At 40.2% G+C, this 132,231-nt stretch overlaps 1 protein-coding gene across 1 annotated transcript; it reads right to left on the bottom strand.

The window, feature by feature from the left end:
* Nucleotides 1-46,586: 46,586 nt before the first annotated feature.
* On the bottom strand, nucleotides 46,587-95,251 carry LOC126174175 (probable ATP-dependent RNA helicase DDX47). The gene is made up of 9 exons (XM_049921015.1): nucleotides 95,110-95,251; nucleotides 94,404-94,497; nucleotides 89,251-89,415; nucleotides 78,377-78,543; nucleotides 78,070-78,306; nucleotides 77,202-77,425; nucleotides 63,269-63,401; nucleotides 46,945-47,073; nucleotides 46,587-46,861 (listed from the first exon to the last, which is right to left on the bottom strand). Exons 1-9 carry the CDS (start codon nucleotides 95,200-95,202, stop codon nucleotides 46,724-46,726), a joined length of 1,380 nt encoding a protein of 459 aa, XP_049776972.1. The 5' UTR covers nucleotides 95,203-95,251; the 3' UTR covers nucleotides 46,587-46,723.
* Between the last annotated feature and the right edge of the window lie 36,980 nt (nucleotides 95,252-132,231).

The following is a 132,231-nucleotide window of genomic DNA, read 5'->3' as shown; positions in this document are numbered from 1 at the left end:
AGAAAGTTGATACGAGATCTTACTGGGGAAATGCATGGAGATATATATATATTTTGGTATCTTCTGCTATTGGAAAAAATGAAATGATCGTATGGCGTTGTTGGCCAGGAGGCCCCATGCGGGGAAGTTCGGCCGCCACTTTGGCGACTTACAAGTCAATGATGATGAAATGATGACGAAGAACACACAACACCGAGTCATCACAAGGCAGAGAAAATCCCTGACCCTGTCAGGAATCGAACCCGGGTCCCCGTGCGCGGGAAGCGAGAACGCTACCGCAAGACCACGAGCTGCAGACTGCTATTGATGGTGTTCGGCTGGTTTTTATTTTTTCATCTAATTTGCCGGCTATGGATGGGTCATAAGCATTGTTGCAGTCTGTTGTTTTTAAAATGTGTTGTTCTTTGCTTTTTACATCAGATTCAGCTTGAATTTTGTTTCTACAGTTGAGTGCTGATCTAAAAAAGGCTAATTTGTATCATTTGGACTGATAAGTTTTTTTAATGCTATCTAATGTAGTGGGTTTCCTATAAATTTGGAATTTGTTTGTTGTTGTGGCAAGTTACAGTTAGGTCAGGAAAATTAATTCCATGTTGTGTTAGGTGTTCAACAGTAAATGTTCTTTGGGATCCGTATTATTAAGTTTCTCAGCTAATCTTTCTATTTCAGTGATTGTCCCTTTGTACAGTATCAAGGTATCATCAATGTAAAGTTTATAGTAAGTGATTTTTGCCATTTTCTGTTTTGTTTGCTTTAAAATAATTGATTTCTGGATTATTAATATAGATGTCAGCTAGTAGGCCAGCTAATTCACTTCCCATTGCTAAACCATCATTCTGAATATAGATTCTGTTATTAAAGGAAAAGTAATTTGAGATAGCACCAACTCAAGCAGATCCATTAGTTAATAGATTTCTACATTACTGTACTTTTTGTGATTATATAAGTTACGTTTGATCATTCAAAGTGCTTCTGTCATGTGTATGTTGATGTAGACCTTAAGGGTATGCTGGTGTAGACGTTAACTATGTCGAGGGATGTAAACTTTGCTGTACTGCGTGTAGTGACATCTTTGACACTGTCTGTCAATTCATAGAGTCAATTCATAGTTGTTTTTTATAGTGTAGCTGGTTGTAAATATGATGGGTTTACTAAGAATTTCATGAAGTTTTTTTAGTTATTTTGTATCTAGGACGGATCACTGAGTTGACTTGGGTGAACTGCACTGTGAATTTGGTGCTGTGATCTGAGCTTTGCAGCTGTAGGGTTCATTATTATGCAGTATTTGGCTTTAGTGGATGTTAGGAGGAAACTGCAGCTCTTAATCAGTTTTTTCCCCTTGGTATTTGGGGGTAGCATCAGGCTCTAATTCAGTTATGTTGTTATTTTTGAAAAATTATAAATTTTTGTTACTGTGTCCTGATTTATACATTTTTCTAACTGCAGGGCTTTTGTCTGCCTTAACAACAAGGCATTGTTGTTAATTAGTTTTTTATTGATGTGCTTCAGTGTTGTAGCTTCTTTGTGTGTGTTCCTGGGGAATTTTTCTGTTTTTAAATTTTTCTTTAATTTTGTTTGCTTCATGTGCTAGAGCATTTTTTTCATTTTGACTTAATTTTGCTGATAGAAAGACTACCTAAGTGTTAGTAATTAGATATTTAACAGTGTTTTCCTCACGTTTGGTAGCAATATCATTTTTAAGCCCTTTATATAGCAAATTTAGCTCTGTGTTGTAGAAGTTAATGCTTGTTGTGTTCCGTACCGTGTCAGAGAATTTTTATTGTTCAGCAGGTGAATTAGAATGGGAGTTGGTGGATCTTTTTAGCTGTTAGGACAGAGAGCTTTTTCTTTTATTTGAATGACATTTTTAGCATTTCTTTATCCACAGATTGTTGAACTATGTCTAAGAATTGTACAAGTTAGGATAGAAGGAGATAGTTACTTAACATTAGGTGCAGCCTGTACATGTCTTTGTTGAGTAATTCTTCATGTTTATAATGAGACATAATTTCATTTTTGATCTGATGATGAATTGCTAGATGATTTTAAATGTGTAATAGAAAATAAAAATTATGTAATAAAACAAAAGGCAACTGATTGCAGTAATTTGTGGAAAACTCAAGTGAATGTATTCTTGTGTATCCAAGAAAGTAAATACCTGCATTTCTAATTAGGTTATTACTGTCCCAAAATTTACTTCTACATATTATCAGGATCAGAAACCCTGTAATCTTTTGCAAACATTAGTTTCTTAGTTTTTACACTGTTTTACTGCAAGCAAAACTCTGTAACATTTCTATATTACACCATATTGTAGAATCAGGATGTTTAGCAAACAAATAATGGTTTATTGACTAGTAAAATAAAAACAATAATCTTCTTATCCATTTAAAAAAATTGTCTTTATTGTCAGCTACAATATAAACGATACATACAACATTCATCTTTAAAGGCTGTGAATTTATGATCATGATAGCACCTATCTACTCTGTATTATATCCTACAAGCTATACAGAGAGACAAATTACTGTTAATGAATATGTAGGCACAATCTGTCACATTAAAATAACCTTGCAATTCCCCCCCCCCCCCCCTCCAGTGAAAAGAATTCACCCATCTGGCTCTTAGAAAAGGAAATGAAGAAAAGCAAAGACTAAAGAGGCTAAATTACTCACTGGATATTTATCCAAATACCTTCCTGCTTATGGAGAAAATAAAGATGGTGAGTGGAATTTGGCTCTGGCATTCAGATAAATTACTGATATTGAGGCTATAGACACAGGTGAAAAGAGTACTGTAAGTGGGAGGACGACGGTTCAATCCTGCATCCAGCCATTCTGATTTAGATTTTCTGCGATTTCCCCAGATCGCTCCAGGCAAATGCCGGGATGGTTCCTTTAAAAGGGCACGGCCGACTTCCTTCCCCGTCCTTCCCTAATCCGATGAGACCGATGACCTCGCTGTCTGGTCTCCTTCCCCAAACAACCCCCTACTGTAAGTGGTTTTAATGAAGACATTGACATAAGTGACAATGCAAAAAGTGATTGAGATAGTAATGGCAAGAAAATTTTTGAGAATGATAATATTTCTGTTTCATCTAACTTCGACTCCTCCTCCTCATTCAATGATACTGCAAGCTGGCCAATACCTGTTCCGGAGCATATCAGAACTGTAATTATTGAAAATGATAGTGAAGTGCATCAAAACTAGGAGACAGTTTTTTGAATCTATAGACAGACCGAGTGAGCACTCTAAAGGAACAAACTGATATGTAACTTTTTCATGGTTTTACTAACATTTAAATGGAACTAAATGATTAAGGAAATTGATGCTACACTCGTCACCAACAAAGAAACTGCAGTGTTTTTCCTGCCAATTGTATGTCTCTGACGGAGATACCAACAAAAATAAATTTGATTCTGGCTTCTGTCAGTGTTGGAGAAACATTTTACACTGCCTTTTAGATGTTAAATTATTCTTGGTCCAGCAAAATATTATTTTCCATGGTCATTGTGAAGATGTTTCAGCAAAAAAAAGGCAAATTTCTTAAGAGTTGGTCCTATTGTGGCAAAATATGATCCAGGATTGAAAGAGCATTGTTAAAAACTACAGCAGTCTGGTAAGGGATCACAGAGAGCACCTTCTTATTTGCCAAATGGTTGTAAAACTAATTTAAATATTACAGAACAATTTTTGTCAGCACTCTCGATTAAAGCGGAACTGACCAAATGAGTCAAACAATTAGATACCCCCAAGGAGAAGAAACATCGTTGAAGTACATAAATCGTTCTTAAGTTTTTTTAATGATGGGAAAGACTGCAGAAAAATGTCAAAAGATATTCGACAGCAGCTAGAAAAAGATGGGCTGGATATCGTGTTGTGCAGGGCTCAAGGTTATGACTGTCACATTAATTCAAGGGTACATAGCGGAATACAATAAAAAATTTGATTAGTCAATTTAAAATCTCTGTTATGTTCGTGTGTTAAACATTGTGGAGTTCATTGCACTCTCATGTGTTCCTCTAGTGTCACATGTTTTAGAACTGTAGAAAGCCTGCTGTTTCCAACTGGATGTAATATTACATTTTTGTCCTACATCAACTTTTGGCACACGATACTGAAGGAGGTAGATTTATTTCAGCAATATCTACCGTCTCCAAAAATGACTTTGGATAAAGGACTTGCCAAATTAAAAATGAGTTTTTATTGATGGAATGAACTATCACGTATAGACTTCTGGGAGAGAGATGTTGAGGGTTGCAGTATATTCCTAGATTCTGTATTTAAAGCTGGTTCTTGAAACATAACTAGTCTTTTATAGGAAACTGGTATTTATCTTCAAGCATCTGCCAGTTCAGTTCTTATAGCATTTTCATGACTCTCCTTTGGGTGAAATCAACCTGTTACCATTTGTGCTGCCCTTCTTTGTATACATTTAATATTCCCCATTAGCTCTGTGTTGTAAGTGTCCCACTCACTTGAGCAATATTCTGTTGTATATATCCATCCTTTGTAGACTCATTGCATTTCCCAATGAAGCCCAGTTTGCACTGTGTGTGTGTGTGTGTGTGTGTGTGTGTGTGTGTGTGTGTGTGTGTGTTATTTGAGTTGACTCATTAACTGATTATCAAGCTAACCCAAGGGTCTGGTGCTATTGAGTCAGCACAAGATACCATCATACGCAGAAGAATTACTACTTTTTTGCAATGTAGTGATTTTTATTTCCTCTGATGTCTAATGGTGGAGTATGCATAGATTGTCTACATAAGTTTATTGAATCTGCTGTCCATGGACCATTGTTTATCCCAAATATTTTGAATCTATATTGAATCCTCCACAGACAGTCACTTCTTAATTATTTCCACTATGGCTTTCTAGTACCCCTGTAATTGCTCAATAAAGTTTAAAACATTGCTGCTTAGGGGCCTATGTAGAGTCATAGATAATCATTGATATGTGGAGATGGGTTATACTTTTTTCATGTTGAATTATGTGAAGTACCATCCTGGATACAGAGGTCCTCAACTAGACTGCTAGAAATGCTATCTTGTATGTTTCCAAGTATATTACTGAAGCATGTCACTCGCATAGTTGTTTTGTGCCACATCCTATGAGGTCTCCACCCTGCAACATTATTCAGCTTTTAGCGTATATAGTTACTTCCGCCTTTCCTCACATTACACATACAGTAAATGATGATATCTTGTATCCTGCAGATGCAGTAGTTCAATTTCTGCGACTTCCAGATGATCTTCCATCATGCATAGAAAATCTGTCAAAGTCTTCAGATTTGTCAGTATCTTGTATTGACATGAGATACTCATTTTCCTTATTGAACAAGCTTCATATATATTTTGATGGAATAGTCCAAATGCATTGTTATCATTAATCTAGTTAATGTCAAATTTGCCATTTATTGTTTCTCTATTTATTTGTTATGTAGGATGTGATTTTTTTCCATTAGAAACAACATGTTCTTGTCCGATCATTTTTATTAAATCTGGCCTTGAGAGATATTAAGACATGAAAAGTAATGTAGTTGAGTTGGGACTTACACAGATAGTGAAAGTATTAATTGAATTCTTCCACTTCAGACAGTTCAGCCTCTACTATACATGCAAATAAAGTCAGGCAAAGAATATTGTATGCGATTTTGGTGCTGTAATGATGCTGATTCCATGTATCTTGTTAGTGTTCATAGATACTGAATTGCTTTCACCTCTACAAACAATGCTGAACAAAAGCATGAAATATAAAAGTGTTCTGTACAATATATGGGAGAGTACGTGCTTATTCTTCCGGAGTCACTATCATACACAGTTCGAAAGTCAAACACATCACAAACCTACAAGACAGACTACTCGTGGTCAGTGTCGAGAAACAGTGAAACACTGCAGCTTCAGCAGAAAGTGCCGACAGGTACATGAAGTACTACAGGCTACCTTGTGCTTCCATACATCTACCAGTGGAGAATAAGTAATGTGTTAAGGAATGATAGGAGCAGCATGTAATCCTGGTAGGTACTAGGAACCTTATTGGCTACAATATCTGAACAATGACAGAATAGTACCAGTAATGTTGCAAGCCTTCTTTCGAAACTTTTTACCTTAAAGAAGGCCTAGCAAAAATCACAGGGACTCACCCGACAAATATTCTGGTCGCAAAGAACACGTTTGGAAATTAGTCATGCTAGTAATGTCTTAGGGGAATCAGATGTAGAATGTGCCACATATTATGTGATCATGACTGATGACACCAGTCTCACCCATGCACGAGTGCCCCATGACACACTGCACTTGGATGATTGATCGAACATTTCATGCAGGGCTTCTGACATTGGTCAAAGAGGGACTTAATCTTCACATTTGTGTTTGATGTCATTCTGAATTGCATAGTTGAAGTTCTCTATGAAGGTTGGTTGCTTCAATACACCCAAGTAGCCAGTCTTCACACTGTCAGTCATTCGTCACTGCTCTACAGCAGGTTCCACATGTGTCCATTATGATAATATTTTCTATGCAAAATATGTTGATTTTTATGTCCTAAAAATTGGCAGTTACTGTGCGGCAAAATAGCTGAATTTAAACGTTTTTCTAGTTTAAGTGCTTTTTTTTCACTATAGTAATGGAGGTTTTCAGATATTTTTGAGAGCTGGATGAGCTGTATTTTGCAACGTTTAAAACTGGATCTTTTGTCCAAAATCAATAAATAACTTTAACAGAAAATATCATTTATTATTGTTCCTGTTGTGTTTTCTTCACTTGGCTCAACAATAATGCTTATATTAGCTGTACAAAGGACAAATTCTGCTTCGTGATTCAAATGAAAAGTTTTATCATTAACCTGTAGGAAGAACAGTAACTGGCCCGTGATTAAGCCCTGCAAAATCCATCTTTGTAGTATTTAAACATGATTATTCTTAACTTATTGCATATTATGCCAACCTACAATGTTTTTACCATGGTATGACTTTGCGACCTTGACTGTATCCCAGGTATTTTAATTTTGATGGTTTGTGCTATGTCAATTATCTTCTCACTCTTTGGACTAAAAAATCAGCTGTTTTATATTTTGGATTTTAACTTTGTTGCACCTGGTATGTATTTCAGATTGCAAAATAAAAGGATGTTTTAATCCAGCAGGTGACTGTTATCATTCAGAAAATTTGTTTTGGCTGCAGAACTTATTGCAACTAAATATTGGATACAAACTTAAGTAATATCTTAATTTGAGAGGTGTCACTGTGCTCATTGTAAATTTCACCTCAATCAACTTTTGAAGCTTTTAAGGAAAGCTTACATTGTTTTGTCATTAATCAAAGTCAGTGTTTTGTTGAGGTCTTCTGGACTGCACATGCAATCGAATTGTGTAATCTGACTAGCATGCATTAACCTTGGTGGAGACCACAGACTATTTGTAGAGACACTGAAGAAATTTGGGACAAGTGCATATGGGTAAAAGTCAAGTGCAGGAAATTGAAAAATAGAGAAACCAAGAGATATACAGGGACAATTAAGACACAGCTTCCGTAAGGTGAGAGGGAGGATGTAGAGGAAGAGTGGAGGAGGTTTGAACAGGGTCTAGTCAAGGCAGCTGAAGAAGCATGTCGAAGGACATCAAGAAAAGTCAGACACAAAGCAACTTCATGATGGAATGAGTGATTTGCAGAAGCAGTCAAGAAGAGAGAGAATGGTTCAAAAACAGAACAGAACATAATAGAGACCAATGAAAATGACCAAGCAGAGCAACGAGGAAAATGATATTGTCACAGAAGAAGCTGAGTAGCACAATCAGCATTGTGTAGTGGTCATTGATACTAGGCTGTTGCATGGAGGGTCACGAGTTCAAAACTCACCTGAATTGTGAAATTTTAATTTCTATATTCAGTTCGAGTACATTTTAGAAGTATCCACAAATGCCAATAATCGCTGTACTGGAATGTTCTGTAGCTGTATGTATACCGTATGTGTTCTGGCCGGAGGCAGTTCGTTCTGTGCTCTTGTATGTCCAAGCGGTGAATAAACCTCCATTAAGTAAAGTTAGTGTTCGTCATTCATCTACTCACACCTTCTTCTATGTGACATTATTCTGGTGGAGACACTGGATATTGGAACTTGTGATACCACACATTATCGACAACACAGTGGCTCCCATCAGGCCACGACAGAGCCACCATTTACGTGACGAGAAACCTGAGTTCAAGCCATATTCAACAGATCACAATCTATCAGAGACAGAAGAAGAAGAGGATGTTATGATGAAAGCAACTGTGTGCCACCACATGAGACATCCTTCTCGGAACTCTGGCGACGATGGCAAAGATTCAAACAAGTAGCTGAAAGCTGAAAGCATATAGCCAAATTTAACAAATAGGATGACACCGTGTGTTTAGCTAAGGTATTTTTCTAATTGGAGGGCACTGCCAAGCAATGGTGTGAGAACAATGAGGAGAAGTTCATAAGCTGGGAAGTGTTCCAGGCGGAAGTATTTTGGCGACACAACGACTAAAGTGCAAGGCTGAAGATAAATTAAAGTGCAGGACACAGTGTCCAGGAGAAACAACAGCATCCTACATTCAAGATGTTCTGGAGCTGTGTAAAATAGTGGATTCTAGAATGAAGGAGGAAGATAAGTTTGCACATCTCATGAAGGGTGTTGCTGAGGACATGTATCAAGCCCTACTCATGAAGGAAGTTTCAACAGTTGACAACTTCATAAAATGGTGCCAGTATATCGAGACAATGCATCAAAAAAGAATTACGTGTGAGAAGTTTGAAGGGCTTCCAAACATTCTATCGATGTCTGTGATGGAGGAAGAAACTGGTCTAACAAGTGTTCATCAGATAATGAGAAAGGAAGTTCAGAAGGCACTTGCATTGCACGGAGAGCAAGAAACCGAGACACTTCAAGAGGTCATAAGGGAGGAAGTGGAACAGACATTGAATCCACTCTCTCGTCCTTCATTTCCCTTTAAAACAGTAAAAAAGTCGAGACTCAGGCCAAGTTACGTTCCTACAATGCTGCATGAGGAACCTGTTTGGGCAACTAGGAAGACTGACGTCTGCAGGACCCAGGATATCCAACCAGTATGTTTCCACTGCGGACGACAGGGACATGTGGTGTGCTATTGTCGAGAAAGGCAGTGGATATTTGATGACGCCTGCGCCAGAAGACAGCAGACCAATCTTAGCCGACGCCAACTCCGGGACAACAAAGATGAACGAGAAGATGTGGGTGCAGGACGACATCGGTCACCATCGCAGCAAGCTAGCCGCTGGAGAGGACACTCCCCAAAACGCCGATCAAGGTCTCCATCACCATTTAGAAGCTCCAGCTGATTACCTAGCCACTGAAACGTTGAAAACTAAAGGGTGCGACCTTTCTTGGAGGTGAGGTCGCCAATCACTGCACAGAATTGAAAACCATCGTACAATACGCATTAGATGAGTATGTGGCAAGCAAGATCATAAGAGATGGAAGAGAGCCACCGTGGTGCAACAACTGAGTTAGAAAACTGCTATGAAAGCAAAGGGAACTTCACAGCAAACATAAACATAGCCAAAACTTTGCAGACAAACAAAAATTACACAAAGCAAAATGTAGTGTGAGGAGGGCTATGCGAGAGGCATTCAACAAATTCTAAAGTAAAGTTCTATGTACTGACTTGGCAGAAAATCCTAAGAAATTTTGGTCTTATGTCAAAGTGGTAGGTGGATCTTAACAAAATGTCCAGACACACTGTGATCAAAATGGAACTGAAACAGAGGATGACAGACTAAAGGCCGAAATACTAAATGTCTTTTTCCAAAGTTGTTTCACTGAGGAAGATTGCACTGTAGTTCCTTCTCTAGATTGTTGCACAGATGACAAAATGGTAGATATGAAAATAGATGACAGAGGAATAGAGAAACAATTAAAATTGCTCAAAAGAGGAAAGGCTGCTGGACCTGATCGGATACCAGTTCAACCTTATGCAGAGGACACGAAGAAAAATTGCCCCCCCCCCTTCTTGCAGTGGTGTACTGCAGGTCTCTAGAAGAGCGTAGCATTCCAAAAATATTGGAAAAGGGCACAGGTCATCCCCGTTTTCAAGAAGGGACGTCGAACAGATGTGCAGAACTATAGTTGTAGAATTTTGGAACACATATTATGTTCAAGTATAATGACTTTTCTGGAGACTAGAAATCTGCTCTGTAGGAATCAGCATGGGTTTCGAAAAAGGCAATCGTGTGAAACCCAGCTTGCGCAGGCTATTCATCCACGAGACTCTGAGGGCCATAGACATGGGTTCTCAGGTAGATGCCATGCTTCTTGACTTCCGCAAGGCGTTTGACACAGTACCCCACAGTCGTTAAATGAACAAAGTAAGAGCATATGGACTATCAGACCAATAGTGTGATTGGATTGAAGAATTCCTAGATAACAGAATGCAGCATGTCATTCTCAATGGAGAGAAGTCTTCCGAAGTAAGAGTGATTTCAGGTGTGCCGCAGGGGAGTGTTGTAGGACTGTTGCTTTTCACAATATATATAAATGACCTTGGGGATAACATCGGAAGTTCACTGAGGCTTTTTGCGGATGATGCTGTAGTATATCGAGAGGTTGTAACAATGGAAAATTGTACTGAAATGCAGGAGGATCTGCAGCGAATTGACGCATGGTGCAGGGAATGGCAATTGAATCTCAATGTAGACAAGTGTAATGTGCTGCGAATACATAGAAAGAAAGATCCTTTATTATTTAGCTACAATATAGCAGGTCAGCAACTGGAAGCAGTTAATTCCATAAATTATCTGGAAGTGGGCATTAGGAGTGATTTAAAATGGAATGACCATATAAAATTAATCATCGGTAAAGCAGATGCCAGACTGAGATTCATTGGAAGAATCCTAAGGAAATGCAGGCTGAACAAAGGAATTAGGTTACAGTATACTTGTTCGCCCACTGCTCACCGGTGTGGGATCCGTACCAGATAGGGTTGATACACGACTGGCCATTAAAACTGCTGCACCCCGGAGACGATGTGCTACAGACGCGAAATTTAACTGACAGGAAGAATATGCTGTGATATGCAAATGATTAACTTTTCAGATCATTCACACCAGGTTGGACCGGTTGCGACACCTACAACGTGCTGACATGAGGAAAGTTTCCAACCGATTTCTCATACACAAACAGCATTTGACTAGCGTTGCCTGGTGAATGTTGTTGTGATGCCTCGTGTAAGGAGGAGAAATGCGTACCATCACGTTTCCGACTTTGATAAAGGTCAGATTGTAGCCTATTGTGATCATGGTTTATCGTATCATGACATTGCTGCTCATGTTGGTTGAGATCCAATGACTGTTAGCAGAATATGGAATCGGTGGGTTCAGGAGGGTAATACGGAACACCGTGCTGGATCCCAACGGCCTCGTATCACTAGCAGTCGAGATGACAGGCATCTAATCTGCATGGCTGTAACAGATCGTGCAGCCACGTCTCAATCCCTGAGTCAACAGATGGGGACGTTTGCAAGACAACAACCATCTGCATGAACAGTTCAATGATGTTTGCAGCAGCATGGACTATCAGCTCGGAGACCATGGCTGCGGTTACCCTTGACGCTGCATCACAGACAGGAGGGCCTGTGATGGTGTACTCAACAACGAACCTGGGTGCACGAATGGCAAAACGTCATTTTTTCGGATGAATCCAGGTTCTGATTACAGCATCATGATGATCTCATCCGTGTTTGGCGACATCGCAGTGAACGCACATTGGAAGCGTGTATTCTTCATCGCCATAGTGGCGTATCACCATGCGTGATGGTATGGGGTGCCATTGATTACACGTCTCGGTCACCTCTAGTTCGCATTGTCAGTGCTTTTAACAGTGTACATTATATTTCAGATGTGTTACGACCCATGGCTCTACCCTTCATTTGATCCCTGCAAAACCCTACATTTCAGCAGGATAATGTACAACCGCATGTTGCAGGTCCTGTGCAGACCTTTCCGGATACAGAAAATGTTAGACTGCTGCCCTGGCCAACACATTCTCCAGATCTCTCACCAACTGAAAACGTCTGGTCAATGGTGGCCGAGTAACTGGCTCATCACAATACACCAGTCACTACTCTTGATGAACTCTGGTATCGTGTTGAAGCTGCATGGGCAGCTGTACCTGTACACGCCATCCAAGCTCTGTTTGACTCAATGCCCAGGCATCTCAAGGCCATTATTACGGCCAGAGGTGGTTGTTCTAATCACTAATTTATCAGGATCTATGCACCCAAATTGCATAAAAAATGTAATCACATGTCAGTTCTAGTATAATATATTTGTCCAATGAATACCCGTTTATCATCTGCATTTCTTCTTGGTGTAGCAATTTTAATGGCCAGTAGTGTAGAAGAGAGAGAGAAGATCCAACAGAGAGCAGCGTGCTTCGTTACAGGATCATTTAGTAATCGCGAAAGCATTATGGAGATGATAGATAAACTCCAATGGAAGACTCTGCAAGAGAGATGTTCAGTAGCTTGGTATGGGCTTTTGTTGAAGATTCGAGAACATACCTTCACCGAGGAGTCAAGCAGTATATTGCTCCCTCCTACGTATATCTCGCGAAGAGACCATGAGGATAAAACCAGAGAGATTAGAGCCCACACAGAGGCATACTGACAATCTTTCTTTCCACGAACAATACGAGACTGGAACAGAAGGGAGAACTAATAGAGGTACTCAAGGTACCCTCCGCCACACACCGTCCGGCGGCTTGTGGAGTATGGATGCAGATGCAGATGTAGATGTAGAAGAGAGAAATCCTCCACCGTCGATTACTACAAAAAGATAGGAAACTACATCGACATCCTCATGGATGGCTGACCAGCCCAAGCTCTTGTGGACTCTGGGGCATCATATTCAGTCATTTCAGAGAAGTACTGTCACCAATTGCAGAAAACCATATTCATCGACAACAAAACATCTCTGCTGAGGATGGTTAATGGGAAATATGTAAAACCTACAGGAAGATGTGTCATTCATGTGGGTATAAGTGCCCATACACAGCCCTTAGAATTCGTCGTCTTACAAGAGTGTAGTCATGTCATTCTCAGATGGGACTTTTTGAAAGCTTCTCAGGCAATTATAGATTGTGGTCACTCAGAGATTATGCTGGACGAGACGAGAAACTGTGGACAGGAAGATATGAATCCATGTGCTGGATGAAGTGATCATTTCTGCAGTCAGCACTAGAAAGGTAACTGTCATGTGTCGTGCCATGCATCAACCCATGGATCTTGTAGTGGAATGTAAGAGAAGCATACCACTGACAAATAACTTGGTCATCCCAGCCTCTGTTGTCTCATTTCAAAACAGATTCGGTGAATTGTGGATAGTTGTTAACTGTCGCCGAGAACCGCAGATCCTTCCAAGATGCATGTGCATAGCAAATGCTGAGCCGTTAATTGCAGAACAGCTGAGCATCATAGAAACCTCCCATGCCGAGTCTGTGGACGAAATTAGTGCTACCACTACGAGACAAGATCTTCTAGCTTGACTATCACCGGATCTCACTAAGGAACAACAGAAGAAGCTACTTGCCATTCTTCAAGAGTTCTCTGAATGCTTCAATCCATAGGTGAAGAGCAAATTAGACAAATTGATGGTGAAGCACCTGATTAGCACTGGAGACCATACCATGCGTCAGCAATGGAACGTCGAATAATTCGCAGTGAGGTAGAGAAAATAATGAAGAATGACATCATTCAGGCTTCGCAGAGCCCATGGTCATCACCAGTGGTTCTTGTCAGGAAGAAGGATGGCAGTTGACACTTTTGTGTTGATTATAGGAAGCTTAATAAGATAACTAAAAAGGACATTTACCCTCTTCCATGAATTGACAATACACTTGATTGTCTGAAGGGGGCAAAGTTTTTCTCAACAATGGACATGTACCGGGGATACTGGCAAATTGAAGTAAAACTGCATTATCACCCCTGAGGGCCTGTGTGAGTTTAAGGTAATGCTGTTTGGTTTCTGTAATGCACCAGTAACTTTTGTCTTCTAAGTCACCTGAAGTGGACAACGTGTCTTTGTTATTTGGATGACATTATAGTGTTCTCAGAGACATTTGATGAACACACAAAAAGACTGAGGGCCGTTCTTAACTGTCTCCAACAAGGTGGACTGAAACTTAATCCAAGAAAGTGTCTCTTTGGAGCAGAAGAAATCAAAATACTTGGACACTTTGTGTCAAATGAAGGTGTGTGGCCAGACCCAGAAAAGGTGAGAGCTAAATGGAATTTCCTATTCCTAAAAGATGTGAGAAGCTTCCTCAGATTGTGTTCTTATTACCGTTGTTTTATCAAAGTCCGTTGTATCAAAGCCAGGGCACTCCAAGAGTTGTTAACAGTTGGTGCTAAATTTATCTGGGGTGGTGTGCAACAAGATTCTTTTGATGTGCTGCGAAAAGCTCTGACGACTGACCTTGTACTGGATCTGTATGATGAGAGAGCACCTACAGAGCTACACACAGATGCCAGAGGGTATGGGATCAGTGTTGTTCTGGTGCAAATTTCGGATGGAAAAGAGAAGGTTACAGCCTATGCTTCTAGGACACTTACAAAAGCCAAGAAAATCTATTGAACTACAGGAAGAGAGTGTCTTGCTGTGATCTGGACCATGTACAAATTTCAACAGTATCTCTATGGAAGGCCATTCATAGTTGTTACAGACCATCATTAACTTTGTTGGTTGACAGGTCTTAAGGATCCAGCTGGGCACTATGTCTCCAAGAGTATGCCATTACCGTAGTGTATGAAAGTGGAAGAAAACACCAAGATGCCGACTGTCTCTCAAGAAACCCTGTGCAAGACCATCAAGACTTAGACGAAGATAGTGACTGTCTCGCTGCACTCCAGGATCTATCTGCTGAGCAGAAGAAAGACACAAAGATATCTCAAACTATGCTGCCTTAAATCAGGCAGTTCCTCAGAAACCACCTGGCCGACTCATACCAATTCCACCAGCCGAAACGCCTTTCCAGCATGTTGGGATTGACCTCCTCTGACAATTTCCAACATCTGCTAGTGGAAATAGATGGATTATTGTTTGCACTGATTATCTGACACGCTATGCCATTACAAAAGCTGTGAAAGCAGCCGAAGCATTCAAGGTAGCCAAATTCATCATAGAAGACATTGTATTAAAACACGGTGCCCCAATGTCGTTAGTTAGGGATTGAGGGAAAGTTTTTCAGTCAAGTCTTGTGACAGAGATAAACCGTTTGTGCAACATTACTCATCACATGACGACTGCCTACAATCTGCAAACGGGCTTACTGAATGCCTTAATAAGACCTTGATCGACATGCTATCAATGTTCATCAATGTTGAGCAGAGCAACTGGGATGAGGTGCTACCTTTCATGACGTTTGCCTACAACACTGCCAAACAAGACACCACAGGACTTACGCCATTTTTCCTGGTTCCTGGTTCATGGGCGTGAGGCGACAACGACAATGGGCACTGAGTTCCCGTTACATCCCAATGACGAGGACGACAACTAAATCAGCCAGGTGTTAACCAGAGCTGAGGAAGCTCGGCAGTTAGCTCGACCCTGCACGCTGCAGGCTCAAGAAAACGATCGCCGAAGGTATGGTGCGAGCCACTGCCCTGTTGTCTACCAACGAAAGATCAGAGATATGGTCCACATCCTTTGAATGTAGCCCTATAAGGATCCTGCAACCCAGGGTAAATTCAAAGCTACAGCAACAGGCAACAAGCGGAAAGCTGATGAAGAATGTAGTGGCAAGGGAAGTTCTAAGAAGATCACCACCAGGGCAAACATCAGTGATCGGGAGTCGGAGTATGCAGGACCGATGACTCATTCCCGGACTAGGGGGACGTAACACCGAGATGCTGTTCTGTTAAGGAGGGAGTAATGTTGCAGAAGAAGCTGAGTAGCACAGTCGCCATAGTGTAGTGGTTATGATACTAGGCTGTTGCATGGGGGGTCGTTTGTTCAAACCTCACCTGAACTGCAAAATTTCATTTTGTATATTCAGTTTGAGTACATTCTAGAAGCATACATAAATCGCAAGAATCATTGTACTGGAATGTTCTGTAGCTGTATATATACTGTATGTGTTCTGGCCGGAGGCAGTTAGCTCTGCGCTCTTGTATGTGTAAGTGCTGAATAAACCTTCGTTAAGTGAAGTTAGTGTTCGTCATTCATCTACTCACACCTTCTACTACGTGACAATAGCACTGCCTAAGAAGATGGCTTCTGAACAATTCACAAGAAAGATAGAAGAGAATCTTGAGGATGACAAGAAGATATTATACTGCATATTAGGTTACAGGAGGAATAAAAAAGAAAATACTTCAAAAGTTTTGAATAAAGATGTAAAACTCGTGTGGGTGGCGGTAGTAGTTGTGTAAGTATGGAAAATACTCCCAAAAACTGTACAAATGGGAGGATACAACAAATACATGTGATGAGCCAGAGGAAGAAGAAAAAAACGCCACCATCACAGAGGAAATAGAAAGAGAAAATCTGCAAATGTTGGATATAGAGAAATCTGTATTAGAAATGAAAAATGGCAGAACTCCTGGAGTAGATGGCATCACAGTGGAACTAATTAAAGCCGGTGGACCTACTAGAATTCAGTGACCGTATATAATACTGAGGCACACATGGAAAAATTCCTCATGATTATACCTACTATTAAGAAGGCTAACAAAATGCTCTGTGAGAATTATGGAAGATTAGCACTACTCTGCCACTGCATGAAGATTTATGAAAAGATAATTTTACAGAAAATCAGGAACGCAATTAAGAGAACAGTAACAACAATTTTGACATGGAAGATCAAGTATAGATGCCTTATTTACAGCCAGAAAGGTTTTAGAAAAAATATGGGAATGGCATCACAATTGCATTCACGGATACAAAAAGGGCCTATGATGCTGTTAGAAGGGAAGAGGTATGGCAGGGTCTGAACGGACTTGGAATTGTAAAAGGAATGCAAGTGAGAATCAGAAACATGAGCAAAAAATGTCTGAATTGCATTATAATAGATGGCAAAAAATCAGAAAGGTTTAGAATGGACAGAGGGATCTGACAAAAAAGTGTGCTCCCATCAGTGATTAATAATATATTGACAGACAACATCATAAGAAAAGTTCACCAAAGGTCAACAGCAGGTGATATGGAAATCATAGCATATGTAGATGATGTGATGATTTGTGAAGAAAATAGCAGAAATTGGAAGAACAACTAAATACCTGGCAAAGAGTAACTGAAGAAGCAAGCATGGAAATAAACTTAAACTTAACAAAAAGTGAAAGATGTAAGTTGCAGGAAAAAACATTAATGAAATAGATACCTCTGAGTATCTAGGAAGTAAATTAATCAAGACTGGAAGTGCCAATGATTAAATTTCATATAGAATAGAAAATTGTTCAAAATTTTATGATTGTATATTGGGCAACACCTGCCAAAGCAAAGATCATGATGTACAAGTCCTATTATCTTCCAGTTTTGACCTATGTGTCAGAATGATGGATTTGGACAAAGATCTGGCTAAGACAAGAAGGGCCAGGATATGGAGTGAAACAATATGAAAGCCCCTAAAAGAAACTATGGAGAGCAAAAGGCTTAAATATTTTGGTCACTTTTAAAGAATGGGACCAGAAAGGCTTCCAAGAAAAGCTCTAAGATGGACAGAATTGGAAGACCACAAACAAGATGGAGAGATCAGGTGAAGGATGATGTGAACAGGAGAGGACTGCAATGGGAGGAGATGCTAAATGATAAATTGTGGGGCAAAAGAGAAGCTTGAAAGAGGCTCTGTGAATTATCTGCATAAGCAGAAATGTTTTAAGAAGAAGGGAAAAAGAATTTCCCAAAATACAAAGTACATCTGAAAAGTTTTGTGAATGGTTTCAGAAAATAAATGAAATAAGAGTAACAGACAAAATACCTTTACTGGCCTTCAAAGTGATCTCCATTAGCTACAACACACTTCTGGCATTAGTTGTAAAGCTGTCATTAAACTCTTCTTGTAGAATTGCTCAAAGCACCATGCTCATGAATTGTCGGGTATCCACAACACCTGCGTGATCGACCTTGCTGGACAAATGTTCATCAGACACTCCTTATTTCCAAGATTTGATACTGGGGGTGCTTCTTTTTGTTTCCTGCCTTAAATTAGCCATGAAAGGCTTGTACTTCACAGACTTTTGTGGTGCTTCAAGTAATTTGACAGGAAGTGTTGCTGAAAGTTTCTAAGAGCATTATGACCAATGTCAAAAGTGTGTTGTAGCTAATGGAGATTACTTTTAAGATATTTTGTTTCTAAGCCCTGTATCATTTACTTTCTTACACCATTCAATGAACTTTTTAGGCACACCTTGTACCTTATCACCACACTGGACTGTTCCCATACACACAAAAAAAGTTTACAGCCAATTATACAAAAACTAAAGACCAGTAATGACACAGTAAGAAAATTTGCAGGAACAGCCTGGAACTTGCAAGCAGATATCCTATGACCACTGCGACAGACAAAACACACCAGCAGCGCCTACACAAGAAAATAAATGAAATAAGAGTAACAAACAAAATACCTTTACTGGCCTTCAAACACACCAGCAATGCCTACACAAGATCTTATCGGGCAATGTCAGAACTAGAGCAACCCTACACAGATGGGGAATCGGTGCCAACCATGAAAGTGAATGTGGAGCAATTCCAAATTTATATAAAAATTTTGCACTACTACTACTACTACTTTCTAGTCTCATGCTTGAAAAACTGGAGCATGTGAATGAAATGTGAAACTATTTCCTAAAACAAAACTTTCTGCTTGTAATAGGTGCAATAGGCATTACCATTTGTGCCGAAAAAGTCTCGCTTATTTGGTGCAAGATGAAACACATCAGCAGTGCCTACACAAAATCTTATCAGTCAACGTCAGAACTAGAGAAACCCTGCACAAATGGGGAATCGGTGCCAACCATGAAAGTGAATGTGGAGCAACATAGCAGGCAGTGGAGCACACTAATCATCCAACACTGCTTCAAGAGAAGATACCCTTGCAGATGGAGTGATGTCCAAGGCACTACAGCTGAAGCAATTACGCAACACTGAAACTGATTTGTGAATACAGAAAACTGTGTCAAAGGTATTTTTTGACAGCAATTCTAGACCTTACTTTGACACACAATAACAGTATTACTACTACTCCTGCTGCTGCTGCTGCTGCTTCTACTACAGCAGCTAATTATTATTATTATTAATAATAATAATAATAATAATAATAATAATACCTCGAAATATTATCTGTACTTGTTCTAGGTATTAACAGTTGAAAATATGGATGCAATAATATCATCACTTATGTAAGTGTGATATCCAATTAGAAACCTGAGTAGCTTACATGGCAACTTGTTTAATTATGCCATCAAGGTGGAAAACTAAAGGTGCATCCTTAAAATTCTAGTAGTATTTTACCTAACACTCGACAGTTTTTTTCCTTTCACAAATCTTGGGTATGAGGTAAGTCATATGACCATGATCTAAATTTTCTCAAAAAACTATACCCATCCACACTTACTTACTAGGCTAATTAGGATACTGAAGAGAGGGAAGTGCCTATAACATGCATGTGTTCCACAGCAGGTAAAAAAGTATCATATGCAAATCAATCTTCACATGGTAAACTTAATCGGTTCATTCTTTTATAACACTGAACTGTAACAGAGATTTTTGATGTTGTTTCATTATATTTGTTTTTGTACTGACTGTTACACTAAGCAGTCAATTAAATTTTACTTGTCACAACAATACTGATGCCTGCATCACATATCTCTCCAGGCCTGGGTACCTACCATCCAGTGCATGTTGGTCTATTGATTATTCATATGATTTTGAAACACATCTGCGTTGGGTTTTGAACATCTGAACACATTATAAGCCAAGTTGATTTTTGAATTCTTGCATAGTGTACATATGTCTCTGCCAGGGGAACTCCCACTGCATCAGGAAATAAAAAACTTTCCCGCAAACAAAAGGGGTGAGGCTATGCAAGCTGAGCTGAATAAACTCGAAAGAGTGAATACCAATCACTCTTTGTTTATGTGGTTGATTGGTTGTGTGAATGATAAACATTGTTATAATTATTAGTGAGATCCAGAGATTCACGCTACCAGAGTGGAAATAAACAACTAATAGGAATAATAGGTAAGAAAGATTACATATTATCTTCGATGTATCCAAGTACATGAAATTTTGACAGAAAATTTTTGCCAGATCGCTACACTACTAAGGACCAGTTGTAAAGACCCTGATTAGCAGCCGCTTAAGTTATATTCTTGGAATAGCATGGAAAACACGTATAAACACATGATAATGCCTGATTGGAGAATAAATGTGGGATAAATAAACCGGTGATTGTGGCAGGGTTAGTGAAGTTGAGTGGAGAATAAGTTTTGACAATGGCCAGAATAGTTACAGAATTAGTAACAGCAAAATTGTTTGTTAGAATGAGGAAGGAGAAGAAACTGGGACATCACAAAATTATACGGAAGAATACAACAATTCCAACTTTATATAAAAGTTTCGTGCTACTACTACTTTTTAATCTCATGCTTGAAAAATTGGAGCATGTGAATGAAATGTGAAACTATTTTCTAAAACAAAACATTTTGCTTGTAATAGGCATTTGATATTCATACTTCATGACTTATATTATGCCATGTTATTTATGTAAATGAGATAGATAGAAATTACCGTTTGTGCCAAAAAAGTCTCACTTATTTGGTGCTTGTTGCTATAATATTAGAAAGGCCTATTTTATTTTATGTAGCAGACAGTGACAAAATGGACGTAATCAAATTGAGAAACCACATCAGTCTTGAGTACTGCATGTATTAACAGCTTTCTTGGTATCAGACAGTGACATTTTTATTTTTTCATGTAGCCAAATGTTTGACAGACTTTGATGAGGTAGAAGAGTGTTTCACAGAAAGGAAAGCATGCCTTGTAATGCACTGTAGCAAGATTAGAAAGGAAAAAAAATACTAGCACCTAAGAACCGAAGAAATATGTACTGGCTTGCTTGTCTCTTGTCTTTACTGGTTTTAGGCTTCCTGTATTTAATTTTATGTCACACAAAAGAGAAAGTTATTAGCTAATAGGAAATAAAGAGTGCAAATTTTATCCTGGTCACAAATAATCCCATACAGTATTAATTGTGAGGTTTTTTTTAAGGGGGGTAAAGATGTAAAACCAGCTGACTGGGAGTAGGAGAGGCACCACAGGACATTTTCAATTCCACTGTCCTGAATATAGGTATGATGGCTTCCATTACAAAATACAAATGTTTGAATTCCACAGAGTTAAATACAGTGACGTGTGGCAGAAAAATGCTGTGTGTGAAAAGGTATGGCACTGCACTTTGGCACACACAACACCAAATAACATGTCTTACATTTCCTCAAACATAAATGTTTTTTACATCAAACTTTTCAGAAAGACCTTCACTACAAAATTAACATATTGTTGAAAAATTGATTTTTTAATTATTATATATATATATATATATATATATATATATATATATATATATATATATATATATATATATTCTTGATGTCCTGTCACAAATGCTTGAGGGGGAGGGATGGGGCGCCACTGTCAAATTTTTGTCTCATTTCGGAAATATCGAACATCCAAGGTTGTACCTCTCTAATCAATCATGGGTAGCATAAATGACTGATACAACACACACTCTTTTATATGATGGAAAGTAATGTTACCTATCTCTTGGGGCTGCATCCTAGATGTTATGCTAATTTGTCTCCTGATGTGGCAAACTGGACATAGATTGATGGACACAGTATACAACACTGTACGTAGCTGTACAGACAACTGTTTATAATATGAGACATGACAGACTACAAAGAACTCCGAGATGGCTCGAGTGAATCACCACTCGCCTACACACAACTCTGACATTTGGTGGGAGTGGCATAACCTACATACTTCTGTCAGATTCGCTAGCACAGTAGTATTGTGACATCACAAATGTTTTTGGCAGTTAGCACAAAGACAATCATCATGATATATATTTAGATGCAAGAACTGTAAATCACTAAGCTACATCAAACTGCAATACACCTGATTAAAGAGGTCAATGAGGTGGTTATTTTGATATATACATTGACTATTAAATTAATTCATAAGTGGAAGAAGATCTGGTAACAGCTTTTAGCAATAACCATAATAAGATTTAAGCTAATTAAATAACTGGAAAGATCTATTTGCCAAATGAAAGTGCTTGTTTATGTACTTAATGAGAGAAGTGCATAAATTAAGTAATTAATTTAGTAGGTGTAACTAGTTACACAAAACAGATAAACAAACAGCATTTAGATTGGAAGTTTTCAGTGTTAAATTGTAATTTTTGATTGATTAATTAATTAGATCTTTGCATAGTTTTGCCCATAATTTAAATTCTCCAAGAGCTACATCAATAATTAGGATGACATCATCAGAAAGAGCATCTCATATCCTATAAGACTGATGTGCCACATACATATAGGCTGTAAATGCTAGAGCACAATTCACCAAGACTAAACATTGTTTTAATTGTGTGAAAATTGCTGTCACTTGAATTATGACCAGGCCAGAACTATTCATCCAAAAATTTATTAGAGCAAACATTTTAATGATATCAGCATGCATTGTTTGGCATCTTTAATTTTAAAATAGCAGACATAACAATGAAGATTTGTAATTCAGACTGGTGATTGACATTATGGGTTGTTTGTCACAATTAACGAGGAACATAAGTACCATCTATAAAGGGAGTCCCATACTGACCTGTGGGGCAACCTGCAGGAAGCATTTGAAAAGGCAAGATCTGTGTCACTGTGGACGGCAATTTAGACACTCGAGTATGCGCGTATGCTCACGTGTGCGTGTACAGCTCGTCTGCACTTTGAATCAATTTGCAGTTGATATTGATGTGACTCTGCCTCTGCTACCAACAATATCATACTGGTTATACATGTCAGTGGAACATGGTTAAATATTTACTGAGAGGGCCAGACAGTGGCCAGTATGAATGACCCCTATGATGTAGACCAACCACAAACTTTGTTCAGTGATAATGCTTTAGATTTTTACTGTAGAGTTCCAAATATCTTGCTTCTGATAGGCTTAGTTTTCTAGCTCAGCTATTCAAGATAGGGAAGTGGAATCGACCAGATCTTTCATGATGGCATTGTCCAAAAAACCTATCTGAAGTGATTTATGGAAATCAAAATGTTGAGTTTCTAGAAATGATAATCTAAGTGTATCCCAATTATGAAAGAGGAAATCAAGAAAACCACACGACACTCAAAAATTAAGAAAGCAACAAGACCTGATGAAATTCTGGTGGAACTCCTTAAACTTTTTCATGCAGAAGTGATCAGTCTTACATAAACTTTGTAACAAAATTTATGATGCAGTGGCTATTAACAACTTTCATCCCCTTACCAAAAAGTAACAATATGAGACAATCATAGTCTCAGTGGTCTTATGAGTCATTGCTTGAAAATATTTTTGGAAGTAATCCATCAAATATTATCTGAAAAATTTGAGAAATTCATTGGTGAGGTACAATTTAGATTTAGGAAAGGTTTAGGTGCAAAAATGCAGTAATTCATTGCAAGTCCTAATGCAAAACTGTTATGATGAGGATAAGACTGTAGGCATTTCTTTTATCGATTACCAGCCTTTTCCCCATTGCTTCACCCATGTATGTGTTTGGTGGAACACACCTACTCCTACTGTTCTCTGTGTCCAACTATTTCTCCCAGCTCAATCTGTTTATCTCCTCTTCCCCCCCCCCCCCCCCTCCCCCTCTCTCTCTCTCTTCATCTCTTTCCCTGTTTCCACTCACTTGCCCTCTTCTGACAATATCTTCCTCCTACTTCCCTCCGACCACATCCTCCTCTCCCTCTCTCTTTCCACCTCCATGTGCCCACTACCCCTCTACATCTCCCTCTTGCACTGTCCATCCCCTTCTTTATCCATCTCAACCTGTCCTAAGCCATGCTCACTGGCATGTGCAGACTTGCAATACAGTCCAATAAAGTAGGCCGATACTACTACTGCAACACACCTCTCATGCATGACAGGCTATACATCAGGGCTTGAAAATCATTTATTTGACCCTGAGGTAAAGGCACCATGCAAACCAGGTTGATGCAGGAGGTCGATACCTCTCCAACACAACACGCCTGTCGCTCAAGGCAGCCTACATGTTGGGGCCCAGAAAACAGCTTCTATTTCATGCAGGGCTGCCTATACACCAGGGGCCAGAAAAATACGTTTTTGCCCATATCTCTGCTCCTATGGTAGCACCCCACAGTGCTGATACCCGTAAGGCCTGTTGTTTCAATGCCAAATATAGCTGAAATTGATCCAGGGATTTGGATCCCCACATGGGGGAATTCCAAGGGCCTGTTGCAAGACCTTCCTGTTGACGCTACATTGGGCAACTTGAATGTTGATGATGATGAAATGGTGCTAAGGACAGCATAACACCCAGACCTGGCCGGGAATTGAATCTAGCCCACTGCATGGCAGTCTGATACGCTGACCACTCAGCGAAGGGAAGGGGGATGATGCTGTATAGAGAACTGATATTAGAATCAGACACCACACATTAAGTTTCATAATGAAGCCACTGTCTTGATTAATATCTATAGAGTAGTCCAACTAGGATGAGTTCTGTCACTTCCATTATTACATTTGTACTTGGAAAGTATTTTCCAGGAGGCACTTGGTGGTACAGAGTGAGGCAGAGAGGCTGATGGAATCTTCATCAACAACATTCGTTATGGACACAATACAGTATTGAGAGCTGATAATTTAGATATCATCAACATGGTAGCAAGGGTGCCCATAAAATAGTTTTTTATTTTTATTTTATTTTTTTTGCAGGAGGGAGGGAGGGGTCGGTCGCTAGATCTGAGGGTATGGTGTGTCTTTAATATTTTAGAAGATGAATGGCTTTTGAGTAGCCATAAAAATTTTTTTAGATCCAAACATGTTTAAAAGCTATGTAATACTGATTTTTGTAGTGGTCGCTTGAAAGAAAAATACCTGAATACACTATTTTTTTTTCTTTCCCTGAGAGTTAGGGGTTGGGGTCCTAGGTCCCCCCTTTTCCATAGGTGTGGGAGCCTTTGCATAGTAAGATATTACTGTGGTAATCTAGATCTGAATATGAATGTCAAAAAGGCACAGTCTAAGATTGTCACATGACAGACCGATTCCTTTACAAATGCAAACCTATGATTCAATGGCTCCTTAATACAAAATGTAGAGAGGTTTAAATTGGGATGTAACTCGGTTGAGATAAAAATGTCACACAGAGAACACTTATGAAAGTTTTGTTAAATTTTATGAAAACATTGTAAGTGCAGAGCTAGACCAAAATCTTAGGCTTCAGTTTGTAAGATGCTACCTGCACTCTGTACTCTTCTGTGGTTTTTAAGGATGGATACTAAATATGATGACAACAAGGAAAGTAGAGGTTTTTGAAATGTGGATTTACCACAGAGTGCTTTACCACCGATTGAAACCAGTCACCACATTAAAAAAAATTATGCGATCAAGACTGCTTCCAGTTTATTTATAATAATTATAGATCGCTGCTTCCTATAATAAGAACTATGTTCTTTAAAATGTTATTGGAGGATAACTTCAGTTACGTCTACATGAGAGTAGTTGCGCTGCATGTTATGAGTTATGACAAATAAAAAAAAAAGACAGACTAGAAGTCTGAGGGTGAGCACTAACACATGAAACTAAGTAACAAGCATTTTCCAATTCAGGAATTTATTAGCATAATTTTGAGTATAATACTCAAACATTGATTGATAATAGACATTTACTTAAAATGTGGAGACTGGAACAATTTATTCAGTTCAAATTTAAACTTTTAGGTAAAAGTAAAAAATAAAAAAAAAACAATTTTTTCAGATGTTTCAATTAAGTGATATTTATTGCAATTTATCTTCTGTTATGATATATGTTTTCTTGTTTCTCATGGATTTTCAATTTTTCGATACTTTGTTGCTAATTACCATACATGAATTTTAATTGTTTGTATAGTTGCATAGTTTCCATTCAATTTCAGAATTGATCACTTGCTATCTTGATGAGAATAAAGTTTACCTTGCATAAAAAAACCTGATGCACATTTCAATGGTAGTCTGTGATACATAGAAAGATCAGTACTGAGTGAGTCCAGCCAGTATGTACTCGTTTTTGTCACACTTAGTCTAGTATTGTGATATCAAATAATTATTAAAATTTTCAATTAATTAGAATTTATCAAATGGTTCAAATGGCTCTGAGCACTATGGGACTTAACATCTGAGGTCATCAGTCCCCTAGAACTTAGAACTACTTAAACCTAAGGACAGCACACACATCCATGCCCGAGGCAGGATTCGAACCTGCAACCGTAGTGGTCGTGCGGATCCAGACTGTAGTGCCTAGAACCGCTCGGCCACTCTGGCCAGCTAGAATTTATCAAGTTTATATATATAATCTAAATTTTTCAACACAAGTAGATAAAAATCTCTACATTATTTGTTAAGGACAACAAACACTGTTAACTGTTTCAGTTAATCTGCAACATATTTATAATTCTTATGCATTGTCTGAGGTTGTTCAGCCATCATTTTGTCGAAAAACCATGACCGATTGGAGGGCCATGTGTAACAACATATGCTTAAGTCATTGGGGAACCATAGTGTTCACTTTACACCGGAGCAAACACACAACAGCAAACGAGAATTCTGTCTGGTGTAGACATTTGGAGTGTTGGTGTCACATTCCCATATGTTCACTTGTGATCTGCTGGGTGTTGGTTTTAGAGCGAACCACAGAGGGAAGTTAGTGTCCTCTCCACTGTGATACTAGCTTCAATGATAGTACACTAACTTTGCTGCAGTGAGCTGTTTTACGTGCATGAAGTGTTGTTGTTTATGGTAAATGTTTTTTGTGGTAATGACAGCTTATTTCTGTTGACAGAAGAGTACAGATTCCACAGGTGCTTGTGAGATCCTAAATACTGACAGTAAAAAATAAGAAAATACTTGGCAAGAAATTGCCAAAGTGCTGGCAGAGCCAAAAGAGGAAAGTAACAAGAAAAAGAACTCACTACTATGTTTTTTTTAGACATGAAAGGGCTAAAACTTGTACAACCTTGGGAATAGTGCAGTTGAAAAATATAATTCCAAGTCATTTGCCTTCAAACTGCTGCTATATGATATACTCTTCATTGTCCTGCACAAACTTTCTGATGTCATTTTTTTTAACGTAACTGGTATAAGAGAAATAAATATCAAAATAAACACATAATGTAGATTAATGTAAAATAGAAACACATTAAATACCTGATTATTCCCATGACTTATATTGAATATAAGTCTTAACATCACAATTTAGTTCCTATTTAACAAAACTTAAATACAAGATCAGAATAAGTGAAGGCTGTTTTCCCTCCAATAAAGATGTGGCTGTTGTTACATTACATTACTCATTTTTAATGACTGTATCTCCCTCACATATACCTTTATAAAATCCTCAACAGTTTTGCATGTGGCACTAAATACTTCAGGAATTATTTAGGAAACGAATGCACTTGATGTACGAAATAGATGTTTGAGGCTAGCGTTACTGTCACCTGTTTCTAATAATCACAGCATTAGTGCTTGCCCCTCTTCTGATGATATGGGCTGTCAATAATCTGTCTCTTACTTTGAAATCTTCGATTCAATTGCAGCTGCCACTGTGGCACACTAGTGCCAATTTCAGAGTCCTGTGCCAATGCTCGATGGGCCAACAGCTCCGAGGGTGGTACACTATAATGCAAAATTTTATCCACACCACAGAGCATGCAGAGTTTGTTAAATTCGGTGATTCAAACTGCCTATCCTGATCGGTGGTTATGGATGTATGGCACTCAAATCTAGCTATCCAGGGAGATACAAATGCTTGTGCAGCATAATCCACTGGAATGTCTGCGAGAGGGATCAGCTCCATCCACCATGAGACATGGTCGATGATGGACAAGATATATTTGAAGCCATCAGATGTGGGTAAGAGCCTGACAAGGTCTGGGTGCACATGTCCGAAACGGCCTCTTGGGTTGTCAAATTTACCTAGAGGGGGGCTGCAAATGTCTGCTGACTCTGTTGTGCTGACACAGTACACATTCATGAGCCCACACATGGCAGTCCTTGATTAATTGAGGGGTTATGGGAATAAACATCTGTTGTGCAATTCCAAAGTTAGTTGCAGAAGAGAGAGGGTCCACTAAAAGTGGATGTATCCAGTCAGAGGGGTCAAACTATAAAATAAGCAAGTTAAAATACACACAATAGGAGTCAAAAAAGGGTAGACCAAACCTAAAAACTGGAAGAACAGAAGGATAAAAGAGTGGTATTTGCAAGGGGAAGTAGTCATGGAGCCCAGACCAAGAAAACGTGAAGAGAATCCCAACCACAACCACCCTGTTCGTGCTCCAGGAGTGAAGCAAAACCTTACATCTGGAAATAAAACCCATGGAGGAAACTGAGGACCAGTTAAACAATCCATGAATTGTCTGCTAATGTTAAAGATAATGAATCTGGAAGGCTATAGTTAGCATGAGGGGCCAAGAGAAGGGGACATTCCACCAATATAAGGGATACCATCAGTCTGGCTCCACAGCCACCAATAGATCAGCACACAGAGCACCCTGTATGATCACATCCTGGCCAGTTGATTGTCGCTGGCTGTCCAGAAGGCTACGCAGCTTGGACTGAACATGGGATGAAAAACAGAGCTCCGAGCTTAATAAGGTAGCGAGCCTTAGCATGGAGATGCTTAAAAGCGAGAAGGTCGATCTCTGAAGGGTGTAATTTAAATCGCTGCAGCACCCATCAGTGGTCCTGGATAGCGACTGCTATGTCCGTGGTCCACCACGGTACTGGTCGACAATGATGTGGGCCTCTAGATAGGGGGATAGCAGTGCCAGCAGCATGAAGAAATGCAGCAGAGACGTCTTGAATGACTGCATCAATGCAATCTGAGAGGGAGGTGTGAAAGTGCACAGCAGACATATATAAAGGCCAACCGGTTCTGCGGAATACCCCTGTCGGTGGCAGGGGAAAAGCAGAATCATCAGAAAGTAGTCACTGTCACAAAGATCATCAAGGGGTGAAAATTTTAGGGAAAACGCGAGAGCGGGGGAGGAGACTGTGAGATCAATAGCAGAAAATGTGCTGTGAGCAGCACTGAAGTGGGTAGGGGGTACCGTCACTGAGGAGATACAAATCGAAGTCTGTAATAAGTCAGTCAATTAGAAGACCCTACCTGTTGAAGTGACACTCCCCCAAAAGGGGGTGGTGTGCATTGAAGTACCCAAGTAGGAGGTATGGGGGCAGTAATTGCTGTATTAAGTCAGGCAGATCAACATAAAGAAGCAGCCTACCAGGAGGGAGGTAGCGTTGCAAATGGTGATTGCTGGGGTAGTTTGTACTATTACCATTATTGCTTCTAGGTTGGTGTGAAGGGGGATCCAGTCACTAATGACATTTGTTTGCACCAAAGTGCAGATCCCCTTTAGATACTATCCCAGAGCCGGCACAGTTCTGACAGAATGCCCAATAAGCATGAAAAGTTTGACAGTGATTATCATGGAGGGCATTTCCTGAGGACCAAGAAAGAATGCAGAAAAAAGGAAATCAGTTGTTGAATTTCCAGTAGGTAGTGATAGTATTCATTGTAATTCCACTGGGTTACCGTGTGGCTAAAGTCCAGGGGGACATAGAAGCTGAAGGTAGGTCGTGTCACTGGGTCTGTGGTTATCACCAATGAGGAGGGGTGACATCCATAAAAACTGGCTCGAATTCAGGATGAGGAGGAGGGTGCAAAGCCCCTGGGAAGCCTCGTGCATTGACTTATGCTGCTGCTGCTTCTCCTTCCCCTTTGGAGGGAGTGAAGAGGCAGTATCAATAAGGGAACAGGTGGCAGTGATGTCGAGATTGGACAGAGTGTGAGCGGCTTTGGGACCCTCAGAGTGTTGGTCCCTCGTCTGACTGAGTTTGCAGGTTTCCTATCCTGAGAACGCTGGGCAGGAGTGTTCCGAGAGGGAGCCCTATCCCTATCAGGAGCCAGAGAAGAGGATGTCTTCCCTGGCTGAGGAGGAGTTCCTTGAGAGGAAGGTATGGAAGCTGTCGAGGGTAAGGAAAGGAAAGGGGGGCAGGAGGAGGAGGAGGAGGAGGAGGAGGGAGGAAGGCAAGACATAACTGAGACAAAGGTAGAAGAGAGATTGAAAGGGTGGAGTCTGACAAATTTCTTCTGGGCCTCAAAGTAGCAAAGATGGTCAAGGATCTTTATTTCCTGAATTCTTTTTTTCCTTGATATACAGTGGACATGCCAGTGAGCAGGGAGAGTGGAGACCAGAGCAGTTTACACAGTTAGGCAGTGGTGTGCAAGGGCTCCCCACATGAAGAGGGTGGCCACAGATGGCACTGGCATTGCATAGCGTTGCAAGGACATGTGCCAAAGTAACCCAGGCAAAATGAATGCCACGACATTCCAGATTAACCCTAAGTTCATCATCAGACTGGAGGAGTAGGTCCCTATGGAAAATTACACCCCGTGTCATTTTGTGTGACTTGTGAGGAGTGACAGTTACAGAGATGTCTCCAAATGGGTGCAGGCACAGAAGGAGGCTGACTGACTCTTTGTAAGGAGACAAACAGATCTCATTTTGTTTAATGACTCAACTTCACCAAACTCAACCACAATATATTTGAAAAAGAAAAGGGGTTTGGTGGTGGCAAAAGTCTCCCTGTCAGTCCTGATACAGACCAGGAACTTTGGAAGGAGTTTCACCCCAAGGCAGTAGGCTTGGCCCTCCTCCCAGGGGTAACCAAGGAGGGTAAGGCTGGGAAGGCAGAAGCAGGAACTCAGAACTATTTCTAGGAAAAGACGCAATCGCAGAAGGGTGCCCGGAGAGTTTAACACATTTCATGTGCCAAATGTTCACCCTGGTACCTCCCACTCAGAACAGGGGCTCGCCTCTTAGGTGCCGCCCAGCCATAGTAATGGCCGCCTGGCAGGACTGTTGTTGCTGGGAGTTCTGATGCCCCGAAAAGATGGGCAACCACTCCTAGGCTTGCACAAGACATTCCAGCAGTGTAACCCCTGTGGTGTCAGGGGGCTTAGCCAGATGGGTACATAACAGCCTCACCAAATGGACTGACTACTGAGCTGGTGGCCAAAGGGCTATGGTGGGCAGAGTGAGGGAGGGGGGGTAGAGGAGGAGGGGGAGGAGGAGGAGGAGAACAAATGCCAGACACTAGGGAGGGAGTTGTTACCCATCTGGCTCACACTGCAAATTTAAAATTTAGAGACGGAGGTCAAACCCCTGAGGGGGACCACAAAATGAGAAAGCCAAAAAGGAGGAGGTAAGCAAAGTCAGGAGGATAGATGGGCTGACATAACGAAGAACATCAGAGAGAGAAAGGAAGGGGTAAAGGGAAAGAAAGGAGGACAAGGAAGGATAACAAAGGGGAAGATAAAGCAGCCCAGAAAAGCTGATAGCTCAAGGACCCTTGTGCACCACATACATACCCACAAAGGAGCTGTGGGCCCCCCCTGGGTGGGTGGCAGTCCTCCTCCACACCTGGCCAAACAAAGTGTTTCATGACAAGATGCAAAGTAGTCTAAACGCCAGGGTGTAAAAGATTATCCAAAGCACCAAAAGCTTTGTGACGTAATGCTGCTGGGACAATAGGCTGAGTGACACCCATGAACATATCATGCAACCATGGCCTGACAGTCTGGTAGGTTGCAAGAAACTATCTGTTGGGAGGTGGAAGAGGCCTGATATAGGTTTTGAAGTTTGATACAACTGTCCTGTAAGTGGGTCAGTTTGTTGAAATTTATAGTAGACAAAATGGCACTAACACGTGACAAATTAGCAGCCACCACATTTTCTGAGCTACATATGTATCAGATGTCCATTGTATACTGGCAAATGAGATCCATCTGCTGAAATCTGCATGGAGAAAGGTCAATGGCAGGATTGCAAATACTATACGTGACTGAGGAAACGATGATCTATGAAAACTTATGTTCTTTCCTACTATGTCTGAGTGGAAGTATTTGATGGCCTGGTATCCTGCAAGAAGTTCCCAGTCAAAAGCCAACCATTTACATTGAGCCATAGATAACTTTTTGGAGAGGAGAAGAAAAAAAAAAAGAAAAAAATATAGAGCGACTGGGTTGTGTCACCAATGTGCTGTTTCAGAACTGCACCTATTGTGAAATTAGTTGCGTCTGCTGTAACAGATATGAGCATCTGGCAAGGGGTGGGCAAGAGTGATAGCACATTCTACAACTGTTTTGGTTGCTAGTTAATTCCTCAGTAAGAGTGGGCTTCAATAGCTGCTGCCATTGGCAGATTATGTCTGTAAAACTAAAAACTGATGGTCACCAAAAACCAAGGAGGGAGGGGGGGAGGAGGAGCTCTGTGACACTCTCAATCTTCTGATTCGGGGAGCTTTGCTAAATGGTGGAACTTCTGTTGTTTGCATGTAATTGTGCATGAATAAAGTTTATTTGACTAAATGTTGGCCATTTTTAGCCATGAAATTCATCAGCATCAATAGAAAAGCCACACTAGTGACTCTGAATTGCATGACTATGTTTTGATTTGTGCCTTACTTATTACAGGTTTCACACCAGATCAGTCATCTTCCAACCTTCCCAACAGTGCAAGATGTCCCTATTGTGGAACTGATTTTCAGTTGTGAAGCACAATTTTTTTGTGGGTGCTACCAATACAACACAAATGCTCATTTTTCCACTGTTTACTCTGCCTAACACCCTCTGTCATGTCACATTTGGTGCAGCACACACCTGCATCTATGTTTGTCAGGAAATTTCTTCTGCACAAAATTCTGGCTTGCCCTCACTTGAGTTTCTACCTCACTCCACTGTGGACCACTTGGATGTACAACTTTAGGGTCCACATGCACAGCTGCCCTCTTCCCAGCGAGGTCCGCCATTACACATGTCTCACACCTTTGATGTAGACCTTCTCACCGATTGTGCTCTGTATTTAATATGCCCACATCTGCACTTGCCAATGGGTCACTTGAGTCAACCACACTGGCATACCCGTGCATCTATCCGACCTACCATGCCACGCAAACCCTGGGGGACGTACCCACAATGGTACTGCCCCACCACTTAGCATTTAAACATGATTTCACATCTTCCATCACGAACCCATTCATGTTGGTTGTCAATGCTTCTGCAGTTCACTCATGATCAAGTGCTGCTCCCTCCTAAACAGACCACAGACATCTCCAAGCAGCCCACCTTGGCACCAATGCTTTCGTTTCACACATCTGGGCCTCATGATTCTTTCGCACTGGCCATGCTGTGTTCATAGTGTGAACACGACCTGTCAGTGCTGGGCATCATATCATGCTAAAACAAGAGCCGGCTTCCATCAGAACATCGCGCTCTTACCATTTTAGTCAACGCCAGTGGATGCTACTTTTCTGAACACTAACACAGTCTGCACCTACTGACTCTGCCATAAGTTCTGTCTCCAGGTCATGTACCACAGCTGCCGCCTATACAAATCGACAACCCTATGATGTTGTTACCTCAGTGAACAACTTGTTGAACATACACAGTATCGTAGATGTAGTACTCATTTTTTTTTTTGCTTGGTGAACCATTTGCATGACCACCCTGATCTTATTGGTGACTTCTTGTTAGGCCCCCATTGGTCAGAAGGTTGTGTGTTCACATCACGTCAGGATCAACAATTTGGGTTTCCTATCGATGCTGACGAATTCCACGGATAGAAATAACCAACACTTTTCATACACAATCACACAAAAAATATCGTAATTTCTTTCTGAGCACTTTAATATTTGTGGATAACTTTGCGTAATTTTGCAACTATTTCATAAGTTGAACAATACATAAAAGTAGAATGATTTTTTAAAAAGAAATTGACTTTGTATGAGAGCTGCACTAGTTCAGCTGATACTTTATTGTAACAACATTAAGAGTAGAATGAGATTTTCACTCTGCAGTGGAGTGTGTGCTGATATGAAACTTCCTGGCAGATTAAAACTCTGTGCGCCGACCGAGACTCGAACTCGGGACCTTTGCCTTTCGCGGGCAAGTGCCCTACCATCTGAGCTACCAAAGCACGACTCACGCCCGGTCTCACAGCTTTACTTCTGCCAGCACCTCGTCTCCTAGCTTCCAAACTTTACAGAAGCTCTCCTGAAAGAAAGGATACTGCAGAGACATGGCTTAACCACAGCCTGGGGGATGTTTCCAGAATGAGATTTTCACTCTGCAGCGGAGTGTGCGCTGATATGAAACTTCCTGGCAAATTAAAACTGTGTGCGCCGACCAAGACTCGAACTCGAGACCTTTGCCTTTCGCGGGCAAGTGGTCTACCATCTGAGCTACCGAAGCACACCTCATGCCCGGTCTCACAGCTTTACTTCTGCCAGTACCTCGTCTCCTACCTTCCTAACATTACAGAAGCTCTCCTGCAAACCTTGCAGAATCTCATTCTGGAAACACCCCCAGGCTGTGGCTAAGCCAAGTCTCCGCAGTATCCTTTCTTTCAGGAGTGCCAGTTCTGCAAGGTTCGCAGGAGAGCTTCTGTAAAGTTTGGAAGGTAGGAGACGAGGCACTGGCAGAAGTAAAGCTGTGAGACCGGGCGTGAGTCGTGCTTCAGTAGCCCAGATGGTAGAGCACTTGCCGCGAAAGGCAAAGGTCCCGAGTTCGAATCTCGGTCAGCGCACACAGTTTTAATCTGTCAGGAAGTTTCAACTTTAAGAGTAGGTCTGTTCATAGAGGTAATGGTGTGTGGTCTGTGAGCATTCTGTGGTGTGCTCTGTGATGGCTGATGGAATACATATGGACGGATTATTTATAATGTGGCTATATAAGGAGATTCTACAATGTGTGCCACAATGTAATAATTATGGTAACATTACAGTAAAAGGAGCGAGGAAGGATATGGAAATTATTTACCTGCAGCTCAATCTTGGCCTCGCAGCACTAATTCAGGTAAGTGACCTTTACTTGTCAAGTGCAGTTTCTCACTAACAGTTGACATTCACATACTGAAACTCAAGAATTAAAGACAGTGTATTACTTGACAACAATATTATTGCACCTGGGAGTGAGGTGGCTTGGTCAGCTTATCGTAAGTCTGATCATAATTGGGGTTGGGAGTGTATCCACAACTGACCTGAAAGCATTGACTGTGTGATGCCTTTTCCGGTAAAGGCTAAGTGGGATAATGTCATGGCTGAGTAGTAGACAACTGATTTCTTTTATTAACTATTTTCACAATGTTATATTACAAAATATTTTGACACTCAAATTTGAAGTTTCATTACGATCATGTTATCTCTGCCATTGCAGTGAATTACTCAGTTTAGCAGTTGCGCTGCAATACCTGTTTAAGTAAGAGGGTAATTCTGTAAGTCATGGTAATTGTGGTGTATCTTGCAACAACATGGGGATTACAATATGCACATTGAACCAGTAAGAGTGTGTATCTGATTGCCAACATAAAACGGGGTTCCAGTATAGGTCACAGCAAAGACTGAACTGAAATTCATACATTGGACCTCTGTGTAAATATATTGTGCACTAGTACAGATGGAACAAAAATGAATCAAAATCAACTACTGTCCTTCAAACTAGTTCCCCAGCACATCCACAGAGCATTGCCAATGATGGGGAAGGCGTTGAATGCCACTGACATTGCCATCGCCATCAATGTGTGTCATTTTGTTTTTAAAGATGCCATGAGGTTTGCGAAGTGCCTCCTATGCAATAGTTTCTTCAGTTATGTAATGAAGTTGATTTTGCATGGACTGAGTTCTGCTGGAGTGACCCTTGTAGTTTTATTGATTAGTCCATGAACAGTATTCCAATGTGCATGTGTGATGGTGTGAATGATTATTGTACTTATTAATGTTATTATCTCTTTTTTATAGTCCACATCAATCTTCCATTTGTCACAGCAGTTTTGTTTCATTGTAATTATAAACTGTCAGTACAATAACACAGAAGTGGGTTAGTACTGCATTGCATAGTGAAAATTTTGTTGTAACGCTGCATTAGATGGTGCAGTGCCTGCATGGTCATATTTTCCAAATTAATATCTTTTATAGTAAATCCTGATGGCCATGTTATGTAGTCTACAGACTGCAATGAATATTTATAGCCTCAGTGCACAATATATCAATTGTTTAACTTTCACATGCTGGCTTGCTAAGAAGTTAATACTAAGGGAATGTCATCATGCTTTAGCAGCTTACAAGCATTTCTGTGTTAGATTTTAAATAATATGTAAATGAGCCACAGGTTCACTTTCCTCACATGAAGACAACTTGTAAATATGCACTGTGGTTCCTCACATGCTTTGGCACTGGCACTCTCCATTTGCTGAGACCGAAGCCTGCATGCAACCAACTTACCTTGTTTTTGCAGTCTCACAGCCAGCTTCACCTCCAAAATACTGGACAGCACACTGAATTGCTGCTATGCCATAGGTCCATCATCAACTTATAACAAAATTCTGTAACTTTTGTTAGCACATTTTAATCTAAAATTTAGGTTGACGCTTTATTAGTAGTTGAGTCCTTTTATCCAACATGCAATTTCCTTTTTCTTTTATAATATATAGAAGATATAACCCGCCAGATTAACCGAGAGTACTAATGCATCGCTTCCTGGACTCGGGTAGGTGCGCCGGCCCCGGATTGAACCCACCTGGTGGATTCACGGCAAAGGGTTGTTGTGCCTGGATGTGGTTTTTAGGCGGTTTTCCATATCCCACTAGGTGAATACCAGGCTAGTCCCCACATCCCACCTCAGTTACACGACTCGCAGACATTTGCAACACGTTCACACTCTTTTCACGGTTTACACTAGATGCAGACAGCTGGGGTACACTTCTTCCATCCCAGGGGGTATGGGGCTGCGATAGGAAGGGCATCCGGCCACCCTCTGCAACTAACATTGCCAGACTCCATAACAACAACCCAGAGCCATCAGTAGCTGGAGCAGGATCAGGATATAGAGAGACAGATCTAAGATACACATTTTACATGCTTTTACAGTGTTCCTTGTTGCTGGCACCCCTACTTTACTCTGTTCATAAGCATGATTAAGTAACTACCTGTCCATGATTGCACCTACTGCATAACCGTGTACACATTTTGTGAGGGGGTCATGTTTATACAGTTCATTAATGAAGGTATGTATGTTTTGAATTAACTATTTTATATCAGATAATTTTCAACAAACATTTTAATCTGTTTTTACTTTATATCTTTGCAACACGTCTTAACTGCCTGACACAATATGGACAGGCAGACGTTGAAACAATACATCTGTACGCCAGTAACGAATGAGCTGCTTTTATTTTACATACAATTATGGCCATGTTGAAAATATTTGTATTTTCCTAAGCTTTTTGAACAAATAGCTAATAATAATCAGGCTCTTATGGAGCAAAGAGCTAAGCAACTCCCAGAGCAAATAAATGGTAACAATTTAACTTTGAAGTTAGAGGTCTTGGAGCAGATATCAGAAGTTAGCACTCAACTCCAGATTCATATTGATAAATCTCAAGCTGAGATGGAACAGACATGCAACAAAATACAAAAACTAGTGGAGGACTTTTCTAGCTTAAAATTAAATTTGCTCAACAGTCTCAAAAAGGATAAGGGTGATCTACCTAGTGAAGTAAATGCCAATATAAGTTGAGATAGAAAAGTATTTATCGAAACTATTAACCAAGTAGAACTTGCTTTAGATAAGAAACAAAAAGAATTGCCCAATTTAAAAGCACAGATTGGTAGAGAAAGATCTTAATTAGATTTAATAAAGAAACAGGTAGAAATAGATTCTAGAATAACTGCAGTGTTAAAACAAAGTCACAGAATTATGGAGTCTGGAGGTCACCTGGAGGTAAATAACAGTGACAGATGTAACGTGAATCAACCAGAGAGGGGTCAGTTCCAAATTTTTGTATAAAGTAAGGTTTCTATGAATTTAGAAATCCCTATGCCATCCATTAGGATACAGGATGAGCACTTATCTGACTCTAGTGTCAGTAAGGCAGATACAATTGTTGGAAGGATAGATTCTAATATTATGAAACCTAATAATAGTGAGTGTAGTAGAATTAATGAATTGGTAACAGAACGTGAAGTTCTTCCAACAAGATTGGTGAGAAGAATTTTGATTAGGGAATAGCAGTCATCTGACACTTCGCTTTTGTATCTTTAAACCTGAGGGAGCAGTACATCCTATGATTTTTCTGAGAACATTTGTAGATGCATTACTACCTTCATGGAAAAGTAAGAAGAAAGTAATCTTTAGCATATGACATTTGGATGGGGATGCTGCATGTTAAAGATTTCCAGAATTGGGAAGACTTTCACAGACAGTTTAAGGAAGTCTTAGTCTGAGAGCAAACAACAAAAATTAACAATGGAATTGATAGATCCCAATCCTTGTAACACAAGCTAAGGAGGTTTAACAAAGTATCTTGAGTGGCATCTAATTAGAATGAAATTCTGATGAATCTATTAGTGAGAGTCATTTAATTAAGGTAGTGATTAGTCATGTGCCAGACTGCATCCAAGAGAACGATTGGCAAAGAATGGAGCAAGGTTAGTACTGTATGAATTATTTCGAGCAATTAAGATATTTTAAACAAAACTAAAGAAGATGAAAAATCTAGATTTGGTGAAGACCATCATAGGAAAGGTAATAAACACTATGAAAAGCAAGGTGAAGTCAGAACTAGTCAGTAATGTCAACTTAAGAGACAAAAAGATAGTAACATATGCACTAAAAATTTAATGGAAAGTTACGTAGATTACAAAGTAAATCTTTCTCACCACACTGGAAATGATGGAAGTCTTTAGGTAGGAGCAGCACTGAGAGACCAATAAATATTAATTATGGCCCAGATACTTATGCATAATTAGCTTAGAAGATGAATACTTATTACAGGATGATCTATTGGAAGAAAAAACTTAACTAATGAATCCAATAATTTGAAACCCACAGTGCTAGGAAAAGTTTTTGGGAAAAATGTTCATATTATTGTTGACCCAGATGTTGTAGACCAAGATATTTTTGAAAACGAGAGAAATATGGAAGTGTCCAGTGTTACCTGTTAGTGGAGTTCAAATTGGGAACAGAAGAAAGAATGTAAAGGAAGAAGTCAGAGTCATTCTTTTTGGGCAATTTAAGATTTAATCACAGTTTTTAGTAGTTGCAAATATGAATGTATGTTCCTTATTGTCAGGATTAGACTGGCTGTCTCATATTTTTTGCAAATATGGACTGCAGTGAAGTACATTAAGAAGAGCAGGTTTAAATATGTGTTACCTTGTGAATAGTGTGTGATGAAATAGGACCACATGATCAAAGAGAGAGCAGAAAGGGATCAATTTACTACCAAACTGAGTGAAAAATGATCAACTGACCGTGAAGGAAAAGGGAGATTTGCTTGAATTGTTAATTAGGTATATCCTTGGATAAACCAGGATGCAAACAGTCAAACCAGCTGTGGTTTGTTAGAAACTTTTTTTTTAAAGGCATGATTGAAAATCTCAGAGTGAATATAATAATCTTCTTTCAGTAGTGCAAAAACCAAATGGTGGTGTGTGGTTAGTTTTAATAGCTAAAACTTTTAAATCAAATCACAAAACTGGACCTTTACTAATGGAGCAAGATTTAGTAGCATAGATCTGACAATAGGCTGCTTGCAGGTGGCCCTTACCCGCAGTCAAAACCTTATACAGCTTTTCACTCTGAAGGACTGTCTTTTCAATTCTAAGTTTTGCTGTTTGTTCTTAACATGTCAGTATCCATATTTGTGTGGGCACAAAGTCTAGCTTGTATGTTGATGAATTGCTCATTATGGACTGAGGACAAAGAATTGTTGGAGGAAGTCTTTAATAACTTTAAATGAAAGGGGATTACTACAAAATTTATTAGATATGAAGGAGGTAAATTTTCTAGGGCAGAAGGATTACCTGACTCACAGCGAGTAGAAGCTCTCGCTAAAAGTCCTTACCTCTGAACAAAAAACTGTTTAAAATTTATTTCTATGTGAGATACACATTTTTCAAACATTTCTAACAGAAGACCATGTAATGAATCCTGTTATTACACAATAATTGAAACAGCAGTCATTGGCAGTGGGGTGAGACACAGAAATTAGTTTCTGATAAAATTAAAGAGAACTTGTTAGATGAACTTTTACTGTACCACTAAAGTTTCAATGAGGTATTTATGTTATCAACGGATATCTCTGATTATGGTGTGACTTGTAAGGTACTCCAGGGAGATTTATCTATGGAAAGAGGTAGTCATCACAGTATAGCTTTTGCTAGTTTAATTCTAAATAAGCATAAGAGAAATTATTGTATCAAAGAAAATTAAGCATTACCTACAGTTATGAAATTTTAAAACCACAATGTGTGCTGAGTGTAGTAGTAAGTTACTATCACAGTTTACTAGTAAGTTATCATGACACACTTATGGCGGGTTTTGTTTCTTCAAGAATTTAATTTTGAAACATGATACACAGAAGGACTAGAAAATATAATACCTGATACAGTATGAAAATTACCTGTAGAGCTGTAAGAGAATCAAGGTATATATGAGCCAAATAACATGTTTTGAATGTACTTTATCAAAAAAGAACAACATACTAAGGCGTGATGAAATTAGCCCCACTGATAATGGTGGCACAGGATTTAGATATCAAGTCAATAATAATAGAGGTGGAAGTTAGATAAGATGAGAGTGTGAAGATAAATGAGGATGTTGGTACTATCAGTCTCTGATGGGAAATAATTAAGAGAGTGCCAATGTTACACATCATGGGTATTGTTTACTAAACGAGATTAATTATACACTAAGAAACAACTTAGCCAGAGGTTAACAAAAGGATTACCACTCACCTCTACTAAGATTAGTTCCTATTTCCCTATGTCACAGTAATCTGAATATTGCATGAAGGCAAATCCCCAGTGGCCTTACCTGAAGCGTAATACTGACACATGGACCAGGGTGGTCATTTAGAAAAATGGTAGCATTAATTCAAACAATGACCCAAGCCACTTGTTAGGGCTGGTATAGCAAAGTAATACTAAGTAACCCACATTTTATATCACTGATACCATTACATTACATAGTACAAAGGAATTTCGTCAGAGGCATAGAACAAATCAACACCTCCAAAATAGTACTCAATAACATATTTAATACAAGTAAACCTAGTGAACCAAGATTGTTCACAGTCATGGGAAGCACCTTTAAAGTTTCGCAGGCCAATCCTAAATTAAAATGAAGAAAATAAACAGTAAGAAATGTAATGGTTACTACATAGTAACTAATGCTGGAAGAAAGCCAGGTGTACATGATAAACAGTTACTCATACCTCCAGGGCATATCAGCAAAGTAATTAATTTAAGGAAACTTTACCCCAAGATTGGCAATTCTAAGAAAAATAAAAATGAACTTTATGGCAAAAGGAATGAAAAGCTAGCACCACAGCAGAAAACTTGACAATGTAAGTAGCATTAAACCGCTCATATGATGAAATACTACCACTATCCAATAGGAAAGTAGATGAATTAATGCTAATAACAGTAAATAATACTATGAGGATGAAATACCATAGCTTCTACTCCTTACTGTTTAAGGTATTTTAAATGTAACAAGTCAGTTGTAAAATAAAAGTACAACAAATCCAAATAGCCACAAGAAATTCTGACAGATTCTCTAACAATAACATATTTATGAAGGCACTGTCCTTCCAAGATGATAAAACCAATATTGATGATAGTTAAGGAAAAATAAAAATCATTATAGACACTATGCCAAGGAATTCTAGTTATTAAACGAGAAAATAGCTCCCTATTATTCAGCACCTAACTCAAATGATGCTATAGTATGAAAGACAATACAGACATTCTTTATGTCATATTTTAATAATTTTAGTATGTGGAATCACATGGTCTATAAAATGAAGCAACTAGTAACACATGGAATTTAAAAGATAACTGATCCGCAATTCAAAAGTAATCACTGTACAATATGGCTACGAGAATGTTACATCCTGTAATGAAATCTGTTAAGCTTACCTATTAACGGCTTCTGATTAGAGATATGTTTGACAGTAAAGGAAACATAAGAACTTCAAAGAATAACCATTCTTACATTCTCATCTTAGATGTTGAGCAACTTTTGAGAACAAACCGTTTTAAAGTGATATATTTCGATTTTATGCAGCTAAAAAATACCTGTGTCCTCTTGTATTTTACCACGTCGATGTCATTGTTTTAGTGAAATAGAAAAACAATTCTTCTCAACTAGGTAGAAAATTATTTACAAAGAAATGGTGTGGTTCTGCTGCATGGTCATTTATATTACTGGAAACAATATTCGAAGAATATTAATTAAATCATGGTACACCTTAAGGAAGAGTACAAAGTTTTATCATATTCTGAATACACTGGGTGGGCTCTATGGGTTATTGAAAGCAGTTCATCATCCAGATTATATTAAAGGAGAAAGTACACAACCAGCAGAAAACAGCATCACAGTTTGTACAGGTACAGGACAGCTCAGTAAAAACATAATCCTCATTGATTTGACTGACACACAGGAAAATGGACATACTGAGAACAGAGAATGAAGTAAGTCATTTGTTTCTATTGTGGATGTACACTCTAGTAACGAAAGAAAAAGTGATGCCAAATAATGGACAGCTCTTTGCAAGCTAGGCAACCGCAGATGATTAAAGCCACATGTGGCATAGCGGCAGTCATTCTCTGTCGCCATACACTGGTCAAGCTATCGAAGTCAGGAAAATTAAACGGGGTGACTGTTTATTGAGGTGAAGCCACTGCAGATGAATATCCTCAATAGGCAACAGTTATCTATATGTCAGAAAGGCATACAGATGAATAATACTATTTTCCAAGATTCAAAAGCTATTGTGCTGAAAGTTGCAAATGGAAGATGCATCTGGCCAACAGGAACCTATGTTGTGAGAGTATCTGTCAACAACAGAACAGTGCCCATCAAACTTGTTATTTTACCAGAATGGAGACATAATGCTTTTATACATTCAGCCTGAGGAAGAAAAACTCCTACTACTTTGCCAAGATTCAAATTACATCAAATTATGAACAGAGATGCCTTTCAAAGACATTTCAAGTCAAATCTGAAGAATACTACAAGTTTTGAAACTGAGTAAAGTAAGCAATCCTAGTGCCAAAATCAAGTATGCTCATTTCATGGTATGCATTCTATGGACAAATCTCTATAGCTTTGGTGTAGGAAAGACCAAATCAGAAAAAGTTTTTCAGATCTCAGCTGATAAACTGATTTTTTTTTAGCATCAGACAGCTTTCCATGCTGCAAGGAACTATTACCCACTACACTATATTACCTTCACATATTCCACCTAAAACACGTCAGAAAAATATGCAAAAGTCAACAATGAGAAGCTCTCTGAAGCAATAGGCAATGACAATAATAACATCAGCGTGCTGTGGATAACTTAGTACCAATCTTGAAGGACTTATTTTTTCCCCTCATTAACAGAATATATGCCACTCAAAGGAAAAGACGTACAATCTAACCTATTCTTAAAAATGAAAACATGCAACCACCTTGACATTACTGCCCAATTAACATTTTACCTGCTATATCCAACACTCTGGAGTATATTTTTCTGAACAAAATTACTGAATACCTACATAAATTCAGCTTACACGAGAAATATCAGTTCAGATTTCGATAACATCACAATTCTAACACTGCACTATGGTACCTAATGATCTGAAGTATGCTATAGACACAACATTGATGCCACCAAAATCCAACAAATAATTTTCCTGCAGTTTGACAAGTGGAAGTACAATTTGCTGGTACACCTCAGTGTTGTACTTATACAGTATTACAATGCTTACCCTGTACAACAATATATAGATAAAAAAAATACATTTTTAAATCAAAAATTCCTTCTACATAAGCTAACAGCAGTGAAGAATAAAACCAAGTGATAATTTTGGTACACAATATACAGGAAAGCAACTTTTTCCGGAGAAGACAACTGAGTTGGCCACCAAAATATCGTTCACAAAAAGAAACAATATGGCTGAACACCTGGAAATGCATCATTTGGATGAGCACTTCAAATGGGCAGAAAATAGTGTTGCCACATGCAGAAAGACTTCCACATGCCTCTACACACTCCAGAAATTTCAGAATATATTTCTACAGCATGTTACACGTATACCTGTGCCACCACTAGTTGCGCCAAACCACCACTATTTTGGGTTAATCCAACAGTGCAGAAGTAAAGAAAACTCTCGAGTGTTAGAACCAAACATGAATTCACATTTGTATTTGTGTCTCGTATAGCCACTTAGGATGCCTGTGGCCAGACAAGTTATGAATTACCACATGCTATGTCAACTTCAATGGCTCCCTAAGATAAGTTCACACTGCAGCCAAATTGCCAGCACATCACTGCTCACTGGGAGCCACGTTACATTTATGCTGCAGCCTCACTACTGGCACATTGCTGATCATGAAGGCATCTCACTTTTCACTGGGATCTTTTAGACTGTGGCAGTTTCTCACATTGCTAGTGGATTACTGATGGAGTGGGAAGCAAAAGCAATATTCTGTACATCATCTGATGACTGGAGGAAGGCAAAGGCAAACCATCTCCGCTAGGACCTTTGCCTAGTCGGCGGAGCGGGTCTCCTGCATCGTCCCCTACACTCCTTGGAGTGTGGGACATCATCATCATCATCATCATCATCATCATCATCATCATCTGACAGTAATAGTGGTTCATTCACATAAAAAAATTGTTTAATGACAAGGAGAAAGAAGAGGCATAGATGGATGTTTGGAATTTAGGCTGTCCAACCTCAGATACTTTCACCAGTTCTAACACAGTCACAAAAATTATCCACAGCAATTTTTCAAATAGTGACAAATGTTGCGACACATTTTCCAGTTAATTTTAAATATTACTGAGCCACAAGCTGTTAAACCTATGAAGATTCCGCCTGCAACATTGTTAATGCAATCTGCCTGAAGAGCAATTGATACGACTACCCACCCTGAGATAACATTTTGTCAGTGTTTATCCACGTCTACTTCATGTAGTACATCTGTCTATTTTAAATTTTCGTCCTGATATTATATCAAAAAATAGAAAATGATAAATCAGATTAACTAATTTTCAAAAATTATAACCCTTCATGAACCCTATGTGATGGTCTCTTGTCTCTGTACCCAGACTGCTTTGTGTCCAAAATGACTTATCTAAAATGGTCACTTGTAGTCCAAACACTTTCAATTACCTTGTAAGCACACAACAAACATTACTGTCTATGTACTGTGGTTTCATTGGTAAAATACAGGAAAATGTCACCTACAAACATGATCGCTTGGAAAACACTCACGCAGCCCATCGGAGAATATTGCTCTTGTGTGTGGGATTCATACCAAACAGGACTAACGACAGATACGGCATGCAAAAAAAGAAGAGCATCACTAGTGATCCCCTTTGTTTATTGTGCAGGTGAATCACAGATATGCAAAAACCATAAACTGGCAAATGCTTGAAGCTAGGAACAAAACATCTTGAGAAAACACTATTTACAAGTTTCAAGGGACAAGCTCTATACTGTATCCCCATAGAAGCTGCACTTGCAGGAATTGTGAAGACAAAATGAAACTAATTTCCGATGGCACAGACACGTTTAAACAGCTATTTTCCCCCAGACTCAATAAGCAAATGAAATGGGAAGAAACATTATTGTGTGATAAAATGTAAAGTGACCTCTGTTCTGTTATTTCAAACTCGTTTGCAAAGTATGGGTGTCAAGGACCATGTAGACGTAGATGCAAGAAAAGCTGTGTGACTAGGCGCACTTCTCTACACAACTGTATTGCTTGCTACATGTTAAGTGATCACTTTTCAGTTTGCTCTGAGACAGTAACCCAGCAACAAAATGTGTTCTGTACTCTCAGTGTCAGCAATTAAGTGTCTTCAATATCTCTGCGAGATTCTCATGGGTAGTGTGGTATCTTGATTCCCACTGCTTTAGCATTTGTTGGCACAGATGAATCCACACATTGATTATTTATACAAAACAGTCCACAAGTCATCCAACTGTTCCTGATTAATATTTTGAATACGTAAAGCTCTCTCTCTCTCTCTCTCTCTCTCTCTCTCTCTCTCTCGCATAACACAGTTTTCCCTTATAGTGTCTGACTGAAATATGAGCCCTATACAATTGCGTGGCATGTTTAAAGTGATACTTGTTACTAACCCAACTAAATTCTGTCTAACATCTGTCTTATAGGAACACGTTGTATTTAAGTTCATAATAATACAACAATTATAGATTTGAAGATGTTATGTTTCATTTAACAGTGAATAAATATCAAATTCTCCACATGACTTTTTTATAAATTAGTACCAAGGTAACAGTAACATGTGAACAGCACTTAAATAATAAAAAAGTTCATTTGTTCACAATGTGTCATCTGTGTTTCTTCATCTTCTTCCCTTTCAATCTTTTCCTAAATCCTTGTGCTTCTTCAGTGTCATCGTCATCATCAACAGCACCTTTCCTCTTCCTGTTCTTGCCACCCTTCTTCTCTTCTAGGTCCTTTAATTGCTGTCACAGGAAAAGAAACAGTTAAAAACGAAATGGTGAAGGATGTAATATATGCTTTTACTCAAAAAGAAATCATTATTTACCATTTTTGCCATCCTCTGGGCTTCTGCCACTCTTTCTTGCAACAACATTACTTCATCTTCCTGTAGCTTGAATAGTGGAAGCTGCTTGCCAATCAAATGTTCAATACGCTGGTACAGTTCAACATCATACTAGAAAGTATTAAAATCACAGAATTTTATTTCAACAGGCTTGCTTACCTAATGTGACAACATAAAAACTAAATTTTTTTTGGTGCCATAAATTTCTTCTGCAAAAGCCAACAGTGACAAAGAGCAAAGTCAACTGGTAATTTTGAGATGTGATATATAGAAAAGCAAAGAAGTAGAACACAAGAATTATTATAGCACTGTGGAAGAAATATGGAGAAAGAGACTAAGGAATATTCACACAATCAAAATTATGGAGCAGCAGGAGCCAAAAGCAAGTATTACACAAAAGTATGACACTTATTATCATGCTTAAAAAAATGTACGTCTTTTTGTTATTAGGAAAAAAACACTGATGGAACAATGTCCTGACCAAAGACAATGAATAACAGTTCTGTGGGTGTACAGGAAATGAGAAGGCCAACGTCAGATGGACTACTTTCACGAAATTAATGACCTGGCTACCACAATATTTCCGTACATATAGAGCATACTATGCTGCAGCACCATCGTGGAGGAACAGCTTTATGATAGTTATCCGATAATTTGGGCAACGTGTATGAAGCAAGTAGAGTACTGGCATATAGTCTTTAATAGGGGTGGTTTACAAGGTGAAGAGAAAGCTTTACTGGTGCATAGGGATTTTTCCTGCACATATGTTTTGATCATTGTAATTCTATTCTGCATCTCTTATGAATCTTAGCTCATCTATGAATAGCAGAAAACTTCCAGTAACCGTTATCACCATGCCGGAAACATATTTAAGAAGAAGATATACATGCAGGAAAAATCCTTAGGTGATATATAGAGTGATTATAATTAAAGTTAAACTATCAAAATGCTGTAGAAATAACACCACTGGTTGGAATGACGTCAAATTGCAACGGAATATTATCGGAAAAGGGGGAAACAGTATTGGGGGGGAGTGTGAAAATTGATCAATAGATGGCACTGTATGTGTCGGAATACAAAGACGGGTTCTTTTGGTGTGCAACCTGGTAGAGGGAGGAAACGAATTGATTCGATGTCAGAGGAAACAGTGGCTACAGCAATACAGAAGGAGACGAGTGGTGGTGTGTAAAGGTGTAGTGCATGGAGAATTGCCCGAACACTGGACATACCCGTGAGCATGCTGCGTAAAATCCTACGAAACATCCTTCTTTGCTATCCATTCAAAATTACCCAAGTGCACGAGTTGCTTCCTGTTGACCTGCCAGCAAGGGAGACCTCTGCTTTAGAATTTCTTGCTTGCATGGAAGTGGACAATGACTGACCATGGAAGATTCAGTGGACAGACGAAGCCCTCTTCCATCTGACAGGGTATGTCAATATACAGAACTGTCGAATACGGCCAACAGAAAATCCACACATACCACTTCAAGCGACAGGTGATTCCGGTCTTGTTACCTGTACCACAACTGGTAAGCACTATGAGTGACTTTTGTACAACCACATCATTCCAGCTGTCCAACAGAGTGGATGGGATCATTTTTATGCAAGATGGCGCACCTCCGCGCATTGCAAATCCAGTTAAGCAGCTGCTGAAGCACCATTTTGGAAATGCTAGAATCATCAGCTGCCATTTCCCTACAGCCTGGCCATCACAATATCCTGATCTTAATCTACGTGACTTCTGGCTGTGAGGCTATCTGAAAGGTGTTGTGTTCTGTGTTCCAATTGCAAAGTTAGCTGCACTGAAGGTACATATTGCACAACACATTCTGAATGTGATCCCAGAAACACTTTGATCAGTAGTGGAACATGCTGTTTTTGATTTCAACTTGTTGCAGAAAACGGTGAACAGCATATTGAATACGTTTTGGGGCAGTCACACGGAAATTGATAATCCAATTTGATTTTGACATGCTTTTTATGTGGGTTTTGGCCTCAAGACAATTAAAAACCTATTTTTCCCAGCTGATGTGATATGACCTTGCCGTAGTGGTTGGTGGGTTGATTTAAGGGAAGGGGAAAGGGACCAGACTGCTTGGTCTTTGGTCCCTTGTTCCTGTTAAAATAATCATACAGGGGAAAGAAGAAAATAAATGAGAGGTGGAGCACAATACCGAGAGGAAGGAAATACGACAAGAATGACAAAAAGGCAGCAAACACCCTAAAAGCACAAGGGTGGAGGACACAGAAGGACAAAGGACATGCTCTAAAACTTAGATCAAATGATAAAACACGCCCTCATGAATAAAATGTAAAACTAAAGCTGCTATTGAGGCATTGTCGCCCAACACCGAAGGTAGGGTGCTGGGAAAGTTAAAAGTCTGCTGCAGAGCAGCTGAATGTGGGCAGTCCAGCAAAGATGTGGACGACTGTCATTTGTGTGCCACGGTGACACTTAGGTGTCCTCGCGATGGAGGAGGTAACGATGTGTTAGCCATGTATGGCCAATGAGGAGCTGACAAAGGACACCTGATTTCCTGCGAGAAGCCCGCAGGGAAGACTTGTGCACATTCACAGTCTCCTTAATGACACACAGTTTGTTGTGTGTACTGTTATGCCACTCCGTCTCCCAAAGCCAAAAACCTTGCGGCGTAAGACAGAACGCAGGTCAGTTTCAGAGATGCCCATATCCAGAAGTGGCTTCCGTGTAGCCTATATGGCCAGCCTGTCAGCAAGTTCATTGCCTGGGATTCCACTGAACGACTGGACCGTTCCAGGGCACAGATGGACTCCTGGATAGTCACTACCAAAGGATGGCGAGGTTAGCACTGGTCAACAGCTTGTAACCGCTCAGGGAGTCAGAAAAGAGAAGAACCGTCTCACCAGAATGGGAATGGATGTACTGAAGTGCATGAGATATGGCCACAAGCTCTGCAGTGAAGACACTACAGCCAGCAGAAAAGGACTGCTGTTCGATATGGCCTCTGTGGACATAGCCGAAGCCAACATTACCATCAGAAATCAAGCCGTTGGTATAAACAACTTCCAAGCCCCGGAACACGTCAAGAATTGAGAGGAAATGTCAGCGGAGAGCGGCGTGGTTAACGGAGTCCTTCTGGCCATTTAAAAGGTCCAGACGAAGCTTCGGCTGAGGTGTACACCACTGAGGTTTACGTGAATGGACCTCAGGTAGAAGCCGTAAAGGGAAGGACTCTAGTTCAGACAGAAGGGATTACATGCGAACCACAATCTTAGCCACGACTGGGGCCGCCGATGCGGAGATGAACTACCACGGGTGGGAAAAGGAGACGGTAACTCGGATGCTCGGGAGAACTACTAATGTGTGCAATGTAACTGGTGAGCAGTTGTGCACGCTGGATCTGCAATGGTGGGACTCCAGCCTCCACCAGGACACTGATCACCAGACTCATTCTAAAAGCTCCTGTCGTCAGGCGAACGCCACAGTGGTGCACTGGGTCGAGTAAACCCAATGCTGAGGGCGTCGCCGAACCATAAACCACACTTCCATAGTCAAGGCGGGATTGAACAAGGGCTCTGTAGAGCTGCAGCAGCATAGAGTGATCTGCACCTCAGTTAGTGTTGCTCGGGGAGTGGAGGGCATTGAGGTGCTGCCAGCACTTCTGTTGAAGTTGATGAAGGTGAGGTACCCAAGTCAATAGGGCGTCAAAAACCAGTCCTAAGAATTGATATGTCTCACTACAGTGAGTGGATCATCATTAAGGTAAAGTTCAGGTTCTGGATGAACAGTATGACGCTGACAGAAGTGCACGACACACAACTTCGCAGCTGAAAACTGGAAGCTGTGGGCTAGAGCCCATGACTGCGCCTTGTGAATGGCTCCCAGGTGCTGCTCAGTGACACCAGTACTGGACGAGCAGTATGAAATGCAGAAGTCTTCTGCATACAGAGAAGATGAGACCGATGGCCCTACAGCTGCTGCTAGACCGTTGGCCACTAAAAATAGAGAGACACTCAATAAGAAGTCCTGCAGAGCACCATTCTCCTGAATACGGTGGATGGGGGGGGGGGGGGGGGGGGGGGGGGAAGGTGGCACCAACTTGGACATTGAAAGTATGGAGCAACAGGAATTTTTTGACAAAAATTGGGAGTGGGCCCCGGATATTCCACTCATACAATGTGGTAAGGATATGATGTCGCCAGGTCATGTCGTATGTTTACGTAAGTCGTAAAAGATGGAAAGCAGATGTTAGCATCTGGAAAAGGCTGTTCAGATGGCAGACTTGAGGGACACAAGGTTATCAGTGGTAGAGCAACCACTGGCGGAAGTCATCCTGACATGGAGCCAACAGGCTACGTGACTCCAGGACCCAACAAAACCGCCGACACACCATACATTCCAGCAGCTTACAAAGAATGTTGGTGAGGCTGATAGCTAGCTACATCAAGCAGGTTTTTACCGTGTATGAGCACCTGAATGATGGTGCTCTCCCACCATTGATGGAAGGATGCCACGCACCAGATCAGTTGAAGATGATGAGGCGATATCGCCTGTAGTCAGGCGAGAGATATTTAATCATCTGACTGGATTCGATCCAGCCCAGGTGCTGTGTCGGGGCAATGTGCAAGGGCACTGGGGAGCTCCCACTCTGTAAATAGGGCATTACAGGGTTCACTATGGCTTGTGGTGAACGAGAGGGCTTTCCTTTTCATCCACCCTTTGCAGGTGTGAAAGGCTGGGGGGTGGGTTCTCCAATGCAGAGGTATGAGAATAGAGCTCAGCAAAGTGTTCAGCAGTCATGTTTGCCTTGGTAGATAACACGCCATTGATGTTAACACCAGGGGCTCGTCGACACTCTAATAGCCTCAGCGACTTCTGGCGACCACCAAGGGACAGTTTTTCACAGGGGGCAACCTAAAGAACAAAAGACCCCAGAAACGATCATTGTAGTGACTTGCTCAACAACAACATTGATGGTACAATGTGGGGGAGATTCAACAGTGACAGCAGAGGCGAATGATACCCAGTCTGCCTTGTTTAAAGCCCATCTGGGTAGGCATCTGTGGGCACGATGCCGGGTGAATGACAGGAAGATGGGGAAGTGGTCACTACCACACGTCGTCATGTGCTCTCCAGTGGATAGATAGGAGAAGGCAAACCGAAAGATCAATGGCTGAGTATGTGCCATGTGTTACACTGAAATGTGTGGGGACACCTGTATTTAAGAGGCAGAGGTCGAGTTTGACAGTAAATTTTCGACATCTCTACCTTGGCCAGTAAGCACAGTGCCATCCCACAAGGGATTATGGGCGTTAAAATCTCCATGAAGTAGGAAAGGTTTAGGGTATTGCTCAATCAGTGCAGCCAATACGTTCAGGAGTACTGCACCGTCTGGAGGGAGATATATGTTGCAGACAGTTATTTCATGCATCATCTGTCGCCCGTGTCCTGACAGCCACAGCTTCAAGAGGAGTTTGAAGGGGCACAAGTTCACTACATATCGAGTTCAGGGCATAGACGCAAACTCCACCTGACACACTATTATATTCACTACGGGTCTTGTAATATCCCCTGTAGCCATGAAGGTCAGGGATCTGCATTGCTGGGAACCAAGTTTCCTGCAGGGTAATGCAGAAAGCAGGTGTAAAGCTTTATAGTAGTCATAGCTCAGCCGGCTGGTGGAAAAAACTGCCACAATTCCACTGGAGAATGATGTGATCATATAACTGGGAAGGTATGAAACACTCAATGAAGCAGTCTACGGCTCAGAGTCACCTGTTGCCACTGGATGAGTACCTGTGCAATCAACATCCCTTGTGTCTTATGGCCCAGCGAGATCTAGGTCCTCAGAGGACACCAGAAGTTCCACTTCATCCTCAGACGCAGAGCTTGTAGGTGGCGATGGTGTAGGGGCCACCACAGTGCCTTGGTTCTTGGGGGGTCTTTTTCTTTTTTCGTTTCTCTTGCTGCCCCTTAGATGTGTCCAGCTGGGAGGGCTTCACTGATTCAGTCTCAGGGACAGATGAAGCCCTACGACCAGCTACCTGTGGTTGCTTCAGCCACTGGTGGATGTCACCTTTGCCACTGGTAGTAACCTGGGAAGGGAGTAACCCAAGGGACCCCTTCCTAGTGAGAGGAGGCAAAGAAGATGTACGCTTCTCCAGTTGAGAAGTGGGGACTGACGTCCCCCATGGTTGGGACGGTGTTGCTCCCGAAGTAGGTGGTGCAGGAGTAACAGGGAGGGAAGTGCCCCCCCCCCCCCCCCCCCCGCCCCATCAAGGGGACAGATGGAGTCTGACGGATCTGAGAGCCAAATGTATATGACGGAACGGAAGATGGTAGAACCGTTGTAGCAACAGTGTAGGTCGACATCATACACACAGGATGCAGCCCCTCATATTTTCTTTCAGCCTCAGTGTAGGTCAGTCGGTATTTCATTATTTTCCTTTCTTTCTGGAGAATCCTGCAGTTTGGTGAACAAGGCAAATGGTGCTCTCTGCAGTTGATGGAGTACTGGGATGTGAAGGACGTCCACAATCCCGACAGGTGATGCTGGAAGTACAGCGGGAAGACATGGGCCAAACTTCCAGCACTTAAATTACCACACTGGGGGAGGGATATATGGCTTCACATCACAGCAGTAGACCATCACCTTCACCTCGAAGGCCAAGATGAAGGCCCCGGTGGCAACCTGATTATCCCTCGGACCCTGGTGGACGCGCCTGATGAAATGAACACCTTGCTGCTCTAAAATAGCACACAGCTTATCAACAGACAGCAAAAGAAGGTCCCTGTGAAACACAGGGTGTCCCACTCAAACCTCCTCGATTTCAAAGACCCAGGAAAGAAAAACCACTGTAGATACGACAATGAAAAATGCACCACATTGTAGAGCATCTCAAAGAGCTTTTTATCATCAACACACGTCTACATGTGAACCATGAATCTTGAGTCTATATTCAATTTCTTGTGAAGTTCTTTGTAACATTTCCTCTGTTATTGTTGCAATTGCATTAGTGATATGATGTCGCAACGTAGGAATATCGTCCACTTTGGTTGCATACAAGCAGTCCTTCACAATCCCCACACGAAGAAATCAAGCGGCGTAATATTGGGTAAACATGGTGGCCAGGCAACGGATCCTCAGCATCCGAACCAATGACGGGGAAATTTCCGATCCAGGAACTTGCGAACAGCTGCTGACTAATGCATTGGAGCTCCATCTTTTTAAAAAAATAATGATGTGTTGCAAGTATTGTATCTAAGGATACACAAACTGCTCCAACATGTCCAGATACACTGACTCATTCACTGTTTGCTCCGCAAAGAAGAACGGTGCAACAATACTGTCGTGCATTAGCCCGCAGCAGAGGTTTAGTTTAGGGCTATCACAAACACGTTCAATGACAACATGCTGATTTTGCAAACTCCATATCCGAACAATATTCCTATTAACCCGTCCTGATAGATGAAAGGTTGCCTCATCTGAGAATAAACATCTTTTCAGGAAGCTGGCGTCCATAATAATACGCTGCAGCATATCCGCAGCAAATTGTTGTCAGTGTAGTTTGTCGTTCGGCGTCAGATGTTGCAGAATTTTCACTTTGTAAGCACATATACGAAGACGCTAGTGAACTACAAGATGCAATGTTGATCGAGGTACATCAAGTTGCCTAGATGCTTGACAAATTGACTGACGTGAGCTTTTGAGAAATGTTTGTTTGATGTCCTCCACTATTTCTTCTGAAACTCTGATGTGCAATGCCAGAATGCTTCAGAACACTTCCTGTTACCAGATACTTCCTATACCATTCCTTAATTGTTTTCACATCACGTGGATCACATTCATACACACGACGATAATTTCTTTGCACAGTAATCGGCGATTTTGTTTCTGCAAACCACACTACTGCTTGCGCGTGTTGCTGTGGAGTCGCCATTTTCACTTTATGCAACCATGCTGCACTCTGGTGATGATACTTGGCACTTTTGAAGTGGGAATATATATTCTTTGAGATGCTCTACAATGTGGTGCATTTTTCATTGTCATATCTACTGTGGTTTTTCTCTGCTGGGCCCTTGAAATCAGGGTGGTTTGAGTGGGACACTCTGTATGATACCCTGGACCATATTTAAGCTCCCCCATCTTGTCACAAGTGAGTAGTGCCTGTGACTGGGCAGAGGATGCTGTTTTGATTAAGACCAACACAGATCGTATTTTGGATAATTCCTTCACCTCCCCAAACTTGTCCTCTAAATGCTCAACAAAAAACTGAGGTTTCATCGTCATGAAAGATTCCCCATCAGCTCTCGACCATACAAGGTACCAGGGCAAATAAGATGCACTGCCATCCTTAGCCTGGTGTTCCTCCCTTGGTGTGGCCAGGGAGGGGAACGATTTGGGGTCGTACTTCCATGCACTGAATTGAGCCCGTGAACACTTTGAGACTCCTGGTGTTTGACCACCAGCAAGACATGATATACTACGCTTAATCACGGGTCATCCACCCTGACACCACCTACTCCCACCAGAGGCGCTCCCCACGGGCGCCACCCACCTGCAGCAAAGGCCACCTGGCATGATGGCCATTGCTGGGAGTCCTGATGTCCCAGGAGGATGGGCATCTACTCCTTGGCATACATGGGGAGTTAACAGCACAGGCATCAGCAGAGCGATCCCTGTGGTCAGGGGGCTACAACCAACAGGGTACATGGTGGCCCACCACAACGGACTGGCTACCATGCTGGATATCAGGTGCAAATGAGTTATGAAGTCCATTATCATTGTCAGTGCAGAAAGCGATACAGCATTGTGGATGGAGGACAATGCACCCAGGAGGCTGACCTCAAACAACAGCTGGAGAATAAGCGGAAGTGCAGATCCACATCAAAGGCTGCGAGAGGTCTCAGCGCATGATGGACACGACGCACCATGTAAAGCACCCTTCCCCAATTGCTTGCAGTTCGGGAAAATTTAGAAGGATGGAGGTCAAACCCTACAGGGGACAACCACAAAGGCTGAAATGTGAGAGACTCCCTTTAGTTGCCTCTTACAACACCTCGGGCCTATTCTAACCCCCGGACCCAAAGGGGGGTGCTGTAGTGGATGGGCTTATGTAACTAACAGTATCACACCTGCACACCCATGCACACTGAGTAGTACAGTTTCTTTAACATCAAACAGACACCTTAGGCATTGTTGTATGATTCATTTGTCATTTGTAGTCAACCACTATTAAATTATGATGGTTACAGCGCTGTCTATAACTACATTTTGTAACTATTTATTTTTCTTCTTCCCCCTTCTCTGATAATATTCTATTGAAATTTGACATCATTCTGACTAGTGGTGTTATTCTTACAGCGGTTTGAAAGTTTAACTTTAATCACCCTGTAATATGGCGCGATTCCTCATGTACTAGCAACACAAAAACATCTCTCACAAACTTTTGTCTTGCACATATTTCCAGCAGTAAATGGACATTCGAGATTGGCAGTCTGGCAACACTGGAATCACATGTACGGTAACTACCTCTGTCAGCATATGGTAGTACTGTGCAGTTGGTGCACTGCATCGTGTTTTGGGTTAGTATGCAGAAGGTCAAAGGTTTGATTTTGGGACGAGGCGTATTTGTTTTTGTTTGTTAAATATAGTCTGCATGGTACAGTATTTGGTGTCTTCATCGTCATACAGCAATTACAGTGAGTCTTTTACAGAACATTAGGGGCTTATGTCACCAGTAGGACTAGCAATGAGCTTTGCAAATAATTTCCAAGCTCCGTTACCATTTGCACGTATTATCACCATGTAACCATTAATTATGTCTTTCAACACTGAGTCTGATATGCACACATTGTTTAGTATCCCCATGTGTTACTATCATCATCATCATCATATTATTATTATTATTATTATTATTATTATTATTATTGACAGATATGTGGAAACATCACTTTCACCGGTAGGCAAATGGTGTAATTTGAAAAATAACATTTCACAAGTAGCATTTCCAGGGAAATGGGTGCGACTGGGGAGAAGTCCATTTGTATGACCTCCACATTCGCCTGCCTACATCATCTGGGAACACCTGAAGGAGTACATGTATTGTACTCCACCGACATGTAAAAAAAATTGATGGTGCATGTTTATGATGCTCTTGTATATGTGGACGCAGCAACAGTGCAAAGAGTCCAGAGCTGTAGGACCCAGTGGGCTGCACAATGTTTGGAGGTGCAAGAAAATGACTTGTCTCACCACATTTTTGTTATGTTTACCGTTACAAAACAATGTACTATGTAAATGTCAGATACATGTGGCTTAAGAAATGATTATACTACTGTGGTATATGGCAGAATGAAAGTGGCAACTAATGGAAAATACAACTCTACCCAGACTCGAACCCTCGACCTCCTGTGTGCTAATGCGAAACACTATCACTGCACTATCTGCACAGCACTACCCCTATATGGTGAAAGAGGTAGTTACCATGTATGTGGTTCCAGTGTTGCCAGATTGCTCATTTTTAACTTTCATTTATTGCCAGAAATGTGCCCAAGGCAAAATTTTGCGAGAGACATTTTTTCATTGTTAGTATGTGAGGAATTTTTCTTCATTCTGTGTATGTGTAAGAGATAGCAAGGATCTTCTTGCAGATGGCTCCAGAAACTGTGTGTGAGAAGTACCAATGAGTGTTAACTTAGCTTTTTGAGTGGCGGGATCTAGAATACTTCCTCCACTGATGTTAGTGATATTTCAGGTCTATTCTCTTTTTTCAAAGAATGTGTGTTGAACTTCTGTGATCACATGGCACAGACAAAATATCTGAAAGTTCTCTTATCTGCCATGTGAAGCACTTTATCCCTTAGGGTTTGAAATAACGGTAAGTAGCTATTTGCTTTGATTACATTTCTCAGTGTGCTTAATATTCAAACTATCATAGCTGTTATTTTCAGTTCCCCATGTCCACAGTCCTTCAGTATTTTAGAAATGATATTTTTCACATGAACTGTTGTGAAACATATTTATTCACAATTGCGATTTTGGCTACTGTGGACAACTGTTACAATATAAACTGCTTTAAAACCAGCTCAACTTTACACACATCCCGTTCTCAAAATCTAAGAACGTTCTCATTTTAATAAACTGTTACATCCTTTCACATACATGACGAACAAACTTATCTTAGATGCACATGAAATATGTAAACATGGTTACCACAAGGGCAGTGTCCTCTTAAAAGGAACTATTAAGCCTTGATGTACTTCACTGTGAGGATAGAAGAGGTATTTTTTTAAATAATAATTTGGATTTTACATTTTTTTTGAAAACAGACTGTATTCTTAGAGCTAAATTGGTTCTTAAGCAATTTTTGTTGTTACAGCGTTAACTTGAGAATGGCCCAATAACCAAAATCACAGTTGTGAATAAATACATTTAATGATCATTTGTGCAACTGGCTGCAGCATTAAAGATACTTTCTGTTTGCACAACTTATACAAATTTACACTTTTTAATATTATTAACTGTCATATCATCTCATTTCTTGTAGGCCAACTATGGACCACAACTTTCAACTATTGTATTCTTTAGCAGGTTTTGATGTTTGCCAAGTCGACATGCAGCCTCTGACTGTATTGTGCCTCTTCTTTGTCCAGAGGACACCTGTTTTCTTTCTTGGTGGGCTGTCCACAAACATAACTTGCCTAAGTATTCTCCTAGAGATGCCTGGTCTTTTAAGTATCTTTCTTTACCTCCCAGCTCCTGCAGGTCTTTTTATCACTTCCATCATGGTGACTTGGCCTCCCTCTTTTTGCTAGTATGCAAGAAGTTAGGTGGTCACCCTAAAGGGATGCATCCCGCACGCCAAACCTCTCTTCCCAGTCACACTTTTTATATTTGTTACCTTCCTTGACTGGTCCCAGTGCCTTCCTCATTATCTTTCTCAAATATGTCCGTGAGACATTTTCCTGTTGTGTACTACACACCTGAAACATGCAGGGCTTCAAGGCAGATAACTGTCCGGCAATGTTTCATTTTTGTGTTACGAGACAGACACTTTTTGTTACGGGTGAGCTTTGTTGGATGTTGCGCCAGTTACAGCTTGTTTATTCACATTGTTAAGTTATTCTTTTGGAAATATTGGGTTTCCGACATTCTCCCAAGAGTTTAAATCTACTGGTTTTCTTGGTTTCTCCCAGTTCCAGTTCCAGGTGCAGTGTGCAAGGAGAATCACTGACGTTCATGATGTATTGCCTTTTTTCAAATGATACATTTAGTAAACTTACTCTGCTTGCTGCCTGCGAACCTTGAGGTGTTCCATTGAAACAGATAGAAACATGAAGCACAAAACATTAATCCCATTGCAGCCATGCCCCAGTGAGTTAGCATTTGGAAATTCCTGTCTAGCTAACTCCTTTCTACACTTTTATTACCTTTTCCAGTGCACAATTAATGAGGAGAGGGACCATCTACCTTTCTTACTCCTGTCGCGATTTCAAAACTTCTGGAAAGTGTTCCTCTGAACTCTACTTGCTATCTGGTGCTTTTTTAGTTCCTCCAAGGTCTTCATGATTTTATATATATAAAAATCAAGTCATATGCCTTCAAAAGATACACCAACAATGGCGACGATATGTCATAGCACTGACTTCATGTATCCATTCAATACAAGTGCATCCTTTTCTGAATCTAACAGTATTCTCTTAGTTGTGCATCTAGTTGAGATTCAGTTCTGTTCAGTACAGTCTCGGCAAAAACTTGTATGTGACAGGCATCAGTGAGGTTCCTCAACAACTCTAGTCTCCTTTCTTGTGACAGGAATGAATCAAACCAGAAGTCCAGTCTCTAGGTAATGATTCAGGCTCCCATTCAACATGCTCACAGTCCTATCTCCAATTAATTCCATCATTCAGCTACTATTGAACCTTCCCTACACACATTGTTGTTTTTCAAGCACTGAATGATTTCTATCAATTTTTGGTCGGTGGTTGAGAGTTTGGTTACTTCATATTCTCTTGCCAAGTAAAGAATGTATTGGGTTGTTCAGAGTTAAGATACTTAAGTAATAAGCCAGCAGATGACAGTTGTCTACATCACTGTTGGCTATCTTCCCATGTGGCCCCTGATGTGAAGGTTCAGTGGGCTACAGTGACTGGGTTTGTTTAAAGTGTCTGTAAAAAAGTTCTGGTATTGTTGTTCTTGATGTTTTCTTCACCTTAGTGTGACATAATAAATATTACTTCTGATGTGGCATGTGGATGGATTAGAGTAGCCACAGACGTAGTATTAGCATTAATAAGCAACTAAAAATAATATACTCTTATTTTAGGGAATCATTCACAAAATTTTGAACATCTCTATGGTGTTGTCCGTAAAAGTTCATTCAGTATTGTGTACATGATGAAAAATTAAAAATTCCTGGGAGATTAAAATTGTGTGCCATACAAGGACTCAAACCCAGTACCTTGTCTTTCACAAATAATTAGGCTTACCATATTTTTTTGGGTCCAACCCAGGACATATTTTTGAATTTACTTAGAAGTCTTAATAGAGTACTGAAACACCAAGTTTTATTTACTGTGTTATATTTTTCAGCAGACACGCTTTGTCTATTTTAATTACAACATAAATTTCACAACAAAGAAGTTCTGAATTACCTTCAACTTTCAGTAGATGTTTTGACAGAAGACACTGAAAGTCTACCCCTTTCTGCAGACAAAACACTGCACATAATTTTAAAAAATCTCTGTACTGGAGCAGATGTCCCAGAGACAGACATTGCAAACAACCATTTTACAAATATTGAAAACACAAAATATAAGTATTTTGAAACACCTTAAAAATTCCAGCCCAAGATGCTGTGTTGGTTCGTGTGCGTGAGGTGTGGTTGCTTTTGTGTGTGTGTGTGTGTGTGTGTGTGTGTGTGTGTGTGTGTGTAAGGGGGGGGGGGTAGCAAGTGAAATTTGTGACTGGATTGAGCACGTTATCTTGGATGGTGACTCATTGTCAGATGTGAAAGTAACTACAGATGTGCTCCAGAGAATGTGTTATATATTAATTACCTTGCAAACAATATTAATAATAACCTTAAGCTTTTTGCAGGTGATGCAGTTATCTATAATGAAGTACTGCCAGAAAGAAGCTCCATAAATATTGTCTGATCATGATACAATTTCAAAATGATGAAAAGACTGGTAGCTTGCTTTAAATGTTCGAAAATGTAAATTTGTGCACTTCTCAAAATGAAAAAAACTTAATATCCTATGACTATAATAACAGTGAGTAGCTGCTGGAATTGACAGCTCATACAAATACTTGGGTGTAACACTTTGTAGGGATACAAAATGGAACCATCACATAGGCTCAGTCATGGATAAGGTGGGTGGTAGACTTTAGTTTATTGGTAGAATATTGGGGAAGTGTGATCAGTCCACTAAAGAGATTGGTTACAAATCACTTGTGTGAGCAGTTCTAGAACATTGCTCAAGTGTGTAAGACTCGTACCAGATAGGCCTAATAGGGGATACTGAACATATACAGAGAACGGTAGCAGTAATGGTCACAGGTTTGTTTCATCCAAGAGAATGTGTGACACACACACTGATACTCAGGGCACTGAACTGGAAGACACTTGATTATAGATTTAAACTATCCTGAGACAGTCCATTAGCAAAATTTCAAGAATCGGCTTTAAATCATTACTCTAGGAAGATTCTATAACCCCCTATGTATTGCTCACATAGGGACCATGAGGATAGGTTTAGAACAACAGCAGCAGCAGGCACAGAGGCACTAAAACAATCCTTTTTCCTGCACTACATATTTGAATGGTACGGGAAGGAACCCTAACAAATGGTACAATGTGCCATACCCTCTGATATGCACTCCACTGTGGTTTACAGAGTATAGATGTAGATAGTTATTTTGAAAACCTTGCAGGTTTATTAGGGTCTTGTGGAGTGATGGTTCAGTACTCCTGGAGGAAAAGATATTGTTGACTACTGGCTGAAACACAGCCTCTACGACACCATTTTCAGTAAACTGACAGAACTAAAGCTGTGAGGGCAGTCTGAGTCATGACTGGGTAAGTAAGTTGGTCCGGAAAGGAACATTCTAGGCTCACGTGTTGGTCCAGCACACAGTTTTAATATGCCAGCAAGTTTCATAATGGTGCACACACTGCTGCAAGGTGAAAGATTCATTATGGTGAAAATTATTTCACTGCAAGGAAATTGTGATATTTTGGCTCTTCTAGTTTTGCCAACTAGTCACTTGCCTGCTTCATTTCTATCAGTTTCATTTTGTTTCTGCTACTTGGTTGTATATACTATGGAATGCCGAATGAAGCAAATGGAAATGCAACTTACACATAAAATGGTTCACACAAAAATGTGATGCTTTAAGTCCTTGAAGACAAACCCTGAGGATAAATGTAGATTTTTACAGATAACTTAGAAATAAAATGGTGTAGCTAAGCAGTGAAGAACCTGAAACGACAGACACAATGTGAATTGCACAATGAGTGGACAGCAGAATATAAATAATTACCTTTTTTCTCAATGAGGAAAGACAGCGTGTACCATAAATTTGTACCACGATAAGCAGGCATTAATAGAGTGCTCTCATAAATCTAACCATTTTCATGATAAGTCAACTGCCAGCCACAGTCCACTTCATGTCACGCAGAACTTTATCAATATGTTGATCACATTCATGACAATGGAAAGTCTTGGTGGGATGTAAATAATTTTAAAAAATTAGGTGACAGTTAAACAAATATTAGAGGCACTTATTTAGTCAAAAGGCTCTTAAATAAGGCAGAGCTTTACTACATTTCAGAAATCCTTTTTCCAGTGCTATACACACACATATGAATGGCTACACTGTTCTGGCACAATGTAGCCATACAAAGGTAGGTGTGTGTGTGTGTGTGTGTGTGTGTGTGTGTGTGTGTATACACTCTCCAGCTCTGAAAAAAGATCTGAAAGGTAGTAAAGTTTCAAGGACTCAGCGCCTGTATTATTCAGTGAATTGTTGCCTGTAATCCTTACATTATTTGTTCAGTGTGTGTGTTAATATACTGACATCTCAATTTGAAGGCAAGAACTTCAAATGTCAACTAATTTCTGAAAATGAACATTGATAAATTTTCCTGCAATGAAAGCTAAGGGATTGGCAGCATAAAAATCGTGAGCTACTGCAAAACAAGTCTCCGAACAGTCCTTGAAAAGTATTACTAATTACTGAGCTCAGTATGTGGTGATACAAGGATCTACCCTGAGGACCACAAACAGTAAAAGCACAAAAAATATTTAATTTCACATTACCTGTGTTACAAAGGTTATAGCTTTTCCAGCACGACCAGCACGTGCTGTTCTACCAACTCTGTGGATGTAGTCTTTGCTGTGTGTTGGTATGTCAAAATTGACAACAACATCTACGTGAGGGATGTCCAAGCCCCTGAAAATTCACACACATACAGATTCTTGTATAAAAAAAAGTTATCTACTTATCTTACAAGGAACGAAAAAGTTCATAATCTATTTCCTTAAAAAAAATTATCATCATAGGAAAGATGTCTTTTTTAAATTTTCTTTCGCTGTTCACGTCTAATTGTTTGTGGTGGGATGTTGGAGCAGCTCCAGGTTAAATCCACAATTCTTGAAATTTCATTAGCAAAGGCTATGATAAATTCCCTTTCCATTCGTAAATGGTGTGCAAGGATAATGACTGTTGCTAAGGTGTGACATGTCCTCTAATTTCCCCCGTGATGGTCATTTCACTGTTACATCAAAGTAATATGTTGACTGATTCGTCTTGGAATGTATATTCTCATAATTCTGACAGTAAACCTCTTTGGAATGCACAATGTCTGTCTTGTTATTTAATACAGTAGTTTGGTGAACATCTCTGAAATTCTCACACTTGCTCCGATATTCCATAAACTTATATTTTATTCACTAACAGGAAATTTGACATTTTACTGTATGCCTTTCAGAAGTCGGGGAAAAAACAGATGACTGTCATTATTAATACCTTTTCAATATCATGGGCAAACAGAGATTGCTATTTGTGAATTCAGTGTTTATTCCTTCACCGTAGATTTTTGTTCTTTACAAATAGACCTTCACAATATGCAAACATATAAAGCAGTCCATCATTATGCACAGATTGCAGTCACTGATACAGGAGTGTAATTATGTGCATCTCCTCAATGAATATTCTGGGGAACGAGTGTGCCTTTTCTCAAATTATTACATTAGTTTGATCCTCCAGAACCTGTTAAAAACTGGCCACAAAAGCAGCAAGTTCCTTTGCTTTCCTCTGTCAAGTGATTTCAGTTAATTTTCTATCTATATCATTCCTGCAACTAAAAGGAAGAAATGTAGTATGGTCTTCCACAGTGGAAGACAGAATTCAGAATTTTAGGCTCCTCTCTGTAATTTTCTGTTTAAGTGCTAGAATGTTCACTGGGTGAATGAAAAATTAATTTCAATCTGTTACTGACTTTATCTATGACCACAACATACATGACTTTTGTCAGATCAGACAGCAAAGATTTACTTTCATTCAGTTTTTGTTTATTAACAAGGCTTTGACTTTTATTTAGACCTGTGATGAACTTTTCTGCATTTGCAGCAATGTTCAAATATACCTGTTCAACTACAGTATCTTTGTTTTGCTTTAGGGCACAAAAAACACTTGGGGTCATATGTGCCCTAGTCAAAACTAGGGAACACAAACACAGAGACGAAGGAAATGACTGTCAGTCTCAATGGACAGAATAGGAGACAGCTAAAAAAGGCACATCGAAAAAGGGCTAAAAAACACCACACAAAAATGGAGATCCAAAAACTAAAAATTAAATGGCCTTTGCCATATTGCTTCAGCGGATAAAAAGTAAAACGCAGTTGACAGCCTGCACGTCATTCGCTAAAACGGCTGATAAATCAGATGGCAAACGCAAGCTGGAATGTAAATTGGTAAAAAAAAAAAGGGCATTCCAGCAGGAAGTGCGGACAGTTATGAGTTGGGCACAATGCGTACAAAGTGGTGGGGCAACGCCACTGAGCAAATGACGATGGCTAAAAAGACAGTGCCCAATACGCAGCCGAGTTAAAATAATCTCCTCCCGGCGGGAGGGCTGAGAGGTGGTCGTCCAAGGTGCCAGGAGAAGCTTAATAAGCCAAAGCTTATTCGTGTGAAGGGAGGACCATTGACTATGCCAAAGGGACACCACCTCCTGACAGACGGCAATGCAGAGATCACCAGAGGGAATATATGTACTCGCAGGCTGAGGTATGAAGAATGCAGCCTTGGCAGCAGTGTCAGCAGCCTCGTTTCCAGGCAGACCGACATGACCAGGGACCCACAGAAACACGACATTGGGTCCACCAAGAGTGAGCAAGTGACAGTTTTCCTGGACTTGCTGCATTAAGGGATGGGCAGTGTACAGCATATAGAGACTTTGGAGGGCGCTGAGTGAGTCTGAGCAAAGGAAAACAATTGGGAAGCTTGTGTTGCGCGATGTACTCTGTGGCCTGATACAAGGCAAAAAGCTCAGCTGTAAATACTGAGGAGTGTGCCGGAAGCTGATATCGAAAGACATGGAAGCCAATGACAAAGGCACATCCGACCCCAGGTCAGTCTGAGAGCCATCAGTGTATACAAAGGTACTATCGCTAAGTTCCATGCAAAGGTCATGAAACTGAAAGCAATAGACCGAGGCTGAAGTAGTGTCCTTAGGAAGCAAATGAAGGCCAAGGTTAAAATTGGCCACTTCATGAAGCCAAGGTGGTGAAGGGTTCACACCCACTGGGAAAGTTGCAGGTAGCGTGAAGTTAAGCCGCCATAGCAAGTGGCAAAAGCGGACTCCAGGAGGTAACAGAGAAGAGGGATGAGCCCCATACTGACGATCTAAGGAATCATCAAAGAAGGAGGCATAGGAGGGGTGGCCACACATGGCAGACAAACGGCATGCATACCTGCTGAGAAGGAAGTCATGGCGGTAGGACAGTGGTAGCTCAGCAGCTTCAGCATACAGACTCTCAACTGGGCTGGTGCAGAAGGCCCCCGTGGCCAAACTGATGCCATGATGAAGAATTGTGTTGAGACGGCGTAAAAGGGATGCATGCAGATGCATAAACCAAGCACCCATAGTCGAGTTTCAAATGGACAAGGGACCAGTACAAACGGAGGAAGGTGGTTCAATCGGCACCCCAAGAAGTACCATTGAGGACACATAGGACATTGAGGGACTGCGTACGGTGGGCTGCCAGGCAAGAGACATGGGAGGACCAAGAGAGTTACCTACTGAGCATGAGTCCCAGGAATTTTGTAGAGTTAATGAACAGAAGGGCAACAGGCCCAAAGTATAGAGATGGTGGGAGAAACCATTTGCACCACCAGAAATTCATACAGACAGTTTTATCAGTGGAAAAGTAAAAGCCATTGGCGATGCTCCAGGAGTGAAGATGATTAAGACAGTGCTGAAGATGTCACTCAGTGAGACAGGTCTGTGGAGAGCTGCAATAGACGACAAAATCATCAACAAAAAGGGAGCCAGAGATGCTTGGTGGGGGACAGGCCACCATAGGGTTAATGGCGATAGCAAAGAGGATGACGTTCAGGGCGGAACACTGAGGCACACCATTTTCCTGAATAAAGGTGTCCGACAAGGCAGAAACCACACGCACCTTGAAAACTCGGTTTTGTAAAAATGCCCGAAGAAAACAGGGCGCAGGTGCCCGCGGAAGCCCCATGTGTAGAGAGTATGGAGGATATCAGTTCTTCAGCAGATGTCATAGGCCTTCTCCAAATCGAAAAACACGGCCTCGTCTGGGATTTCCACAGAAAACCATTCATGAAAGGGTAGACAAAGTAATGGGATGGTCAACTGCAGAATGCTGCGCTCTAAATCCCCACTGACATTTGTGAGTAAATGGCGAGACTCAAGCCACCACACCAGCAGGGCATGAATCATATGTTCCATCAGCCTGCAAATGCAGCTGGTAAGAGAGATGGGGTGGTAGCTAGAAGGAAGGTTTTTGTCATTACCTGGCTTCACGCCAGCATCCAGGAAATGTGCCCTCAGCCCAGATGCGGTTGTATATGAGAGGTGCTGCAACATCTGAATGTGGGTAGCATTTGGCCCTGGGGCAGAGAACAGGGATGAACTGAGAGCATGATACCTCATAGTGAAGGTGGTATTGTAGCACTCACGATTTGGAGAAGAGAAGGGTATCACCCGAGCCGCCTCCATTCGCTTCTGATGGATGAAGGCAGAGTGATAGTGGGAAGAGCTTGAAACTTCCGCAAAATGGCGGCCCAAGGTGTTGGAGGTAGCAACAGGATCCATGATGACATAGGCACCTACTGTCAGGCCAGAAATGGGGGAATGGATCTTGGTTCCAGAGAGCTGTCAGAGGTTGGTCCACACGACAGAGAAAGGTATGGAACTGTTAAAAGAACTAGTGAATGAAATCCAACTAGCTCTTTTGCTATCCCAAAGAACTCGACGACATTTTGCACTCGTCTGTTGTGTGCAAATTGCGTGGCGGCATGCCTCAGTCCATCAAGGGACTGGGACATGACGTGTTAAAAGAGGAAGGGCGAGGAATGGAATGTTCTGCAGCAGTAAGAATATCATCAGTGAGATAGTCCACCTGGTCATCACAACTGAGGAAATCTTGTTCTACGAAGGTCGCCAGGGAGAAGTAAAGCTGCCAGCCAGCCTAGTAAGCTGTCATTTGGGCGTGCATGTGGATGGGAAAGGAGTCATCAGATAGAGAGCACACAGAAATGGTCGCACGAGTAGGCGTCAGAAAGAATGGACCACACAAGATGATGGGCAAGCTCGGCAGTGCAAAAGGATAGGTCCAAATGGGAATCGGTGTGCGAGAAGTCGGAAAGGAAAATGGGGGCTAAAGTGTTAAGGCAGAAGAGGTCGAGTTGGTTAAGAAGGTCAGACAAGAGCGCACCTCTCTGGGAGGTCCTGGGAGAAACCCCAAGAGGATAATGCGCATTAAAATCACCAAGTAGCAAAAACGGGGGAGGTAGCTGCCCAATAAGCTGAAGGAATTCTGCTCTGGTGACATCGAAAGATGGAGGTACATAAATGGTACAGAGCGAGAATGTCATGCAGAGAAGGAAAGGGCGAACTGCAACAGCCTGAAGATGGGTCATCAGGGAGATGGGTTGACTATAAAGGTCGTCCCATATGAGTAGCATGACACTCCCATGAGATGGGATGCCAACCTCAGGGAGGAGGTCAAAACAAATCAGTACAGAATGTGAAAGCTCGAAGCGGTCTTGAGGGCGCAATTTCGTTTCCTGAAGGCAGAGTACAAGGGGATGCTGCGATTCTAGAAGCAGCCGTAAATCCTTAGATGTAGGGGTGTCAACTTGGTGGCCACCGAGGGACAGCTGGTGGAGAGTCACTACTACAGTGTACAGAAACAAGAGGATTCTGCTTCATGGGGTTCACAGAAGCATCCGCATGCTTATGAAGTCGGTCTGTGGAGACCAATGCAGAAAAATGGTTGGTGGAGCGCACCGGCGAGACAGAGGTCGGCTGGACTAAGTGACCAGGTGGCGACACCGTCGAACAGTATCTTCGAGTTGGTGAAGGAGAAGACCGTTTGTCTTTAGTGGACTTCTTCGAGCCCTTCTGATTATAGAAAGACTTGCGTGTTGTCTGGCTGGAGGGACGGAGGAAGTCTTCTCGGGAGTACTCCTGTCTTTTCCTGCCTGCCTGTTGTGTGGGGGGTGGCTTCGCCCCCTTAGGTGACTGTTTGTTGCATAGCAGGATGGGGGTACGGCGATGCTACCTTGACACTGGGCGACTTCACAACCTCAGAGTCAAATCTGAGGTCTCATATCTGCGTGGCCGTGTCCTTCACGGAGCAAGGGGTAACAGGAACTGAACTCTAGGTGCCAGATAGGAGAACACAGGGTTTGCGAGTAGCCAGTAACTTGTGAGCTACTGGGTAAGGCACTTTTTCCTTTACCCGAATCTCTTGAGCAGCTCGCTCATCTAAATACACGGGACAATCCCGAGAGGAGGGGGCATGGCTGCCATTGCAGTTGATACAGCGGAGAGGAGGAGGCGGACATTCGCCCTCGTGTGCATTCCTGCCACAGGTTACGCATTTGGGTGGGTGTCGACATGATGTTAGAGTGTGGTTGAAACGATGACACTGGTAGCAGCGCACTGGATTCGGAATGTACGGCCAGACTGTGACGATTTCATAGCCTGCTTTGATTTTGGATGGCAGCACCACCCTACCAAAGGTGAGGAAAAGAGTGAGGGTGGGCACCAAGGAGGAATCGACCGTTTTCAGCACACGATGGATGGCAATGACCCCCTGATGAGAGAGGTAAGATTGTGTTTCAGCCTCGGTTAGACCCTAAAGCAGTCTGGTGTAAATTACACCACAGGACGTATTCAAAGTTCTATGTGCCTTGACATGAACAGGGTAGCCATGCAGAAGCCAGGCAGCAAGTAGCTGTTATGCTTGAGAATCAGAAGCCATCCCCAAAAGCAAAGCGCCATTCCGTTAACAAGAGCAGGATTTCACAGTGCTAGCAATGGCATCAACACCTTTCTGAATAATAAACAGATTGACCGTGGTGAAGGACTGACCGTCTTGAGTACGTGATACCACCAGGAATCGCAATTCAGCGGGAAGGGTCTTCAGTAGCCTCACTACATTTATGTTTCGTTGACGTCGATGGAGAGGATGAGTGACTCATTGCGAGGAAATCCCCCACGATTGCCGGCGTCTCCAATGGCGTGCTCCTTCCAACTGGGGGGGCCCCCCTTCAAAAGGGGGCGTACTCACCTCAGGTGATTGTTCACACCTCAGCTCACACCTCCCAAACACTTGACAGAGGGACCAATTGGCAATTTGGGAAAGTTACAGATCAGGCAATCACCCCTCCCAGGGCCAGGCCTGTACCAGGGGGTACGTGCGAACCCCTTCCTGTCGACCTTGGGCTGGGAATTACGCGTTATACACATTACCCAGTCACCTTTTACATGTCGGACGCATGTGCTGGCCTTCAGGAGCACACAGGGAGAAAGAAGAAAAAATAGGGTCCTCAAATGCCGAAGTGGAGGAATGAGAGGAGAAGGGAAACAAAGAAAGGAGAAGGGAGCCAAAAAGAAAGTTGAGACTGTTCGCAGGTCATCAACAATGCAGAACATTCCCAATAATACTCCAGACATGTTCCCCAAGGTAGGGGGAAAAAGAACAGCAAGAGGATAGACATACAACATGAAAGGAGAAAAGTGGTGCAAAGGCTGGGCTGGGGCCCCGTGGTAGCCAAGCACGAACCCGTCAAAGAGTGGCGAGCCCCCTGGGGGAGAACTACAGTGTCTTTCACACATATGCTTTGAATATACAAGGCTAAAGCATTCTGTACAATGCTTTAAAGTTTTGTTCATTGACAATATATTCATCCCTGGTGCTGAATGTTTGATGTGGAATTCACGGGTAATCAGTTACTTGTTTTGTTTCACACCTACTAATAAATACATTGCAAGACGTCTTGATACATTTGGAGTAATTAGCGGTACAACAGCTCCTCTGTATTAATTGGACTAAATGTATGTGTTCTTTATCTACTAAGAGGTTTCAGATGTTACCCTCTTGAGATGGTTCTGAAAATCATCCTGAGCATTTAGAGAACAATCTCATATAGATCCTGTCCCTGGCATCTGTCCACAATCAGCATGTTGTAATTCTATTTGGATACTAATGAAGAACATTATGGAAAATAAATGAGTTCATTAAACAAAAAAGTTTTAAGGATACAGGGTACTTTTCCCCCTCAATATTATGTAAAAAATCAACACCTACTTCTTTCAGGCATTGTTTATAATGTATATGTTTTACAGATTTTTTCTGTTGATATCAAGTAATGCACACTTTCTAAACAAATTAGAAGTATTTTGAATATTTTTGAACCTGCTTAGGGTTATTAAAAAAATTACAAAGAAATTTATGCAATTTTTTTTCCAAAATGTTTCCTAAAATTGAGGTACCATTTAATCCAACATTATACATTCGAAGGAGACCGAATTTTTACCACCTATGCATGACATGATGGCTGAGGTACTAGACCTATTTAATTCTAGCTACTATGTATATTACAAGGATAAAAAATATCACATCTTACATTTTAATTTTTAAAATTTTTTTGTAATAAAATAATTATTTTTTCTGTAATTTACTTGATTCTGCGATAAAGCTTAGGTCTACAACGTAAGTATGGACTACTGCAAGTTACGGAAAAGAAATTAGAGCAATGCTTTATAAGCTTTAGGAAATAATACAACTTGCAGGAACTTGCGAAAGAAGATATGAGTCCAATTAAACTGTGCCTCAGAACATTCCTGAAGCATAGTCTTCATCCTGCAGCATTTCTTCATCTTCAAGCTTCCTCTTGTCATTCCTTTTAGCACTTCTTGCTTCTTTGGTAACTTGAGAGTATATCTTTCAGCTTCATGCACTAGTTGTCTGTCACACGCAAGCAACTGATCTTCTGTATTAGAGCCACATTTTATGCCTAAATTTCTCAGGACTTCCAACCTTCCTATCACACCATCATTGAAACATATCACTGCACCTAGTGTACCAACTCTTAATGCATTTAGTCCTACAAAAACATTCTTGGGTAATCTTTCCCATATGCAATGGTTGAAACTTTCATTGTATTCCGAGTGCCCCCATGAAAACATTTACTAAGCAAAACAGTGTCACTCAGGTCTTTAAAAATTGGTTTTATTTCATTCATAACCGGGTCAGGAAGAGAATACTTATGATGGTGTATTAGACCACTTTCTTTTGCTTTTTGGTAACCACATCATGAATCTGCTCCTTTTGGGCAAAGTCTGTGAACAGGGTGGTCATCTGTGGACAACTTATGAAAGTAGGTGGCGTATACAGTTTTTCGCATTGCTGTAACATCATTCAAAGGTGCAGTTCGTCCAATGGCCAGTCCATAATATCTCTGAAGGAGGTCTATTTCAGTTTCTGTCAATCTGCTTCAGCCAGACAGAGATTTTCCATCAGTTAGTAACTTTCCTTTCATTTCTCTTCGAAGCTTCCTCAGTCTAACACCCATCCTCTTTTGCACATGCACACAATACTCCAGTTTTGTTACCAAAGTATCACCATAAACATTTTACTCATTAATTTTATTGAAAGCTTTAGAGTCCCCATCGCCTCGGTACTTCATATATCTTAACATTACAAACAGGTACCGACCTCTGAAATATTTTTAGAGCTCCATCACACTCCGTACCTCCACTGTAACCATCATAATTCTTAGAACACTGATGTTCAATATGTCCTTCGGTGTTACCATGGCAGGTGTGGCAGTACTTAGATAAACACTCAACATAAACAACTTTTCTATTCTAAAGAGAAGTAGCACTTACTAGGCCATTCAAGGAACGACGTCCTCGACGTTGCCATGTCCCATCAAGTGCAACAGCAATGTTCCTGGTTCCACTAATATTTACAGTTTCTTCTACTGTATATTTCACAGATGCTTTACACACAACCGTCAAGGCACTTAAAAATATTTTTATGTACTTGCTGAACCTACTGGGAGGAGGAGGACCCTGAACCTACTGGGAGGAGGAGGAGGAAGGTCCACCAAACAACAAAACATCTGAGCAGCTTTTTTTCCTTTTCCTACTGCACACATTGCATACACTAACTTCAAATTCACATTATATGAATTATGCTCAATGTTCTAAGTCATTTTTGAGGTAGATTTATTGCAGAATCTACACAGAACAACTAATTTTGACACTAAACCCTTCCAGCTACTTTGTTGTTCAGTTATTTCCAGACAGCCTACACCATCACATTGTTTTAATTTCGCCACTTCCTTTATCACAGAAGATACAATACCCACAACAACAACAAATCTTCTACAAACAGCGTCATTGTTAACAAAAAAATTTGAATCACCAGGAGGCAAGGCATGTGGGATTTCTTCCCTGAAGAACTGATACATAGGTTACTTCCAACAGTGTGGTTAGCTTTGTTTGTGAACTGGTTACCACAGAATTTCCTTTTATTGAATTTCTTGATGCGAGGCATAGTTCGTATTTATTTTACACTGAAGGATATGCACTTCCACAAATATATGTAGTACTTGGGCAGCAGACATTCAGTAACATGTGAACAAACTGCTTCAGTGAAACAAAAGTAAATACTAGCAAAGATAATCATTTACGGACACTAGAAACCTGCATTGTTACCAACATATACAATGTATCATATGTACAATCGCCAGAAATAGAAAGTTCAGTTCTTTTCGAAATAATACTGGTTTCTATAACAGAAATAAAGGGGGCATGGCTGCATACATGATCATAACTTTAAAATTTGGTACATATAGGTCATTTTCATTTGAAACTCTATAGTGTACATATCAATGTAATCAGGAAACACTATAGAATTTAATAAAGTCATAAAAAATTTTGATTTATCCACCGTTTATACGTACCCTGTATCCTTAAGTTTCATGTAGGTTCTTTGAAGTAACCTACCTGTGATTATTTAAGTGTTATGGCTACAAAAAACATGCATTTTGCAATAAATGCAAGAACAGATGCAAATTCTGCATCAACATACAGAAACATGAAATTACCCAATATATGTTATTTTATAATGAACTTTATTCAGATAAAACTATTCTATCACACATGGTTTAAAACAGCTTTATTTTATGCTTATAAATGTAAAAAAAGTAGCCAGTTTTCAGTTATTGGTATTGCATGTCATCCGGCGAAGTCCAATTTGGGAGATCATGTGCCTAAGAATGTTTTTGCGAAACACTGTACCAGTGCATTATTTTCTCTGGTGGCATACCAACTGTGAGTGGCAGAATGGTTTGTATACGATACACGCTGCATAATGCAAATTAATACTCAGCTGTGGGACCTAGCATCCTAGAGCAAAGAAACACATATTTGTCCTTTGTCCGCTTGCTAAAGATAAAACGTTGATACAATGTGGAAACTTTTAACAGGACTGGTTATCTTGTTTACAACATACCACCAACACCAGCAAGCAAGTGTGGATTAGCCATCCCCTTGCTCGTTGATTTCTTTTCTTATTTTGAAATGAGTGAAAATACTAATCCTGGTCCATCACGGATTTTGATTACGGCCCTCACAACACCAGAAAGGACTGGTGGTGCCTGTGACCATGTGTCAGTTCTGTTTTCGCAGATATGCAGAACATGGGTGTAGGTATTGCCTTGCAGGAGGAGGCAGTGCTTGTTTCCCCACACAGCTCGTCTCCCCTCTGGTGGTCAAGATTCTAGTTTGTTTATACTCATAGCCATCTGGCAGTACATGCTATCCACACACTGCACTGCAGCAACTAGAAAACAAAACTTGTCAGTTTATTTTGACTGCACTGAAATTCTTCCCCTAATGTGTGAATAGAGTTATCTATGATTCTACTTCCCTGCCAAATGCCTTATCAGTTCTGTCTAAAGTTGTAAAGCATGTAACAATGAAAGCAATCAATTTTTGACAAAATAATTTTATTGGATAGATAAAAAATCTGCTCACCAAGTGGCGGCAGAACACACACATAAAAGAAGGTTGTAAATAGGCAAGCTTTCCTTAAGCAGAAGGGGAAGGAAGAAGGGTGAAAAAGAAGGAAAGACTGATTGTTGGGGACTGCATCGGGTGAGATTTGAAAGCCTGAGAGCTTGAAGGTGGAAAACAGAGTAATATGCAAGACAGACATTACTGCTTATACATCATGCACTAGTTAATAAGAATGGAAAGCTAAGTGCATTGTACATAACAGAGTGGGAGGGGGGCAGTGAGGAGTAGGTAGGTAAGACAATGAAAGATGTAGAAAACTAAAAAGTAGTGAAGAAAAGAGTAGTTACTGTGAAAAAATGTTGAGATGGATGAAATTAATGTTAATTGAGGCTACGTGGGTGGCACGAACTATGGACATGTAGCACCAGTTCCCACCTGCAGAGTTCTGAGAAAGTGGTGTCTGGGGGGAGAATCGAGATGGCGCGTGAGGTGAAACAGCCACCAAGGTCACGACTGTCACATTGTAGAGCATCCTCTGCAAAAGGATATTGCATATTGCCAGTACACCCTCCTACCACCACCTATAGCAGCCCTGCAAATGACAAAACATACACTAAGAAAGGGCGAGCTACCTGTGAAATGAATTGGGTCATACCAGCATGACTACCATCAAATTATTGATTGGATGAAAGGGCATAGGCATAAAGTATATACTGGGAACATGCAATATCCTGTTGTGTAGAGCATCCTCTGCAACATGACAGTTGTGACCTAGGTGCCTGTTTCACTACACACACCATCTAGATCCCCCCCCAGTTTCTGACGACTCCGCAGGTGGGAAGTAGTGCTACAACATGTCCTTGGTTCGCACCACCCAACTGGCCTCAGTTTACATTAATTTCTTCCATCTCAGCATTTCTTCACAGTAACTACTCTTTTTGTCACTCCTTTTCAGTTTTCTACATCTTTCATTGTCTTATCCATCATTTCCCAATGCCGCCTCCCACCTCTGTTACATACAGCGCACTTAGCTTTTCATTCTTATTAACTCATGCATGATGTTTATACAGTAATCTCTGCCTTCCATCTTTAAGCTCTCAGGTTTTCAAATCTCGTCCATTGCAGTCCCCAACAATCAGTCTATCCTTCTCATCCCATGCATAAGTCTCCCCTGACCTACAGTTCTGGGTGACTTTCCTGAAATCTATCCGTTTTCCTAGACCTCTCCAGTCCTTTTCCTTCACCCTTCTTCCTTCCTCTTCAAAACCTTCTGCCTAAAGGAGCCACTGACTCCAAAAGATTGCCTAATTACAGCCTTCTTTTATGTGTGTGTTCCACTGCCCCTTAGTAAGTAGATTTTTTTATCCATCCAATTAAATTATTTCGTTGTAAAGTATGTGTATCATAGCTATAAATGTCCATGAAAGGTCAAAAATCTGTAGATTCTGTAATTACTGAATTTGGTAGATGAAGATAGATAATTTTAACAAACACCTCAAATCAGAGACTGATCCAGTTCACCAAATGCCAAAGTTTTATAAAAGCAAATGTTCCAGCAAGAAACTTCCCTATTCACCACTTTTTACTTGACAGTTGATTTCAAGCCACTAAAGTTTTGTCTTCATGCAAGCGTAATCACTACCTTTTAAATTTGTTCATTTGTTTTAAAAAAAGCAAATTTTGCTAAAAATAGATGTTGCATTTTCCGGTCCCTAGTAACTGTTGTAACTATCAGTAACTAACATTCTTAACAGAAGTATGCTATGAAGGCACTTTTATATCAAGCTGTATCATGTAATGTACAGCCCAGGTTGGAATATCAACAATATTATGAAAAGGACAAATTGCTACTTACTGTAAAGGTGACACATTATATTGCAGAGAGGCACAATGAAAAGACTGCTACACCTACACATTGAGCTTTCAACTAAAACTTTCTTCTGGGGTTTTAAAAACGCAACATGCACACATATATCAACACTATCTCCGGCTCCTCCAGAGATGGTGGTCATGTGTGTATTAGGTGTCCTTGCTTGTTTGAATGTTTCCTTTCTGAAGGAGTCTTTGCTGAAAGCTCAATGTGTAACAGTCTTTCTGGTGTGTGTGTGTGTGTGTGTGTGTGTGTGTGTGTGTGTGTGTGTGTGTGTGTGTGTGGTGTGTGCGCACGCACGCGCGCATGTCACCTTTACAGTGAGTAGCAATCTATCCTTTCCACAACATTGTTATATTATGTAATGTTATGCAGATTAGCCTTAAACGAGGCGAGAAAGTACAGATCACTAGTTGTATATGACAGATGAAATGATACAACAAAACTGAAAACCATCTCAATACAACAACACAAGCGTCATTAAAGACGTATCAGTTGTTCTGGAAAGTAAAGCAGGGAAATTAACATGCAAATATTGTTTCTTTTACTCACAGTGTACTCTCATTTCACGTTAATTATATCTTAACATTTTTACTAGGTTTTTATAATTTCTTTTCAAAATGTTTCTGCTTACAATAATCAAATAAAGAAAGTTAAATGACTTCTGACATTAGCAGTGTTAATGGTAGAAAGTGACAAATAATAGCACTGAGATAACATAATACAAAATCAGGACACAGAGTGGGAGAGGGGGACAGGGGGAGAGAACATATGGATAAGAAGAGTATACCACAAACAATCTTACCGACTGGCTACATCCGTAGATATCAAAATGGAGCGGTTCTTTGCCTTAAACTTATTTAGAGCACCAAGGCGCTTATTTTGCGACATCTGTCCATGAAGTGGCACAGCAGTAAATCCAAGGCTCCGAAGCAGTAAAGCTGTACGAACTGTATTGTTGCAGGTTGAGCAAAATATCATGAATGTATTACCAGCTAGCTCATTTAGTATGTGGACTAAATAAACATCCTGAAACAAAATTGCTGCTTGAGTTTTGCAATAAAGACTACAACCATTTTTTCAGTTTCAAGGATATTCATGAATTAATAACAAGCTATTATAAAAATAAAAATAATATCTGCCAAAAAAAGAAAGAGGTCTAATACTGTACATCACTCAGGTAGAAACTTTACCACTGGCAAACAATAACACCCTAAATTGTGACTCCTTAAAAATAAATCTGTATTATACCGCTGATATCAACAAAAGTGTAAAGATTGGGAGTGTAGTTCCAAATGTGCAGTGAATACTGAAGAACACAAACAAATCTCATATCTATCATAGAAACATCCGACTTCTGCAAGACACACACAGTCCAAAAATGGATTTTAAACTGAAAACTTCTTTGTCCAATAAGACTGTCCTAAGGCTTTCTTGAAAAATTGATGAAACCTTCTCAAGTTGTCGGTCGAGATGTGGTGTCATCTTGCTGCAATGTTTTGACAAGACAGCACCATGATATGACTGATAACCTGAGAAGATTTCACCACTATCATGCCTTCCTGTACAATCAAGTTCCTGCAAGTGTTTAACAGTTGCACATTTGTATGAAAGGACTTTGAATATACTTGTTACACTTCACTAAAATGGCTTATGTTCAACGATATTATTACCTTGAATTTCACTGGAATAAATATATAATACTGTTGCAGTTTCTCGACAGTCTGGTACTTTGTTGATACTTCTACTTTAACTGGATCCTGCAGTGAAGCTCTTTGAAGTTTCTGGACTTTCTTTGTCATTGTGGCTGAAAAGAGAAAGGTCCTTCGTTCACGTGGAATAACTTTCAATATTTTATCCACTTCTACTTCAAAATCCATATTCAATATGCGATCAGCTTCGTCCATTACCTGAAATATAAAACACCTATGAGCAAACTGAAAACTTGGGCACATATTTAGATAGCAGTGCAAAACATACCAAGTATTTGAGGGCTCTTAGACTGAACCCTTTGGTGTTTTCAAGGTGATCTACAAGACGTCCTGGAGTTGCTATAAGAACATGTGGCTTCTTTGCAAGCATTAAGGCTTGAGCCATCATATCCATACCACCAACAATCACAGCACACTTGACTCCTATACTGGAACCTATAATCAAAGCAAAGGCGTAAGGTAGGAATTAAAAACAACAGCTGTTGAGACATCTACTTCAAATTTTTTGAACATAACTCCAATGTCAACACCATCCAGATGCCAGTCCAAATGTTGTGCTGACATTGTGAAATTGTAAAAACAGAAAGAGAGAGAGAGAGAGAGCTAATTGATAGAAGGAAATTTAAGTACAAGACTGCTGAACTATTTTGAATTTAAGAGTACACATAATGGTTGTTCTGTAAAATCATAGTGAAGGTCTTGAAGGACGTTGTAGACAAAAAACAAGAATACATCATGCATATTAAAACAACTGTGCTACATTCCTTCCTCATATTCTAAGTAAAATCTTTCTCATGGATGTGGAAGAAGTAAAAAGAATCTGAAACAGTTTTCATAATCAGAAATCAGATTTTAAGCAACACTCATATTATTTTGTATCATTGATGATATATACATCTGCTAACAAATTTATCAACAGAGTAAAAAAGACTGTCCACAATAAATACTTTTGGTCCTCTTAAATCAGACTTTGTGAGTAGCTGAACATTTCACAGCTGCCATCAAGTTACTGAAAATGTGTTGCGGAATAATTGGCACCTTTTTGTAACAAAGTGAATGATTTTATGCAAACTGTTCTTATTTCAAGTGCAGATTCCATGAACATAGCTACTGGTTTGGGTAAGATACATATGACTAATTTTATTAAGGAATAAATATGCTATGATGCAGTAGTTAGCATTCCCAGTTCCTCGAATTGGCCTCTGCTGGATGTTCTCGAGTTCACAAACCAAATAAATGATATTATAATCTTTTGCACTCTAAACATTTTATCTCAGCTTGAATATCATGAATATCATTATGGAATGCAAGCAAGTGAAATATACTAGCTTTTTATTTTTATTTCACCTACAATTGACTACAGCCACACTGGAAATAAAAGATTTGTTTAGGTGCTTCCGCAGTTCTATGCACAGAGTAACCCTTCAATGGCCGAAAACTGAGTCAAGGCAGTGAGGATGGCGTCAGTTGTCGTGGACATAACACATACAACATATGGATACTTTGATTAAGTGTCCATAATGAGTAATCACATTGAACCCAGAAACAGGCCTGGATGACCACCTGATGTACATCTGCCTCAGTGTCCAAAAGAATGAAGTCATCAATAGCTGAAAGCCTTTCAGAAATATGTTTCCAGGAGCTGAACTTGGTTGCCAGTCGGCAAGTGAGAAGATGGACATCCACGGGTGATGTAGTGGAGGACCTGTCACAAGGTGGGGTCCCAGTGCATGATAGTAACAACACGAGCTGCAGCAATGGAGAAACCACCCAACATATGTTCTGCTCGGCATTGATGTGGAAGCAGAGGACCTCCTGTTGCGGATGCCTATGCTGGAGGCATTGGATTGTTCATTCTGGGAGACTGCAGTGCAGCTCAAATAATGCCATCAAATGCTTGTGATCCATAATTAGGTGGAATTGTGTCCCAAATGGGTAGATATGAATTTTTTTAATGGTGAACACTACTGCCAATGCCTCCTTTTCGATCTGGGAATAGTTGCACTGTGCATGGTTCATGTCTTTGGTGCATATGCTATAGTATGTACGAAACCATGGAACCATATCCATTCCCGTGCGTTAAGACTGCCCGGATGCCCTAAGTGGATGTGTCGGCTGTCATAACCAGCAGGTTATTGGGAGAGAATGGCATGAGACAAAGAGGTGGATTTCAACATGGTTTTCAATTTGGTAAAAGCCTGGTTGCAGGCAGGGGTCCAGTTGTAGGGCACAACCTTTTTATGCAAATGATTGAGGGTTTTGTGATATGTGCACAGGGGGTAAAAACGTGGAACAATTCCATGTTTACGCAAATCTAACATGTAATATTTTTTACCACGCGAGTTCAAAATTGATTTGTTCATTACTTTAGAACACACTTGATTCTGTCGTACACGGGCAACATCACTGAAAGTTAGGTATCGTTCCTTACAGCACAATGCATTGTCATGATTCTCAACTTCATTACATTATTGTTGGCCGATTAGTGTGTTGTGTGTTTGCATTAGGTAGTCATGAAACTGAAAGCAAGAAGGAACACTGTGATTCTAATTTCAGGGTAAAGTAATTCTTGATTCTGGAAAATATGGTAACAACAGGGTGGGACGAAAGTTCAATATAGCTGACAGTACTGTTCATCTATGGAAGAAACAGAAATTGGCTATATTTGCAACTACTGCTGCAAGAAAGAAATTCACTGGCCCTCACAAAGGAAAGCATCTCGATGTTTAAGTAAGATTTTTGGAAGTCATCCACGAAAGGAGGAAGATGGGCAACCTGTGACTAGTGGCACCGTAAGAAACAAAGCAAAAGATATGACTGCCCTTCTTAATATACTGAAGCACGAGTTTAAGGCCAGCCATGGATGGGTTGATCACTTTACGAAATGGGGTTACTTATCTTTACAATGCCTTACAGCAGTATGCCAAAAGCTTCCACAGGATTTTGAGGAAAAATTTCACGAATTTCTGTGGAATGTCATTAAACTTCAGGAAAAGAGGAATTTTTCATTGGGCCAAATAGGCAATGTTAATGAGATGCCAGTTTGATTTGATATGCCACATAATTAAACAACTGATAAGGAGGGGACGAAAGAAGTTACTACAAAAACATCAGACACTGGTGTGTGAAAACTAGCGCAAAACTGTAATGCTAGCAATCACAGCAGATTTCTTAATCTTCAAGCAGAAAACAAACCCCAAGACCACTACAAATGAAAAGCAGTTTCCTGATGACATCACTGTTCAAAATCAAGAGGAGGGATGGATGACAAACTTTAATGCTTGACTGACACTAAAATGTATGTGTAGTTTGTCCAGGTGGGCTTTCCTAATAACTATCAATGCTTTGTCATGATCCATTTTGTGGTAATCCCACTGATGGTATAAAAAAGAAGGTTCACAGCCTAGCCAGTGACCTTGTTATTATTCCTCGAGGAATGACTTCCGTGTTACAACCCATGGACATTAATATAAAGATACATTCCATGTTCAACAACAATATGAAACACAGTTTTGTGAACCAGACCATGAACTAACTCACATAGGAAAAATTAAACATGTTGCACCACACATTATTGCAACTGGGTTTTGGCTGCCTGGAAAAGTGTGATCATAATATCATTCACGAAACGCTGTTTCAAATACTCAGCTGGCATTGGTGATATATGTACTCCAGAATGAAACTAAGGGTGATGAGGAAACTGGAAATGAATCTGTTTCTGATGTATACTCCTCCAAGGATACTGGTAATAGTGACAGTAGTAAATAATGAGTAATACCTGTAAATTATGATCTGTTTGTTTGCATGTCATGTAAGCAATCAAGTTAGGCGTTATTTTCCAATAATGACTGTTACACTTAACAATAGGTCACTTAAAATTGTTGATGTTTTGATAGTTCCTGTATACATCCATTGTTGTGTTAAATAAATTTAGCCTACCACTGATGCATTAATGAATTCTCTTTGTTATGTTTGTAATTTTTAAAATTTAGGTATGCATTACATTCGATTTTGCATTACATTCATGTAAAAATGGTGGCTGATTTTGCCAAGAAACACCTTCAATTCAGATAAGTTTGTAGGGTGTGGTCAGAAGTCTACTGCAGCACTATTTCAATCAGTAGGCCTGATTCCCTCTTTGGGGAGGTAACGTCCAGAATACTCCATTTCTGGCTGAAAAAAAAAACCTGCACTTCTCTAAATGACAATGTAGGACTGCATTCCACAGTGTCATAAAAGATAACGAGATTTTGCAAATGCTCCTGGCGGGAAGGGCCTATGACAATGAGATCATCTGGGTAATTCATGCAAGTTGGCATGTTGTGTCCGTTGTTCCAGAAACATTTAGAAAATTGCGAGGGCTTTGGCAATGCCAAATGGGACATGCTTGTACTTGTACAATCCAAAAGGCATATTAATGACAGTAATGTTCTGCACTTCCTCATCTAAGGGTAACCAGAGATACGCAGCAGGGAGCTCGACCTTTCTGTAGCCTTCCTCTCCAGCAAGTTTGGTGAGGCGTCTTTCGGCTGGGTAATAGGATAAGTTTCAATCTTTGGTTGAGCACTGATTGTAGCCTTGAAATCACCACACAACTCTAGAGAACCATTGGGCTTTCTGATGATGAGTAGAAGGGTGGCTCATGCGATAAGTTTCACTGGCTTGATAACTACAGCAGCCTGGAGACGATTTAACTCTAGCTTCACGGCAGCATGTAAGGTAACAGAACTGGTCTGGCATGGTAAAAATGAGGTGTGGCATTCGGCCAGAGTGTGATGTGTCTGGAAGCTTGAGGTACATCCCAAATCTGGTTGAAATAGAGATGCGGACACTGTGTAGAGATTATCCAGTTCCTGCAAAGGAAATGCAGTTGATACCACCCTCACTTCACCAGAAGAAGAAAATGCAAACAACGTAAAGATGTCGAGGACGAAAATGTTCGTAGCAGAGGGATGGTCAGTGACAAACAATGAGATGGGCTGTGTAACACTTTTGGAGGCTGTAATTGTCGAGGACTGCCCATGTATTGGAATAGAAGTGATACCGTAGACCACCAAATAACTGCGATAACAGTGACAACTCAGGCAAGCCCAGCTGTGCACAGGTCACCTGATGTATCAAAGAAACTGCAGTTCCTGTGTCCATCTAGAAATGAATGTTCTGGAGAGAAATGTGAAGTATGAGAAACAATTTCTGCATGAATGGGTCACCTGGAGGGACCACACACTGCAGCACATGTACAGTACTCTGGTGCACTCGTGGGGTGGGATGAGAACTGGTGCACAGCTTCGACACAATGAGCGGAGATGCCACTCTGCCACAGTGCATGCAGGACTCCCAGCAATCCAGACAGTCTACTCAGAAATGAGCAGAAAAGAAATGCTGGTTTGAAGGAGCAGTCCTAGTGACTGTCGATGAGGAGCAACCGGAGGCTCTGATGCCATAGAGACGGAAAATAACATATCACAATCCTGCTGCAACCTGGGGGTCACTATACATCTGCAATGTGGGGATGGAACACATGGTGGCATGTTAACTGCTGCAACTTGTGGCTTTGCCATGTATCATTTATTAGGAGACTGCGCAATTTTGAACGAGTGTGCAATAAGCGTAATGTCCTCCAATGATGGGTTATCCAGTTTTGATGCCGCTGTGTGGAGTTCAGGATTGAGTGCCAGCTGAACCTGAACCACAACATGAATCAGACAGCTGCCACCGCCCTTCACAGAGGAACGGGGTACTTAAAACTCTAGTACATAGGGCGTGCACTATCTCTGACGCAGAGAGTCTACCCCAGGAATTGGAACACCTGAGAACTGTATTCCAAGAAAATGGGTACTCAGATTAGCAGATTCAACGTGCTCTCCGCCCAACCACTGCAGCACAACCTGTTGAGATGGATGAAGTCACGAGGGAGGAGGTAGGCACTGCATTTATTCCATACACAGGCGCACTCTCGGGGAAAATCGCCCGCATTCTGAAGAAACACCAGGTCGGAACTGTGTTTTGTCCTCCAAATAAAACTCGTGCACTGGTGGGGAGCACCAAAGATGACCTCGGTTTGAGGAAGGCCGGCGTGTACCAGATTCCGTGTCAATGTGGCAAGTCGTATATTGGTCAGACGATGCGTAAAGCCAAGGATCGATGCCATGAACACCAGAGGCACACTCAACTGATGTATCCGAGCAAGTTGGCGGTCGCTGAACACTGTTTGTCGGAAAATCACGCCATGGAGTATGACCGCACGAGGATTCTGGTACAGACATCGAGATACTGGGACAGCGTTGCTAGAGAGGCCATCGAAATTCCCACCAATGATGACCTCATAAACCGTGACTGTGGCTATAATCTTAGCAAGGCTTGGGAACCAGCGATTGGGTTAATCAAGAGTAAATCTAGCAAACGTATAGTTGAGACGACCACAGCGGACAGAGCCATCACACCGACGTCATCTCAGACGCCGTCGCAATCTGTCCCACCGTGCGACCGTGGCGCGGGGCGTGGACAGCGGAGGGAGCGTGCCGCGGACGGAGGGTATTTAAATCGGCCGCCGCCGCGACCGAACCCAGTTCCCTCTGAGCAGCCATAGCGTACGGATCTCCGTGACGGCACGTTCACAGGAGCTCAGTCCGTCAGTTCACCTGATGATGGCGACATGTATGATCGCCGAAATATTGTGCCCGTTGGACACTATAGACCGGCAGCACACCCGTGGATATTTTGATTATGAATCAAGGAATCTGCATCTGAAGTCTTGCAGCCTGAATTGATGAAAGAGAAACTGCATTTGCAGCTGAGACCTCGCAAGTCAGTGACACAGGACCGGTATGATTGTGAAGGCAGTTTATGGTATTTGTGAGGCGTGAGGCTTGAGCCTGGAGGCAACCACATGAAATCACGAGTAATAATTGGTCAACAGAGTGCATATCTCCTGAAAGGTGGTTCAGACAGAGGTGCCAATTTATGGAGTGGAAAAAACATGTTCAATGATACCCAAGGCAGAAATAATGTTTGCTGCAATGCATCATCTGTGACTTGAGATGCCATGAAATGTTGCTTCAGTCAATGTAAATGTGTTGCCCAGTCCTCTGTAGCATCACTGAAAGGCGGAAGCAACGAAGGACAGATGGGGATGTCGACTGCAGGGGGCGCTGAGGCCTGTAGCAAAGTGGTCTCATGCACTCAAAGTTTGCTTGCCTGAATCTGAAGTGACTTTTGTAAAAAATCTATCTCAAGCTGCTACTGTTGCTTCAAAAGGCAAACCAATTTAGCGTCCATGCTATTGAACAACTTCCTTTCTCCTTGTCACCAATGCTATAGCCATTTGTAGCCCCATATAAGAGCACATGCAAGAACACAGGAGAGTAACACCTGAAGCCTCAAGGCAAAAGGCTTGCCTGCAGAAGACAACATGACACGAAGTGGTAACCAAGCTAAACGCAGCGGCCTGACAGAGGACGGGACACAGACAAGGACAAGATCAATGCAACCTAAGTAAACAATGAAGTGCAAAGTCGAAACCTTTACTACAACAATGTCATCAGGCTGAGAGCAAAGAGATACAGAATCCGAATCCCAACTACAGAGGAAAACCAAGTGTTAACTGAGGCTGTTATCAAATAGTCCTTAGCACAGTAATTATAATAACTGACAATATCAGAAATGATTACAGAACTGATTGGCCAGTTGCTGGGCAGCTGTATTTATATCAGCTGCAAGGAGCATTATTGGTTGGTGTATTCACATGGTGAGATGAGTGACACACCCATGCTGTGTGCATAGCACAGCAGCAGTACTATGCCCTCTAATGGTCATCTACATCATTTCCTCTGGAGAGTATTAGACTTCGTGAAGTTGGGTGCTAAATTTTTCATTCTTGTCAAGTACTGTATATTCACTCCAGTTCACATTTTTAAAGAGTTTCCTAAAACAATCAATTTTTGATTCACTGATTATTTTTCAGAGCTCAGATTGTGGCCAAGGGCAAAGTGGACACCTTATGGCACAACATGCAGCTAAACATTATGTGCTGGATATCAATGGTAGCTTCACAACCAGAGACATCTGTATCCTACCTTCCACCATCAGCTTGAACTGCAAAGATGCAAGTTATCCTTTTAACACATTCTCTGATCCAGACATCATCCTTACCTCAACCTACAGCAACCTACTGTCCCCACACCCTCCGTCCAACAGTTTCTGGTCCCTCTGTCCTATCACGTCCTCCCGATTAATGTCACCTCACCCTCATTGTGCGCTGATCTCTGCCAGTGCTCCCATCAGTCTTTACCACTTCTTGCTCTTCTCCTTTTCCATCCCCCCCCCCACCCACCCTCCTTTCCCCAGACTCCCAACATTGCACCTTGCAACCTTGTTGCGCAACTAGCTAGACCCTGACTGACTTCTCTTCACTATCTATACCCTGATATCCCTCCCCCTGCTGCACCCCACTCCACAATGCTGCTTCCTATCGACTCTAAATACCTGCTTTCCGGCCAGAGATAGCGGTCATGGGTGCATGAAGTGTGCTTGCCTGTGTGAATGTGTTTGTTTTTTCCTTTCTGAAGGAGACTGGCTGAAAGCTCTATCGGTAAAAGCATTTTCATTGTGTGTCTGCAACTCAACGTGTCATCTTTTTAGTGAGTAGTAATCTATATTTTTCATAATATTGCTCATATTCCAACCTGTATTTCCATTGTTTACCATAAGGAACTACCTGGCATGGTCTGAGAGGCCACTGACTTTGCCTTAGTAATTTAATTTTGCTCATTACACATTTCTATAAATGGAGGTTTTTGAGAAATCAGCTACTGCTGTCAAGAAGTTTACAGTAGGAAATAGTTTGAATGATAATGCTGCTCACTGCAATAGATTCTTATTGGAAGAGTCATTGCAGACACCCATATTAAAATTACAAACAATGCCTTTCTTCCCTGTGCAGTAAGTCAATAGAGCTTCAAGGTAGTTTATGAACAGATTACTTTTCTCTGATGGTGCTCAGGACATACATTGTCTTGTCACATTAATGTGACTAGCTGTCGAAATCCAGAAAAAACAACTTTTGAAGCACAAACACTGAGGTTCTGGAAGGTACTGGCAGGTTTGTGGAGCCATGCTGATATTAGTACTGCGGTCAGCTAAACTGCCTGATTGAGGTGGTCCCACAGATTCTCGATTAGGTTTAAGTTTAGGGAGCCTGATGGCCAAAGGAGGGAAGAGTAAACTCATCTTAGTACTCTTCAAATCATGCATGTATTCTAGAAGTTGTATGGCATTGTCCTGCTTGTAAATGCCATTGTGCTTGGAAAAAACAAGCTGCATGCAGGGGTGGACATGGTCTGTAAGAACAGATGCATAGTTATGTTGATCCAATGTGCCCTCCAGACTGTTGAGATCACCAAAGTAGTGCCATGAAAACATTCCCGAGACCATAAGGCATGCAGGTATTTTGGTTTCAGACGTTTCACACCGTACATGCCGACTGTCACCTCTCTAAAAGAGCATACAATGCGATTCATCTGAAAAGAAAACCTGTTGCCACTCAGTGGACGTCTATCTCTGATGCTAACATGCAAATTCCAGCCTTTGTCATTGATGCATGGGCGCATGAACCAGGCACCTGCTGCGAAGGCCTGTATGAACCAATGCTCGCTGAACAGTCATTGAGGAGACACTGTTGGTAGCCTCTTGATTCATCTGTGTGGTCAGCTGCTCTATTGTTCCATGTCTATTTGCCAATATACATCTCCACAGCCATCATTCACCCCTGTCATCTACGGCCCGTGGTGCACCACAACTGTCTCATTGCCAGTTTTGGATAGCACCATGCATGATACACTTTAACCATGGCAACAAACTAATGGACCACAAACTTAGTGTTTCGATAATGCTTCCACCCTTGGCTTGAAAGCCAATGATCATGCGTTTTGGACATCACATAAATCGCTCCGTTTCCGCATTATGATAATGACTGCATTTTTTTTCTGTGTTCCCCATCACGCTTTATATATCCTCCACTGCAAGTACTGCCAACTGCCATCTGTGAGTGGTTATTGCACAATAATGATGAACACAGCGCTGGCCACACTAATGTTACTGAACCGTGTATACTGCTCTATGCAATGTTTAATAATATCTTTATCCTTAATGTACGACTATCCCTGGTGAATGTGGCAACTTTCCCACCTCAATTTCTGTTCTGCTAAAGTGAGATGTGATCCTAAATCCTGCAAACTTAACATAACTATACCATTGGTCACATGATGTTCGGAGAGACACTATACCAACTGAGTTTTACTACTAGTTAATCAATGAAATAAGAAGTGCATTAATTTTATTCCTTAGTCCTTTGGAGACTGTGATGCAGTGAGGACAGCCAGTGATTGCCAGAAAATTTTCAGTAGGTGTTTCTACGCACGCAGCATGCAAGAATGACTTATTTGTAATGCTTACATACATCACAGTGAGGTTAACAGTCTTCCCAGTGCTCAATTAGGTAAGTAAACAGGAGTAACGTGCCAAAAACAAATACTATCATGTAGGAGCAAGCCAATCATCTGACTACTTTGCAGCCTTAAACAGAAGAAGAAATATTTGTGTTGATGAAGATGACAAGCTGTAAAAATGTATATCCCTACTGTACTGCTGATGAAAGACAATAACTAGTTGTGGAACATTATCTTTATACTGTTTTGTTTTATTATTACTAAAAATTGTTATTGGAATGTTAATTTCATAATATACTTGGGCATTCTACAGTTTCTACCAAACTAGTGCAGATACTTTAGCTACATACTCACATACAAACTAAAAGTGTTGTTAATGAGTTAATTTTAAGTCTAACTGTATGAATAGTTCTAAAACTGTTACTATTTGGCAACTGTTTCAGTCAGTAAAATAAGGACTAATGTGCTAAACCATACATGGGTTAAAGGAAATATATGGGTGAAAGGAAATTCAATTTACAGTTCCAGCTAAAAGTGGAATTTTGATCTCAATTTCTCTTTGCAAGTATGTAAATCGAAAGAACTATAACATATGAAAAAAGTTTACAAATACTTCTAGTAATTTGAACTGAGCTAACTGATTGCAACATCTCCAAAAAAGAAAGCAATGATGGCATCAGATTCTCATATATCTTACCAAGTGCTTCAAACTGTTCCGATATTTGGAAGGCTAATTCCCTTGTTGGAGTAAGTATGAGAGCAAAATACCTCTGTGGATTCTGCAAAAGGGCCTGCAGTATTGGAAGTGCAAAGGCACCAGTTTTCCCTGAGCCTGTTTCTGCGAGCCCAATGACATCTTTCCCTGAAACATAAAAAGAGACACAACAGTTAAAAAAACCAATAACATATTCTGGGCAACTCTAGCAATGTCATAATGAAACAACTTGATAGGTACTGCGTTAGAATCTGAAACCAGAAGTACACAAGAAACAGACCACCTCCTTGGGAAACTAGGCAAGCTTAAAGTCTCACTAATATAATTAAGCTAGAGTATTAACGTAATCGGGAGAGGCAGAGGGAGAGGGAGGAGGGAAGTTTAACATGTTATGACTGTTGAGGTGATTAAAGAATGGAGCAGCTAATCAGAGGAAGGAAACTAGCATGAGCTCTTCACTAGTTGGTAATCAAAGAGAAGACTGACAACAAGGAAGCGGTCACTCTTTCATAAAATGTCATTAATACACTGGTGTCGCAACAAAAGGAAATCTTGCAAGGTTGCATTCATTTTGTCACAAAACAGTGTAAAAAGGCGATAGTAAAGTATAAATAATGTAAAGAACACAGATGATTGCAACATGCATAATGGTAGATAAAAATTTTCTTCGTTTTTCCAACTTAACTGATTTCCACACACATTCAGGTAACTGGTTAACACACTCAGTCTAGGGTATGACCACCTCTGACTGCAATACAGGCCTGACAACGACGGAGCATGCTGTGAATGATGTCATCATTCTCATGTTGAGGCGGTAACACCCATTCTTCCTGCAGAGCTGCTCGCAGTCTTGGAGAGTGATTATATGAAGATGGTATCTGTTCTTTTGGACATGTCAGAAACCGGGACCTCCCGCTTACATGACAGATGCTCTATCCATCTGAGCCACCGAGGGCACAGAGAATAGTTTGACTGCAGGGATTTATCCCTTGAAGGCTCCCTGTGAGACCCACATTCTTAACCTAAATGTCCACACACTACATTCGTAGTGCCCCTGCCCATTACACTCATTACTCGCAGTAGACAATCTTACCGAGTCCCGTAAGAGTTCGGACAATGCATGTGCATCTGCACAGAAGGAGGTTAATGGGCGGTTAGCCTTAACTTTATGAAGATGGGATCTGTTCTTTCGGACATGTCTGAAAGAACATGTCGGACATGTCGAAAAGAACAGATACCATCTTCATATAGTTAAGGCTAACCGGCCACTGACCTCCTCCTGTGCGAATGTACACGCATTGCCTGAACTCTTACGGGACTCGGTAAGATTGTCTGCTGTGAGTAATGAGTGTAATGGGCAGGGGCACTACGAATGTAGTGTGTGGACATTAAGTAGAGAATGTGGGTCTCACGGGGAGTGTGCAAGGGATAAATCCCAGCAGTCACAGTATTCTCTGTGCCCTTGGTGGCTCAGATGGACAGAGCATCTGCCTTGTAAGCAGGAGATGATGGGTTTGAGTCCCGGTCGGGGCACACATTTTCAAGTGTTGCTGTGGATTTACATCTTCGCCTGTCGGCAGCTTAAGGTCTTGATTTAATTATCATTTCATTTGAGAGTGATTGGTAGTTGCTGACATGATGCAAGCTATTCCCTAGTGCATACCAGACATGCTCTATGGGATTCAAATCAGGAGAGTGAGCAGGCCACACCATGTGCGCAGTATTTTCCACTTCCAAGAAAACATCAACCACCCATGATCTATGAGGTCAAGGATTATCATTCATCAGCATGACATCTGCACCCGCAGCACATCGCAACAACTGTAGATGATATCCCGAGATCTCATCATGATACCTGACTGCACTTAAACCTTGCTGATTCACCCACATAATTTCATGAAGAGGGGTTCAAGTGGTAAACACAATCCCTGCACACACCACTAGGGATCCTCTTCGATCTCTGTCCCTTTCTACAACCTTTTGGCCCTGAAATTGTGCTCCATGTTCCCTCCAGATTCGAATCCATCGAGAATCACTCTCCAGACTAAATAGGCACTGATCTGTGAAAACGCTGGTCCACTGTTCAACTGGCCAGGTGGTATGTTGATGAATACCCTCTAGACATTTTCTTCTGTGAAGAACCATACAGCACGTCTCTGACAATAAAGGCCACTCTGCCGAAGCATTCTGCACTGCCTTGATACACCACGTTCAGTGGATGCTGCGAGCTCATGTGCCTCTTGCCATGCAGTACTAAGGCAGTAAGTTCATGCCCTTACAGCCAAATATAGGTTTTCTCTTCTGAAATCACACATGGTCGGCCCTGCCCTGGTCTTCAGGATACAGTTTTGGTCTCTATAAACTGTCGCCACATTTAGGAAACAACAGAATGATTCACATTAAGCCATCGGGCCAAATCAGTTTGCGACTGCCCTGCTTCCTTTCTTTCTATGGCCCTCCACTGCAGACAATCTGGTAGGCATCTCTTTTGTGCCATACTGCACTGTCTGCGGCATGTACACAGTGACTGTGCATGTGGGTCTACCTGGCAAACACTACCTCATTTCATGGGGTCCTGAAGTCTCGTTGGCATAGTTGTCCATTGAGCAGAATGCTATCTTCTGTACAGAACAATTGTATGGACATCTGGTTGGCAGTTTTTATGATTATGTAGTGAATTAGACACAGGAAGGGGAAACAGTAGTTTGTTGCTTTAATTCTGGACGTCAGTGTATTAACAGGATAGCAAGATTGAGAACTACACTAAAAAATGTGTGGTCTAGGCCAGAATACATAATGAGTCCTACACAGAAGTGACTTGCTTCTCCAGTCAGCTAATTTAGGGAGCATAAATGGAATCACACTATGATGTGGAACATGTCAATTAGTTTCACTTGGTGAAAATATGGCTAAATACAACCATGTCGATGACTGGCTTTTCCATTATTATTAATCTACATTAAAAAAAAAAAAAAAAAATAGGCGGATCCATATGTTTGTGTTTGAAGGGGAGAGGGAGGTGGTTTGATTTTGTTTTGTTTTAGGGTGCAAAAACAACTAAGGTCACATGAGCCCCTGTCAGAACCTTAGAACACAAATATGAAAAAGGGTTAAAAGCCACTACACATTATGCCCAATCGATGGAAGAAGAGAAAGCTAAGAACAAGGACTTCCTCTTGGAGAAAGGTCCTGAAAATGTGCTGTAGACAATGGAGGATCCCAAACCAAAGATTAAATGTCCTTCCCCATATTTCTATGAGAGATACAAGGTACAAGGTGGTCAATAGCCTGCGTGTAGTTTGCTAAAATAGCTGATAACTCAGACGGCAAAAAGGTATTCAGTCAGGAAATGGCAAACCGTCAAAGATTGATGACAACGAGCACAAAGTGGTGGGGGATCACCATTTGACAAATGGCAATGGCTAAAACAACAATGGTCAATATGCAACCTAGCTAAAATTAACTCCTCATGGTGAGAGGGCCGAGAGGAGGATGGCCGAGCCACTGGGAGAGGTTTAATTCCACGAAGCTTGTTCTCATGAAGGGAATACCAGTGGCGATGCCAAAGAGAGACCACCTGTAACACAGAAATCAGAAGGAATGGAAGAACTCGCGGGCTGAAGTAGGAGGACTGCAGCCTTGGCAGCAGTGTCAGCAGCCTTGTTCCCAGTCAGACTGATGTGACCAGGAACCCACATAATCACCACCACACTAATCTCCTCCACTTGTTTCCAATAGAGGAAGGCAGGGTGATAGTGTGTGGAGCTCAAAATCTCCGCAAAATAGCAGCCTAAGGTGTTGGAAGTAGCAATGGGGTCCAATTTTCGTATTTTTATTTGTAGGTATAGATGTTTTGGTACCATCAACTGTGCTCAAGGGAAACGTCTGATTCCAATTTCCATAGTTTTTGCTGTAGGTGGTGTTTTGGTATCGTCAGCTGCTGTTGACCTATATAGGTCAATGGAAGTGTCCGATTCCTGTAGATTTTTTTTTCGTCATCTTGTCTCTCGAATGTTTAGGGATTGTGGTGGTTTTTCTGTTATATTTAGCTTGTCCCCTCCCTAAAACCCCCAATTTCCTGTGGTTGTCTTGTTAGTTTATTGTATTTTTGGATGGAGATGTCTTATTTATATGTATTTTCGTGTTTGTTGCTGTGTGTATGTAGTGATACCATAGGCGCCATATTGTATACACTTAGAATAGCCATTTCCGCCATACTGACGACGTCATGGGTGGAATCGGACACTTCCGTATTCCCCTTCTAGTGCTTGTAATTTAGGGATAAAATTGCTCATTAGTAAAAATGTGGACAAAGCATGCTGGGCTGGGATGTGACCACACTGAATAATAAATGCAGATTTTATCTAAATAATGCAGTCTTTCTGAGAACTTGCCACCTAGCCCTTTATTGGCTGACACAGAGAATAGAGGACATGCACTTGGACCACAAACACTCAAAAAGCATCTTATACGTCGAAGGACACAAAGCACCAAATGAAAACTTCGTTTGCTGCCATAGATAAACACAATCTGATGCAATATTTGTTTTGCAATGGCAAATGCTTGACAGAAGTTTACACTTGACACTGAAATTCGCTCTATAAGCATCAGACAGCAACTGTAACTGATACCTAACAACACCTATTGCCAGTAGGCCTACTCCTAGTGCTTCATAGTGCATTCCTATCCTGGTTGGCAGCAATATGGAGGGTAAATGATAACTCCTCCCAAGAAACCAAATTGCTATTGTAATAAATTTTTGAAGCAAATGTTTGATCCCACTGGTGAAGAATGCACACGCCTTTTATAACTGCACGATGTAAACTGTTCTCTGTCAAATGTATGGCATTCCATTACATTTTTCATAGGAAGAACTGAAAGAAATTTATTACTTTTGAACAGTAATGTAAACTATAAACATAAAAAGAGCCATTGCATCTGATCTGCGTGCTGATGTCATTTCAGTCTTAAGCAATATATTCTAACATAGTTAGGCTATATGGTTTTTGAACAACTACAATGAGACATTGGATTACTGTCACTTAAGAACCTTAATGGGGGGAAATAACAGCGACATTAGCATTAGCACTGTGGAAACTGTCTTCACATTTTATCTCAAAATGAAGAGTACATACCTTGGAGGGCTAGTGGTATAGCTTCCCTCTGAATTTTTGTAGGTGCTTTCCACTTAAGTTGTTCACATGCTTCACACAACACGTCAACTACACCCTGAAACAATAAATAAAAATCTCACTACAGCAATCAGTAAACATTCGATTTTGATTTAAACTTTTACATTTTTTATTTCACTTAACAGTGGTAACTTATATTAAAATTTCTACACGCAAACTGAAGATTTAACTTAAAACCAATTTCAATTACAAATTGTTTGGCTCACAAAGAGCTCTTTGTTTTAAGACAAAGCCATTGCACTTTTATTTATCACGCAGGAAATATGAACGGGGACACGTAAATCCGCAACCAATTGTTAATCATTCATTGTTCTCTGTAAACATGCCAAGAAATGTTACAATCGGCCATCGGTTAAAATAATTTAAATTCGCTCTGTGGTCTTTACATTATATGGTACAGTCCCAAGATGTGATATCTGCTCTGCTATTGTGGCTTATTGTCACACGTATATCCTCATGAGAAACACGACACTTTAAGTGGAATTAAACGTTTGATCTTAATAAGTCAGGTCATGAAATCAATAAACAATATCACAAATAGTTTGACAGGCCCTCATCTTGTTTACACGTAATATTCACATAAACTTTCAATGCACACTTCCAAATTTACTTATCAGGAAAATAATGTTATAGATCGAAAGCACACTACCAAGTCCTTAAATGTAATTTCTCTCTCTGGGTCCTCTTCAACGACGCTATCCAAGATTTCCTCACTTCCAGATTCCGCATTATCTCTCGCCATTGCTCAAGCTGGTCAAGCACAACAACAATAATACTGCAACGTGCTCCGAATGAGCTGTAGCAAAGATACAATGTTTACAACGTCATCTATCTTTGGCATGGAGGTAGAATTATTTTTACCTCGATGATCTTTGGATTGTAGCCTATACTTTCGGGACTTGTATACATGGAGGTAAGAATCATTCTTACCTCCATGCTTGTATATAATAGGAGTAGCTCTTTGGTTGGTTAGCAACCGAGTCAATATGATTGCAGTAGTTAATTTCCTAATACAAAAAAGTAGGGCAAAAAGCACTTAGGACATAAGCAAGTTAAATGTGTTAGTTACACAAATCAGGAACAAAATTTTGCATAATCTGAACAAATTTAAATTCAAAATGCAAGTAGTTGTTTTTTTTCTATTCAACTGTAAATACAAAATCTTTGTAAATAAAAGTATTTAAATACTAACTGCAAAACAATATTTTCAATATACCTTTATTCAAATAAAATACCTTGACTTAGTGAACATTCTACATGCCAATTATTTCATTGATTTTCACACCAATAATTGTCCAAATCTTTCATGTTCCACCTATGTGACTTCATTATCATCCCACAAAAAGAAAATTATTGTTCAACTGAAGCAGTGCTGGGTAAATAAGTATTTATTTTAAGAGAAAGTTTTTTTACAGTTGTATATCTGTTCAATGAATCTAAATTATTGCCACCATCTCTTCAATCTTAATAGTTTTTCCTGATCTATTGTAGCGTGAGCACTATCACTGGCTAATGAAGGGTCAGAAAACTCAATGATCACATACTAAGATTCAACGATTTCTTTATCTGAGGGTTGCAAGTTCCTCCAATTTCCTTTTTCTTGTGTCTTCTGCTGCGCTTCTGAAATAAACAGTTCATTAAGGTATTCTTTGCTAACCTTGGGTTGTTGTTGTTGTTGTTGTTGTTGTTGTTGTGGTCTTCAGTCCGGAGACTGGTTTGATGCAGCTCTCCAGGCAACTCTATCCTGTGCAAGCTTCTTCATCTCAAAGTAACTTCTGCACCCTATATCCTTCTGAATCTGCTTAGTGTACCTTGGGTACCCATTTTATTTCGAAAAAAGGGTAAGATATGGCTGCTAATATACCGTCCTTTACCTTTGGTCCTCTAATTTACAGAAACCCTCAAAAAGCCTATAAAGACTTTACTTCAATAACTGCTATTAGCACACCACAGTACATGGGGTTACCTATTTGTAAGCTGCTTAGCATTCTTTGAATTCTCATTATTTCAGGCAGAAGACATCCATGGTAAGCATGTTTGTCCCCTTCTAAACTTCTGATGCTGTTAGCAATAGATTTTCAGCATTTGTGCATTCCTTTACAAATTCTGTTTCAATTTGTTTAAAAGCTGCCAATCCAAGTTTCCTTAAAATTTCATTTAGAGTAGCCATGACTTGAGTAGATCTTCAGTAGAATTACAGTATGAATTCCATCGTGTTGGACATGGATATGTAGGGAATTTTCCAGTCGATTCTAAATAGGTTTCACAGCCTTTAGGAGACCTCGAACATAGCTTCTAAAATGTTTGACATTTTGACATTGCTGCATCATAAGATTTTTCATGTGAATTACTTCGAAATTGGACCTTACCCCTATCTCTTTGTGCTATTCAATATAATTTATGAGTGACACACCTCTTAGGCCAATGTTTCAAAATGCACAAATTATCTTGGTCTAAGCACATAATCATCATTATCATCATCATAATCATCATCATCATCACTACCACTTAGAACTTAAATGTTTTGAATATGAGCTGAATATCTTTCATTTATTCATGTATCTGAATCTTTTCCATATGTTTTAAAACCTTTGACCATTGTCGATAATAGTATTCACGATTTTGTCAGCATTAAAATCAAATTGAGAATGTATGTCCACAATCTGGTTCTTTATTGTAACTGTGTGTTCCCTGAAACCTGTTGCAAACCAGATCTAAACTTTTATCTTCAAATGTTTCCCAATCAACCCAATGAGCTGTTGCACCCAGATAGTTCCTCTTGGCTGATGACCAAATGTCTGCAGTGGTGCATACAAAACCAACATTTTCAAAGCTCCTTCTTTATTTTCTGCATATTTTGTGTAGCTTTCTGCATTTTTATTTCATGTTTTCTGGCACATAATTTTTTATGAGACAGATAACTGTGTGTTTCTTTGACACATTAAAGGAGTAATTTTCTACAACCAATGCAGGTGACAAGCTATCACATAGGAAGCAAACAATCACCATGGTCAAATCGCTGTCTACATTTACAATTTAGGGTTAGATAAACATTGTTAGTACAACAGTCATATCAAAATTATCGATGACGGACAAAAACTATTGATAGAAATATTAATGACGAAAAGAAAAAACAGTTTTTCAAGTACTCCATAGTTGCAGACATCGTTTTAAAAGGTATAGCCATCACTGTCACCTAGAATGAACTCTCTTAGTGTAGCCTATGAGTAAACTTGCCACACACCATCACAGAAAAATATGATATTGGCCTCACTCCCTCCTTCCTTCACTCTCTTTTGAGGTCACCAGGCATTATCTGATGATTTCAGTACGTTTTACAATAAATAAGCAATAATAGTAAACATATGATGTGAACTCAAGTTTTACTGTCGTTCCTAATAATTAAGATAATGGTTATATTCAACGATAGGTATACCATTAGCACTATCTGTATCTATTGAGGAACTATTTTTGTTTAAACAAATGCCTCATTAAAAGAAAGGAAACTACAAAATATGATATAAAAATTCAAGGGAAGCATTTTGTATTTTATAAATACAAAATATGTACATTTTATTTATTTCATATAAAATATGAAATGGCCTTTGAAAAAAAGTATTTCAGATTTAAAATAAAAGTAAGTATTGGGCATTTCGTATTTGCATTTCAAATACACATATTTCACATAATTCACATCTCTGAATGTCACTCATATAAAAACAACTTTGTAACCCAGAAAGATTTTGATAGTTTACTTATGTCAAACGGATATATCGCAAAACTAATTTTACACCTCAGGCTAGGTTTTATACACACAAACATTTTGCCCATTCTTCCTAGAACCATTCTGATGATAATAGAGACATTTTACAGCATATTTCTTCATCCTACATCACTTTATAAACTACGATTTCCCTCATACTGGATTTTTTGTGTGTATTTGATGTGTACATGTAGGGGAAATTTGAACCTTTTTATCTCGGAAACAGATAAAGATAGCAGAAAATTTTCAAGTTTGTTTGATATCGGGATCTTATGGACAATATATCGTAAAACGTTCAGTCATTTTTTGTGCATAGGTGTCTTGGAATCTGCAGTACGGTTTTGGCACGAAAAAATGGCAAAAAAAGATCCTTTTTTATGATTTTCTAAGGAACCACCCATGAATAAATACAGATTTTTGGAAACAAGAAGATGACACTTTTAGATAAAATGCTAGAGAATACACTGTAAAAATGTGAAGCGATTTGCTGTCCTTTTTTATTTTTTAAATTTCACTTAATACTGGATTTTGTGTGCATATTTTACACGTAGAAATAGAGTAATTTTGAAGCTCTGTATGTTGGAAACAGATAAAGATATGGGGATTATTTTCAAGGTTATCCGAGATCGGATTGTTATAAATATATCGCAAAAATTTCAGCCATTTGCTGTGCATAGCTGTCTTGAACATTTGGCTTGTTTTTGGCACAAAAAATGGTGAAAACCCTTTCTTGGGATTTTGAGGATCCACCTATGAAGTAATGGTTCCTGTGTAAACCTTTTAAGGCCCACAGTAGACCACTTCAAAAGCAACGAGAACCAATCAGTTTGCTCTGTTTGACTAAGCAGGAGGAAGTGCATAATATTCATACTTCGACCCTGTACTGTAAGGCAGAGAGACTCAGACGATCATTCTGTTGGCTACACAAATTGTCCCTAGTCCAAGGGCTATTCAAACCACTTGACTCTGCCTTTCTATCACCAATAGAAACCGAAACTTGAGCCCTGGATGAATCCCATTTTTATGTCCAGTGTTTTGGAACATATCAGGTAGCACATGCTGTCCCATGTACCAATATGTAATCAAACTGCTCCCTTAAATGTACTTAAACAGTCAATTACTTTCATCTGTCTCTTGTACTGCGTTCAAATTCGTATGGAGTCCATGTATCAGTTTTTTATATGTCTGCAAATCAGCATGTCACTGCAGGAACTATTGTGTATTGCACAATATCATCCTTGCATGGTACAATATACTGAGCCAGTATCAATAGTTTAAAAGCTCCAGAGTGTACTGTAATTACCATGGAAATGTGTCAGTACAACTCTCAGATTCATTCAATCTCCTTATTTGCCAGTTAATAATATAGATGTAGTCAATTCAGAGCCAGTGCTAGTTACAATAAAACTTCTTATATTTAGGTTGTTTACAAACTAACATACAAATGCAATTGACTTACATCAGTGCATTAAATAATTTATTTTTTCATATTCAGATATTAGAGTAGTATTTTTAAAATTCTCTTAACTCTACTTGGAATTTATGGAGTTCTTTGATCTTCGTTACTATAGCAGGCAATGGACTAAAATGTATTTTGGGTTGATAAGGTACACTATTTGGTAAAGAACGTTTTTATAGGGATCTCTGTGAAAATCACCTCTGTTTCTCGTTTTGCAGTTATGAGCCTGATGCCTAATGAGGAAAATTCCTGGCGAATTTTTAGAAAGTACACACATTCATAAACTTATAGCGTAGGCTATGTCATTATTTTAAGTTCTTTAAATATTTCCCTCGAAGACACTCTATTTGGAACTCCTTTCATTACTCCGATTGCCCTTTTTTGAAGTTTGAAAGAGCTTTTGTCATATTTCTATTTCTCCAGATGATCAGCTGTTCATGTAAACATAATAGGCGCACAATAGTGACTCAATGATGATGTTTGGATTGTGGGGCGCTCAACTAAGTGGTCATCAGCGCCTGTACACTTTCCCAGTTCTTACTCAGTTCAATCTAGCCACTTCCATGAGTGATGATGAAATGATGGGGGCATCACAAACACTCATTCCATCGGTATAGTGACTCAATGCTGCATCAGCTCCAAAGCATTCTTGGCATGTGGCAGTATTTACTTAGCTTTTTATCAAAAATTTCTAGAAGTTTCTCCCATCTCAAGTGCTCATCCATCCATACGCCTATAAATTTCGTTAACGGAGCTTATGCAATAGCGTGGTTCCCTAACCCAGCTGTTATGCTGCTTGTAGCATGCAAAATAATGAATTCGTTCATACCTTTTTTAGGGTTCCGTGCCTTCACCAACAACAGAACCATTGTACAGTAGCTTTGTTGTCCATCTGTTTATCTGTCTGTCTTACTGTTAAGAACCCTGTCTTCTCAGGAACAGCTGTATATATCAAGTTCAAAATACATCGCATATTAAGCTGTATAGCACTTGGCAGTGAAAATATTTAACCTTCTAAGTCAGTGCAGTCGAAAGATATGGCCATTTATGACACATATTTTGATACTCGAAAAGTCACTCATGAAAACATGTTGACCTAGAATTGTGAAATTTGGTAAGAAGTAAGGTTTCAAACTACAATTAAAGGAAAAAATCCGAAAATTTTTACTGAGTAATTATATAATACGAAAAGAATATTTTTTATTGCTTTTCATCTCTCGCTGTGTATGCCTGTTAACACCCCTTTTTCACTGGAACAGGTTGGTGTATCAATTTCAAATTTATGTTCCATAATAAAGGCTATGATCCTTGACAGTATAAAACATTTAAGCTTCTAAGTCAATTAAATCAAAAGATTCAACTATTTATGTCACATATTTTGAAATTTGAAAATCTAGTCATCAAAACCGATAGGGTGCTTCTGTTGATGTGGAATCATGAAATATGTAAGAAAATGTTTTGCAGTACAGTTAAAGGAAAAAAATCCGTAAATTGTTAATATATAATCATATAAAACGAAAAAATATTTTTTGCCTTATTTTATCCATTTATCTGTTTTTATGTCCATCTGTTAAGCCCTATTTTTCTCGTGAGGTCTATAGTCCCTTGCCGCTGTAAAAAATTTAAATTTATAAGCAAATGCAATCGAAAAATTGAGCCATTTATGTCTCATATTTTATGTTGCAAAGTCACTCATCAAATAGAGCTTTTCGTAGGTGATGGTCTACAGCTGTGAGGTAATTTGAAACACGCATTTTTTGCTCTCCTGTGAAGATGACTGTAAACCTGAAACCAGTAGAGAATAATTATACAACAGTACAGCTGATGGCGCAAATATGTTTTCTTTTTTAAATCGCCTATCAAAAGCTAGAGGGTAATTCCCATTGAAGGAAAATTTCATGATAAAAGTAAAGTAAAAAACCAGAAAATTGTTGAATTGTAATTATATCATATAAAAATATCTTTTTGCCATTAGAACGTACATTCATTCATCTTTCGAAAGCATAATGGACTAAAATTACTGCATACAAACATAAAATTAAATTTTAATGAGCTTTAGTAAGTAAATAAAAAAAATTATTAAAAGTCTTGTATCTACAGATATGAACTGAAGTCCCCTGCTCACTTCTTTTGTATGTCCGAGCTAGTTTGAGAAACTACTGTAGAGATTCTGAAAAGGTCTTCGAATCCTGGAACCGATAAATTCCTGGTATCGATATCGAAAACAGGCAAAAATCGTTTAGATTCTTGAGTTTGCATGGAGCCCTCAGTGTGCATGTCCTACTCGCACTTGGCCTTTTTTTATTTATGGCAAAAACATGATCCCTTTCCTGTTTTCCTGCCTCATTATTTGTTTTAGAGACTTTCTGCCATAGATCATCCTGAGTGCATCTTTTCATAAAGATATCTCTCTCTTTGGCAAATGATGCTGCATCTTCTGCCATCAAATGCTTTGGCAAATGATACCTTTTGACTGCAGCAGATACCAAGTGTATATACCAGGAACAACAGAGAGCCTAACACAGAACTCTGGGGCACTCAATAGCTGCTTTTGTTTCGCTAATCTGAAAGGTATTCCTTGCCTTCATGACATATTTGTACTCTCTTTTGTTTACAAGAGAGATAGGACATGAGCCACTTGAAGGCTGGTCCCCGGATCCAAAAACCATCAACACTGTGCAACACAAGTAAAGGATAACTTTTTCGGAACGCCGTAATTGTCCCCCATTGCGACACATAAGTCTGAAATTCGGCTCAAAGGTGCCTCCCCATTCCTTTGTAATGGTGCAAAAGTGTAGCGTCCTGCAACGTGACCCTCGGGCTGGTGACTCTTCGAATAGTAAGATGTCGATATATGCCAAAAAAAGGCCGGAGCTGGAAATTCATATGAAATGTAAGGTAGGTTAATGCTGTCACATTGACACTATATTTCACCACAGTTATGTGCAACTCTACTGTGGACGTGTCACACGACGGGAAGCCAGTCACATCACCTATTACCCACATTTCGCCCCTTCTACTGACCCTCTGCGATGGAGGTCACAACTGTGACGCCTAGCGTCGAAATTCCGCGGTTTTCTCATGGGCGGCCTAGGAAACCATTCCAGGCACACCACCGCTCAGAATAGACACCAATAGCCTTAGGTGTTGGCATAAAGGGCGTCAATGAAACCACCCTTATCTACCCTTGGGATATGATTTCCATACGTTTCGTGTTTGAAAACTACAGCTCGCATTGTAATGAGCAACAGGACGACGTTATTAACGATCTTTTGCAATGCTGAGGCCACTCCAGACGATTCAACCCTTCTCTAAGGACATCGTGGCCAACAACCCCATGAACGTGATCATGCGCGTTTGGAATGCAGTGCAATCGCAGTTCTTGCTCTGGTGTACAGCGTAGAACCATAGGGACCATTGAAAACTATTCGACAAAATTTGACTTCACAGTATTACCTGAGTGAATGCTATTAATTCTTAGGGAATAGCTCATATTCTTAACTGCAAACAGCATCTCAGAAAATATACATTGATTCTGAAATACCAATCTTACCGCAATTGGGCACTGAAATGAATTCAGTGGCAACAAGTGAAAATTTGTGACAGATCAGGACTCCAACCCGAATTCCTCGCTTCATGATGATAACTTTCCCCAGGTGCTGGCCCACCTACGCCTGATCTTCAGGAATATGTGTATAACTTATATGGACATGGTGTCTATTCTTTCAGACCTGGAGCCATCTAGAACGAAATTAGAGTTATATATTAATACCTTCAGCTGGTGATGGGCGTTGATATATATCAACAGGGACAGGTGAAAATGTGTGCCCCAACCAGGACTCGAACCCAGGATCTGCTGCTTGCATGGCAGACACTCTATCCATCTGAGCCACCGAGGTCACAGAGGATATTGTGACTGCAGGAACTATCTCATGCACGCCTCCCGCGAGACCCACATTCTCACCTTTTATGTCCACACACTACATCCGTAGTGTCCCTGCCCAACACACTCATTACTTGTGGAAGACATTCTTACCAAATGCCGTAAGAGTTTGGGTAATGTGTGTGCATCCACACAGAAGAAGAAGGTCAAGGCCGGTGTGGCCAGAACTATATACATGTCCGAAAGAACAGACACCATATCCATATAAGTATGTAGTTCTGGCATAACTGACCATGACCCTATTCTTCTGTGCGGATGCACATATGATACCCGAACTCTTACAGGACTGGGTAAGAATGTCTTCCACAAGTAATGAGTGTGTTGGGTAGGGACACTACGAATGTAGTGTGTGGACATAAAAGGTGAGAATGTGCATCTCACAGGAGACGTGCACGAGATAGTCCCTGCAGTTGCAATATCCTCTGTGCCCTCGGTGGCTCAGAGGGATAGAGTGTCTGCCATGTAAACAGCAGATCCTGGGTTCGAGTCACGGTCAGGGCACACATTTTCCCTGTCCCAGTTGATATATATCAACCCCCATCAGCAGCTGAAGGTATTAATGTATAATTCTAATTTCGTATAGTTATAACATTCATCAAATAAATATAGTGATTTCAAGCAAGAATCACAATAAGCCAGTTGATTAATGAGCAGCAGGAAAAGAAACCTGCTTCTTTGCCATCCTGTGGCTCCGTGTCAGACAAGATAAGCTGCCTGCAGAAATGACACAAGGTCAGATCAATCCTCAGGCCTCTGACAAAAATCCATCAGTTACTGAGACCCGCTGAAGATGCAGCAGGTCTCAGAATACCTGCGGTCGACTAGGTACCTTCAAAGCCTGGCCAGTCTTAAGTTGGACAAACAATATGCAATGTGAGCAACACAGGAAGGAGCACGAGAAGTTTTTCCGTTTATGATACCCTGAGACGTCAGCATTAGCTGAGCATGCTTTAGAAAAGATTGCCAGATAAAATTTGATAAAACGTGGCTCGCACTGACAGCTTGTGGGACAGTGTAATTAAAGAAGACATTGAATTACAAATCAACCATAACACCCTAAATAGAGACCGTGGCCTGTAGCTCTGCTTAGTGTGGGACCCAGTGATCGTGCGGTTGAAGTGGGCACGTCGAATGCCCAGTCGTCTTATGTCCATATATGGCGGTGCCGCGAGCACCAATGTCGTCACAGCCGACAGCTAGTGTATCTAAGGGGCGTACCAGCAGCCCACTGTCAGTCACATCACTTGACACCGAGCGAGGTGGCGCCTTGGTTAGCACACCGGACTCCCATTCGGGAGGACGACAGTTCAATCCCGGGTCCAGCCATCCTCATTTATGTTTTCCGTGATTTCCCTTGACCACTTCAGGCAAATGCCGGCACGGTTCCTTTGAAAGGACACTGCCGATTTCCTTCCCCATCCTTCCCTAATCCAAGCTTGTGCTCTGTATCTAATGACCTCGTTGTCCACGGGACGTTAAATACTAATCTCCTTCTCATCCACATAACTTGACAGTGGCCAAGGAGTGCTTGGCTGAAACTTCATGTAATTTTAATCACTTGTGCCTGGAAAACCGAGAAATTTTAGTCAGAATTACCATGACGAGATTTTGCATTCATATAGTGCGTACCTATATGGGGAGGAAACGTAGTGCAGTGTTAAACGTCTTGGGAAACTGCACATCAAAAATGCTAATTCATTGAGCTCGCTGGCCTTACTACTGCACTGCCATAGGAGAATATTATTCTACGCTTTCCTATGGTATCTCAACATATCAGCACCTCTGCCTCCAAAAGGATATTTCGTTATGCCAGCTTCGCACTACTACGGGAAAAGATACATAACACTAGGCAACAAATGGACGCAAATTAACATGCTCTTATGGCCCTGCATCTCCCACTGTCAAAACACTAACAGCTTCGGACTGGAATTTAGACACGAACCTCAGAAGGGTAGGAAGCAAAGTTCAGCCGCCTTTCGCAATAACAACAGTGTGGAGGGGGGTGGGGGGGACCACAGATCCTGAGAACGCACTGTCGTCAACTCGAAGGTGAGAGATATAGACATGGGTGCAATTTCGGCACGTAAGATAGGACATAATATCGCACCTTCGCCACGGGACATTCCTGTCTGCGAAATAATAAATGGCGTTGAACAGGCAGTCTGCAAGCTCCCAAGTGAAATAGTGGATGAAATGTGGCGTGAAAAAAGCCATTTTCTCATGACAGCAAAGTTATCAGCACGCAACATGGGCAGGGCTCAGCGCAATGGCCTGTGAACACTACACAATGATGAAAGCATTGTGGTCTTTCCTGCCGACAAGAGCAATCCAGCCATAATTATGGAATACACAGACCAGACTGCACACTACTGGATGAAGATACTTGCCAGAAACTCCCACGCGACCCAACATCGCCAATAATTAGAAAGACATCTGAACTTCTCAAACAGTCTTCAGTGGAAGGCTGTGTGGTCAAGAATCTTCTCCAACAGGCACTTAGATCATATACTGGATGGAATGCCAGTCCACCTCCTCGAATTTACCATTGGTTCACCAACATACAAGTTTGCACAGTGTTGGCGAAATTCCTTTCTCCACATGTGGAACATTGTGAACATTATAGTAACTTCCAGATTTTTGCACCCACATTAAATGTCTTTGGGTTAGTGAAGGTGACATTATGGCCAGTTCTGATGTGGTGGCGCTATTTACAAATGTACCTTTAAAGACTCTTTGGACCTGGTATCCTAGCTCTTTGTAGGTGACGTGGTAGAACTATACAGGCACACTCTAACTTCTTATTTCCTGTACAATAGCCAGTATTATCATTAGACGGACAGCGTTCCTATGGGTAGCCCATTAGCCCCAGCTGTTGCAAACCTTGAAAAATTTTGCAGATGAACACGCTGTTTTTCATAGTTTTTGTTTATACAATACTACCTACTTAAGTGCTTTACAGAACATTAAATCGAGAGGTTTGCAAAACTGCTGTGTTACGAGTATGAATAGTCAATGAATGTGCATGCATTTTCTCCTTTTCATTGTCTTTATTCTTTTACTCAATAACCTTCTTTCTACTTTTAGTTCAGCTTTTAGTTGCAATGAGTTTGCCTTGTAGCAGAGCACACTTTGTCAGAGGTGAGCAAGAGGACAGGTTTCAGAATGAGTGGCCGTCAGCGGCCAGCCCTCGGCTTCCAGATAAATTTTTTACAATGGCCAGTGAAGCGACCCACTGGGACAGACACTCCAGTATATCAGAGGGCCATTGCCTGTGCGCAGCTGGTCGTATTAAAGCCGTTTTTGCATCTGAAGAACACAACAGGTTTCAGGCCCAGCGAGAACTCGGAACAAGCTTTCTCGTCGTCATTTTACTGCACTGCAGGGTCGAAAGAGCATTCCTCAACCAAAGCGGGGAGGCGGCTCTCTTTGGAGAAACTCCAAACCGAGCGTGAGAATGCTGTGACTTAAGCAGCGTGTAGAAAGAGAAATACTGATTAGCTCAAATGCCATGACGTCAGAGGGGCGTAGGAGACACTTCTCTGCCAAACAAGAAATGTCACAACATACAGGATAGGACAGAAATCATTTTGTTATCTTATAAAGACTTTCTGCTCTGTACTCTGACCTGTGATTCGCAGGGGCATGCAAGAATGATAGTAAGAGGGGGAATGCAAAACTTTGTATGTCCAACGCGAGATTGTGGCGTCGCTTCTACGTTCTGATTTTGTGAGTGAGGCTGATTTCTTTGCGTGATTAACAGGCATCTCTGTGTCCGGCTGTCCTGGCAACAGATAGGTAGTACTACGCTCGGTAATTAGCAAGTGCAGCATCTGTCCTAGGACACAGCCAGGTAGACAGTTTTCTGTTAAACGCTCAGTTGTGACACACTAAACTCCGTTCACAACTGAAGATTTGACAGAATTCTAGCTATGATCATGGAAAGTGGAAAGGATTTAAAAAAATTTTCATTTGCTGATACATGTTAAGGGGCTTTGACTCTAAGTGAGGGTTTATTCAGCATCTCCACTCAGTATCATAGGTTTTACCCTCGGTCAGAATTTTTTTCTTCAGTTCATTTTGGATTTTGCACAAGTCTAAAGATAAGTTGTGTTCTTGCTTTGGATGTATAGCACCGTTCTCCTTATCTTAAATTTGAATTATTGGATTACTGGGAAAATTGTTTCAGCGTAGGCCAGATCATTACGTAAGGAAAGAAGCGATGTGCAGAAGGCATTCCGACCAGCGCCCGTCGTAGCGACCACGACGCCACAATACAGTCGCTAGCTATGATAAAGTACCGCTCAAACCTGGCATGGTGGGGAAGTCTGGTGGCAAGACTCGGGCTAATTTCTTTTCATTCCTCTTTAATGCATGCACAGTTCTTCCTTAACATCTGTAATGCACATTCATTGTCATTTCAAAAGGACAATTTGTCTCGTGAAAGAGAAATAAGAATCTATTGGGTATTATTCCCCCTTTTCCCGTATCCAAATGCACCGCAGTTGTTGAAATTATGTTCAATGTCCATTTTTATGTAGTGCAAATAAATAGTGTTGATTAATGTAACATCTTTGGTTCAAATACTAACGTCATTATCCTTGTAATCAGTACATTATGACTGCAGATGCAAAGAAGTACTACACTTAAGTTCATGTAAGTCAAATGCGTTACTGAGAAGTACCGAATTCAATTTATATAAGTCAGATGCGTTATTAGTAATAGTTAGAACAAGAGTAATTTGTGATAAATCCCGAAATTTAAACTGAGCATCAAAGGGTCGGATTCATACCTTTAGAAGCAGTTTTCAGATCTTTGCACAGGTTTATCAGATATTCAACTTGAGGGGAGTTGTGTGGCATTTCACATATGTCACGTGTCAGAAGATAGTAAAGTAACTCCAACTGGTATTTAACATAAAAAAATGGCCCTACCTGGATACGAAATTTCGTGGTTCTCCTGTGGAGCAGCCATTAAACAAATTTAACCTTGGGTGTGCATTTAAAATTCAAATTAATTTTTTTTTACGATTGTAGTTGAGTGATGTCAGCAGTGTAGCGCTGGCACATTTTATAAACACTATGGTATTTTCGGCTTGGTTTTGCGCGTTCTGCCCTACATCTGGCCATTGTATTTGGCATTGTACTTTGTCATTGAGAACACAGAGACGTTTCGTGATGGGCGAATTAATTTGTATCATGACTGTGTGTTGCTCAGTAGATATAATTTTTTATCATCTTCGTCAGTTTTGTTGTAGAAGTAAATGTTAACTTAGAGCAGAGCTCATAGCCAAAAAGAATATCAAATCGATAGTGCAGCTAATAACATGGAGCAATCGCAGAAAAATTCTCAGATTGAAATGCCAGAGGTAGGAGTACTTGTACTGGCAAAACAGCCAAATCCTAATGGTTTCTAAATGGACCATCTGGTGTTGAAGTAACGACACCAAACAACGCAAATTCTGAGGACTACTACAGATCGGGAAATGCAATTCCACAGCACTCAGAGGCAGATTAAACTATTCAAAATTTTGATAGTAGTGATGAAGAGATGCCAAGTTCTCCACCTCTTAGCCAAGAAAATGTCCAGATGAACACTCGTGTGTCGTCATCAAACAGAAAGACTGATAACATAGCAAAAGAAAAAAAGGGTTCAAATGACTCTGACCACTATCGGACTTAACTTCTGAGGTCATCAGTCCCCTCGAACTTAGAACTACTTAAACCTAACTAACCTAAGGACACCACACACATCCATGCCCGAGGCAGGATTCGAACATGCGACCGTATCGGTCGCGCAATTCCAGACTGTAGCGCCTAGAACCGCTCGGCCACTCCGGCCGGCGTAACAAAAGAGAAAGGTAAATTGGACATATTGTTTGATTTTATGAATAGTTCCATAGAATAACTTGGTGAACAAAACAAACGTATCGCTGACCATACTGATCACGTGAACGAGAGAACGGTAAAGGAGCTAGAAGAGAAACTGAAACGAGTTGCGGGCAAGTGAAATCAAACCGATGAAATAAAAGTAATTCAGAAATAAATACGAAAAGACTACTATGAGCGGATAAAAAAAAACACAGTAGCAAAATGCCACACCAATATTAACAGTATTGCAGGCTTAACAGTTTGTTGTCTGCCTTGAAACTGCTAGCAGAACAGGTTCCTGTGGTGCGAAATTCAGTTAGCAAGTCCCATAAAGGGCATTCGAATCTAGAACAGTGTATTAAAGGCTAGGAGGATAAAATTAACCAAGCTGAACATCACGTTGGTGAGGCTACCGAATGTTTGTCCAGAAGCAACCGAAATGTACAGGGTGATTATAATTAAACTTTCTCTCTTTAACAAGTTATAACATGGAAACTAACTGCCACATGTGGACCAAACTTAAACTTGGTAGCATTAATGTCAACGACATGTGAAAGAGAAATAATGCAGAATCAATTCGAGTGAAACACTTCAAATGTGCTGCTACAATACACCATACCATTGCATACTTGTACCATTACTGCTACAAAAGGAGTTCAATATGGCGCCCATTAATGTCCAGAAGAGTCTGAAAGCGCAGGATTGTATTCCTGTATGTATGCTGGCTATATTTCTTGATATGCTGCCTTCAGATCAGCACATATGTGGATGTTCCCCTGGTAAACCCTGTCCTTTAGGTAGCCCCACAACCAGAAATCACAGGGACTGAGATGATCAGATGATCGTGTGGGCCAAGTATTTGGAAACGATCGGCTGATAATTCGATCGTTCCAAATGTGTTTCGGAGGAGCAGGTGAACTTCACGAGCGATGTGTGGTTGGGCCCCATCTTGTATGAAAACTGTTGAGTTCAATGCGTTTCTCTCCTGTAGGGCGGGTATGGCATGCTGGTGAAGCATACCGCAATAACACTGGCCAGTCACACTGCACGTCTTTGGTCCTTGACTCCAACCTGTTCAAAAAAGAATGTGCCAAAGATGAATGTAGCCTTGAAGCAACGCCATACAGTGCCATGTTCACCATTCAGAGGAACTTCAGGCACAGTGACTGGAGATGAAGATCCCCACACTCGGCAATTCTGTGTTCACCTCGCCCGTCAGAGAAAAATGAGTTTTGTCTGTCCATAGGATGGTCCAGGACCAATGGTGAGCGAACTCAACACATTGTTGTGCGTCCTGTGGTGGACGTTGCTGTATGATATGGATCTGGTACAGATGCCATTTGAGAACTGTTAAAAGCACCTTCTGTACAGTGAACTATGAGATGTTCAGCTGCCATGACACAGCATGCTACTGCCTGACGATCAGGAATTGCGCGCATCGTTATCTACCATAGCAATAGCGATTTCATCAACCACCTGTGGTGCAACCGGTCGTCGGGCTTTTCCCAGACCGACGCACAATTGTCCAGTTGATTCGAACTTCTTCATCATGCTCTGCATAGCAGGTGGGGGAAGAAGACCCTTCTATAATCCTTCAGCCCAGTGATATTCTCGAAGTGCAGCAGCAACATTACTGTCGTTTTGATAACAGATCATTACCAATAATGTCCTGTTCCTTTTGTCCAAGCTCACGTAAGAAAACTGTATCTTTCAGTCTGAAACAGTTCCGATGTTGATGCTATAGCACATTACAAAAAATACTGCAAAATATTAAAGACTGTAATATGGACGTCAAATCAAATATATTACAAGGAAAAGACAATATGGGATATAGTGAATGAGGAGACTGGTAGAACCAGACATGAAGAGGAACAAATAGCATTAAGAGTAAATGATATACTGGTGTCATATGCGTATAGTGTTGCAGAACTTTTTAACAAACATTTTATAACTGTTAATGAAACAATGGGGTTGTCAGGTTCGGTAGATGCTGTTATGGAATACCTCAGACCAGACATTTCAAGTAACTTCCATAATATGAATTTGACCCTCACTACCACAGCAGAAATAAAGTTCATCATAAAATCTTTAAAATCAAAAACATCTAGTTGGTATGATGAAATATCAACAAAGTTAATTAAAGAAAGTGATTCTGAGCTAAGTAACATATTAAACTATATGTGTAACCAGTCGTTTATCAGTGGAATCTTTCCTGAATGGTTGAAATATACTGAAGTTAAGCCACTGTTTAAGAAGGGAGATAAAGAAATAGATTCAAACTTCCGTCCAATTTCACTTTCACCAGCATTCTCAAAAATTTTAGAAAAGTAATATGCAATCGGCTCTAGAACCATCTTATCTCAAATAACATACTGTCAAAGTCACAGTTTGGATTTCTAAATGGTTCTGATATTGAGAAGGCTATCTACACTTACAGTGAAAATGTGCTTAATTCATTAGACAAAAAATTGCAGGCAACTGGTATATTTTGTGATATGTCAAAGGCATTTGACTGTGTAAATTACAATATCCTTTTAAGTAAATTAGAATACTATAGTGTAACAGGAAATGCTGCAAATGGTTCGAATCCTATATCTCTGGTAGGAAACAAAGGCTGTTATTAGGAATGAGACATGTATCAAGCTATCAGGCATCATCCAAATGGGAACTAATTACATGTGGGGTCCCTCAAGGTTCCATTTTGGGTCCCTTACTTTTTCTTGTGTATATCAAGGACCTTTCATCAGTAACATTACCATATACCAAGTTCGTTTTGTATGCCGATGATACAAACACTGCAATAAATAGCAAATCAAGTGTAGTCTTAGAAAGATCAGCTAATAAAATATTTTTGGACATTAATCACTGGTTCCTAGCCAATTCTCTGACACTAAACTTTGAAAAAACACACTACATGCAATTCAGAACTTGTAAGGGGTGTCCCACGAGTATATGTCTACCATACGATGACGAGAAGATAGAAGAAGTGGACAGTGTTAAATTCTTGGGATTACAGCTTGATAATAAATTCAACTGGGAAAAGCACACCACAGAACTGCTGAAGCGTCTTAACAAATCTCAGTTTGCAGTGCGAATTGTGTCAGACATAGAGGATATAAAAATGAAAAAGCTGGCATACTATGCTTACTTTCATTCCATAATGTCATATGGGATTATTTTTTGGGGTAATTCATCAAGCCAAGCTGAAGTTTACCAGGCACAAAAGCGTGCCGTAAGAGTTATGTGGTGTGAACTCAAGAACATCCTGCAGAAGCCTGTTAAGGGAACTAGGGATACTAACTTCTGCTTCCCAATATATTTATTCCTTAATGAAATTTGTCATTAAAAATATATCACTTTTTCAAACCAACAGCTCAATTCATGGAATCAATACTAGAAATAAGAATAATCTTCAGAGGGATTTGAAGCCACTTAGTCTTGTACAAGAAGGTGTGCATTATTCAGGAACACACAGTTTCAATAATTTGCTTAACAACCAATGAAATTCAGTTTAAGAGAAGCCTAAAGGATTTATTGGTGGCCAACTACTACTCCATTGGTGAATTTCTCAGTAAAACCAACTGATTTGTATATATATATATATATATATATATATATATATATATATATGTGTGTGTGTGTGTGTGTGTGTGTGTGTGTGTGTGTGTGTGTGTGTGTATACATACATATATAGCAGTAATGTGTTCATTGTGAATAAGTATTATAGTAGTTGTATTACACATTTATTACCTTATAAATAAATATAAAACTTTTAATTTAAATTCAGTGCATTAGTATTTGTAAAAGGACTCTTTCATATAGTGTTCATTAAAAATGATGATCATTCCACTAGGGACCTGTGGAATGATACATTGGCTTATTTGTTTTAGTTGTAAATATTTGTCATGTATTGTTGTTTTTCTGACATGTTCTACATTCTGGAGGACCACCTCACTACAGATCAATTGGAATGAAAGTAAATCTAATCTAATCTAAATGTTGACATGATAACAAGTGCACAGCGACTGGTTAGGTGTTTGAGACTATGAATCACGATGACTGATCATGGCACCTGGTGGTCATAGTTGGTACTGGATAGTGGCGCTGCGATGTATGAAAATCATGAACTCCATACTCTGGACATTAATGACACCAAGTTTGGTACTCGTACAGTAATTACACACAACAAATGGTTGAAATGGCTTTGAGCACTATGGGACTTAACATCTGAGGTCATCAGTCCCCTAGAACTTAACTGCTTAAACCTAACTAACCTAAGGACATCACATACATCCATGCCCGAGGCAGGATTCGAGGCTGCGACCGTAGCAGTAGCGCGGTTCCAGACTGTAGTGCCTAGAACCGCTCGGTCACAACTGCCGGCGTTCCGTTTCAATGCCTAACTCATTTAAATACGAAATTTATTAATATGTGGTAATTAACTCATACTTAACAATAATTTTTTCAAGAAAAATGCACGTCTTCTAGTCCCTAATTACATATCACATGCACAATTTTGGTTTTCATTGTAAATATACATTCTTAATTATCGACATGTAATAAAAGAGTGTTACAGGTTTTGAAGTTAAGAAAACATTATACGATGAAATTTTTTGGAGAAAAAGGAAAAATCAAAGTCTCTCTGTTTGAATATGCCCACTGTTTTACAGGACAGATGTGATCTGACACGAGACAGAGTGATAAGCGTCGTACAAACATGGAAAACAATTTTCACGGCGTCGAGCAGACTGTAAAAACGCTGCATGCTATCTGAACACAACAGAATTGATCTGGAGCCAAGTTAAGGGTTTTGTAGGGGGAAATAACAAGACATTTAAACTGCTAAACTTACTGGAAGCAATGCACGAAGCTTTGTGACATATCACTGCTGAATTATGGTGAAATGCAGAACAGCACGTTATAAAAGAGGAGGAGGAGGAAATGTGACTTTTTGGTGGCTTGGGGTTTTGTTGTTGATTGCCTTGCTACCAGCGTAGCAGTACTGTTTTGTACCGCTTCCCTCGGAGTCTGATATGAAAGAAGTTCAGAGATTACCAGGCGACTTACTGTAATACCTTCAGTGGCTTTAATATTTAACTACATTGTGAAATCCCAGCAGTGCGTTTTTATGCCGCACATAGCTCATGCGAAAAAAATAACTCTTCTTAAAGTGAGGAATTTTCATCACTCTCGTTTTTAATTACAGTACTATGTTAGTTAAGATTGTGAGCATGTTTTCCTTCAGATCACCTAAGAAACATATCGCCTGAGTTTTACCATTATTTCCTTCTGTTCAAAAGTTAAATGAGGTTTACGTCCTTACTACTGTTCATGTCATTGCAGGTTAGTTGGACCAGATGGCTGGCCAGTGCTTTCCGAGTTAAATGCGCCGGTAAAGCTGTTGTCCCGTATTATTTCTGAGTCGATGTACTCATAACGGACGCATCTCATTATCGTACTTGACTGTGCTCGGGACAGATTGGCTTCTGCTCCATGTGCAACGAAATCCAATGAGATTTCAGCAAAGCGGAAGACACACAGTGTAATTTTAACATGAGGTTTTTTCTTATGAGAAACTGAGTATAGCCTATAATACATTGAGACCTTTCCTTTGGATTCGATTTTTTATTTCATTATTTATTTATATATTTATTTAGTTAGTTCTCCTACATTAGGTCAATGGAGTCAAAGAAGTTGTATTGCGTTGTTGATTCGCATTGCTGCAAATTGGTAATACAACCCTCGTAAAAGCACATACTTTTCCTGTGCACTGTAGGCCTAAGTACTACATGCACAAACAAAGTTGACACTCGGCGCACTGGCTGATGGTCACCGCGCTGAGTGTCAACTTTGTTTGCACGAATAATATAAACAATCTTTAAGGGAGTGACAATATGACATACCACTCGGTATTTATATTGTGTTGCTAATTCAAAGTACCTCTATGATTAAGCACGGAAATTGACTGCTCTGCCTTTGGTTTACTTATACTGTTGAAGTAGTTGCATAATGTTTATGTATGTAACTGATATACTGGTATGCATAAAGATTATGCCTTCACATTAACTACAATCACCGGTGGCAATGCTAGAACTTATACAACTCGTATCTCTAATCTGGCCACTAAATAAATGTATAAATAGTTATCACGTATGTATTCCCACTTTCCTAAATAATATACTATACCAAACTCCAATTATCAATTTCACACTAGAGAATGGTCAGTTGTCAGCCGACTGCAATAACAACAGCTGTGGTCAATTCTGAATTCAGATATATTGCGATCGTAGAAATATCGTAAATTTATATTCTTTATTTTCTTTCATAACTCTTAAATGTTCTTCCTGCATGTATCTCTTTGCCTTTAAAGGCCAACGTTTAATTAGTACCTGACTGCTATCAACATAAGTGAAAATGAAACATTTACTGAATCTCGACTCTAAATGAGAGAATAATTTTATCGCTTCTTTTCTTTGCTCTTTAACATAGAGCTTTGATTTTATATAACAACTGTATTTATTTTGTTAATTTTTTTAATATTATTTTTTATTTTTTCTTTCTCTTAAAGACCATGAGGATCTATTAATACATCCAATAACAACTAAACAACTAATAAATACAATTTATTCTTTTTAACACTTCAGTGACAATTTGGTTTATTTCTTAAATAATATAAGGTATGTTGCTAAAATCGAGCTCCCAATTTTTGTTGCATAAGTGGTTGGATACTCGATTCGAATTCCCATGAAGTGACCATAAAACTGAATGCTGTCGCAATTAATGGTTTCCTACAACAATCGAATTTGTAATACAATAAATAGACTTCCTCAGTTCAGGGCCAATATGGCTTCCTCAAACTTTTTTGTTAGAGAAGTGGGTGGATACTCGATTTGGCTTCCCATAAAGTGACCAGTAGAACTGAACATTGTCACGTTTAATAGTTCCCTACAACAATGGAATTTGCAACGCGATAAATAGACTTCCTAAGTTCAGGGCAAATAAAGCTTCCTAAAACTCGAGTTCTAGTAATAATAAGGTAGTTCCTACTACAACAACAAATCTGAACTTGGGCATTACATACGTACTCAAAGCAACTCAACACATCCGTCGTAAACTGCTAATCAGAAACCACTCATGTTCGAGATGGTTCTGTGCAGGACCTCTACTGTATGCTGAAGCTAATCGGAACTTTGTCTATTCAAATAATATTCTCACACAGCAATCAAATTACATTCCAGTTGTTGTTAACAAACGATCAGATTACAACCATTAGAAGGCATCACTAACCTAATATTCTTCTAATACAGTACCTTTGAACTAACCAGTATCTCAATTTTCGTTTCTTATCCAACAGTTAATGAACAATATACACTAACAGCCGCAGGAATCCACAAAAATTCTGTTTAGAATCTCGTTCTAAATCGACCTGATGATCTTTCAATAATGTCCAATAGTCCATGGGCTCAAGCTGGCTTACTGAACTTCAGTCTGGCAACTCGACTATGCCGAGATCAAAACTGATAACTTGCCAAGATAAAAAGCACACTACTACAAGACCCATACTTCAGGAACCTTTAAAACTTGCATTAATGCACTGTGTCTGACGTCTGTCAGCGTATCTTTCTGCGGTTGGCTGCTGGCTTATTATATACGCTTTGCCACCACTGAGTTTTGGCATATGTGGAAACCCTCGACACTAACAGCTGGTCGCATCTTTCTCCTACCCTTCCATCAAAAACAATTTAATCAAGAAATAATAAACAAATTACATGAACGTTTAATTCATATTCTTATTGTTTCTTCCTTACTGTTGGTTAGTGAATAAGGTTGGGTGACATCCATTTCCTTTTCTTATGACAAGCGCCACATTAATTTTGGCAGAAGTCTATTGTGCACCTTCAACACACATTGAGTGCCAGTGGTGTTTAAGGCTTCTCTGATACATTACAGAAAATCTTACTCCATCGACACTATGGTTCAAGTTTAAAAAGGTAAAATCTATGTTGTCGCAGAATTAGTCACCAGTTCAGAAGTTCCACTCACCTCAAAATCCAAGGTGTAGATCTATTTCTGCAGCATTGCTACAGACTGTAATCATTGTTGAAATTCTACAAGCAATCTCTGTCATTTCAGCCTTCTCTACTAGTCACTAGTCAACAAAACATGACCTTAGAACTCAGAGGTCAGGCATTGTTTGTTCCAATGTGGACCACAACTTGCATACTGATACATTCTGTTGCATGAATTCCTGCTGATGGGAATATCCTAACTGCAATACCACTGAAGCATGAAGTAAACATATTTTAACTCGCTGAGTGTCACAAGGCCACTGGCAGTCACAGAAAAGGTTCACAATGACACCAAGTGCCCACCAATGGCCACATTTTGCAGTTTCAGCACTGTGCATTAATTTGTATTTCTTGATTGAGTTGCTGCCAGTGTACAGAAAACTGAGTACAGTATCAACATTTTGAACTTTGTTTTTTGCAACTTTACACATCCAAAGATATACTGTACTAAACAGAGCAGATGGAGTGTGTGGCCACTGATGTGCCACATTGCAGCATGCGTGAATCTTCACAGTGACTGCCAACAGCCTCATGGCAGTCACTGTATTAAACATCATGACTTGGTCAATTGCAGACCTGATTACAAACATCATGCAATCATATGACTGATCATTAACAAGAGGAGGAATCTTAAAGATTTCCCTTTATGAGTATTTGTCCTAATTCCAAAACAATTCAGTTTGTAGAGAGATGCTTCTCAAGAATCCACACTAATTTTTAAGGAAATATGAACAACTTGTAATTTCTAAGCCTTAATAAAACAAAGCATGTTGCAGACTAGTTTGTTGGTGGAATACTAGAAAAATGTGGTCAGTATACAAAAGAGACTGTTTACAAAGCACTTGCAAGATACATATATGAATTTTGCTTAACTGTGTTGGGCTGGTGGGGATACTGAATGTATACAAAAATGAGCAACGTGAAGATCATATATTTGTTTAGCTCATGGAAGAGTGCATAGAAACATTACATCCTTGAATTGGTAGATGCCTGAAAACAGATGTCACCTATCCCACTAAGGCTTATTTACAGAGTTTTCAAAAAACAATATTAAGCTAGGAATCAATAAATATATTACAGTCTCCTATATATCCTTACTTAGGGACGATGAAGGCAAAATTGAACTAATTACTGAAATGTTGTCATCATTGTTAAAATGCAGCAAGCGAATTTCATTGATGTCTTACGAATGCATACTACCAGTAATTGAAACAGAGCAATGCATGGACAATGCAATGGTATTCTAAGCAAGGATGACAACTGGTTCATTCCACATTCTTTTTCATGGAGCATCGTAACAATTCCTTGCTGGGAATAAATCTAAAACAAGGATATTTCTCAGTGACAGAATAACCAAAGGCAGACACAAGAACAGAATATTTCAACAAAGGTTATCGTCAAATCATTGCATCATCCATTGTTTTCATCTTCATGTATATCAAAATAAATTATATAAAGCTGCCATCATGAATATATCCAAGGTGAGATGTGCAGTTTTTATTCTGATTTTGCAAAATGGAAGTGCACACAGAGTTGATTTACATAGTGCTTGTAACAACTGTGGGAAGATGTTGAAAAAAGCCATGTGTTCTTTTTCTTAAATGGAGCGTAGCGTATTTTAATACAGAGCTGATAGAATAGGTCAAGTGGACTCTTAAAAAAATAGGATTCTGATACAATTCATTCAGCAGAGCTGATATATGATATGACTGCTTTCACAGGTGGCCCTGGCTCTGATAAGATAGGATATGCCTGTGATAGGACTGGAATAAGATGTGCTGGGTGGGTGTATATGACATGTCTTCCACCTCGTTCTTCCACAGGAGGTTGACTCATATGGTAAGGGATTGGACAGCAGAACAGCACTTTGGAAAGTATGAGGACTATGGGTTGGATGTTCCTTATTTTTGGGAACAACTTTTGTAGAGAAGAGAAATCATATAGAGGCTGTTGTACATTTACTCGTTCTGATATAAAATATGAAATAAGAAATTACTTCAATCATTTAAATGAAGAGTGTATATTTGAAATCTGCTGTATCAAGTTGAGGGACCTAAATGTCATAGTAGTTTCTATTTATAGAGTACCAGAGAAAGCTTTCTCTGGTACTCTAAAATAGAAACTACTGTAACATTTTGGTCCCTCAACTAGATACAACATTGAAGCCTTTCTTGTCAAATTTCACTGCCTGCTTGAAAAGCTCAATAAAGAATAAAGGAGAAAGATAGTGATAGCTGCTGACTACAATATTAATATCCTAGTTGAAAACAATGATGTGTCCAAATGTACTGACTCATTAAAAAACTTTGGCTTCAAAATAAACTTAATGCAACACACTAGAGTAAATGCACAATCTGTATTGATAATATTCTAACAAACTATGTATTTGAAGATGTTTATAAATTTTGCATGTATTTAGGAATCTCTGAGACTCTACATTATTCATTGAACCACCAAAAATTAAGAAAGAAATTTCATGTAACAAAAGCAATATGAATTCGAACTTCAATGGAAAAAATCAGTTATATTTAGAAATAAGTTAAGACAGGTTGAATAGCCTTAAAACAGCTGTATTTCGACTAATAGTAACTTTAACAATTTTTAAGTAGCTTTCTTGAAATATTTAATGAAACTTTTCCACTTAGAACCACATGTGACAAAACAATTAATAAACTTACATTGATAACCCAAGGTATAAAAGTTTCTAGTACCAGGAAGAGGAAACACCACAATGAACTGAAATATAATAAAAACAGAAATTTTTAATGAGTATGTTTGTCATTATAAAGCTATATTTTAAAATGTTGTGAAGGCAGCCAACAAATGGCAAACACGAAGTTCGTTACACAACATAAAAATAAAACAAATGCAGTGTGGTGTGTTGTCAAATCAGAGTTAGGTGTTAGAGTTAGTAGTAATGAAATATTTAGACTTAAAGTAGATGATAGCTTGTAAACCCAGCTAAAATATCATAGTGTACATGAATTGAAACTTCCTGGCAGATTAAAACTGTGTGCCCGACCAAGACTCGAACTCGGGACCTTTGCCTTTCGCGGGCAAGTGCTCTACCATCTGAGCTACCGAAGCATGACTCACGGCCGGTACTCACAGCTTTACTTCTGCCAGTACCTCGTCTCCTACCTTCCAAACTTTACAGAAGCTCTCCTGCGAACCTTGCAGAACTAGCACTCCTGAAAGAAAGGATATTGCGGTGACATGGCTTAGCCACAGCCTGGGGGCTGTTTCCAGAATGAGATTTTCACTCTGCAGCAGAGTGTGCGCTGATATGAAACTTCCTGGCAGATTAAAACTGTGTGCCCGACCGAGACTCGAACTCGAGACCTTTGCCTTTCGCGGGCAAGTGCTCTACCATCTGAGCTACCGAAGCACAACTCACGCCCGGTACTCACAGCTTTACTTCTGCCAGTACCTCGTCTCCTACCTTCCAAATTTTACAGAAGCTCTCCTGCAAAGTTTCATATCAGCGCACACACCGCTGCAGAGTGAAAATCTCATTCTGGAAACATCCCCCAGGCTGTGGCTAAGCCATGTCTCCGCAATATCCTTTCTTTCAGGAGTGCTAGTTCTGCAAGGTTCGCAGGAGAGCTTCTGTAAAGTTTGGAAGGTAGGAGACGAGGTACTGGCAGAAGTAAAGTTGTGAGTACCGGCTGTGAGTTGTGCTTCGGTAGCTCAGATGGTAGAGCACTTGCCCGCGAAAGGCAAAGGTCTCGAGTTCGAGTCTCGGTCGGGCACACAGTTTTAATCTGCCAGGAAGTTTCATATCAGCGCACACTCCGCTGCAGAGTGAAAATTTCATTCTGGAAACATCCCCCAGGCTGTGGCTAAGCCATGTCTCCGCAATATCCTTTCTTTCAGGAGTGCTAGTTCTGCAAGGTTCGCAGGAGAGCTTCTGTAAAGTTTGGAAGGTAGGAGACGAGGTACTGGCAGAAGTAAAGCTGTGAGTACCAGGCGTGAGTCATGCTTCGGTAGCTCAGATGGTAGAGCACTTGCCCACGAAAGGCAAAGGTCCCGAGTTCGAGTCTCGGCCGGGCACACAGTTTTAATCTGCCAGGAAGTTTCATATCAGCGCACTCTCCGCTGCAGAGTGAAAATCTCATTCTGTAAATGAATTGTTCATAAATGTGGCAAAGTCAGATATTGATGTAGCAGAGTATCAGAGTGAAGTAAATCCCTTTGGAGTCCACCAAGAAGCTGAGTATCTTATGGATTTTAAAAAAGTCACAATAAAGGATACGAGAAAATATTATATTATTATTAAGAAATAAAAACTCTGATGGGTGGGATGGGATACCCACCAAAGTGATTAAAACAGCTTGTAGCATAATAGCACCTCCCCTAACTAAAATATTCAGCTTATCTTTTGAACATGAATGTTTTCATGATGTTTTGAAATATGCCAAAGTCATACCTCTGTTCAAGAAATGGTCGAGGGAAGACATGGGAAACCATCGGCCTATTTCTATTCTTCCAGTCCTATCAAAAGTGCTAGAGAAAGTAGCTGCAAATCAACGAAAAAATTTATTATAAAAAGGATATTTTTTTTAAGTATCCCATTTGGATTTCAACCAGAGAAAAACACTCTGGATGCATTGAGTAACTGTATGGAAAAGATAGACAAATCATTGGATCAGAGGAGTAAAGTTGCAGGTGTTTTCTGTGAACTCACAAAAGGATTTGACTCTGTGACCCATAACTTCCTTATCTAAAAGTTAGACATATATGGGATTAAGGACAATGCTCTAAATTGGCTAACATCATACTTACACAACAGAAAACAAAGGATAGCTATCACCTCAGATGCAGTGAATTATTATTCTAATTGTGCTTTAGATTAGATTAGATTTACTTTCATACCAATTGATCCGTAGTGAGAAGGTCCTACAGGGTGAAGAACATGTCAGAAAAACAACAATACATGTCAAATATTTACAACTCAAACAAATAAGCTAATGTACCATTCGACAGGTCCCAAGTGGAATGGGTGTCATTTTTTAATGAACACTAAATGAAAGAATCATTTTACAAATACTAACGCACTGAATTTAAAATAAAAAAGTCTTTTTTAATTTATTTATAAGGTAATAAACGTGTAATACAGCTACTATAATACTTATTTACAATGAACACATTAATGGTGCAGAAGTTAGATTGATCTTCCACACACATTACTACGCTGCAATTGTGCAGAAGTTATATATATATATATATATATATATATATATATATATATATATATATATATACAAATCAATTGGTTCTACTGAGAAATTCATCAATGGAGTAGAAGGAGTTGGCTGCCAATAAATCTTTTAGGCTTCTCTTAAACTGAATTTCATTGGTTGTTAAGCTTTTTATGGCTGCTGGCAAGTTATTGCAACTGTGTGTTCCTGAATAATGCACACCTTCTTGTACAAGACTAAGTGGCTTCAAATCCCTCTGAAGATTATTCTTATTTCTAGTATTGATTCCATGAATTGAGCTGTTGGTTTGAAAAAGTGATATATTTTTAATGACAAATTTCATTAAGGAATAAATATATTGGGAAGCAGAAGTTAGTATCCCTAGTTCCCTTAACAGGCTTCTGCAGGATGTTCTTGAGTTCACACCACATAACTCTTACGGCACGCTTTTGTGCCTGGTAAACTTCGGCTTGGCTTGATGAATTACCCCAAAAAATAATCCCATATGACATTATGGAATGAAAGTAAGCATAGTATGCCAGCTTTTTCATTTTTATATCCTCTATGTCTGACACAATTCGCACTGCAAACTGAGATTTGTTAAGACGCTTCAGCAGTTCTGTGGTGTGCTTTTCCCAGTTGAATTTATTATCAAGCTGTAATCCCAAGAATTTAACACTGTCCACTTCTTCTATCTTCTTGTCATCGTATGGTAGACATATACTCGTGGGACACCCCTTACAAGTTCTGAACTGCATGTAGTGTGTTTTTTCAAAGTTTAGTGTCAGAGAATTGGCTAGGAACCAGTGATTAATGTCCAAAAATATTTTATTAGTTGATCTTTCTAAGACTACACTTGATTTGCTATTTATTGCAGTGTTTGTATCATCGGCATACAAAGCGAACTTGGTATATGGTAATGTTACTGATGAAAGGTCCTTGATATACACAAGAAAAAGTAAGGGACCCAAAATGGAACCTTGAGGGACCCCACATGTAATTAGTTCCCATTTGGATGATGCCTGATAGCTTGATACATGTCTCTTTCCTAATAACACTCTTTGTTTCCTGCCAGAGATATAAGATTTGAACCATTTTGCAGCAATTCCTGTTACACTATAATATTCTAATTTACTTAAATTGATATTGTGATTTACACAGTCAAATGCCTTTGACAGATCACAAAATATACCAGTTGCCTGCAATTTTTTATCTAATGAATTAAGCACATTTTCACTGTAAGTGTAGATAGCCTTCTCAGTGTCACAACACTTTAGAAATCCGAACTGTGACTTTGACAGTATGTTTCTTATTTGAGATAAGATGGTTATAGAGTCGATTGCACATTACTTTTTCTAAAATTTTTGAGAATGGTGGCGATAGTGAAATTGGACAGAAGTTTGAATCTATTTCTTTATCTCCCTTCTTAAACAGTGGCTTAACTTCAGCATATTTTAACCATTCAGGAAATATTCCACTGATAAACGACTGGTTACACAGATAGCTTAATATGTTTCGTAACTCAGAATCATGTTATGAAATGTTTGTTAAAAAGTTCTGCAACACTATACACATCTTTCACCAATGTACCATTTACTCTTAATGCTATTTGTCCCTCTTCATGTCTGGTTGTACCGGTCTCCTCCTTCACTATATCCTATATTGTCTTTATTTTGTTATCTGATATGACTATCTTTTCCTTGTAATACATTTGCTTTGATATCCGTATTACAGTCGTTAATATTTTGCAGTATTTCTTGTAATGTGCTACAGCATCAACATCGGAACTTTTTCGGATTGACAGATACAGTTTTCTTTTTGTTTTACATGTCGTGTAATAACACCTTCCCTAACTAAAGTATTCAACCTATCTTTTGAACATAGATGCTTTGCCTATGTTTTGAAGTATGCTGAATTCACACTTCTGTTCAAGAAAGGGTCAAGGGAAGACATGGGGAACTATTGGCCTATTTCTCTTCTTCCAGTCCTGTGAAAAGTGTTAGAGAAAGTAGCTGCAGACCAGATAAAAAATTTTATTGTAAAAAATGATATTACTATAAGTAACCAATCTGGATTTCAACCAGGAAAAGACTCTCTGGATGTAGTGAGTAAATTTTTTTAATAAGATAGCCAAATCATTGGATCAGAGGAGTAAAGTTGCATGTATCTTCTGTGATCTCACAAAAGCATTTGACTCCATGAACCATGACTTGCTTATCTACGTGTTACACAAACATGGAATTAAAGACAATGCTCTAAATTGACTAACACCATACTTACACAACAGAAAACAAAGAGTAACTATCATCTCAGCCACACTGAATTATTATTCTAAATGGAGTACAGTATTAAAGCTGTGTCTCAAGGCTCCATTTTGGGACCAGTCCTGTTCCTACTCTACGTAAATGACTTACCCATAAATATAAATACCCCATGAGTTATGTTTGTAGATGATACTTGTGTTTTAATTGAAGATGACAATGCAGAAAAAATTCTGAGCTCCATTTTAAATACACTAGATACCTTAGAAAACTGGTGACAGTTAAATGGGTTGAAACTGTACATTGCAAAAACCCATACGGTATGTTTCAAAACCAAACATTCAAAATGTGTGGAACTTAAAATACAACATAACAATCAATCTACAAAAGAAGTTGACACGATCAAATTCCTGGGACTAAATGTGGACAAGAACATAAGCTGGAATACACATATTGACCTCCTATCAAATAAACTAAGCAGTTTTGCCTAGTTTATTTGAATGAAATTTTCACTCTGCAGTGGTGTGTGCACTGATATGTAACTTTCTGGCAGATTAAAATTGTGTGCCGGACCGAGAGTCGAACTCGGTAGTGTACACAAGAAGTGTATCTCAAATACTGAAGCTGCAAAACAAATTGTCCCATACATGTGTACTGCACAGCAAACAGTCTTGCCACCCATTATTTCGCAAACTACAGATCCTAACTGTTCCCTACATATACATTTATGAAATTATGATCTCCCTACATAGCAGACAAAAATTACTTGAGGAGAATCATTTTAACCATACATATAACACAATAAAAATAATTTTATGCTACCCATACATCAGTTGAAATTATATGCATGGCCTCCCAGTATAGGGTTACGACAATATATAACAAGTTAATGGGCAAAAACATATTTAATATGAAGCCATAAATTTTAAAAACAATGCTACAGCAGTCTCTGTGCGAGAAATGCTGCTATTCAATAGAAGAATCCATAGAGGATGAAATGATAATTTGAGTAAGGGGTAATTAAGTGTCAGATTTTATTGTCTGTATATGCAACAAAATTGTATTGTGATTATGATGCTGTTTGTGAACATCAACTGCTCTTTGTTTACGGTAAAATTCTACCACAATTTGACATGTCTCCTGTGCTTGAATCAAATGATTTAGATTATGTATGTTATGAGACAAATGAACCACAATTTAAAAAGGAAAAAAAGAACTATAGTAAGTAGTTGAAAAACTGGCAAAGGATATGGTTAAGGTGTCTGAATCTGGGGTGACTCTGGGTAATGAGTGATAACCCATGTTGTAATCAATGCAATTCCCCCTAACCTCCCCCACCCTAAACATAAAAGTTTTCTTCTCTAGATGCTATATTTCCATGCACATTCATTTAAGATCTTCTAACCCAGATCTCACAAACACACAAACTTAAGCTTTGAAAATGTATCTTCATGGCACATGCATCCCTAACTCACTTCTGTTCCCTCTGCAAGATACTGTTAGCATGTGACTCCAGTTAACTCCTCCTCATCTCACGAAATGAAACCATTACCCTCCAACAACAGGAAGCACAGTCCAAGCACCACTTCCAAAAGTATTCCAATTCACTGACAACAGAGTCACACTGGCAAAGAATACCTAGCCTACACCAATGAACCCCCCCACCAATTAATCACAGCATTCAGATATTGTCTTGCCAACCATTTCCATCTGTCTCACCTCCCAAAACTCCTTACCAGTGTCTCACAACACACAGCACACAAATAATTCCAAAAAACAATGTCAGTCTATCTAACATAACCCTCAATCCCAGACGTACACAAAGGCCTCAGCTTCAGCTCCACATTGAAGTTCAATGATGTTAGACTTATCAAAGACTGATCCACTCCTACTTCTGTGCAACCATGTCCTGGTTACCTTCCAGGAATTCCTTACCTCCAACCTGATTGTATCCTCCTTTATAGGTCCTTTCTCAATAACACAGACCTTTCAGTGGTTGAAAGGATAATCTCACTCACAACCAGACAGGCCATGATTTGATCATCCTATGTAAGGACAAAGGCTCCAACAACCATCTGATTCTTCCACCCACAAGTGCTACCACAGCGATCCCACCCTAGAAGTTGCACACAATCTCCAGTCTCTACTCAGATAGTTAAAAAATGGTTCTGAGCACTATGGGACTTAACATCTTAGATCATCAGTCCCCTAGAACTTAGAACTACTTAAACCTAACTAACCTAACGACATCACACATATCCATGCCCGAGGCAGGATTTGAACCTGCGACCGTAGCAGTCCCGCGGTTCCGGACTGCAGCGCCTAGAACCGCAAGACCACTGCGGCCGGCTCAGATAGTTAGGCTCATCCCAGAATCTCTCCCTGAATCTTCCCAAAATCCTTAAATCTAACTGTCCTGGGCTCTCCTTTGTAGCTGGTTACTGAACTCATACTTGTTGATCAAAACCTCCAGTTCATTGCCCACACCTTAGGATCCTATATCGAAGGCACAAATCACTTCCGTCATTGTCTCCCAATAATACCCACCCCATTACCACTTGCATTCATACTTGTCACTGTTGATGTCACCTCTGAAAATATATCAACTTACCCCATGGCCACGTTCTTACCACTGTTTTCCAATACTTTCCTACTGTCCCATCAACTCCAGACCTAGCTCCCCACACCTTACATGCCTGAATAAATCATAGAAGGAGGACACATACAGTATACATTTGTTTGTCAACAGGCACATAAAGAAGACAGTACAATGCTAGCTTTTGACGAACACATCTCCAATGCTACAGAGTACACAAGCACAAAGTACACGAGCACACATGGACCTGAACATTTACATTGTTCTGGCTGACTACAATGTGCCAGCAATACTGCTCGACTGGTGTAAGGTGTTCTGTTGGGTGGAGTGGGAGAGGGAGGAAGGACACAGGAGGTGGCAGGTAAGATTGGGGTAGGATGGCTGAGGCTCGAAGGGAGAGGCAGCAGGTGTACATGACAGGAATGTGGCATTGGTTCAGTGAACTCTTTTTGGTTGCAGGCAGAACGATATCCACACCTCATGCCTTTGCCTCCGAGCAGTAAGTCAATCTACGCTATACCTCCCCCATCCCCACCCCATGCTCTCTAGCTTCTTCCTCCCCTCACCTAATCCACTCAGGACAACCCCTCCCTTAGTCAAGCTGCAGGGATGGCACAAAGCAGTCAGCTGGGAGACAGTAGCTGTGCTGGTGTATCTGTACTCTATAGCTCTGAAGAAGGATTTTTCCGAAATGTACATAATCAGCCTTTTTTTAAGAGCCAATTGACAACCCAGTGCCTGAAGTATACAGTGAGTTGTTACATTTTCCCCTGCCACTGTTTATATTCTACCAAGGACCTCCCATTACCACATTTATATACTAAATCTGTAGTCATAGCTACTTCTGCGAATGGAAGATAACAAATAAATCTATGTCAGAGCCATGGGCAGCCACATGGTACAGTCTTGTGCCAATCTATTTGTGGGCCGCCTAGAGGAAACCTTCCTAGCCACCCAAACTAGTTGTCTGGCATATCTGCAGTGATAAGTAAACCCTTGCCCAGCATGGTGAAGATCTTACCACAACCTTCACATACAGGCATTATCCTGAAAACCTACGCTACAAACAGATCTCTTGTGCCATATTCACATATGCCCTAACACTTTTCACCATCCCCATGAGCAAAATGTGTAGAAGCATCCCCCCCCCCTTTCTCCCTCATAACCTGATATCATCTTGGACTGAAGCAACTTAACTATATTCCTTGACTTGGCTTTGATTACTTCCTGCCATACCCACAAATGAGGAACGTCTTACCAAGTACTGATAATTCTTCACAACCTTCCCACTGTGGTACCCTATCAATCACTCATTCATTCTAAGAGATCTTCTTATGCAAAAATGCTCGCAATCCCTTGCTACATGTGTCATACTCTTGTGAAAAAGCCAGGTGCAAGACCTGCCCTATATACCAACCCAACACATCCTATTCCAGTTCTGTCACTGGCATATTCTATCCTGTCAGAGACAAGGTCACATGTGAAAGCAGAAATATCATGTAACAGCTCTGCTGTAACATTTGCACGGCCTTTTATATGAATCTCGCAATCAATCAACTATCCATCAGAGTGAATGGCTACTGTCAACATATGGCTGGCCTATAGCTGAGTTGATCACCCAGTGGCAGAACATGCTGCTGAGCCCTACAGTCTCAGTTTCAATGGTTGTTTCATAACCCATGCAATGAATATTGACTCCCCACCTTCCCCTTTCTCTGAATTACATAAATGATGGAACTATCCTTACAACACATCCTTCGATTCTCCAATCCTTCTGGCCTCATTTACTGCTATCCCCTGGCCCAAACAAAACTCCACACCCCTCACCATGACCATCACTTATTATTCTACACTCTCACCCATTTTTCCAGCCTCCCTTTTCCTCTGTTTCATTTCCCCCTTCCAGCTCACTCCTTCAAATTGTTGGGCACCACACACAGCTTTGGGCACCACACACAGCTCTCCCTGAGTGAGCTCAATGGTGTCATTCCTATCATCTGATTGCTACCTCCCCTTCGAAGCCATGACCTGTTCTTTCCTCCCTTCCTGCCTCTTTTCTCTCCTACTCCATTCTACCCAATACAACCTCTTGCCCTTCACCTGAGCCCCCATTGAGCTCAGTGCTGTACAATGAATTTGATCAGGGCAACGTAACTTATTTTGCATTAGCTAGCCCTGCAGGAGAACATCATTTGTGAGCTTATAATTGCTCTCGGTCTTGTTTAAATACCTATTGACTACTCAACACCTCAACTATACAATAAGTTGTTACGTTTACTTCTTACATTAAGGACATAGAATACCTAATGTAGTGTCTTCCGCATTTTGGGACAGATTTTGTTACAATCAAGGACTATCATCTGTCCGATAGCTACTTAGCTGACGAAAAAAGGCACTGTGACCTAGTCAACCTATTCTCATGATATGACATTGCTGCCTGCCCCTGCTAGCTGAGTGGTCAGCGTGACTGAATGTCAATCCTAAAGGTTCAGGTTCGATTCCTGGCTGGGTCAGAGATTTTCTCCGCTCAGGGACTGAGTGTTGTGTGGCCCTAATCATCATCATTTCATACCCATCAACGCGCAAGTCGCCGAAGTGGCGTCAAATCGAAAGACTTGCATCTGGGGAGCAGTCTACGTAACAGGAGGCCCTAGTCACATGACATTTATATCATTAATTTTTGTTCTGTACAGAGAGCTAAAGGATGGAGTTCAGACGGGCATACTGGCACTTGATATGAAACACGAAGTTAAATTGGGCAGTGAGGATATTTACTATAAAATATACTCAGTGTGAACAATTGCTGGATTGAGTGCGATATCTTATGAACTGTTTAAACCAAAACTCAGTGTAACAGTCTACTTTGTAATTCAATTCACTTACGTTATCAGTTTTTAGGATGTCATTAGCACTGCTTTGGTTAGTAAAGGTACAGTCTTAGAAATAAAATCTGACTGCCAGCCGGCCGCCACAGAGATTAAGTCCGAGTGGTTCACTTAAGGTGGTCAATAAAACCGACCGCCTCTCACAATGCTAAGTCCGGCCATCTGCACAATCTGGCAAAGGTTGTAAGATGCGGAAATTTCAGGAGGAAGTGTTATATAGTTGCGAAATATTGTGGGGTTGTGTTGGCCCGTGGTCTAGTGGTAATAGTCATCCATTCTAAACTTATAGTCGCATGTTCGCGTCCAACTGTATCTCTCTTTCTTTTTTTACCACATTTCGGCCCTTGTCTTAAGTTATGAGTCTCATTGAACATCGAAGATCATTCGCTCCACATTCTACCCGCTAGTAATAACAAACACTTTCAGAAACAATTCTGCAGGACAGCTCGTGGTTGCGTCGCGTTCATTGCAGCTTACGCTCGAGCGTTTCCTCGCGCTGCAGCGGCTACCGGCCACCGGCCAGACGCCACACGCCGACTGAAATCGGGCGCCGCCCACGTGAACGCAGCGCGATGCTGTAAGTGTATTTTGCATACTTGAAAATCATGAACTAAGCGTTGTAAAATTGGGTCGCAAATGGAAAAAGGTGTAATATCTGCAACATAGTATTTACTTTTGGTATAACAGAGGGGTGAATGTAGAGGAGGCAGCTCGAAAGATTTGAACTGTGTGTGGAGCGGGTGCTTTTGAGAAATATACGTCACCAAAAGATATTCTTGTTTCAACAAAGATCTTTTTAGCATGACTGATTTTCCACATTAAGAAAGTCTCGACTACTGATATAAGTGATGGATTACCATTTAACCATCATGCGACATTTGCATTCAACAGGCAAGGTTCAGAAGTGTGGTGTAGGAGTCCTGCATGCTGTAATTCGAAACAACAGAAATCAACAGAGTGACTATTATTGCAGCTTTGCTTGAACATCATCAGGTCGCTCATTGAGCATTCCTATTCAATACTTTTACTGGTGACGCGTTACGTTGCCTTTATCGTTAACTTCCTAAGAAGAAATGAAAGGCTGAGCCCACCAAAAGACGTTGACTCGAGAAAAGAGTAGTGTGAACATCATATTTTCCATCTGATAGCTCCAAAAGTGTGTTTTGCACTACGAATGCTTCCCCCAGGGGTGTGTTCATCGCAGCTGGAATTTGTTGCCAGGAATTGAGACACCTTTTGACTGCCGTGCAAGAAAATCGACCGACAAAAATACATCTCGTGTGCTAATGCATGATAGCGTACGCTGGTGATATGAGATACAAAACTATCCAGGAGATTGATAGGGAAGCCATCTCTCAGACACTAGTATTGATAGGGAAGTCATTTCTCAGGCACTCGTCCCTCTGGTCGTATACTCGTAAAATTTTACCTTTCCCGCTCTTGATCGATCAACTGTCAAGACAATTCATTTCTAGACGGAAATGCTCTTCATACTACAGTGGTTTATTGACATTTTGCTGGAACGTTGTCTCATTATTCCCTTGTTGAATTTCTATCTGCCTGCTTGTAGCTCTGCTACAAAAGAATTAAAAATACGGCATTCAGCGAGTCTCGAAACGCGAACGAAAGCAACTACTAACCAGCAGGCATGCATGTTATCTCTTTTTTTTCATTTCGTTCGCTGCTGATCGTTATGTTTCGTCGTTGCGGACGTCACGTGACATCCG

The sequence above is a fragment of the Schistocerca cancellata genome, chromosome 1 (assembly GCF_023864275.1).
Source record: "Schistocerca cancellata isolate TAMUIC-IGC-003103 chromosome 1, iqSchCanc2.1, whole genome shotgun sequence".
NCBI lineage: Eukaryota > Metazoa > Arthropoda > Insecta > Orthoptera > Acrididae > Schistocerca > Schistocerca cancellata.
This window is presented reverse-complemented; position numbering and strand designations above follow the sequence as displayed.

Coding starts and splice junctions, on each gene's coding strand:
- LOC126174175 (XM_049921015.1), bottom strand. CDS start 95,202: ATGGCGAGAGATAATGCGGAATCTGGAAGTGAGGAAATCTTGGATAGC. Junction 77,426..78,069: donor TTATTCCAGTGAAATTCAAG/GTAATAATATCG, acceptor ATTTTGTTTCAG/GATGTTTATTTAGTCCACAT. Junction 47,074..63,268: donor CTATAACCTTTGTAACACAG/GTAATGTGAAAT, acceptor AATACTTTCTAG/TATGATGTTGAACTGTACCA.